This window comes from Trachurus trachurus (genome assembly GCF_905171665.1).
Source record: "Trachurus trachurus genome assembly, chromosome: 16".
Taxonomy (NCBI): domain Eukaryota; kingdom Metazoa; phylum Chordata; class Actinopteri; order Carangiformes; family Carangidae; genus Trachurus; species Trachurus trachurus.
Window position 1 is genome coordinate 6,006,867 of NC_139902.1, and position 115,083 is coordinate 6,121,949.

Consider the following 115,083-nt stretch of genomic DNA (forward strand, 5'->3'; position numbering starts at 1 on the left):
TTACACCACAATCAAGATTTCTAACCAGGTTTAGAGCCAGGAGGAGGAGGAGGAGGAGGAGGAGGAGAGAGATGGAGTGAAGAAGAAAGACAAATGGTAACAAAAGAAACTTTGGATAAGTTCAGTAAAATCAGCTCTGAAAAAATAATCAAACTGTCGTAGTTTGATTAATCAAGACTAAATTTGCACAAATGTAGTTTCATACACATAAAAATGATGAAACTCTGGAGGATTTTGATGTAGTGTTTTTATATGACAGGACCTCAAAGTAGTTTATCATGTCATGTGACCTTCCTTGAGTTGAATTGTAGTCTACTTGAAACATTTGGTCCCCTTTAGGCTCCTGTCAACTCTGTGAAGTGTCTTGTGAAGAAGTTGTCAGTCAGAGCTCAGTATGAGAACAAACAGATCATATTAAAAGCAGTAGGTCAGAGCAGCCGGGCTGTGGCTCCCACTGATGACGCATGCACAGGGCGAGACACTACAGGCAAACACACTCTGATCAGTTTTGAGATTTTGGGCTATTTTTCTTCAGTAACATATTTTCTTTCAGAAAAGTGTAAAGAAATTGTAGAAAATCCACATTGCGGTGGTTATTTAACTTCATTTTGTCTCTTTCATCAGTAGATTTCTCCTAAATTCACCAAAAGTGAACATGCTACCGTGGCCTGTTGTCTGACCCATGTCATGTCAGATATCACTGTAAAGCAGTTATGCAGGTTCCGAGTTATTTCTTCTGTATCAGCAACCAATCGTAAAAGTATGATTTACATTAACAATATATGGTATTTTACAGTAGAAGTTGTCCGTTTTCTCGAAATGAGTTTTTCCTCAGACTCTGAGCCCGAAATCTCCACTTCAGCAGCACCTACAGACACCAAACCTTCCAGTTTGATCCCTTTCTATATTCTGAAGGTTTTCTACATAGGGGATTGTTGATGTATCATTCACAGCCTGATTTATACAATGTTTTATTCATTAAACATGGAGAAATTTGATTTCTTTTAGGGCTGGTGACAGTATTTTCTCATTTACAGAGTGATAAAAAGAGATATCAAAAATCCCCTCTGTAAAAACTTCTGACTCTAATATGTCAACAAAATAAAATAAGAATTTTGAAAGGGGCTTTAGCTTTCTTCACTGTTAAGATTTCAGTTCTGGAAATGTATGCAAATTAGCACTATTTCATTAGATATTGCCCCATTTACGAAATGAAACATAACATTTGACAAAAGGTGTAATACAAAAAATATTTGTCTTAATGTAAGTGATAAACTTGGGAAGTTTCATGGTGATATCTGTTAGTTAAGATTTTTACCCTAGTGTGTCCACCCTTTAGTGCTTGAAGCTTTCTGAAGAGGAGCTGAAGTCAAACAGGATCATTGCACACAGTGGACTTTTATTTTCAATTCTTATAACAGTTCAAATTAAAACATGAATTTTCAATTCAGAAATACAGACCAGTGAAGTGAACAGTTCAATTCGTAGCCTTAAATGAAACTTATAAGTGTTTTGTTGTTTGTTGAAACAGTGTGATGGCGCCCAGGCCCAGCACGCCCCTCTGCTCCTCCACTCTCTAAATCCTTCTCAGTAGACTGTCGAGGCGTTTGAGTGTTTTGACTGTTAATAGTTGGGGTGTATTTGCTGCTCAGGGTGTCTCAGACCTGTGTGATGTGAGCCAGGTGCTGTGTGAGAGCTGCAGCGTTGTCACCGTGCGTCTCCACCGAGCTCCTTCCTCAGTCGAGCCACTGAAAGGCACTGTTGTCCACAGCTGAGCTCCAGGGAGACGTCTCCTGACACAGATGGAGATGTGTGCTGAGCAAACCTCCAGAGTGTGTGAGTGAGGCAGGTCACCGGTGGAGCAGAGGTGAAATCTGTATCAGTCATGATGAATAACACACCAGGCTCTGGGATTGATCATATCTCAGTGTTTAATTCTGTAGAATTTCTGTAGAATTTGATCGTCTGACGTTTGCCATCCACAAACTTCAGGTGAAACACCACAGTGGCCCCTGAAGGCTCACAAAATTAATTTAGAGGAGCCACAAGACAGTAATGAGGAAGTAGAAACAAGTTCAAAGTCTATATTAGGACTGTCTCATGAATAACTTCTTCCTCATAATATAATGCAATTTATTTATTCTTCATTTCCAAAATTGAACACAACTGAATCAAAAATAAAACTGTAGTGTCTTTGACATGTAATCTGCTTGCTGTGACAATCCCACAATGCATTTAGAAATGTAGAAATTACACTAGTAGGTCACCACACCTGATGATTTATTTCTGAGTTAACTGTGAATAAAATTTTCTTTTTTTTTTCTTCCAATAATTTACAACACAAATGATTGAACTTGGAAACTAACGACGTGTTGGAGTTGCAAATATTTTATAATCATTCCATTGTTTTAAAGGTCGAAAGTCAACATATAAATACACATGATATAAAACTCGTTCATGTGCGTTCCCTGCGACTTGTTCATTTAGAAAATGTTCTGCAGTGACGACTCAAAAGCAGTTTCTTTTTTTGTTTTTCTCGTCTTTCTTTCATTATTCATAAAATAATTTACTCAACTTTTTCCGCTGGAAAGGATAGCATGTTAAATCTGAAAATATGTTGTTTTTGTGAATTTGAATTTAATCTGGGCTACAGGTATTGGATTTTTTGTGTGTGCTGGCAGAGAGCCACACACAATAGCAGGCACAGGTGTTGACCAGGAAAAAAAAAAGAAAGAGAGAGAGAAAAGGGAAAGACAGAAAGTGATTTGAATTATCATTGTAGAATGCATTTGGCATCTCTGCAGCGGAGAGAGCTTTAAATAGAGCCACAAAGTTTTATGTAAAATGGATGCATGGATATTTCTAAAATTTATATTTCTCCATCTCTTTCCCTCTGTTTTAAATTTAAGATTTGACGAGCTCTCTGTTTCAAAATGCAAAGCTTGATCAAGAGTACAGATATCTTTGACTTGAGCGCGAGGTAATGAGAGAAATTAGCACAAATGTTCTAAGTAATAGTTCCTGATTTTTTTTTCACTCACAAATTATTTTTCAACTTGTTTTTGTATCTATGCATAAATTAAAAAATCTGCTGAAATTTATTATTCATTGGAGATGTGATTAATATGCAAAATTATGCAAATTAAGATGCAATTAGGCTCCAATTCTCTAGTGGAATTTTCCATTATAATTTAATACAAAGTAACAGAGTAATTGGTGTCACGTGTAATTACGGTTACTCAAGTGCACTTTCAGGCATGCAAATGATTTGCTATACATGTTGGTTATCCTATGCAAATATACCATGTGGTGTTTTAACAAGTTGAGGAAAACACAATGGGTGCGTGGTTCCCCAGTGGGGTTGGAACAAGGTAAAGACATCAGGGTGTGTTTTTTTTTTCTTTTCCAGTCAGCACTGTTGGAAAACTTTCAGTGCTCAGATTATCACCAGTTAAGACTTCCAGTTACTTTTTTTTTTTTTTTTCATTTTGAATTTTTGATGAATTGTGGAGACGTTCAGACTTTCATCCATTACCAATTGATTAATGAGAGAAAACCGCTTTGGATGTGACTTGAGGAATCTTGTTTTGCGGGGAAGAGGCGGAGGTTTCCAACACGAAACTGTTGCTTCAGTTGACACAAATCACAGGAAGTGTCAGACTCCAACACCTCCACCTCCTCCTCTACCACCACTGCCACCACCACCTCCTCCTCCTCCTCCCTCGCGTTTTTTTCTTTCATTTTTTTGCGTCTTCATTTACAACGGCGCCCCGTTTGATCAATGACACTGCAAATGTCACCAGCAATCGCAAAAACATTATGCACGGGGGACAATTACGCCACAGCTCAGTGTGACAAACTTTTTTTTGCATTGTGCGGGCCGGGGTGCAGAGAGGGAAGGGAGGCGATTATGTAATTGATATCTATTTAGATAGAAGGAAAGTCCTGTAAACGCTCGGAGGGGAAAAAAATGTCTCGCAGAGCGATTCCTTCTTGGGAGGCAAATTGATTTTAAATTGTTACATGGCTGGTTACATGTCCTGACATCTTGCTTTGCTCGCTCTTGCTCACATACGCTCAAGCACACACACACACACACACACACACACACACACACACACACACACACACACACACACACACACACACACACACACACACACACACACACACACACAGGCATTAAACCCATTCACTCAGATACACTACACACTCGCACAGACACACACCCTCTGCTATCTGTCTTGTTCATGATCAATGCTCTGAACAAAGACATCCTCCCTCCCTCCTCATGTCCCCCGCTACCCTCACCCATCCTCTCTCCCTCTCTCCCTCTCCCTCTCTCTCTCTCTCCGCCTCCACTCTGTGTGCCTGCCTGCTTGCACAACTCTCTCAAAGAACATAATCCCTCAACAAAATGGAAACACAAAGGAAACTTGAGCTCAATCCTATAAACGCGCGGACACAGCAGACAATGCCTCCTCCCACCCGTTTCCCCCTATCCCCGTCCCCCTGCATCCCCAACAGCCATAAATGCCCCGTGGCACAGATCAGGCTTTATCAACCCTCCCTCCCTCCCTCCCTTCCTCCTCCTCCTCCTACATCCATCCATCCCTCCTTCCCTCCCCGATTAGCACCCCACCACCACCACAGCCTCTACGGCTCCCACCAGCACCTCCTGCCCGCCCCGTCCCGCTGCCGCCGCCAGCACCTCTCCCATACCTCCACATGGACGGGTGGAGGGCCGTTTGATGCTTTTGGCTCCTGCTTGTGGACAAATGTATTCAGTTCTTAGGCTTATAGTCTTTCATTGGCTGCTACATCTGCTGCTGCAAAGGTGACGTGCAGATGGATGTTGAGCCAGAAAGGTTCCACTGAAGCAGTTTGACTACTTGCAAGCCGATCCCGTAATTTCTCGCCCACCGCCACCGCCGCTGCGTCTTCACTTTTTGCGAGACGCTCACTTTTGTTTCTTCTTTTTCCCTTTCTGGTGTTGAAGCGTTTATCGATGCGCTATTCAATTGTCAATCAAACCGATGTGTCCGACTTTCTCGCATCTGTTTTTTCCTTTGCTTTTAGCGGCTGGTTTGTAGGTGGTGCTCTGCCACAATGATAACCCAGCTGTTCTTCTGTTTTTTTTCTTCTTCTCCCAAACAAAGGTTGATGTTCGTACAAAAGCACATTACACCCTGGCTGACAGTTTTCTCAGGAAAAACCTGGAAGACATATATTAGTTTTTTTTTCTTTTCTTTTGGTCATTGTAATGTAAAACCCCTCAAATTAAACTAAACACACCCTCATGTACTCAGTGTTTATGACAACAGTTTTTTTTTAGCATTTTTCAAAAGAATAAATCAGCTTTACGACGGAACAGTGATGTAGTTATAGTTCGGTTTAGGTGTAGACACAAAAACAAGTTGATCAGGTTTAATGGGAAAATGGGAAGTACTGTAAGGCCGTTAAGGTGTACAGAGCGTCATCATCATGGTTACATATATAAACACACAGAGTTAGGGACTGACCATGAATGCAGGTTGGAAACAGGAAGTTGATGCAACATGATAACCTTCCCAGAATTCCTCCTGTCTCCTGTCAAGTTAAAAACCACCACTAGAGGGCTTTGTGACTACGTAAACGTGTTGTTTCGGGGCACGTCCTTAACGCTGTCGTGGTTCTTGGAGGACAGTTTCATCCTCTTCTTTTTTCTTGCATACAAAGATTGTACTGAATAAAAATAAATGTGTTATAGCCTGTTAAAGAATGCCCACAGAAAAAGTAACCTGATATCAGATAAAGTTCACGTTCTATTTTGAATCTGTCACTTGAACTGCTGAGTTCCTGTACACAAAACACACGTAGCTCAGTCGGCTATCACACACACAGTGTATAACGTGAATCATCTCACCTTACCTCATGAAAAAGACACAAAACAAACATTTATTTTCATGGAGACATTTTCTTTTCCTCTAACCTTAAAATGGCAAACCTCCATGAGTGTACAGTGTGGCGCAGTGTGATGCAGCGTGCCCTAACATGAGGTGACAACGCTGCACGCGTGCAGGAGACGTGAACCCAACATGTCTTGTGGCTTTTACAATGTAGGTCAGTGTCAGTTTCCACCTTTTGACTTAACTGTTTTGTTCCTGTTTATTATTAGAGCTCACGCCAACCAGCTGACACCCGAGCCCCCCCCACCCTCCACCCCATCCATGAGAGCTAGTCCTGCTCGGAGCCTCAGCAGCAGCACCCGAGACGGAGGAGCCCCCTGGAGGCGGAGATGAGGTGGGTGAGGTTTGATCTGCTGTAGTGGGAGGGAGGTGATGGTGTAGGGCGGAGGGGAGGGAAGGGGAAGGGGGGGGGGGGGGTCGTTTGGCACCAGCAGCGGGACTCTCTGCGACTGTGTGGTCTTCGGAGAACCACTTACCGCCCCCGTGCTCTCCTCCCGTTCCAAGCTCTGGAAGGTGAGGCATGCTCTCTTCTCCCTCCTCAACCCTCCACCCCCGACCTGCTGATTAAATCAACCCTACGCAGGGTTAAAGCGCGATAACGAGAGGCAAAGTAGGCCACCTCCACTCGCCTGACACAGGAAGAGGAAGTGCCCTGGTGTACCTGCACTTGTGCGTGGCGTCGTCTTGCTGGCGCAGTCGCTACAACCCCTTTTGCACAGCTGGAGACGAGACAGCGAGCGCGCGGAGATCAGAGAGCAGCGAGTGCTCACGTGTTGCGCTTCCTGCTACTGCGATCGCGTAGAGTGACCGTCTGAGGCCTGCACAACAAAAAGACACACACACACACACACAGACGACGGCTCATTTCTGCCTTAACCGAAAATTACTAGCTGCTCTGTGGAAGTATCGCTATGATTGTCTGTTCATTACACTCAAATAACGACGAGTCTCAAACCGTCATTAACGTCGAGTCTTTCAAACATCCATCCCAGAGTTGCACCTCACAGGCAGAAAAGTTACATTCAGAGCCATGAATGTGTGGAAAACTTCATTTTTGATTCAGAAAGAAAAAAGAAAAGTCAGGTAAGTTGGTACAAAAAATGTTTTTCACACATGTGGCGCAATAATTAACCTAAATCAATTTGAGAATTTAGCAACCAAAGTAGTGGAAAGAAAAACAGGTTGGGATTATTATATATATTTTCCTACATTTAACATGCCAATGAGCAAATCCCACAAACATCAGAGATCTGGGATGGCGAGTCCTTCTCTATAAATTCTATAAATGTCTGGTCTCTTTTCATGGATTACTGTCATTTGCCATCCGCTATTGTGAGTGCCTGCCAGGCTGGCTTGCCATTTCTGGGCCTGTGTTTCCAACCTTGATATATTTGCCAAATGAATATTTGAAGCTGTAATTAAATTTATCCCACCTCTACACCTTCTGTAAGACGGCCACCTTGCACATTTCTCACATGCCATATTTCAGCTATTTTTTGTGTGTGTGAAAAAAAAGAAAAGAAAACACACACACACACACACACAAACACCACAGCTTGTTGCCATTTTTTAATGATTTGGAATGAGGATATTTTTACTGGAATAAATCTGATTTCAGGACATTCATAATGGGTCCTGCTCACATATTCAGACATAAATACACACTGTGTGGTGAGGGGAGCCGTCAGAGCTGTCACCGGCTTCATAAACAAACTTCATAAAATGTCAGTAAATATGATAAAAAAAAATTTAAAAAAGAGGAGATGAAGTTATTGCAGAATTTAATGCATTAAGCAAAAATCAGGCGCTGATCCTGACAAACAAGTTGCTATTTCCAGAGAGCTCAGAGAAGGCGCTTTAAAATCAGCATAAATGAAACAACAGAGCCTCTCTCATTAACAGATTAACATGTCTGCTCCGTTTGTCGTCTCCTATTTTAAAGGTAAATCTATAAAAGTTGTGCTTATTTGTGTAGTGAAGGATACAGAGGGGGGGGTGGGGGAGGGAAGAAGGCTGATCATTTATTAAATGATGCTCAAACTATTGTTCACTCTGAGACACGAGGCCTTGACGCATGCAAGGAAACAAAACATCTGATTAATTTATGATCAACAACAGGGCTGCAACATGGTATTTGGTGGGCTTTTTTTAGGGGGGGGTGGGGGGGGGGCATTTGCACATCATAACAAATTTATAAATAAACAAAATCAAAACCACATTTGGAGAGCTAATTTACAACAGGTTGCGTAAACCTGAACTCCCATTTAACTGTATTTTAGTGCGTATTACAATTTTCATTATTTCAAATTAAAACTCACTTCCTCTCAGACAGTTGACGTCTCAGTTTGGAGGTAGAGTCGCCTCACGCCTGCAGTTACCTTGCCCATCCTCTCCCTCTCCATCAGAGGATCTAACGTTTCCCATCATCGCCCTCCCCGTGAATCCTGTTAGTTACACTTTAAAGGAGCCCACTCCTGATAATTAAAATCTCCAAGCCTCCCAATAATTACCACTGGTTCCCCCTGCACTTTTGAATTGCACTTGTGGTGACATAATTCATTAGTGTTTGTCCAAAGAAATGATTTAGAGGCTTTAAAGTGCTCCTCCATGCAGAATAGCTATTAAGGCAGCCATATGCACATATGCTTGGAGCGTTAAACGGTTTGTTGAAGTCAGTCAGGGTACAAGGGATGATAAACATAAATTATGACTAATACACTGCACCAGTGGCTTTTTCGAAAATAAAAAATTACTGACACAGGGAAACCACTTTGGATTCACCGCCGCAGTGCCGCGGCCCCCCCTCATCTGTGTGTGCTGAAGCGAGGATGTAGGAAGCACAACACAAATGGCTCGGGCATCACCTTGAATATTCAGATGGGTAAGCTAATCGTTTATGCCTGGATACACCATTGTGATTACCTGGCTCCTTTGGCATCACTTCTGAGCTCTCTCAAGGCGATGCAGAGTGCCTTTTGTTTTCATTTGCTTCCATTAAAAAAGTTTAGACCACACAATGAGACTTTATGACTCAAGTTCACAGCATAAATTCGTACCAATAAATGTTATTTCTTTTAGCTTTAACAACCTGTGATTACTGTGCAAAGTGCAAACAATTCTCTGCTTTTTTGTGACAAACACCCTCAATGAAGAGTGTGTGTTGAATGACAAAATGAAAGGATGATAGGATGATTTTTACCACCTAACAGCTGGTGCAAATGAGCAAAAAAAAAAAAAAATCAGTGACTTTTACACCAAATCTGTCACTTAGTGCATGTAACTGTACATAGTGTATTGTCTTAAAAACATAACAACACATCTCACCAAATAAAATTTAAACATCTTTATGATTTTTTTAATTGTTTTTTTTATTTTATTTTAATCAACACATAGAAGGTGTGTTTCTCCTTTTATGGGCATTCTGAATGAGACGGACCATTCAGCACTAGTCAATACGATGTCTGATGTCACATAAGAGACACTGAAACAGGAAATGAGCAGAAACTAAATAAGTATAGCTGAACAGTTTTTTTTTTTTTTTTTAAACAAAATTGCGTCTAGATGTAAGAAGTTGCTGCTTCTCTTTGACAAATATTCAGTAATGTGAATATTTTTTTTAAGTCTTGGACTGTCATCAGTCAATGTGAAGACATCATCCCCGGGATTGAAAAGTGATAACGTGCAGATTTATGGGCACGCTTAATTGAGACAGTGATGAGCAGGTTACTGGAAATAATCTCTCATGTTGGTGGAGTCTCACCTTTGCTTGCTCATGGGTGTTTCACTTCCTGTTTTGCAACCACTTGCAGCTCGTTCAGCAGACTAAAACAGTCTGAGCGTGTTTTTCAATATTATTAACGCTGACCTGCCTCACTGGCCCGGCGCTCACACCTACACCGCGAGAGGCTGCGCTTCACAGCCAACAAGGCCCTGATGTATTACCATACACCTCGCATTCATCACTTTGTTTCGCCTTTGTGTTTCTCCTTTTTTTTTTTTTTTTTTTTTAAGGCAACGGCAGGAATTATTAGCGGCTTAACACAGAGAGGCCCCTAAGTAGCTCTCGGGGTGTAAGCCTCTCTCCCAACTCAAGGCCAACAGCACTCTGAGCCCCCAGCCCCATTTAGTGATAATGTACATGTCAGCAGGGACGCGCAATGATCCCTCACTTCTCCATGCTAAATGATCATTTTCTTTTTTACTCTCTGTCTTTCACTCAACAAATCCACTCCCCTCAAAAAAAAAAAAAAAAAAAACTCCCAGAAAATATTAACATGCTGTTGAACAATAGTCCTCAGAAAGCATGAATCAGCAGATGATTCCCAATTCCATGCACACAACAGGGGATTGTATTCAGGCTGCATGTGTGTGTGTGTGTGTTAGGGTGGGTGGAGGGGAGCCTCTGTTAGCACCGACACTCCCATCCAACAAAATTCCAAACCCCCGGCATCAGTACAGAGCTTATGATCTGTGGGAAAGCCGAGGCGAGTTGCGCAGCGGCGGAGCACCTCGCCCGAGTCTCCAGACGGCCTGATTTGGGAACGCCGTGAAATCCATGGCACCTCTCCTGGCTTCCTGGCTGAACGGCTGCCATATCTTGTGATGGACTGAGGCAGGAGAGAGCGAAGCAGCCAGGGATGAATACGGCTTAATCTTTACCCAGGCCACATGTGTGTGCATGATAACATGGTTGCTTTCTTCCTGTGCAGGGTTATTCTTCGCCAGCTGCCAGGTTAGCTGCCTCGCACAGCCGTGTTTCTCTGCGATATTTGCCCGCTGTAAAAAGAACTATTGCACCTAAGGTGGGGGCTAATGCATGTTTTTGGAATTGGCGGTAATTCCTGACACATTTTGAGAGACAGATAGGGTGTCTTATAGCAAATGACAATATATGTAAAGACACCTAGTCCCCCCCACCCCCCACCCCTCCTTAATATTTTATTTGTGAGGAGCCTCCTTATGCTGAGGATAGAGGCTATTTTTATAATTTAACGGCAACGTTGTGATCAAAAGCAGCTAGACATGCGGCAAAATACCTAAACACACATTTAAAGTGGGGCTGCAGATCTGTAGACATAAGGAAAATGCTTTTTTGCGACATAGGATCACAGCAGCTTCATATACAATACATAAATATAGATAAAAATGCATTTGCACTAAATGCTTCTTAATTTTTTTTATTTTGACTTTAGTGAATTTAAAGGCAACAAAACACATTAAAGCGGCTTTATTCCCCATTCTTTGCCATTTCTAATGTCTGGATTTATGTATCGTGTGTGTGTGTGTGTGTGTGTGTTTGTGCAGGTGCTCTTCATGCCATACATTTCTCTGTCATCCACATAGGTTTTTATGCAATCACACCAGCAGCTGATGTAAATTTTCCCTCCTTTCTTTCCTCCTCGCATAAACTTTCTCCCCCTCCGCTCATCTGCCCGGCGACACAAAGCCCATCTATTATGATTGCATTACCATAAATGATTTTATAACATCTGCTTGTCAATAATTATCGTACAAATTCCCGTGCCCCCTGACCCGTGCTCTGAATGAACCCCAGGTGTAAGGCACTGTCGGGCTAATGAGTAGCTCCACGCTAGCACATTGTCCCCACGTCAGTGCACACAGCCGCCCAGCCTCTTCAATTAGAGGCTGGCACACGCCTTAATATTAGCCCAAAATTGAGGAATCATGCGCTAATTGAAAACATTGCATTCAAGAGGAGGAAGGCTGGAAGTAAATGGTGGGGATATCTGATCTAATATCAGCATGAACGCATAACTGGCTGTTTGTCCTTTTACAAAGGATGCAGATAGGACAGTGCAGGTTATTTAAAACTTAATTTCTTTTTTGTTTTGTCTGTTAATAACTGTTAACTAGTAATCAGAGCAAGTAAGTAGAGCAACACTATTTCTTCAGGAGGACTAATGAGTCTTCGACAGTGTTGAAGCTGCATTTCTGGGGTTCACACCCACCTGAGCAAAAGTGAAAGGTCATTAATTCAAACCAAAGACATCACCACCACCACTTTGCACATAGACAAAAAATCAGTTGATCATAATGCACAGTTTGCCGTAACCCCTGTGAAGCATCTCTATATATAATATGACATTATATGTATTATATGGAGCAATTTGCATTTAGTAATTGCACCCATCTAAATTGTGAGTAAGCAAATACAATACTGTATATGTGAGATGTGGCTGAAAGTGTGGATGTTTGATATTTGGCCAAACATCTGTTTCCAAGGTCACGAAGGAACCTCAGAGTTAAACATGTCTTCATCATTTTTGGAAACATGTTAATAAATAGTTTGAGAGCCGACTGTGAATGATTCATACATGTGTGATAAGTCAGGTCATAAACACAGTGATGGGTTTGTTCGTAAATGATTAATTTTTATTACAGCGCCTACCTGAATTATAATTCTATCAATTGTAAATTAATTGTTTATACACCACTTAAGGATAGGTCATAGGAGAAATTAAGAGTTGTTTTTAATCTATATTTAACTGCATTACTATGATAGAAACTACTGTTTATATAAAAGCGTTGATAAATGCTTAATAGGGAGATACTTAAAATAGAGTTACTTTCTTCATAATGGAAGAATAGTACATACAGTAGGCCTATTTGACTATTTTAGCAGAAAGAAAAAAAAAGATGAATTCAAACTTTCAAATGAACAATTTTACACATTTAAATAAGTAAAAACATATTTTGGCATTTCTTTGCCACCATAGAAAACAGATACTAGAAATAGAACGGTATTTGTGGACAAAACATGAACAACTCAATTCCAGCAGCAAGAGTCTCTATAATATACAACACACTGTTCTCAGAGCACAAACCCCTCTGTATTTGTGCAGTAACATGTATCTGAGTGAGATCTTACACACCCGACCAACGAAATTCTCCTAATAACAAAATTAAAACAAATACACCACACTTTCACTAATGCCACACACTCACATTACAAACCATTATTCAAGTGCTCAAAGACACTGAAGTGCATCAATCTATTACATAAGTCTGTTTCTCCCTGAACAGCAGTGTAGCTGCTCCAAAGCAGACACAACTGCAATGTCAGATGCAGTCCTAATTGAAAAGTTAATTAACTTTTTGAAGTCCTCAGCTGTCATTCCTGCAAATCAGAGTCTAGCCTGGCCCCGTGAGACCAACTTTATATCAGTCTTAATGACTGGGGACCCTCAGCGTGGCTACATGGGAACATTTGGTCATTGAAAGTACCATTTATAGAGTATTGTTTAATTAAAGTCGAATTAAGAGAACTGTATGCAGAATTTAATTTCTGCTATGAATTATTGTCGAAAACAGAGTGCAACTCAGATAATCAAACTTTTCATTATCCGTGCCTCCCTCCTGAGGAACCTCCGCTGCTTCGCTCCATGTCTTTGTTGATCACTCCCAACACATAAATGAGAGGAAGATACCCACAAAGCAACGCATAGGTACAAGTTTTATCTGCTTCCTTTTGTCAATTTTTTTGTCAAACAAAAGCTCCTTGTTGCCATCATGTCTGGAGCAGATAACAGCACGAGAATGAAGACGGTCCGTCAGCTCACCTGTTGTACCTCTATGACACGAACATGAACATGCCCGAATAAATAGAAACGAGGACAATGTGGACATCATCAACATGTTTTGAAAAGCGTTTTGGCTGATAATTAGTTATTGTTCAATTCTGCATAAGTATGGATACTTTTTGAAAGTAATGACATTTTCAGAAAATGAAGACTTTTTGGAGAGGCTATTTTTTTATTTAAAAAAAAAAGGAAAATCTTTCAAAATCTTTAAAATAAAATTTTATGTTTATGTAGACAGCATAGAGTCATAGATAGGTTTTATAGGGGGAGGGAGGCACACGATTTACCTTAACTCGAATTGTTGAAGGAGGCCTTGGCAGGGTGAGGACAGCTTGAACGTGCTGGCATGACTCAAGCATCACATGGATAATAACGTTTCCGATCATGAAACATGAATCATTATTTGTGTAATTCTGTATTTGTCCATCAACCATGTCTACACCCAGACCGTCCACTCCGTCCTCACACAGTTTGTCTCCATCACACTCTTTCTCCAAGCACAGCAGGAGTTAAACACTGCTGCCTGGTTTTTAAAGGTTGTGTGGAGACGTGTCTCCCGCCTTGTTTCTGGGGGTCAGCGCAGGTTTAATTGATTCTCCTTCTCCCTCCATCTCTTATTAAGGCCACAGGGAACTCCTAATTGGCCGTCCCCTGTGGCCACTTGGAGAAGCAGGCAGACGTGGCCCTGTAGACACTTCTGTGGGTCCTCGGGGACGATGGCAGATAAGAGATTCACCGACTACGTGGCTCCGTGGATCTGCTTCTTTAGGGACGACTGTCTGATGTCTCACTGCTTCGCCATCTGGACACGATATTTACTGACAAACCAATCGGGACCAGAGCGACTTGACGTGGTTTTTATAACACCTCTATATGCACAGACATGCATGTGTGTGTGTGTGTGTTTTGGAAAAGTGACTGAAAAACAGTTCTGGAAAGTGACACGGTTTTACAAAATGTAGACGTTTTGAAAGTGCAGGTGTTTTCGAACAGTGAGAACTCTTTTTGAAAATGTGGATATAGTAGGCGAAGACAGTTTCAGGAACAGACATTTATTTGAAGGTAAAGACTTTTTGAAAGAAGCGGGTGTTTCTGTATAGTGGGGTGAATATTCTTGGAAAGTTCAATTCAATAGCATAGTCAGGATTTAGTTTTTTCTTTTAAAAGGTAGAGCTCAGCATTTTGGGGATTTTGGAAAGTGAAAACTTAACTGCAATATCGGAATAAGAATATTGGAATTAGGTGGACATTCTTGGGAATTAGGATCAAGGTTAAAAGTGGGTTGTCTTTGGAAAATAAAGACTTTTTAAAAATAAATTAAGCATTTTTGAATCAGTGTGTAAAAAGAGTGAGGGAAAGTGGTGGCAAACATGTTTTTTGAGGGTAAAGATTTGACTTTCAGGGTTAAGTTAGGTTTAGGTTGAGGTTTGAGGCTCAAAGTCCTCACAAGTGAAGAAGTACAGGGCTGAGTGTTGACGCGTGAGAGACAGAGCGACAGAAGACACAAAGAGAAGGTGTGGGATGGTTTAAAGGTTGCGTTTGTTGTGGAATTGCCATAAGCCCTCATGTGCATGTGTGTGTTTGTCTGTACATGTGTGTGGTTTTCATTAAGGAGCCAGTGAGAAGAGAGTGTGTCAAAGTTTGTAATGCAGAAGTGCGTTTGGTTTGGAGCGAGTGGGAATTGAATGAGTAATGGCAGATGTGGTAGATGTAAATGGCCTAAATGCAGGTGTGAGGAAGTGTATCCGTCCGTTGTCTTTTAGTGTGTGTGTGTGTGCCTGTGCCCATGTGTGAAAGGACATTGGTGTGTATGTGTGTGTGCGTGTGTGTGTGTTTGTGCAACTGACCTTGATGCTTGTTACTCAGAAGTGCAGATGGAGAGATAGGCAGCGAGCTTCACCTCAGTTGTTCTTCTTTCTCTCGGTGCTCTTCAACCACAAACACACTGAAGAATACTTTCCGTTTATTCCAGATCAAACTGCACGTCACTCCGTCTGTGCATCCTGCAAAGCACTCGATATAAAACCTGCACATTTCCTCGAATATGACATTTGAATATTGTTTTTTTTTTTGTTGTTGTTGTTTTTTTTTAGCTCAAGAGCTGGGAGACAGAGCAGGAGTCTCTCTGCCTCTGGTCAAACACATTCACTCTTCTCATGTTTTGAACTCGACCAACAGTGCGACAAGACGAAAGAGTTTCACATGTGCAAGCCGAGATATTCTCACGGTGCTAAAAGACCGGGGACGCGTAATTTTTACAGTAACTTGAATAATATCAAAACATTCACACCAGTGTGACTCAACAAGTGCCCGTGGCTAAAGCTATGTCTTTCAGTCCCTTTGTTGTGGCAAGTGTTTTTAATGAAATGCCCCAAATTTACCTGAAGCATTCGTCACCACTTTCTCAGTTTCGTTTTTTGTAGACCATCAAACGGAAATCAGCCGAGAATAAAGGTTTTTCCATCATCTGCTTGCACGTCCTCAAAACATGTTAAATAATAAAGGATCTATTCAAAAACATCTGTGTGTACAGTGAGAGGAGTAAAAGGTGCGAAAAAGGGATCCTCTTTGTACGAATCGTTTTCAAAAGGTATCGGGGCGAGGAAGCATCCTGTGCGAAGAAAAAAAAAATCATATCAAAACTCACCCAGTCATAATGGCTGTAAAACCACAGCGAAGTTACAACTGTGCAGGAAGAGTGGAATTGAAAATGAATCAGGCGTGAAGTTTCACAGCGTGAGTACAGAGAAATCACAGTGGATTCCAGAGAGAGCCCTGGAGTCAGGATTAGCGTTTGAAGGCTAAATGGTGTTATCGGTTCTGATTAAGGAGCATGTACGTGGCACTCACTCCACCTCAGAGACAGCCATGGATGTCAATAGGGCTAATTGGCTCATTAGACCAGGTATTTAACCGCTGCTATAATCATTCTGTGTCATCACTTAAGCCCTGGTGGTGCATGAGGGGCTCTGGCGATTGAATAGCCCCCCCCCTCCTCTCCTTAACCTCTGAAATAATCTGAGATAGAAGGTGGAGAGGGCTGTCTGACAGGCGGAGAGCAGGGTGGCTGCTGATATGTTTTGCTGTGTGGATTTTTAATCTTTTTTTTTTTTTTTTTTTTTTTTTAAGGGAAATTTTGTTTTTTTCTGTAAATAGATGGAAAAGGAAATTCTACCCTAGAAGCTAACTTTATGATCCCCCCCCCTCTTTTAAATCTCTGGATCTGAACAAAGACAACATGACATCACGTCCAGATAGTTCATGTTTGCACTGCATCCATTTGATTATTGTCAGTGAAACTCCAAAGCCGGGAACAGAAAAAAAGACTAGAAACTGTACAGACAACAGTCAGTTCTAACCAACACACACCCGTGTTTTAAACTCCACACTAGTAAGAAAAAACACAATTTGAACTAATCCAGTGGACGACAGGTGCAGTGGGACGGAGGTCTGGCGTACGACACGTACCTGAAGCTTGAGAGAGGAGGAATTCACTTGCATGTGATGTTTAAATGAACATGAGTTGAAATAATAATGATATTTCTGACAGTTTTCTAAATGGTAAATTGCGCATAGATTTTTCTCTGTTCTGTCTTGTGACCACAAAAATGATTCTACAATGGGAAACGCATTCACCCATTGACACGGCACTTTCTCTGACACATAGCGCTTTTCTCCGTAACACACACATTCACACATTGATCAATCCAGCATCTTTCCCAAGGACACTTAGCAAAATGTGATGTGAGAATCAAACCACTGACCTTATGATCAGCGGTGGAAACACTCTATCTCCTGAGCCACAGACACACCACACGAGACGCGAATGGTCACACTCACAGCTGTCCAAAAAAAAGGAAAAAAGAAAGAAAATCACCGCAAAAATAAAAATAAATCCATAAACAAACACACCACAAAAATCACGATTTATTTTTGTCCACCAAAAAACAGTTACTGAACATAATGGGATTATCAGATGAGGTCTGCAACACAAGTTAAATGTATTTATTTTACACAGTTTAATACAATGCATTACAAACATATAAATCAGAAAACTAATGCGCACTCAGTCAACACACCCACATTCAATGTCAAAACAAGAACTTCAGATTGAGTCCAGAGCCAACAAGTGAAGGTGTGTTCAAACGTATCAGTGCACGAGATAATCAAATATTTGGGGAGTCTGAGCTCACTAATTTTGGTGTGGCCACCGAGGAAGCTCAGTTAGAAAATCATAACTATAATAGCTTGAACAATTATAATATGTGCCCACCCCTGAATTAAAAAAGAAGCAGATGCGGCGGGCTGGGAATAATGGGACAACCAAAGAAAGTAATTTTATCACAAAATTTAGTTTGAGCTTCATTGAACACAACAGACTGATGAAACCGTTTATTGATAATATGTAAATCCAGAGGTCCTTTGAGTCTGGAAATGTCCCTCCACATCAGTAAAGCCTGGTGCTTTAATGTTGATCCAGTACTGGACAAAATTAGGATGAGGAACAATAGCACAACTAAAAGTAAATCTGAGAAAGTTACAGCCGAACACATCTCCCCACATTGTTTGTTTTCCCCCTTTGCACAGTTCCACACATCCGCTGGAAGCTGGTGCCATGGTCTTTGCTTAAAGGACGGAGGAGAAAGGGGGAGGGGGGAGGAGGAGGGGGGGGTGGTGTCCTGAGAGCCTGTGGAAGCTGGCATGGTGCTGACCACGCCGCCGCTTCCTCTGAAAGCAGTGTCTGGTGTGGCATCAGTCACTGTTGGCATTCTGGAGATGGTCTGCCAGTTTCTCATGATTGTGCCACCACTGCACGCACACACACACACACACACGCTCACACATCACACACACAGAAACATAAACGTGTCACACTCAGCTCCCACCCTGTGCATGGCAGTGATAGGCAGAGGACGAAGAGCGCACATCCTTATCGACGCCAATCCAGATGAACCTACAGACACGCTTCCCCAACACCCCAGACCCACTCGCTGCACAGTTGGCCACCATTAGCCTTCTTTTAGCTATGACAGTCCTAAGGCTAAGGGGAGGGGGAGAGGGGGGCACCAGTGCCAAGGTGCACCCCTGATTTGCTACATTTCCCAGGGCTATGGGGCCTCTAGGCTTACTGGCCCATGGAGACATAAGCCCCGGCCTCCCTGGAGGCTCTCGGCCAACCCAGACGCTTGGCATGGACCGAACCGCCCAATGGGAGCGGTCCAAGAGCCGTGGATGGCTATGATATGTTTCCACCGAGGGCAATTTCAATCATGTGGAATTTCGATGGATGAAAGGAATGTGTTTGACTGGGGGTGGACTGAGGGAGAGCAAGTCAGGCTGCTGCTTTCACACATCACCCAGCACAAATAAGAAGGTGTCCTTCATGGAAATATGAGGGGATGTAATGCATTCAAAATAAAAACTAAATAAAAAGTAATTCAAACATTCAACAATAAAAATGTATGTCCTCACCTATGGTGGCTAACTTGTGGTGGTTTATAGCCATACATGCAGTACTGGAGGGGGTCGTAATTAGTTGGTACAAAAAGTAATAGAAAGTTAAAAGGCTTAATGTTGAATGTGTATTTCATTTTCCAGCATGGGATCAATAAAGTATATCTTAATCTTATTTAACATTTGGAGGAATTGTTATCTGCTCGTTCAATAAAATAACTGAAGAAGTTCACATGTAATCTATCACATTCACCTCATATGGGTCAAACTACTCAGGCAGTGCAGTGTCAAACAGTACTCAAACAAGACAAGACAACTCCGATATTAGTTCTGCAAAGTGTGGACTTATTTTTACAGTTGAAAACTACACTACCCGTCCAGTCACACACTCTAATATTTTGTTGGACCACCTTTAGCTTTGATTAAAGCTATATCAATACAGTATCATAACATTTATTCCCGTCCAGAGTTGCATTCATTTTTCAAAGATTTTTTAAGTTTTTAACCCAATTTTTCTAGTCTCAGCAATTTCATTGGATGTTTTATTTGCTTGATGCATGCCAATAATTTGAGCCTTCTGAAACAGATTCCAATGGGGGGCTCTTACCTATTAGCTTAGTTGAATCCAAGTGGTGACTCTTTTTTTTTTTTGGATGAGCAGTGTAGTTTGTGTCCTGTCACACATTAGTTATAGCTATAGCTCGAATAAAAACCTTTGGTGTTGGTGTTAGTCATAAACCTGTAACATGCTACATCCCAGACACAGGATGTACTAGACCAGACTACTTTTTAAAGATATATTTTTGGGCATTTTATGCCTTCATTTGGTATGACAGTATAGACAAACAAGAAAGCAGGGAGAGAGACTGGGACTATGTTTACACGTGCCCGACTATTTTCATAAACGGACATTTCACCCTCTCCGTTTACAAAAAAAACTGCGTGCACACCAGTCCGTTTTCAGAAAACTTCTCATTTACACTAACCCGTATATATATGCCGTCAAGAGCATGCCAAACCTTTAGGTGGCAGTGTAGCGAGAAGCTCAAGCCCACGTTAGCCAATCAGAATCCCGCACATGATCCTTCATAGCAACCTGATAGCAACAGCAGCAACAACAACGTCACTTGCCTTCCTTGTGTGTAAGGTTTTAATATTTTTTCATGCGAGAAAGTAACTGTTTAGATGCCAAATATACGGCCAGTTTATCCAAATAACGGCTGTTTAGAAGTTTGCGCCGATGTTTCTCGGAGAGGTGAAGCTTTTTTTTTTTTCCGGAGAAGTGAAGCTCGACCGGGACATCACAGAGACAGTGGCTGCTCTCCAATGCTGCTTGGTCGGCCAGCCTCTGTCGTCCTCCCGGTGGACAAAACGATAACTAATTAACTTACCCGCAGGTTTTTAGAGGTGGATGGCGCGTTCAGACCAAAAAGATAACGGGTTTGGAACCTGAAAAGTCGGTTCTCAAGGGAACCAAAAAATAGTTGGTTCTTCCCTGTGAACCATGACATCAGCAGTGGGCTTGTCATATTCCAGGCTGTGAAAAAGAGCAGGAAAGAGGGGGACTGACAACCTGGAGAAAACACATGTGGTCTGCTAAAGAAATTAAATGTTTGGTGGGGATTTCGGCATCTACCTAATTTCAAGAATAGCTTCTTATCTTTGAACTTGGGGAAGAGGTGGCCAAGGCTGGGTTCACCTAGAGTGCTGGAATAAGAGAGTAACGTCACCCATGGGTCAAGCGGAAAGTTGGTTCTGCGCCTCCTGGTGGCGGGATATGGGTATTGTTAAGGTGCCCAAGAACTGACATTTCTGCATTGTTGGCGAACGAAGTGCGGTATTTTCAATAATTTAAGGAAATTCTAGATCACCCACGTTAATAGCATCATCGTTGACCCTTTTACAGATAAATACACATAGTATAATAAAAAAACAGTTGTCTACATTAATGTTACAGTCTACATTTTGAAATCAATTATAAGCATAACCTTTTTTTTAATGGACAGGAGAGTCGAGAGTGAGACAGGAAATGGGAGGCAGAGAGAGGGGGGGGGGGGGTGACACGCAGGATGCAATGAGGACTATAGCCTGGACACATGGGGCGGGTGCTCTACCAACTGAGCTAAACACCGCCCTGAATTATAAGCATAACTTAAAGCAGAAGTAAGTGATATATTTGTGTTAATATAAGTCTTAAATAGTTATATCTTCCGACAGCAATCACTTACATAGAGTGTTTGGTCTGAAACACGGGTCTGTCAGTCACTCTGCTCTGCTCTGAGTCGAGGAGAAAACATTTATCGTATCCTACAGTTTTTATCCAATGAGGAGAGAGAACGGCATGCAGGGCTGTGTGTGCAGCCAAGGGACGCCGTGCATGTGGCGACGTAGGGGCGAGGACTGTTATGGTGCGTTCAAGGAAACTCGTATTTTTCCGACCGTGAAGTCGTACCAGTTCGATCTGGTACGAGTTCACCGGTCGGAAGTTACGAGTGGCCGTTATAGTGACTTTCACCGGTAAAACAGGTCGGAAAAACACGAGTGGGTTGCCTGGAACGCTACAAAGTCGTAAGTTGTGACTTGAAGCTGTAATTTACGATTTCAAAAGCCTGCCTGGAACGCAGCATTAGCGAAAACGACCGGACCACTTACTTCTGCTTTAATATGACCAAGACACATAAAAGCAAAAACACGGCAGTTTTCATCAATTTACAAGCAAGTGGCCAACACACATAATTACAGTGAAGGGGTTTTCTGGGCACTTTTGCAACACCCATATCCCTCCACTTGGGGCGTATGAGGCTGACCACGGGACTCAATGAAAGTGATTTTACTCTCTTATTCCAATAGGTTCACCCAAGCGTCACACCAAATAAATAATAAACTTAAAAAACTGAAGAATTTAGTTTTGAATTTATTACTCAGACAGCAAAAAAGGAAAAACATACGCCCACTTTGCTTCTACTTAGGCCCAATCCCATTTCTCTTTTTTACCCCTACCCCTTCCTCTACCCCTTGCCCCTCGCCCCTTGAAACGGAGCTACAAGGGGTAGGGGTTGAAAGTCAATCCCTACGAATTGGGACACCCCTTCAACAATCACATACGCCATCACGTAGTCTCCACTGGCTTTTACGTAAGCAGATGCGGCGAGCTTTTGCCAGAAATCCAATCGCGATGGCCTTCTCTCCCGGGATGAGGATGTAGTTTGGCCGGCAGAGCAGTGCTGCAGACAGGCTGCCTCTGTGAGGAGCCGCTCCTCCTGGAGCTTCACTTCTCCGAAAAAATGTCGGAGCAAACTTCTAACCAGCCGTCATTTGGATAAACTAACCGCACATTTGGGACCTAAACAGTTAGGCTACTTTCTTGCATGAAAAAATATTAAAACGTAATAAAGTGACGTAATAACAGCGCTACAGCAAGAAATAAAACAGCTTTTCGTTTTACAGCTACCGCTGCCGGCTGCCGCAAGATGCATTCTGGGAAACTTTTCATACCCCTCCGTTTGGAGTGTGCCTCTGAAAAATCTCCGTTTGAAGGGGTATGTAGCCCTACCACTTCCCCCTACCCCTCTGTCCTAACGGGAATTGGGACACCCCTACCCCTACACGTGAACGTGCAAAACGGAGGGGTAGGGGTAAGTGGTATAGGGCCAAGGGGTGAAATGGGATTGGGCCTAAACTGGTGTGAACATGGGCCGGTTTGCCAGAAAGCACCAAGGTTCTGAGACTCCAGAATGGAGCAGGAAATGTATCAGATACATTTCCTGCTTGCATGGTCTTGGTCACCCCATCTGTCATTATAGCCTTTGCCTGACAGGTCGTAGCAGTCTGTTGGGATCTATTGACTCTAAATAAAGGTAGTGTCAAATCATCTGATATAAAAAGAATAGAAATAGAAGTTGTAGAGCTGCAGACAGACTTCCTAACATTATTTGTTTGTGGCTTTATAGTCGTGTCGCTGCTGCTGCCGACTCCTCAAGTGTTATGAACCTCGCACATTATCAATAATCTGTGTTTTTACAATTCATAAAGACTGTCACAAACTCAGACATTCATTAAAGATGGCACTCACCACAACAGCCTCCCAATCAAAGGGTTAAAGGCGCAGTGATGAAGGATTACAGTAATTTTTAATCTAGACATGTTGTTTTTTTAATTCGCTCTGACTGCTCTGCCTTGATGGTTTTGATTAATACGGCCAGGAAATGTTTGTGAGCAAGACATATACTGCGATTCATCTGCAAAATAATCCAATCATTACCAACTAATGACAGGGGGGGTGAAAAATGATGCGAGCCTGCCGCGGCTCCCCAACATGCATCAGGGCCCCACCGACGCAGAGGATTGGAGGCCCCACCTGTCACAGCGATGCAGTAATTGCATTGTGGGCTCTCTCTCCTCTCTCTTCCCCATCCACCGTCATTCAGCTGTGCAGACAATGCTCGTCTTAATGAAGCCGTCTGACGAGGTGGCAATTACAGACTTCTGTCACTGTCACCAGGGGCAACCGGGTAGGAGGTGGAAGGGGGGGTGGGGGTGGGTGGGTGGCGGTGGTGGTGGAGGATATCTCACCCCTGAGGGCTTCTCCACACCCGCTGTGTTACGCTGGATGGCAGGGTGGCTAAGCTGCTGTCAAAGGCAAGTCGAGAGCTGGATTAGAGGTTTACTGTATGAGCGATTGTTAGGAATGAAGTGATGCATCGCAGCGTATGGAGATGTCTCCGGATTGATGGATGATCCGCTGACACTTCCACGCACACTTAAAAATGAAGCAGTGCTTCCGTGTGCAGTAAAAGAAACAACTGGTCTCAGATTTTTTTTTTTCTTTTTCTTTTTTTTTTATTTCCCTGCAACTCCCCTCAAGTCAGCTGAGATCTCTCGCTGATATTTGAATGGGTCACTTTTTGTCCAAATTTTCAATGAAACCTGTGTTAGCGTTGCACGGATTTCATGCATAAAGATGAGTTAATTAGTCCTGGTTAGGACTTGACTCATGTGAGAGCGGTTACATAACATCTACAGCCCTGGAACTTTGTGAAGTCTGAGAAAATAACCCAGATGATGCCGTCGGGGTTGTTGCTTCACGGGGCTGAGACTCACAGAGAGGCTGTGATACAGGAAATATATGGACACCAAGGAGTCGTGTCAATAGAAATGTGGCCTCAAGCTTTAATGCTTGACCCAAATTACTTTGCCTTTGACCCCTCTCATTTTAATTTGCCTCCTGCCTGTAAGGAGCTGCAGCACTGAAACCCTTTAACTCTAGTGGTGCTATCTAACCACTGAGGTGGTTTAGGGCTTTTTTGTGGCCAGATTTTTGAGATTTCTGCTTCTACCTCAGTGACAGGGAGGTGAATCAACTAAAACTTGTATGAATGAGACCTCTTCAGCGAGGTGTGTTTGTTTCACCACCACAAACAAACATTTCCTTTCACCTCCATTGTTGTGTTGTGACAAAAAGCGTCAGATGATTTGTGTAATTTGGGTGATCCGATGCATAAATTCGCTGCTCATCATTACCTCAGGGTCGGACGTGTTGAACACACAGCTAACGCTCTTATGCTCCGACTTCCATTGTTGCTTTTTTTTTTTTTTTTTTTAACCTGCTAATTGATCTAGCGGTTACATTGGAAAGCGTTTTCTTCACTCCATCCAATCGCATTCAGCGGAACTCGGCACTATTGCTCGCTCCGTCCGCGGTTTTAGACGCACAAATTAAAACAGCGCTCGTTAAATTGCACTCTCGGGTCATGCACAGGTGCCACCGCAACTTAGTCGCCCAACAATAAGTCCCCATAAATTCTTCCCCCCCAAACACAACCTGCTGTGTCTTCCACTTGTACAGCAGCAGGCATTAAAAAAACACAATCAGGTTAGCCAAGCTTCGCTAAAAAATTATGCAGAATTAGAGATTCCTCTGGTTGCATTGGTATCTAAAAAGTCATGGTGGCTAAAAGGGAAATGTGCATAAGAGGCTTAAAGGCATTTCAATTCTTAATGGTGATGTGATGGATGCACCATTACAAAATGGCATTGCAGGCCTGGATAAATGGTTCAGTGCAGATATAGCCATGTTAAAAGATAGACACAGGCATGTGTTAATGACAACAACTGGAGGAGTTTCACCAAAGTTCACGGAGATGCAGTGGGAAAGAGGAACTATATGAGGTTTTTTGTCTAAAATGTGTATATCTGCAGTAAATGTTGATTAAGTGACATCAAATTATAATTGATATATTTATAATAATCTATTTTTAAGTCAAGATTTTCAGTCATGCCAAACACACTAATTACAGCCGCCGAATGTGCTTCCCGTGTGTGTGATCACGTAGTGTGTAAACATTAGCAGGAATTATTTTGTCTCCAGCGAACATACACCTAACGCCAGCGTGTGTGTGTGTACTTAACATTCTCCACACAGCTTTTTAACACTGTTTTGCCTTTAAAGTATCTCTCACTTGGACAGAAAAAAAAAGTTAATTGAATCAGAGTCTTAATGCTACGCTTCAGTGTTTTAATGTCTCCAATGAAGCTGAAACCTCAACCGTGTTTGCAAAGTAGTTCAGGCCGTGCACACACACACACACACACGCACGCACACAGTATCTTATCAACACACATACACAACACGCAGTCTCCCTTTCACTCTATCACAGGTGTGCTCTGGTGCCTACATGCGTTGCCATGGTTACATCATGCCTGTTTGCCCTATATAATTATGTGGGATACCATGACATGGTTCTGCAACAAAACAAAGTAGCGTAAATACATCCATCAACCATCCCTCCTTCTTACTGCGTACATCTTTATTGATGAAGACATCACTGTCTGCTTGACAATAGCACGAGTGGACTTTTCTTTCTTTCTTTCTTTCTTTCTTTCTTTCTTTCTTTCTTTCTTTCTTTCTTTCTTTCTTTCTTTCTTTCTTTCTTTCTTTCTTTCCTTCTCTGTCTTATCACCATAGCAGGTTGTAGAGTGCTGACGGTAGAGGAAGTGGTGACTAATATCACATAATCATTATCATGATGAATTCACCACAGGATGAATAATACGGTTTATCTGAAATCTATATTTCTACCAACAAACAAACTTTAGGACTGACATTACTCAGTCTGTCTGGTACCTCTGTAGCAACAGGTATGGAGACGGTTACCAAGGTTCAAAGGTCCTGGCTTTAGAGCCCCTGAGGTCATCTTTGGAGTTTGCATGCGCCTCATTCCACAGTTCAGAGATTTGGTTAAGTGTGATGTTTATCTCAGCATATTGGCCTTGTGATGAACTGGTGACCCTACGAGGGTCAACCTGCATGGATGAACACTATGGCTATTGGATGGATGGACATTCTGTATGTTGATGTCTTTATTGTTTTAAAGCAGATATCAGCTTCGCGGCCGTTTCGGCTAATGCTGCGTTCAAGGCAGGCTTTTGAAACCGTAAGTTACAGCTTCAAGTCACAACTACGACTTGGTAGCGTTCCAGGTAACCCGTAGCTCGTGTTTTTACCATCCTGTTGTCTGTGAAAGTTCCCTATAACGGCCACTCGTAACTTCCGACCCGTGAACTCGTACCAGATCGAACTGGTATGACTTCACAGGAAGGAAAAACACAAAGTACGAGTTTCTTTGAACGCACCATGAGTTAGCAGCCCCCGCCCTTGTCAGGCATCAATTGGTCCTCGTGCTACGTCACCACATTCACGCGCATCCCTTGGCTGCACACACAGCCCTTCATGCCGTTCTCTCTCCTCATTGGATAACACTTGTATCCCACAAGGAAAATTTTCTCCTCGGGTTACAGCAGAGCAGAGTGACGGAGAGACTCGTGTTTAGGCTGAAATACTTCATGTAAGTGATTGCTGACGGAAAATAGGACTATTTAGGACTTATATTAACAAAAACATTCCACTGATATCTGCTTTAAGAGACACTAGGGATAATATGAACCTGTACTTGAAGGTTGTGTTCTATAGGAAACATCCTGCCCTAGAAGTATTGAACAAGACATGCAACCAAACTATTGAATAAAACATAAAATCAGAAAGGAAACCAGTTTGAAAGTGAATGATGCTGAGTGAGTCCACACAGTAGGGCAATAACAGGACAGAGGAAAGTTTGAATTAATCATTTAAACGAAGCAAACTTGGTGAACTGTTACCTGAACTTTTTTTTTTTAAAGGAACTTGGAAGGCCTCATTAGTTTGAATTGGCACTGACCCACTAACCTATCAGAGCTGTATTACCTGCAGTGGCTCATCAGATCCCCTCAGTTCACTCAGACATAGAGAGACCATTGTTTTAAATAGCTCAGTCCTGGATGTCTAGGTTGTCTGTGATTGACTAATGAGTGCACAATCAAATTCAGGGGATGCAGAGGGCAGAGAAAGTTCAAACTTTAACTGAGTTTCCGAGACTCAGCATCTTTCTGCAACTTCTTTCCTCGTACCAAAGTACTTTTGAGTAGCACGTTAGATTTTTTTGACAGAGAGAATTTACACTTGCCGGTGAATTGAAATGACTCAGAGTTAAAATCCCCCTGAAATATTAGAACGCTGAGTTACTTTGGTTTCTCTCTCATCTCTCTCTGTCTCTGCGAGTGATTCATCTTTTACAAGTTGGTGAAAATTTCCCTGTTGCTTTCCACCTGGTTACAACTGACAGCCGTAGCTAAATCCCACCCACATATCTTGCAGCAAATTACCAGTAATCAATTACAATCAAATTACCAGAGCTTCATTTTCTCTTGACAGTCGAAGCTAAACTGTGATTGACAAACTTCAGAAGTGGACCTGAAATGTCGCTGCACACGCACATTAACCACACGTTCAACTCTGCCGCTCGCCAAGGTGTATGCCGGTGAGTAATAGGCGCTATTAATAAAGCTAAGCCGTGCGTGACTCGACTTCCTCTCCGCAGCCGCCTCTCACGGCTGACTCCTTACCGGGGATTCAGTTGTGTGAGTTTGGATCAGTCTAATCACATTTGTTTAATTAAGCACAGCTAATAAACTCTCCAGGAGATAGGGTGTCTCACTGTGACAGCGTCGCTGCATTGAGATGCATGTCAAACACAGAGGCCTGGTATCGCTGCGGCTCCCGCGGCTCTGCGCCAGTTGACGTGCCCGCCATCCAACCGCGTACGCCAAGCCCGACACAAACAAAGCCGCGAGGTCACAGACGGCAGGACAGACGGATGTAGATGTCGGCGATTGTCGAACAACTCCTCTCCTGACACTGTGTCAGAAAAGTCCACGCAGGTGGCATCAACCTTAAAGGGATAGTTCAACATTTTAGCAAATTGGCGCATTGCCATAATCCCTATAGTTTTAGCAGTAGGTTCGTTACCTTTAATTGTTGGTGCAAGCTGTTTTTAGAACAGTGGAACAGAGTCGCGAGCTGCTCAGAGCTACGCTACAGAGGCTAATGGGATTTCTTGGTTGCCCTCAACAAGCTCATCAAATACACAATCCAACAACTCCAAAACGCTCTGGTGGACAAGTTGTGACATGAACATTCACCACACTATGAGATAATGATGGAACGTTACAAGACAGTTGTTTTCAAGGCAAATGCAGACTGACGGGAACGCACATCAGCGCTTTTGCCTGAATTTACCTCAAAACAACTCGTAACATGCCGTTATTATCTCATAGCGTGGTGAATGTGCAGGTCACAACTTGTCCACCAGAGCGTTTTGGAGATGTTGGATTGTGTATTTGATGAGTTTGATGAGAGAAACCAAGAAATTCCATTAGTCTTCGTAGTGTAACTCTGAGCAGCTCACGGCTCTGCTCCACCGTTCTAAAAACAGCTTGCACTGACAATTAAATGTAACGAACCTACTCCTAAAATTATAGGGGTTATGACAAAGGGCCAAATCGCCAAAATGTTGAACTATCCCTTTAAAATAAATAATTTGTGATTTCAGCACATGAAGAAGTGCCTGCTTTATTGCAACATGTTGGCAGATATCAAGACCCTTAACCAGCAGTTCTTAACACCTGTCGTCTGATTGCTCCTCTGGCAGACATAAAACGGTCATTTCATATTTGAGGCAGCATCAAAAGCACATTAGCTGAAGCATCAGCAGTAGAAAAAAACAACGCTCAGACCCTTAACTTAAATAAAAGTACCAATAATAAACAGTCACACAAAAAGTAAAGGTACAAAAGTACTGGAAGGAATAAAAGAACATGAAATTGGCCCTGTGAGTGACCTACATTGTTAAATGAAAGTGTCATTTTCACTACGATGTAGAGGCTACAGTTTGTTGGTTTAGATAAAGCTGAGAGGTGGAGAGATAATTAATAGGAGAGGAAAGACTTTTCTCTGCACAAAGCTGTTTTCTAATCTTTGCTCCTGTAAATATTGAATAATGAAACTGTGTGAGAAGTTTAGAGGGAGCCGCTACAAGTCAGAGATACAAACACAAACTGATTTATATAAGCAGTCAACTGAGGTTTAGAAACTGGTTAACCCTTTAAAGATTTCATGAGCTTATTGAATGTTCATTTTAATGTAAAGTCTTATTCTGTGAAGTAACTCGTAACTAAATATGTCAGAAAAACATGTGAACTACCTTCACCAGGCTCAATGAGAAGTATTCTAAAAGGAATCAGCATTGCTCATATTTTTTGATACATTTACATATTTTCTTGGTTTGCAGAAGGCGTGAACTTGTCTGCCCAGTGAGCAGCAATGAGCAGCTTTCTTGTTTGACAAAGCCAAACATGCCAAAACATGAAGTTTGCTTCTGTTTAAAGTTGGAAGGAGTGAGACCAAAGATCAGAAAAGTTTTACGATTTGTGGCTGCTGATCATTGGAATTTCATTTCTTGGAAAGCTACTAGTGCCAAGTCATGTCTCTTGTTAGTTCCACTTGGTGCAAGATTGATGGATGGCCTCAGATGAAATATATCGATGAGCAGACCCCGCCCACATTCATCAGTCAATGTGACTGTTCAGATTAATACTCGCCCTCAGAGCACAGCCACTTCTACAGGTTGGACACAGAATTTATCCCCAAACGCTGACTGGAAGTGTCTACCAAGATTTATAATGACTGGACAAATGGTCAGTGAGTTATGGCCAATTAGCTGCTCCGTCTTTTGATGGGATGTTTTGGTCATTTGTGTTGCAGCACTGTAGCAGAATTATGTATCTCAGTCTGCAATACAAATTTTACTGTTGATACAGTAAAAGCACATTATGCAAATTAGAATTTTATCAGTTTAAGGACCCTCCCTATAGAGCTCGCCATGGGACCTCAATTCGGAAAAAATCTCCATGTAAGTGAATGGGAGTAAAACATTTTATTTCATGATCCGATTGAATTGTGTCATGAGAAAAATATATGACCTTAACCAATTTAAAACATTGCGTTTCATGCCAAGAAATCAGCAGTTTGTTGTAAAACGGCAACAGAAAAATTTACTTTGTGTGAAGACCACTCTACGGACTACAGTTACAGGCAGTGGAGTAGCTGACATGTGGTGTGTGACGTCACCTACACAACCTGTAGTCTTTCTGGTTACGGATTTTTGGAATTATATTTCATAATAGTTTTACAACAAACTAGTGATTTCTTGGCATGAAACACAATGTTTTAAATAGGTAGAGGCTCATGGCACAGTTCAATCGGATCACAAAATAAAATTTTGACTCTCATTCACTTATATGGAGATTTTTCCCGAATTGTGGTCCCATGGCGAGCGTTACTTCCTGCTTCTGCTTAGGCTATCTATCCACAAGTTTCCGAACGTCATCTATGGTCAAAACCGGAAGCCGGTTTTGCCGGTTTGGTGGAATTGTACATTTACGTTTCCATGGTTTTCAGTCGTTGTCATAGTTGCAGTAAACGCATGGATCTATTAACGCTGACTTTTAACACGGATGTCAATTTGTGTGATATCCACTGTTAAAAGCTGGTGTGATGATACATGCGTTTTACAGATTTTCATTGAAAAAAAAAAAATCCATTCATTTACCGCGACTACCGAAACCATGGAAACGTAAACATAAAATTCCACCGGAGGAGCAAAACAGGCTTACGTTTTTGACGTTCGGAAAAAGGTGGATAGAGCACATTGACATGGACCTGACTGTGTCAAGTCAATCGAACTTTCAGTGCTAAAAAGTAAGCTTTTAAAGGTGCTATATAAATAAATTAAACTTAAACTTAAACTCTCCAAAATTACATGTTTGAGCCTTAATGACGGCGCCAGCTTTGGGGAAAATGGGCTAATTTCCAAATCTTGGGCCAAGTTTCCCATTTGTGTTTCATTCCAACTAATGAATAAGACAGATCATCATTAACCTACACAGTCTCAGGAGTGTAGCTCTTTGTTCTTGGAACAAATCAACCGGTACAAACTCATCAAGTTCTACAACTTCAAGGTTTGAACCCTAATTTAATGGGCCAGGTAAGGTAGTTGTTACTACCTGATAAAAAAGAAAAAGAAAACTTAAAAAGCATTTTCCCTCCTGTGGATAAGTAAAGTCTTATTTGACACCTTGACACCTTGGTACAACTTTACAAGTGGCACAGATTTCACTTGACTCTCACCTTGAGCGAGCTTAAAAATGATCCTTGCTGATCCACCTGATGGCTGGATTTGTTTGTGATCAAGTTGCAAAGAATGTAAAGATGATCCAGATATGAGAGGGTTGGTCTGCTTGACAGGAACTTGAAGGGAAATAATATCACACTGCGTGATTGACAGGCAATCTCTGGGCGAGCGTGTTGCAGGAACACCTCCGTATACTGTACCTGAACCAGTTTACTCTCCAACATCTGGGCAGCTGCGTGCGGCTGACGCTCCCCACACGCGCTAAAGTACTAAGTGACATTAAGCTTCCACAGCTGATAAGAAAGTTCACAGCAGACAGTAATTACACTTGCAGGGCTGTTTTCTTTCGCCAAAGCTGACTGACATCCCATTAACAGCTGGAGGCGTGTGCGCTTTGGAGGCGCCGCCGTGGGTCAGCTTTTATTGTTCTGATTGGCTCTCATCTCCACTGTCCTCCCTGGCAGCGCACAAATGAGGATTAATAGTGTTTCATTTAAGAAGGTGAGCTTGTGGAGTATCTCTGTTTTGAAATTTTCAAAGAGGTGCTGAACAGAGAAGGGAGGAGGAGAAGACAGAGGAATACACTCCACAGTTTCATCAAAAAGAAGGAAAAAAAACACATCTGAAAATCCACAGTGCTCGCCACGGATACAGCAGACAAATGTTAGTCTTCTCTGGAATCCTTGTTAATCTTTAAAAGGTGAACGATTATAAAAGAGCCACTGAGGAAAGTTGCAAGGGGCCGACCGCAAAACCAGAGCGAAAAAAGTGGCTGAGCATTCCAGATTTAGACGAGACGTCTGTCTTTTAGCTCTTGGGCATCTTTCTGAGACAAATTACTTTCAGTAGTCAATAGCCTGTAATTAAAATATACCCACTTGATGGAGAGGCAACAGTGTCTCTCTATTTAGTTATGGGTTGGAAAGATTAATTCTGGGGTGTATAACCCTTGTAATTTTCCAAGTGCTGTTTATTGTTTTCAGAGGAGGGGAAGAAAAAAAAAAGTGCAGACGATTGAAAAGTCTCAGCTCAAGGTCTGCTTTGATTTCTATACACTTCACACACATTTGCTACTCTGTGTTTTTTTTTCTGTGTGCTTTCCACATGCCCTCTTTATGCTCCAGCAGCATAGATGCACATTAACAATTTGCATTAACGTTTTGGAACTGATCCACAGCTCTCACACGTCGCCGCCGCAGCACCAATAATCTTTTCCTCTGTGTGTGTGAATGCAGAGGTCATGGCTTCGCCGCTTTTTGAATTTCAAAACACTGGCACACACACACACACACATGGCACCAGCTGGATGATAACATGTCAGAAACCTGCAAGTATAAAACGTCTTATAAAGAGGGGTCAGCATCTCTGCTGCCTCTCCTCCTCTGTAGGACGAGGCTCACCGAGCCCCCTTGTGGTCAAAGTGTCAACTGCAGCACATGTGGGCTCTTATTTCGGAGGCAGCAACATGAGTCGCTGGATAAAACACAGGCTGCATTGAAATCACCAGCTGTTGTCCGTAATGATGAAAACATCCCTAACTTAGCATGAATTTATAATTATGCAGAAAGCAAATTTGAATCTCTTTACTGGAACTTTTCAATTCCCATTCAGGCTCCCAGGAGAGAGCTGGTGCGAATCATATGCAGGGGTATGTGTGTTGTGTGTGTATGTGTATGTGTGCGTGTGTGTCTGATTTTTTTTTTTCCTCCCCCCTCTTTTTTTTTTTAAATGCAGATCTCAGATGCTTCATAATGAAACTTTTGTGGAGTCCCAAAACCACAACAAATGAACTTTTCTGAGAAGTATTTGTACATATCAGCTTACAATAAGGGCTCCAGCTCCTCTCCATCTTCTCTGATAAATAAAAAAATATTTTCTGGATTTTTTTTATTTATTCTATTTTATTTTTTTCCAATCAAGGCCAAAACCTTTTCTCCGACTCTCACCTTCTGTTCTCTTGTCTCTGCTCCTTTTTTTGCTCTTTTCTTCTCCCTTCTCTCCACACTCATTCTATTTTCAAAGGGATGTGTAAATTAAGTGTAAATGTAAACGTATCAGTGTGTTATTTATGCTAAACCCGGTAAGAGAAACACATTCATATTGTAAGTAAACAGCTGCATTACCTGTGGGCTCCTGCACACCTGCTAGTGCAGAGCAGTTAGCCTTTATGCAGATGCAAACTGTCAATCATCTCACTCACTCACACATACAGAGGCATGTATACACAGCAGATGAGTATAAGTGTGCACAAATGGGGCACAAAAGTTCACAAACACACACACATGATGCACGGCACAAATAAAAATGTGCATGCAAACCACAATCTGCAGACACACTGTGCACACACAAGGCACAGTGCTGGCTCACATACTGTATGTAACCACATGTGCGGCAGCTACACAAACACATGATGGACACAGACAAGATAGAAACCCAACAGGATGAGTGAATAAGGAATGTTCATTCACACAGGAAGCCATTTCTATTTTTATTTATTTTTTGTCCTGATTTGAAAATGTACGATTAATGTCCAACATGTAGAGGTACACTAACAGGAGTCACCATGAAGAGGCGACGCTCACTCTCCCTCCATTAACTGTGATACTGTTCTTCATTAAAAAGTAGTTAATTTAATTCACCACTCTCTGAAACTTGAGATTTTTTTCTCTCCCGTGCACCTCTCTTCTATCATTTCTGTGACAGGGAAAAAGCCACTAATACATGCTGCACTTTTCATACAGCAGTCAATATGGTTACTGCTGAAAAATCAATTAAAATAGCACAAATACATTTAGACACTGTGAGGGCGAAAATAAAAGATTTCTTTCCTCCCCTCTCTCTCTCCCTCCGTTATCTGTCACTGTCCTCTGTGCCTCCACTGATTCTGCTTCAGGCTGTGTTCTTAAAGATGTCCAAGAAAAGAGAGGAATCAAATTATTCTGCTCTCCACCTATTTTTTTTTTAATTTTACAAATTAGCATAGATTTATATTTTTTATTTAATTTATTCTTTTTATTTATTTATATTTTCTGCATAGGCCCGGGTAAGGGGTTCTTAAATGTGATGGAGAGGCTCTTCCCGTGATGTGTGTGTGTGTGTGTGTGTGTGTGTGTGTGTGTGTGTGTGTGTGTGTGTGTGTGTGTGTGTGTGTGTGTGTGTGTGTGTGTGTGTGTGTGAGATGGCCGGAGTCAAACTTGAGTTGAAAGAGAAAAGAGCAACAGCTTTTACTGATGAAATAAAAACGTGGCTGTAGTTTATTTGAAAAAAGTAAAATAAAATAAAATAAACCTTCACCGAACAATAGTCAGAATAATAATTATTTTTTGCTCTAAAACTTTATTTAAATTGGTGGGAATTAATTGAAAAGAAAAATAGCTCTCGGCAAACACAGTAAGAGAACAGACTGCAGCATTAAAGCATTATTCAAAGTTAATTATTCTTGAAAACTTTTTTCTTTCCTTTGTAAACTTAAGTCTTTCAGACAAAAAAAGAGAGAAAGGAATCAAGCCCATCTGCTTTAATAAACACGCTCCGTTGTGCCGGTGTGAGAGCATGTGATGTATAGAGCTCTATACCGGGCTGCAGGTTTCATATTCCGCTCAGGTGTGCGGGGAGCGGAGCTGGCACGTTGCCCTCCGCTGTTAAAACAACAGGCTGAAGACTGGAGACGGAGCACAACGCACGCTGCTGCGCGCAACCGACTATTTACCAGACTTTTTCCCCCCTTCTCCGTCTTGACATACAAACATGTGGCGTGTAAATATGAAAATGAATGAGTGTGAGAGCTCTCCTGGCAGTGACTTCTCTCTCTCTTCCTCCCTCCCTCCTCTCTCTCTCTCTTTCTCTCTCACACACTCACTCTCTCTCTCTCTCTCTCTCTCTGTCCCCGGAGATCAGCGCGTCGGAGAGGAGCGGCTGTAAAAACCAAAGTGGGGCAATGAGACAAGCTGCGCCACAGCTGGCAAATCATCGATTTGAGCATCAGAAAACGGGGAGGGGCGGTTCGTTTACCTGCCACCCTCTCAAAGCAGCCCTCCTCACATGCCGCTACTCTCCTCTCCTCTACTTCACCCCCGCTGCCCGCAGCGCACGGTTGCTCACATTTCTGCGCTCCATCCGCCGCCGCCGCCGCCGTGTGCGCTCCACAACTTGAGCCTCCGCCGGCGCGGTTTCTACCAGACGACTCACTTCCCTCCCCTCCTCATCCGCAGGACTTTTGACTTTTTAGAACAGTTTTCCTTCTTCTTCTTCCACTTCTCCTCCCTCCTCCTCCTCCTTCTCCTTCTCCTCCACCTCCACCTCCTCCTCCGCTGAGCGGTCGCCCGTCTTTTTTTTTTCTTTTTCTTTTTTTTGGATCTCTCGTCGTGGAGCAGTGTCAAGAGGTTGCTCAACTTTTGATGGAAAACGAGAGGTCGGTGGACTGCTGACTTTAAAGGTACGTCCTGTCAGTGCTCACTGTTTATCTTCTCTCACCTCTGCTGTCATTCTGTCACATGCCTCTGTGAGTGAGGGAGTGAGTGTGTGTGAGAGTGTGTTTTCTTTTCTTTTCTCTCTCTCTTTTTTTTTTTTTACTGTCTCTGCGTTTGTTTAAATCACATTTTTTATTGCATGACTTATAAAAAAAAATACGGCGCCTCTCTTTGGAATTAGAAGGATAAATTACTGGCAGCTAAATGAATTAAAAGCAATTTTACAGACCTATCTTCTAAATCACTTAAAACCCACACACACACCAAAAGTGGCTCCTCGGATTTAATATTTCATAAAGAGAGAGAAGGAGAGAGGAAAAAATGGAGACTGTGAATGTCATGCTTAATGGTAAATATAAACGCACGCATTCAGAACTTTTTTTTTTTTTTTTTTGGGCATCTAATTTTAAATGTGCAGAAACGGGGCCTGTGTCATTTCTGCACGAATAAGCAAAGCACTCGTGATATTCGCGGGGTTAAGTACATCCATCTCCTCTAATTCATTTAACAACTTATTCAGCGGCGCAGCGAGTGGAGCAAAGAAGTGATGCTGCCACCGCTGCTCCTGACCTCAGACCTGCTCTGTCTCCTCCTTGTCTTTCTACGTCAACTTTCTCTCAGTCCCACATCTTGTCTTTATTTGTATCATTTTAAACCGTCTCTTCTTCACTCATTATATTGAACTGCGTGTTAGTGGTTATCAGACATGTGTATTAGAAATGCTGGAGCTATTGCAGCCCAACTGCCCATCTACTTTTACTACTTTTTATTAGGCCATTAGGGACACTTCATTTATTCTCTCCATATACTTCCTATTTAATTACGTGTCAACTTGCTTCAACACTTTTTATGGCTGTGGCATGAAGCACTTTTGTGCAACTGTGAGAAACACACTGACTGAGTGAACCCCAACAAGGTAAAAGAAGCAAAAAAAGAAAAGGTGTGACACAGTCAGAGGGAAACAAACAGTTAAATGAGTTTATTACTTTCTTTTCTGCCTGACTTGGTGTGAGGCAGTCAGATAGATGTGATGATACAGGGATGGTGGAGTAATGCTGTTTGGTCTTCTTTGCAGGTTTTGTCACAGTGCTGATAAAGTAATTTCAGGTACAACCAGACCTGTGTGTGTGTGTGTGTGTTTTAGAGAGAGAGAGATAGCGTCAGGGAGCTCAGTTATGAGAAGATGTATTGCCATCTTAAAAGTGCGTGGGCGCCGGTGTGTGGTTTACAGGTTTTTAAAGGTTTCACTCTCTGCTCCTTTAGAAGAGAGCTGACATTTCTCTCACACACTCTCTCACACACACAGTGGCGTGACGAGTGGTTCACACTTTGATATTCAACTTTATTTATACATAGGCTAGATATCAGCACAAATACACTGATGTCAGATAAAAACTGGTGTTTGTGTTTGGGGCTCTGACCCGTCCTGTATGTGTGTGTGTGTGTGTGTGTGAACTCAGCCATGATGCACACAGCCAGTGACTGTGAAACAAAGTTTGCATTAAATCAGAACCTCCATCAGATAATTAGAGGGCAATTATCCTGAAATAATCTCGGGGGTCCTGGGTGTCAGCGCTTGTTTTGCGATCCAGCTCTGCTTGCTCGCTGTCGTCAGGTTGTTTGCTCGCTGCTCGCTTCACATGCGATTACGAGGTCAAGCGTGGCACCTCAGCATGGGAAACAAAACGGGTTATGGCACAGCACGGTTCCTTTTTATCTGCTGCAGATCAGTGGCAGCTCAAGGTGCTGTGGCTTATCTGGTCAGTGCCTTTGACAGCAGCTCTTTTCCTGTCTCAGACTGCCATGTGTCACTTCTGGTAAAAAAAAAAGAAAGAAGAAAAAAAAGTCCTCAGAAAAGATGAAAGCCTCAACGGCAAAGCTTGTGAGCGCTGAAACTAAACTTCTCGGTTTTACTCCTCAGCTCTCAACCCCTCATTACAACCACTTCTTTTTTTGTTTGTTAGTTTTTTATTATTATTGTGAACGTAGCACGGAGACGCTCGGCAGCCACATGCCAGTCTGCTTGGCAGGATTTCTCTCCCTGTAAACTTGTTTGACAGGAATGATAAGAATCAAGAGCGCGGGGGACGGACGGACGGGCGCTTGCAGTCGACGGTCGGGTCACACCGATCCAGCAGCAGAGTCTGAAACATCTGTCGCTGCTTATTAGCATGTTATTAATTCCTTTGAATGCGTCCTGTCATGTTCACAGTCCTTACAATAACCCCACTGTGATTTACTATCAGGAAGAGAGCTGGGAAAACACCTAAGTCTAAGTTGTACCTCTCTACCTTTAACTCACAGTCACCTTGATATCTGCTCATGGCTCGGTTTTGTTTTCATTACAACTAACCGAAACCAGTGCACGCTGCGTTTACTGTACCATAGTAGCGTAGTAGCAGGAAATCAGCTTGTTCTCAAGCAGCCTGCTGTCTCTGGGGGGCTTTTCCTTTCCTTTTCTTTTTTTTTGTATCAAATCCCAGTGACACTTGCATCACACATCTCTTCAGATTATCTACCTTTCCGTCCCATAAAGTGCACCAGTGCCACCAGTTAACCCTTACACCCTTCTCGCCCCCCTCCCTCCCTCCGGTGTAGACCAGATTAGTGAAGTACAATGGCGGCAGCGGCGGCGGCGTGTTGGCTGGGTTAATGGGTGCTGAGGAGCAGGTTGTCAGACGAGAGCCCGAGGAAGACGGCAAAGTTTTGTCCCGTGACCCCGAGAGACCAATTAGTGGCGTACAGTGAAGGGATCAGGTTGTTGCTGTTGCTGTTGTTGTTTTTCTTTCTGCTCCTGTCCTGAAATGATATTAAGGACGCTTCATCACTTTGCTTTAAAATTGAATCACGCTCTGAATAATCAGTTTTATTGCCTTTTCAGGTAAATAAAAATGTCCAGGCAAAAAGTTGTTGTCCACACACACACACATAGACACAAAGAAAGCTCTATGTTATCTTTGTGTCGGGCCGGCGCTTTGAATTCCTACAGCAAAAGATGCAGATTATTAAAAAACCCCTCCTGTTGAGTATTCGCTGGGAGTTTAGAGCTGGGCTGTGCCTCACTTTGCTGAGACTGATATCTCGGCTAAAACCATTAATCGTCTTTCTTTACCACCTCGATAATTATCACTGTAGCAAAATAACAGCTCAGCAAACAGTGAAATTATACCTGTGGTAGGGAGCAGAGTAAATACCTGTTTAGCTGCCAGCAAATGTATTTATTAGACTGTCGCCAGTAAATAAGAGGCCTGTCTCGTTTTTTAATGTGTGGCTCTTTGGGGATTCCATCCCTCCGCACATGCCCCCCCCTCGCTCATCCCTCCCCTGTATGAAATAGCTCTGTTATGATTGCTAATAGTGAAGAAAGATAACAATGATTCCCAGCTTTTTTTTTTTTTTGATGACATGTTGCAACTAGTTTGGTGCGTTAATAGAGACTGCTGCATTCCTGGGTAAACAAAAAATGTAAGAAGGCCCCCCTCACAGCCATCCACCACACCCCCCCCCCCCCCCCCCACCCTCCTCTGATAGTTATAGACATGCCACCCTGGGTGCATGCTTAGTGTGTGATTCGGGAGTTACAGCTCATTTTGTCATTATCTGGAAAAAGTTCTTTATGAAGACAGAAAAAGAGAGGCAGAGTGGGGGGGTTTATGTTGTCCCAGCATGTTGGACTGCATTTATTCTGGCATATGCTTTGCATACTGTTGATCCAGATTCCTTGGCTTAGCGATAAAAGCGTCACATTGTCTTTGGGTCCTCACAATCAGCCCCGTTCGTCGAATGGGTTGGCGTGTCCTTCCCAGGAGATGATAGAGAGAGAAAAAAACAAAACGACTAAAGTCCGTCATGTTGGTTTTGTCACGCTTTTACAAAAATGACATCCCTCCTATGTTTGTATTTTTTTGTTGCTGTTCTCGTTATTTAGCATGCTTCATGCTACCGTGGCAAATATAATTTCAGAAACCATACATATTTAAGTTTTCACGGTGTAAATGACATTATTACAAGTCTCAACGTATGTTTTCTTCTTTTTTTTTAATTCTTGAGGAGAAGAAGAAAAAAAAACTCATTGTCTTTTATTCCGTTGCTTGTCTTCATCCGATCTGTGTAGGTTTTTCTGAATCCTTTGTTCAGTGAAAGAAGAAGAGAGCGATTTAGAGGAAAGCGCATCCCGCTAAGATCAGGTTGTTAATACCCACCCACATACTCCAATGAAACAATTTCAACAGATACTGTATTCTCTCTGTCACACACACACACATATGCACACACACAGGCGCGCGCACGCACACACACCCTTATCAGCTGTTGTGTTCGTGTGGATGGATGATGCATCCTTTGACAAGGGATTAAATATTCAAAGAAAAATATGTAGATAAAGACCCACATCCTTAAGTCTGCACCTCTCATTCAATACTTGTCTAAAGCCTCGATATTAAGCACCGCTTCCCCCCCTCCATCTCTCCCTTCATCTCAGCGTCACTTCTTCCACACTGAGGCGAGTAACACCATCCCATCACCTGCTTTCATTTCCTCAACACTCCCAAGAACTCCCCACAAGGCCGGGGTAGCGTGCCCTTCACCGCCTCTGGCCTACTTCAGGAAAAACCCAGCAGGACGTGGCAACCTTTCTCACCCCGTCGGTCTGTCCTCTCCCTGTGCCACAAAGCCATCTACAGTATCTCTTTCTGTCTCGTATACACACACACAAACACCCCTGTCTTTCTAACTCTATTAACTGTTTATTTGTTGCGATCCACGAGGCAGAAATTAGAGTTTAATTATTCGGTCATGTGATAACCAGGGTCCAGCGAGCAGTGACAGAAAAGTCATTTCTTTAAAAACGGCCCTGCCTCCGATGCCCGTTGATTGTTCTATGACTAATTGGTTTTATAATTCGATAAAGGCGAGAGAGAGAAGGAGAGAGATAGATAGAGAGAAAGAGGGAGGGAGTGGGTGATAAACAAGGCGGTGAAGGGGTGGTGAATCATTAATACAGATTCCTGTGACACAAGACTGACCTGGCGCGGCTCAGTGCTAACTCACGGCCCGACGTCGAAAAAACTAAAACGACGCCAAGGGCCGAGCCGGGGCCGTCGGGGTTCGAGGGGCGAGAGAGGGCCCCTCCCCCTTCCCCTCCGGACCCGAAAAAGGGGGAAGAGGCCTCGTCGTCGGCTCGGCTGGTTCGCTCGACGCACGCTCACCGCCGCCGCTGAGCGGATGTACAAGTGTCTGCATGTGTGGCGTGCATCTGCGTGGGAGTTGCATTGTGTACAGTGCGCACCACACAGCATAAGGGTGGGTGTCTGGAGTGGAGAGTTACGAGGTGAGAACGGGGGCCGCCAACGGAGAGGAAAGAGAAAAACACGTCTTGATGTTTGTCCTCCAAGGCAACGCAGGGCCCCGTGGAGGCCAACTGGCGTTAGGCCTTCCTGTTAGCAGACCTGAGGTGGAGACCACTCGCTCCGCTTCTATTTCTGTCGACTTCATGTGATTATAAAACAATTAAGCACTTAGGAGCCGACTCTCAGTTCATTACATCCCCCTTGTTCTTTCTTTCTCTCTTTTCTACTTCCTCCCACACCGAAGCACAGACATATGAGAAATGTAGAAATCACCTTATTTCGCTAGTAATTGAAAGCCACACTGGCTGTATTAGAGGCTCATGGAAAAACATGAAGCTCATTTTATTTGGAGGGTATGTTCATTATGAAATATTTCGTCTATCTGCCGCTTACCTCGCAACCACTGGTGAGGCGGGGTTTGTGATGGCAAGCCTGAACTCTGTGCAGATTTGCGATTCTGCACACCAGAGTTGTGTGTTTGTGCGGCATCAGTCAGACAAAAGGATTCATTTAAATAAAAAAAAAAGACGAGAAATGCATTTCAGAGAAAAGGAGTAAAGTGAAACCCTCACAGACAAAATGATGACGCATTACACTTGTGATCAGTGACTGTCTCAGATTTCTGGACTTTCCATAGAAATCATAATATTTTTGTTTTTAAGGTGCGTGAACTATGTAGGCTGTTGCATGTTTTAAAACTCATTTACCCACATAATGACCTACAAACGCCAACGGCACTACACGGTTTCTTTTTCTTTTCTTTTTTTATTCCCAGAGCCTCCCTTTGCAGCGTTTTCATTCATGATATAAAATTGAAGCAGGAACAGTTGAAAGAGAAAAATACTATCTATCTGCCTCTTCATTATTTCACTGGTTTGTTTAGACAAGAGACTGATTCATTTTTTGTCACTTTTACTACTCATTTAACAGCTTGTTGGTTTTGCACGGCATCTCGTGTACACCACCCTCGTTTTTCCCTTTTCACTGTACATGACATCTTTATGTCTCACTGAGGTTCGCCTGTGCACCCACACCGATGCAGCCGCGCTTTGACACGTTCCCCCTGACAGATTATTTAATCCTCTGCAGCCTCTAATAATACCATTATGTCTCATGTGCGTGTGTTTTCATTGAAGGGAAGACACTTGCAAGAAAAGAGCTCAAAGTTGAACCACTGACAGCGCTTACCCCCCGTGCCGTTTGTGTTTGTGCGCTCAGACTGGATGCGCAGACTAATTTGTATTAGTAATCCAAATAATCGTATTAATGCCCATTAGAAGCATCACAAGTGGCGAGCATGAAGACATCACAACACCTACGTACGGCGAAGTGAAGGCGCCGGCTTCGCCTGACACAGCGCTTCTCAGTGCTGAGCCAACAATGATACATTATCTTATTCATTTTCCCCCCTTTTGTGTGTTGATTATTAGTGTCTTTCTTTAATGAGACAGGCGTCATATTTAATTCCTCCTCAGATACAAACATGTGGTTTAAAAGGCAGCCGATGTGATAGTTTAGATAAGTGTGTTATGGTAAAAACACAAGAGTATCTGTGGTAATACACACAGAGGTGGTGACATGTATCTGCGGTGTAATGCTACGACTCCAGCCATTTAAATATGAGGTGTCTTTTGTTGCAATTTAGCATTCAGCCTGTCATGTTTCTCATGTCATTTTCCATGTTTTCTTTACAAATGAGGCCAACAGGCACAAAATACTGCAGGAACAATTACACTTGTGTACATGCACTACACACACACACACACACACACACACACACACACACACACACACACACATACCACATACTGTATCTCCACAACACAAAGCCGCACAGGCTTGTAAAAACCCACCTTGAACAGAGCTAAATCTGTATTCAGCACATGATTATAACAGCACACAGCTAGTATTTTTAAACAGGCTTTCTGTGTTTCAAAACCCATTTTTTCCCTCTTTTCTTTGTGATACAAAACGGTATATGTTAATTGATAATCAGCAGTGTTGATTCAGTGGTGCATTCAGTGCAAATCTGTGCCCTTCTGGATGTCAGAGGGTTTTCACAGCCACATCGGTGCCAACCTAGCTGGCAGTGCCGGCACCTGTTGGCAGTGCCAAGGCCTGGCAGGGGTTATCGATGCTCTCTGATGGTGCCCGACAATCACAGTGGAAATGACTGCGGCTGCTTGCGTCATGCCAGATAGAAAAGAGCATTTGCCGACAATGGCTCGCTTTCACCGTCGCTCCTGTTTTCTGAACGCTGCTAACCACGGCCAAGGAAAGAAGAAAAACACACACACACACACACAAACACATTCACACAAAAAAATAAAAAACAAAAAGAGAGACGAGCGACAGTGAACATCATGTAAAACACGTCAACGTGGAAAACATGTCAACATCCAAAATGTTGTACAGCGATTGCCGTGCAGGTCTAGGTGATGCACGATGATCTGCTGAGAAGGTTTGGGTGTGTGTGTGTGTGTGTGGCACGTGGGGGGGGGCGGGGGGGGGCATGCAGCTTGTCTGTGCGATTCATGTTGCTACATATCACAGTGACACGATGAACCTGAACCTCCTGTTCTGGAAAAATGAAACACTCTGAGATGCTTCGCATTCATTCCAGAGACACAGTGTTGCTGGGTTTTCATTATTTATGCTTAAACAATTACAAAAAAAAAACAGTATTCTGTTGACAATTTCATCCTCTTGTATAGCAAAAAAGCTCAAGATGAACAGTCACCTAAACATGAGCAATATGTGAATTTTCACCTGGATCTCTTCAGTGACTCACGCTGATCCCTCCACAGTTTGGCTCCTTTTTTAAATTCAGACAATGTAACAGAACCCCCCTTTAACCACACTGCACACCGCAGCTCCGTCTCCTCTTCAGGTTCACCGGTGTCACCGTGCTGGCAAACTTGCTGAAAACCTGAGAATGGTTAAGATAAGAATTGATCACTGAATCTGTGCAGCGACCGCCGCTTGTGGATTCAAACATGTCAGGGTCTCATACAAGTCGTTTCAAGCAACTCTCGCGTTTCCTGTTCAGAAAAACCACACGTGTGGCTCTCCCCTTTTAAACACGGTGTCGCCCACTGAAAACTTACACCTTGTGCTTAACTAAGGTGTCAATATTGCAAAGCATTGTTCCATCTGGGGTCTGAAAGGTGAGATTCACATTGTCTTTTCTCACCAGAAGCTCCTCTACTGGGCTTTTGTGCCTAATTTCTAATGAAGCCTCTTAGGACCACGAGTGTGCTGTGAAGTGAGCAAACTTTTGACCTCACATGCAGGAGGTGGAACAATGATTTGGTTTCACAACTAGGGGTTGAATGAGAGGTGTAACTGTAATGTGGTGATCACAACACAGCATCACTTCTTCCGTGATTGGCTGATTGATTTGTTCCAGTGTCGGCCTTCCTTTTGAAAGGCTGCAGTGTTTATTTCCTCTAAAAACTGATCCACAAACACCTCCCGTAAATTTCACTGTTTGTTTGTTTTTTTTTTGTTTCTTTGCATTTGTTCCGTAGAGTTTGTTGGACTGCATTCGTCACCTGACCGTGGTTACTGTCAGGCTAGCTGAGAAGCTCACGTCTTGTGGTGTTGCATTGTTTGTGTGAAACAACACCTCTGTCTGAGACAATGTGCCATTACTGTATTTATGTCTTTTTTTCTTCTTTTTTTTGTTACACAGAAGCAATTCATGTGCCCTGCAAAGATTTCCTGGTAAGCAGGTAGCGGTGCGCTGCACTTCTCGTGCGTCTGACCTCCACGGTTGGCTCATTACGTTTGGCTCTGTCACCGTGATAGGTGCACGCACTTCCTGTTTTCTTTTGGTTTCCTGTTTTTGTTCTTACACAACCTGGACAGAGATACATGCACGGTTTCCTTTGATGTAGGTATTGGTTTGATGAGCTGGGTCACATTACTATTTATATGATTTCACTGCATTTCAAGAACAAGTTGAACACAACTTTCCTCTGTGGTCTCTACTTTGACCTTTGTCTCACATTCCCCCCCTCCCCCTACCCTACCTAAATACAACCTGCATCTCACTGTAACAGACAGCATTGCAGTGTAGTTAATGCCTCCACCAGATATTAGTCTGTCCTTTGCTCACAAAGTCAGAGTGAGACCGTTATTATTAGGCCATGCACCTTAAGGTTAGGTACAAACACCATATGAGGCTCATATTGACAATATCAACAGAGATTACCTCGTCTGATATTTTTGCAGTTTGCTCTGGAACACCACAGCCTGCCAGCACGGAAGGGTTCATGAAATAATTACAATAATAACAATAGCTCCCACATCAGACCGAGAAAACCTTCCAGTGGGCCATTGTTTCCAGAGATTGTGTCGTTCTACATTCCTCCTTTCACTTCTCCCTCCACTTTTGACAGTTCAGGGTTTTGTTGACAATATCAACAGAGATTAGCTTGTCTAATATTTTTGTATAATCCACTTTGGCATAATACGCTATGACCTGTTATGGAGGTAAAATCTGTGAAACAATAACAGTTCAATAGCTGGCTGCTGGGACGAGGGGTGGCACTCCTCTTTTCGTTCTTATTTTTAACACACACTAATAGATGTGCCATTAGGACATCCCATCAAAATCTACAATTTATTTACAACGTTAAGTGGTTAAACTACTTTTCTAGTCATGCGTCAATCTTCCTGTTGTTATTTTTTTATGGATACATCATCATTAATTGTTCTCAAATTGACCTGATAATATGACAATGATAGGGAAAGCATTCATTTAATTTTGTTTGTTTGGTGATTATATTAGGGCAGTATATCTGTATATTTACAATCCAATAGCCAAATATTAGACAGAGAAATCCCTTCAACTTGATATATATTATTATTAATAATAATAATAATAAGAGTGTATATTAATGCTATAATGTGGTCTTATGCATATAAATAGGCTTATCAACATTTGTGTTTTATTTATTGTTTTAGAATTGACATTACTTTTTTTTTTATTAGAGTAAAGCTATTAAACACGTTTTTACCCTTTAATATCAGTAGTCTAATCACAGCATGTAAGAAACAGGTCTAATATTTACTTTTGTCATAACACTTACATTCTGATTGCACACACTAATGTTCTCTTTAATTGTACAAACAGATGTAAGTTATTGGAGGTCTTGGAGTTAGCACAGTGCCTGTTCATGTAACATGTGTGTTGAGTTCCCTACTGATCACATCCTGACCAGCACCAGCCAGGGTCCAATAGTTCACTTTTCATCATGTGGGATATTTTATATATGAATAAAACTATACCGTAAATCTGAGCCAAAGTTAAATAAAATAAAAACATAAATGAGGGTATCTAGTGTGTATGTGTGTGTGCGCGCGCGCGCGCCCGCGTGCGTTAGAGCATCTGTGTGTTAGCCTGTAATAAATGCAGGACCGCCTCACTCTAATCAAGCTGATTAAAAATTCCTGCGCGCACAGCCGGAAATCGCACCACCGTTCCTCTCTGTTGTGTGTATTGGTGCGCGCGCGTGTCCGCGTGCATGTGTGTGTGCGCTTATGCAAGTGCACACGCGCGTGTGTGTGTGTGTGTGTTCCCCTCCTGTCCACTTTCTCCACTTTATTCGTCTCCACCAGGACTTTCTCGGGCCGCGTTGCGCAGTAATCATCTTTGTTCTTTTATTGAATTGTATTTTATTTTGAAATAACAGCGGGTTATTTCTTTCTCGCACTCCATGTACCCCTCACACTTCACATACACACACATACACCCCCTCCTCCTCCTCCTTTCTTCTGTTTTACCCCCTCCACCCCCCACCCCCCCTCTATTTTTTTTTTTTTTACCCCTTCTAACCACGCCATTTGAAATGAGGAGGAGAAAGGGAAAGCAGAGGCAGCGGCAGCACCAGCAGCGAGGAGAGGAGAGGGGGGAGTGATGAGTCAATACAACTAATAATTTAATGGGGACAGAGAGGGAGAGAGACGGAGTGAGAGGGGGAGAGACAGAGAGGGAGATAGAAAGAAAGAGGAGCTCCGTCCGGACGCCAATCCCCAGCCAACAGGACACCTCCTACTCTTACTATCGCAGCAGGCAGCTCTCTTATGCATCCACAGCAAGCCTTATTTATGCTCGACATCGGAAAGTAAAGCGCACTTTTTGACCCCCCTCTCCTTGTTTGATTTGGCGAACCTGTTTCGACTGTCCGCATATCGTCTCCACATCGCCTCCAAACGCGATAGCAAGATCACACAGTCGGTTGTTATTATTATTTTTCCTCCTCCTCTCTCTCTCTCTATCTCTATCTATCTATCTGTCTCTCTCTCTCTCAGTCAGTCAGTCTCTGCCGGTAGTGAAATCTAGCTAAAGCCGACGTTAAGCTATTTTTATGTACGTTAGTTAGTCCCCCCTCGTGAACATACACAGCGAGGGTTTATTAGGTCTCGGCGGCGGTTATTATTATTACAACAGTGTCCGAGGTGCTTTGGTCTCCACCGGCGGCTGCTGCTGCTGCCTGTACTGTACGGCTGCTGCCCGTCCGTCCGCCGCCGAGGCAGCGATTCGGATGTTGTGGTGCGAACTACAGCAGAAGTCGCCCTCACTTGTAACCGATGGACGCGGCGGCTAACCGCTCACTTCGTGCTCAATGTCGCCGGCTCTAACGGTTACCGCTGCCGTTTGTTTCCTCCAGTTGGACGGAATTAGCTAACGTTAGGGGCTACACGGACACCACACACACACATACACACACACATACACATACACACACACACACGCTCAACACATACACTCACACTCATACACACACTCACACACTCAACATAACCGCTTACCAATGTTCGCCTATCACGGTCCATCTCGACCTCGCCGTCTCTTCCACAGACCCCGCCGGGCTGTTGTTTTTTCGCACCGCCTGTCAGACCTCTGAGGAGAGGAGCAGGAGCTCCAAACACCGACTTGTCTCTCTCTTTCTCTCTCCTTTTTTTTTTTTTTTTTTTTCCAAATAACCATTTGCTGTCATGCATACGTAGAGAGAGATAAGAAGAGAAGAAGAGTTGTTTTGGGGTTTTCTTCTTTCTTTTTTTCTTTCTGTGCCCTGTCCAAACTTGAAGACTCGTTCTGCAGGCGGCTGCTGTAGCCTATGCTCCCCGGTGCTCAAGTGCTGCGGTTCAGGTTGGTCTCACTTAACTTGTCCTCCTATGGCTTCTATGGTATATTTGTGTATATTTTTTAAAAAGGTCATTAAAAAATCCTGACCTGGATCCGGACTGTATCCGGGTCTGGATTCCTTTGCCCCCCCCCACCACTACCCCCCCCCCCCCCACCCCCCTATTTGTGGGGAATTAGCTGCCTCATTGCATGTTATGAATGGGGGAGTTCATGATCTTTTGCGTGGGGGTGGATGATTTTGCCCTTTTCACTCTTTGATAACAGCATTCCAGTTCATGTTCATCAGCGCCGTGCGTTAACCTGTATGCAGTGCAGCTCCACCTATAATTACTTTTCTATTCCAGTTGTCTAAATGAACTCTTCTATATTAGTCAAGCATCAAACTAATCAGGTGCCTAACCACAAAAGTTTACCCAGGGAGCTTCAATAATGTATTAATTGTCAGCCTCAGTCAGTGGCTTTCTGTCTGGGCACTAAAGCACCTGTGGGCAAAGACTCCCATCTTTCCTTCATATCTATTCCTCTCTTGTCTTGACTTTTCTTCCCTCGCTCTAACTTCTGATCACTACCATAGTGAGTCAGCAACTGTCTGTTTTAAACTTTCTCATAATAAGTTGTAAACGTATTGCCTGCCATTACTCTGAGCTCTCTGCTCTCTCTGTGCTTGGAAAATCTAAAAAGTGAAGTTCACACCTGTAAAGACATGTAACAGATTGTGTGTGTGTGTGTCTGTGTCAGTCACAGTGAAATGACGTTGCGGCCTTTCGCCTCCCCTTTCCTCCCAAGCTGCGCCATGAATGTGAAGTCACACGAAGTGACTCAGAAACTGAATTACGTTAGTTTCCCCCTCTCTGCGTGCGGCGCAGCAGCAGAACCTTGTTCCTTGAACTGCACTGTATTCATTCAAGTGGAATCTCCCAGCAAATTAATGTGTTTGCACTAAAACCGGGGCTTGTTTGCCCCCCTCTCGCATGGGAATCTCTAGCGGGACAGCCATACATAATACATGCGTTGAAAAATGGGAACATTACAGTGGCACGAAAACGTCACGGCGGCCCGAGTCGTCATTACTGAAGCGAATTGACAGTTACTGCCGTAATGGGTCTGTTCTCAGAGGTCTCAATTACTTAAAGCACATTTTTTTGCTCTATAAAAACGTCCCTTCACGTCTTCACATGTCATTGATATCAACTTAAAAGATTTCGCAGCCGCTCGTTTCTTTGTGCCGCTTTTATGCCACACACATATCTCGGCTGACAGCTCAACCCATTCTGTTTCTGTCTGTCTCCCCAGGTGATAGTGAGCAGAGGTGCTGAGAATGATGGAACATCTCAGCGAGGCGTGTTTGGGCAAGGAGAACTCGGAGCTGGTCAACAGCATGGCAGAGGCCAAGGCCCCGCCGGCCAAGTTGCCCCGGCTGGAGCAGAACGGCAGCCCCCTGGGCCGGGCCAGGCTGGGCAGCACCGGGGCCAAATTAGCCGGGGTCCCCTACAAACCCACCGGCCACCTGCTGAAGACCTGCCACAAGAGAGGTAAGAGGCACAGACACATGATGACTTGATTCATCACCCGCTGCAGCAACAACAACAGCTCTCTTTGATTTAAGATTTGTCACCCACTAAGCAAAAATGACAGACAGCACATATGACTGTACATTTCTGTGGTTTGGACAGAACAGTCGATTTGGAAACTCTGGAAATTGCAAGTGACACTCGTCACTGTTTCTGATTGGAGCTGAAGCAAGTGGTCGATGAACTGATTAGTTGATTAACAGAAAATGAATGAAATAACAATCCAACACATGTACAAACAGGAGGATTCGCTGCTTTTCTATTGTGACAAAGAATTGAGTAACTGCAGTTTGAACTGTTTGGAAATTGGACGTTTTTCACAGTTTTTGTGGACAAAACAGTTAATAGAGAAAATAGACGTCAGTGATGAGAGTAATCATTTCAAAAAAAGTCTGAAATTTTATAGTTGAAATGATCAATTAATCGATCAAATAACTGACAAAATCATCATGGATGCAGACTAGCTGTGAAACAAATATAGTTGAGTAAAGTTTTGTGAGTGTGAGTAACAGAAGAATAAACTATGTTAATAGGGGGAAGCTATTTGAATACAGTTTAAATAGCCCCCATCCCACACACACAGTCACCATCTTCCACCCACAACAACCCCCCCCCCCCCCCCCCCCGCATGCACTCTTAAAACTCTTAAACCTTTTATTTTTTACAATGCTTCTGTAGTCATCTCAGCACACTCACTTTCTCTCTCTCTGTCACACACACACACACACACACACACACACACACACACACACACACACACACACACACACACACACACACACACACACACAGATAGCGCACACACTCCCACTTATTTGCCCAGACAATAGCTAATAGAAGAAACAGTGTGAGAATGATTCCTGTGTCGTGCTGCATAACGCTGTGTCACTGCTCCTCTCTCCAGCCGCAGCCCTCCTGCGCCCGCATTTGTTTATTAAGGGGAAGTTTCAGTCCTTTAAGAGCCATTGCTGTTTAAAGGGAGCCTTTACTTTGAGATTATGACATAGCTTTTTAATATAACTGGTGTCATCTCGTGAAAAACACGCCGGGCAAAGCTATCGAAAATATGAACCTTTTTATGATTTTGTGTGTGTGTGTTTTTTATTTATTTATTTATTTTTTATGTTAGTGGCTTGGAAATGAGTTTGAAAACCTGCAGGTTTGGAGTTGTAATGGCACTTGGCCGCCAAGGCTCGTCTGTTTGTTCTTTTGGCTGGTTGGGTTTTCTTTGGGCAAGAGGGACTGAGGAACTCGTGGAATGCGGCTGTGTGAGTGTCCTCAGATGGGCCGTTTCTCTTATTTGCGCCTTTAATCTACACGTCGCGCTCCAGCTGAGAGAGCCTAATTTTTCACCTTCATCATCTCCGCTTCTCTTGGCCCTCCTACGACGTTTGTTCCTCCAAGCCTCCTCATCGCCTTCCCCTCCTCCCCCTCCCCTCTCATCAGTGCGTTTAGCTTCTTCCTGGGTAAAAAAAAAAAAAAAAGGAAAAAGGGTGAAGCAGCCCGATGGAGGTGGGCGGTCGGCCACGGAGGCTTCGCAGAGGGCCCACAGTGGGCATTGTGTCCGAGCCCGAAACAATATTTACAGCAGCCCTCTCTGGGCTCCCTGGGAAACAAAGCCAGTATTGATCCCCCAAATGAACCTACACAGCAGTCTTTATTGTTAGATCTTTATCTATTAAAATCAGGGGAGGAGAAAAGCAGCTCTTTCAGCACATTCCCTGGCATCTGTCGGCTTATTGATTGTTTTGCCAGAGCCGTGCGCATCTTCTGGAATGCCTGGGATCGGAAAATATTAGAATGTGAATCATTCTAATCAGCAAGGACAATAAATGCACAGAAATGTGTCCAGGTGGCATTAGAGCGGAGACACAGCCAGAAAGTAGGGCAACAGGCCACCCCATGGACGCAGGGCGCAGGGTGCTCCAAGCACTGCAAGCTATACATAGTGTCCTCATCAACCCTGCTCTAACAGAATCTGGACTTTCCGCTGCTGTTTTTTTTTTTTTTTTTTTTGTTCAGACAGAGGCTTCAAAAGGCCACGCCGCCCCCACGGCCCCAAACTTTCTTAAATTTCAGAGATGTTATTTTAGCAGAAATGGCACATTGGGTGATATTTGCACAGTGGGTCCCTTGAACATTCGTCAGTCTTTGGACAAGGATTGCTCATTCCACCTAACAGCAGAGCCACTGTTGACACAGAGTTGTAAACCTCAGGGCGCAGAGGTGGCTCGGGATTTGAAGCGCTGCATCATGGGAAGATGATTTTGGGTTGGCAGGCAGAGGGAAAGGGCTAATGTGATCCCAGCACCTCGACGGCGAATAAACAGTTTATTGTGCCAATAGGAGACATAGGAGTTGAGGGATTTTCTTTTTTTTTTCTTTTTTTTTTCTTGTGTGTGTGTGTGTGTGTGTGTGGCTGCTACATATCTGTAATATGTAGATTTTCTTATTAAACACACGAATCACAACAGTCATTGCAGGCCATTGTGCAATATCTCTGTAATATTATGTCACTATCATGAAGCCTGGAAGAAAATCACAACAATCCTCCAACAGTTAATAAAAAGCTTTGAAAAACTCTGGAGGAAGATCGTGGGAATTATGAGAATAAAGAGAGCCTTTCCAAAAAAACAGAGAAAAAAAGAGGCAAAACTAATTCAGTTTGTGAAATAGTGCAGGTTAGGGTTGGTTTGATGACTCACAGGTTGTCACTGAGACTGAGAGGTGAGAGTTGAGACAGGAAATTGCTCTATAAAAGATGAGAAATGTCCAAACTGTGTCCAGACCCTGCACTCCAGCAGCTATCTCCTCACTGGCTCATAATCCCCCTGACACTCAACCTCCCTGTAACTTAATCATCACCACCAAATATTCATCTCATCCTTTTTGCAAAAGAAAAACATAGATAACTGAAGTTCAAAGTTCCAGTTCTCACTCATGTGTGTGTGTCGGTGTCCTCAGGCAACATGCTGCCTGTGTTCTGCGTGGTGGAGCACTACGAGAACCCCATGGACTTCGACAGCAAGGAGGAGCACGCCGAGTTCGTCCTGGTGCGTAAGGACATGCTCTTCAACCAGCTGATTGAGATGGCCCTGCTGTCGCTGGGCTACTCCCACAGCTCGGCGGCCCAGGCCAAAGGTAACGGCTCGCTCATCGCCATCTCTTCCTTTCCCTACACTGCTCTGCCACATGTTTTTTTTCTCTTCTTTTTCTCCTTCTTCTGCTTTATCTCTCTAATGCTCATTAACGACGTCTCTGCAGCGTTTTTTTTTCTGACATGCCGTTGCCCGTGCACACATCCACACACTCTTTTTTATAAGCCTCACTCACACAATCTGTGACCATAATAGCCGACCGGCGGCAGCAGATCTGAAGCCACAGTAACACATCCTGACACTGATCCCAGACAGGAGATGCTCAAGTCTCTCTGGGGTCACACACACACACACATTCCCACACAGTGTGAACACAACGCAAAAGCTCAGCCGTCAGAATGTTTACATGCACGTTGGCCATTCTGTGTATATATAAACAAGTGCAACACACAGACGCACACTCATAGTGCATATATTTATACACACACACACACACACACACTGGGTGACTCAGTAGGTGGGAGGGGCAGGTGGAAGAAAGGGTCGGCTAATTGCACTTGAGCGCGCGCAGGCCGAGGGAGGCTGCTTCAAGGTACCTCTTAGGGTGCTCTTTATTATAGCCTGTCCATCACCCTGCAGCACACACACACACACACACACACACACACACACATCCTGGTTCACCTCTCCCATGAGCACTCTCTCTCTCTCTCTCTCTCTCGCTCTCTCTCCTCACTTCCTGCTGTGTGGGCTGGAGTTTGTTTTGTTTTTTTCAAGATAGTGTCTGGAGAAATTCCTGCACACAGGGTATCCGTGGGGTCTTGAAAAGTATTAAAAGGTGATTAATCAATTTTGGACAAATTAAAGCCCCAGTGTGTAACTTATTTGGCTTTTTATTAGCAAAAATCAAATATGTCTTTCATAAATACGTATTTCACTGAAGTCGAATCACACCCGCATAAAAATGAAAGCTTTCTCGTACCTTAGAATGAGTTGTTACAAGTCGTTACAAATACATAAGTGGGCGACGTACCGAACCGAGGCGGCCATGTTGCATCGCCATTTTTTACATTGAGTGGCAGCGTGACCGTAGGTAACCATAGAAACTCAGCGGAGCTGTGGGCTCGGCCTGTTAAAACTGTCACCACTGTGTAGTGTGAGGAAGGACGGAGGCACTGGTGTTGCATTCAGGTGCAGTCAGGCAGACGGCCGTCGGCAAACCAACCGGATGTCATTTTACTCCATGAGAGAAAGACGGTAAAACGTGGGTCAGGTAAACAATACCACATCACCATGACAACATATTGTCACGCCTGTATTGTTTTGCCTCGTGCTGGCGGACCACTTGTTTACATAGACGCTTGTTTATCCTGTTACATGCAGCTTCTGTTGTCTGTCTGACGTCTGCCCGATTTTACATGAACGCAACATCAACAATACGTTCCGATATGCAACCGCACCGCTAGATGGGGGGAATTCCTACATATTATACCTTTAAGACCCTTAAAATGTATTAAAAAGTCTTTTCACGACTTTGTAAAGCCTTAAATTTTAAAGGTATTTTTTTCTGAATTAGCTGTCCAAGAGTTTGAGTCCTAAAAAAACATTGTGAAAGTGTGTGAATTTATTTGTTTTATTAAAAAACAAATCTATCTATCGATCTATCTATAAAAAACTAGGCTATTGTGGGTGCGTTGGTAAATTGTCTCTGAGAGCGTCAGAGCGCACCATATGTCACATGACGCCTGCAGCCTATTTTGAATTCTGTTGTATCATAGTGGTCTATAGTCTTTATCACAAACTGAAACTGTTACCGTACAAGTGTCACTGATGTAAATGGTTACAGCTTGAAGTGGCGGTGAGGTATTAAAAAATATTGAGATGATCTTGAAAAAGTCTTATAAAGGTATTAAAATTAACTTCCAGATTCCTGTATATACCCTGCGCACAGTTATTGTGATTCAGTGTCTAAGCGTGTGTTGTGATGATTGAGGTCCTTGTGTATCAGCTACCTGTAGCTTCATTCACTACTGTTTTGAAATAGAGTCAGTGAGGTGCTGTTTGATATGTTCTTTGGTGTGCTTTTGTGTTGTTTACCCATGTGTGTGTGTTGCATCATTCAGGTATGATTCAGGTGGGGAAGTGGAACCCTGTCCCGCTGTCGTACGTGACAGACGCCCCGGACGCCACAGTGGCCGACATGCTGCAGGACGTCTACCACGTGGTCACGCTTAAGATCCAGCTGCACAGGTAAGAAACACACACACACACACACACACATTTCCAGGCTTTGAGGAGAAACCTTTTAATTGTGCACCAATACAAAATGTGTACATCACTTTTATCCATACAGAGGCAGGGTTATAGCAATGACACATAATGCAACACACTGGCTGATACCAGTCTGCTGATGCCCTCTGCACCAAAACCATCCTGTGCTAACTCTTTAGCTCACACTGTGGTGACTGATCCAGATCAAGATTTCATGTTTTGCAGCATTAAATGAAACTAGAGACAGAGTGACGCTAACTAATGCATCAAACTGAATAGGAATTTGATAATAAAGAGTTTTTAAAGCGAGCTCTGACATAATAAAAAAAACTAAAATGAACGTGGCAGTGGGCAACCGGAGAGTCGCGCGGCTAAAAGCGTCTGCAGCAGATGAATACAAGGTTGTTCACCTGAAACGGCGCCATGAATAAACCAGGCCGCCGCGGCTATTCGAAGTGGAACATTAATATCTTCCTTCTGAAACCTACAACAGCTAATAATACAGAGGACCTTGTTCACGCCGAGCGCCGCTCCCCGTCGCCCGCCGTCACTCACCATATTGTATGCTAAATGCTACTCTGTAGGTGTGAGGCTCCGTCGTATTTATACACACACGGCGAGGGGGGACGCGCCGGCATTTATAGACACGGACACAAACAGGCTGGTATGCGCTCATTGACACAAAGCACGTGCACACGCAAACGCGCGGACACACAAACAAGCCGAGCGGCGCTGGCGTGGAGGCTGGTGCCAGCTGCACGCTAACCCAGTGTTCTGCAACCCTCTGGAGAGCTGTTCCCCCCCCCCCACTCTGCCTCTTCCTCCCTCCTTCATCGCTCTCCTCTCTCCTTCTTTTCTTCCCCCCATCCACCCACCAAACACACACACACACACACACGTCCACCAGCCAAAATACAGAAGGTTGTGTGTGTTTATTGCATGGATAGCCGTCTCTCTCTCCTCCTGTCTGTCTCTCCTTCCCTCCTTGTGTTCACTTCCTTCTCCCCAGAGGTTTTTTCTAGCTGCTGGAGCAGTTTAAGGTGTTCTGGAAAATCCATTGTTTGTGTGTTTTTGCGCGCGCGCGTGTGCGTGTGTCTACGGGAGCCTGCGTGTTTTCCTACAAGCAGATGTTAGCGTCGCACGCACGCATCCCCTCTCTCTCTCTATTCCACCGTTATCTCCTCCTCCTCCTCGCTCGTAATGTTTCCAACACACCAACTGACAGATTTATGGACACACACACACACACACAATGGGCACTCATCACCTCTCGCTCAATCTCCCATCTCTCTCACTTGTCAAGTGTCGAGGCAGGTTTAACGAAAAGTAATTCAGCGATATGTTGCAATGTGAAACACATTGGAACATATGTCTTACACACGTGAAGTGTTATCCAGAGCGAACTGGGCGCTCTCGCTGGAGCTGGCTCCACACCCTCACCCTCACCGCTGTATGTATTTTGCAAACCCAGAAACAAGTGCCTCAGGTGAAGCTGCATCTCTGCTCTTACTCACACTCCTCCACCACCACCAGCAGCAGCAGCAGCAGCAGCAGCCTGCTCTCTGATATCTATACATCTGCTTTGGATTTGTGCTGTATTCTGTTGTCAGTATTGTTATTGTTTTGTATTTGTTTTGTCCCCCTTTTTTCCCCCCTCCCCACCACACCATCCCTCCAATCACCCCAACCCCTTCCCCCACCCACCACCACCACCACCACCACCAACCCCCCCCCCCACCGAATGCCGCAGAAATCTAGCCAGTAACACCTTAAATTGTTTTGCCGAGCACGAGCCAGGAAGGTAGAAGTAACACGAAATAATAGTCGCCACATGCAGCTGATGTATAATTCATGCATCAATCCAGCAGATGTGTTGTATAAAGTAATTAACTAATCAGAACAATCAGGAGAGAGAGAAAGAGAGAGAGAGAGAGAGAATATGAAAGAGGGGGAGAGAGCGAGGCAGGCAGAGAGAGAGAGAGACAGAGCAATCTCCAGATGCATCTGCTTGATGCGCCAAATGAAATCTGTCTGTCTTGGAGGGGCGCTTGCAGCAGGGAAAAAAAAAAAAAAACGAGTGGGGGCCCATGTGTGTTCATCTCTCTCTCTCTCTCTCTCTGGTTCCTTCCCTCTGTCTCCTCCGCTCTGTCTATCTGATCGTTCCACTGATTTGGCCGATCCATCAGTTTATACTTAAAACAGGGTTCGACTGAGACTACAACCTCAGTCTGCACCTTTGTTCTGGAGGGAGGGGAGGGAGGGGGTAGGGGGGTGGCAACGGGGGGGTAATTTGTTCCCAAATTGCCAATTTGTAACAGAACAGTTGATTAGCGTTGAAAACGATTAGTCGACGAACCAACGCGTCGATCGAAAAAGACGATTAACCAGCGGCAAAAAATGTTTTGACGAATCGATTAGGAGCCAAAGTCTTTCATCAAGTAGAAACGTCAACATTCACTGGTTCCAGCTTCTCATCTGGGAGGATTTGCTGCTTTTCTCTTTGTTATTGTCTCTGGGATTCTGACTGTTGTTTGGACAAAAACAAGTCATTCTAAGATGTTATTTTTTCGGGGGGTGCTCTGAGAAGTTGTGATGTTGAATTTTTACTATTTTCTATCACTTTTTATGAATAAACAGAAGGAAAAAAATCGACAGAAGCTGAAAAACGTTCATCGACTTCAACTCTGCACTTGGCGTTCTTATACATCATTGAACATACATGTCACACGTTTCATGTTCCCCATTTTCACGGAATTTAAGGAAGCAGGGCTCGAGTCAAACGCTCTTTTGAAATGAGATGTTGTTGGATGAGGGAGTGTTAGAGGATACTACAGGATCACTTGCTCACAAACACACCTCTGTGATGATATACTGTAGGTCCAATCCATCTCCAGATTTGAGGGAACTATCCAGCTCTTTTAATATTGTGAATTTATGACTTGTACACTTTATCATTCCATTTAAGATACCATCAGGGCTGCTGGCTTTTCCTTTCAATCTCCGTCTTTTCTCCATCTGAATTGTTTCTCATGCTCTTCCCTCACCCCCCCTCTCCCTCTCCTCCTCCCCTTCTCTCCCTGTGCATCCCTATCTGTCCCTCCCTCCCTCCCTCCCCCATCCTGCCTCTCCCTGTCTCTCCCCATCCTCACCCCTCCACCCCCACGCCCCTATGTCCCTCCCCTCCCTCTCTCTCTCCCTCTCTCTCTCCACAGTTGTCCTAAGCTGGAGGACCTGCCGCCCGAGCAATGGAGCCACTCTACAGTAAGAAACGCCCTCAAGGAGTTACTCAAAGACATGAATCAGAGCTCTCTGGCTAAAGAATGTCCCTTATCACAGGTGCTGAAGCCCAGTCTGCTTATTAAAAAAAAAAAAAAGACAAAAGCCCAACCCCACCTCCCTTGCAACCATACCACACAACAAAACAAACACCCCTATCGCTCTCTGTCTTTTCTCCTTAAATTATCAAATGCCCTGAGTTTGATCAAGTGGGAAAGAGAATCGGCATAGAAAACCCAAATGAATGGCTATTGTCATTTGTTTGACGCATGATTTTTTTTGTTTGTTTTGTTTGTTTCTTTTACGGCCCCCGACACACACACACACACACACGCACACACACGCACACACACACACACACACACACACACACACACAGGGAGGCGACAGCAGCCAAAAAGCAGAGGTGTTGCTGAACGTATGGTTATTGTTAGATAAACATTGGCCCCAACCCAGAAGCATCCGGGTCGTTTTTGTTCTTTTTCGTTCCCTTCTCCACATTTCACAGCATCAGGCGGGAGATCCGTACCGTACTGTACCGTACTGTACCACATTCACATGTTAGGTGTATATATTTTCTCCCTTTTGTCGGCGGCGCAGAGGTTGGATAGAAAGAAAGCACTAGCTCAGATATTGTATTAAGAGGCGGTGTAGTCAGTATATCATAGAGGCAGCTCTGGAGTGAGTGGAATGAAACGGCAGTATATCTCTCACAGGGGCCAATAATGTGTGTATGTCTGAGTGTGTGCGAGTGTGTGTGTTACAGCGAGAGGATGTGTGTGCTTCTGTGTGCGTTTTTTCGACTGTGTTTAGGAGACATATATCAACACACCGGCCGTATACGCGAGTGTGGTATTTTTCGTGCGTAGGTGCCTTCAGTCTGAAGCCAGCTCTCCTCCCAGGCCACCGTATGGTCACCTGGAGACCCTCGTTTGTGCTGCGTGTGCGCGAGTGGCTGCTCCCTGCGTGTGTGTGCGTGCGTGTGCATGTGTGTGTCTGTGTGTGTGTGTGTATTTGTGTGTTTAGCCGGGCATGAGCAGTGCGCTGATGATGTAAAGAGTCCCTGGGTGGCGTTCAGGCAGAGCCCAGCCCGGTCTGGTAATCACCCTGTTTACGGTCCATATGTGAAGACGGCTCAGAGGAGAGCACACGCTAGCTCAGAGGATCTAACACACACACACACACTCTCTCCTCAGACACACATTTGCTATTTTTCACATACACACCAGCGTCAATTTAAACCTAAGATTGTTTCAGCTCTCCGGCGAGGATGAAAGACGCTCCTGAAAATATCTGTTTTCTACTTCCTCCCATGCCTTTTAACAGCCAGTTTGCTCCTGACTCCAGATCAGACCGGTATTAAACGCTCTAATGTTTACTGTCATCATGCAGAAACTGTAGCCAGCCATGGCAGATTTGTGGTAGCTCCAGTCAAAATGAATTTTAGATTTGCTCTATTTTGCCCTTTTTGTTTTTTTTATGGCAACAAGCTACAAAAAACAAAAAAACAAATCCATTTTTCAGGCTTTCAGTGTAATGCAATGGGAGCTCAGCAGCTCTGCTCTGCTGTAATTCATACATGTATCAGTGTCTGCCTTGTTCAAACATGGCTGCCATGATGGTGTTTGACATCTGTTACTCTGTGGGGTTTCATGTGGCCTGCTACGCCCATAGAGCGCTGGTGTGTTCCTCCTAAAGCCTAAAACCTGTCGTCCCCACGTTGCCTCCACACATAACCCCCCCCCATACACACACACACACACACACACGCCCCCGTGACCGGTGACATTTCCTGCTCGCTCGCAGCCTGACGAGGAGGTGAGAGGCCGGGCAGCGTCTGCCCAGTTTGTCTGCGTTGACCAAAGAAGTGAAACGAGTGGGAGGGGAAAGGGGTGTAGCTGGAGGGAGCGGAGGATTGGCACCTTTTTTTTTTTTTTTCAGGATTAGCGTTTCCTTGATATTCTGCGGAGTAATCCCGGCCCCAAAAAAGAGAGGTTAACAGATGAGAGAATCACAGCGAGCGGCTGAAAAGAGAATTAGCCCACCTCTGAACAGGGCTCTGAGGAGAGAGAGAGGGAGAGGAGAGGGGGGGAGAAGAACAGGGAAGGGGAGGGCGGCGGGGGGGCTATTTTGTGAAACGCGGCTTTTGTCCGGCGCCTTGTCAAACATTTAGTTTCATTCTTTTGTAGTGGGGAGTCATGCTTTGTGTATTTGGCCTACAAATGACACGAGGAAACTCTGAGGAAAATATATTCACTCATGGCCATTGTCATCAGGCTGGAGGGACCGATCCTGACCTGAGAGCTCAGAGATGAACTGTTCGCAGTCTGAAGAGCCAACCCCCCCACCCCCCACCCACCCACACCCCCTAGAAATCAAACTTCCACCCCTGCTCCTGCCTCGGCCACACAACCAGGCTTGTTATTCTCTTCTCAGAGTTGCCACCGAGCTTAGCAACCCCCCCCCCCCCCCCCCCTCTTTTGCCCGTCTTCTTCTCAGAAACTATGGCAACAAACGAGCTTTCCCCTCACCTCACCCCACTCTTTTCCCATTGCCACCGCCACCTCGCCTTCTTCTTGCCCACCCGCCCCCTGCTCGCTCTCGCTGGGCGGCCCCTGATGCACCAGCTGCTGTGTTGCGTAGCAGCAAATAGTCATCAAAATGCCATCTTTGCAGGCCTTCACCACCTCAGCTGCCACAGGCGCAACCTGCCTGCCAGAGGACGTGTGTGTAGATACTATATGTGTGTGTGTGTGTGTGTTGGATTGGGTGGGTGGGTGGGGGGGGGTCACCCTACTTGAGGTGGATATGCGCCATAATTGAGCTGTGTTAGATTTTGGCGAGAGACAAAGCACAGTGTTGCAAATGGGATGCATGTTTTCCCCAGTCGACTCAAGACATCAGGCTAAGTTGGAATGTGTGTGTGTGTGTGTTAATTGTGTATGTGCATGTGTGTGTTAATCTGCGCGCGTGCATTTGTGTAACTGCACCGTGTGTGTGTGTGTGTGTCTGCAGGGGTTGTGCTCAGTGTGTGTTTGCCTTTGCCAGTGTGTGCACCACACTTTAACGCTGGCAGCTGGGTGCCTACAGTACCTGCCTGCTGCAACACACACACACACACACTCTCTCTCTCTCTCTCTTCCTGTCTCCCATGATGGGGTGTAGAGTAGATGTTGGGGACCGATAGTAGCCCAGTGCCACTTCCTGGTCTTGCTGATAAGCTCTCTGTGCTGCAGATGGCTATCACTTAAAGGGTCCATACACATGCTCATGCACACACAAACACCCATACGCATTGGCACACATACACACACACACACAAACGCACACACACACACACAGACGAAGCCATGCTACCTGTTGACAAGCCCTTGCACAGTCCTCCTGCTGGCACCGCAGTGGCAGCAGAGGCTCTGCTTATTTGCTTGATTTCACTTAGTGCGGATGCATGTGTGTGTGACAGAGCAGTGGGGAGAGCGAGGGAGAGAATAGGTGTGTGTGTGTGTGTGTGTGTGTGTGTGTGTGTGTGTGTGTGTGTGTGTGTGTGTGTGTGTGTGTGTGTGTGTGTGTATTGTTGCGTTCACACATACACGCAGGGCCCCCTGTGAGAGGTAGAGTGATGTATTGAGGGAGAGGGCTGATTAATGAGGAGCGTTTATTAGAACATCTGTGTCAAAGATGGCGGAGAAAGAGGGAGCGAGGGGAGATAGAGAGAAAGATGGGAAGAGACAGAGAGGAAAAGGCACACCATCTTCTGCAGGCCTCTTGTTTGTTGCCTGGAGCCGCCTTAGCCCAGATATACTGTAAATAAAACATGGCAGGCTGGAGGAGAGGAGTTCATTATCCCCCTCCACTTAAAGCAGAATTCTTGCTTCTTTAAATATATGGTTTTCAGATGGATCCTTGGCTGGGGACTTGGCTCCCTGAACCAGGTTAAACTGGAATGTGTGGTTTGCTGCTTTACCAGTCGTAATCCCAAATATTCACTCTTGTTTTTTTTCCAAGGTAGTAAATCAAAAGCAGAATCATTCATTCTTATTTGCTCTGGCTTTTTTCCACGCCATGAGGAATAAACAGGAGTTATCTTTTTTTTTTTAAACCGTAGAGGAACGAACCTGTGCCCGCTATTTATCGGGATTTGCACGAATCCAAAAGAAGGAGCCCGCTCCAGGCGTAGATGTATGGTCCATTACGAGGGCAATTCAGAGTTCTTAACCCTAACCTGAACTCTATCTGGGCTTTCATTGAATTAAGGCCATAAAAGGCTGCTTTGCCATAGACCCGTGCAAGTCCACGGCGCACACAGGCCTCCTCATCCTCCTGTTTTTCATCATGACAGCATGATGCACCGCAGCATGGCTGGCACAGATTCACACCCAGCTGCAGCCACCAACGTGACTCTCACCTCGCTTTCCCATGTTTGACTTTGGAAGGAAAAAAAATAAAGATAGCAGCTGAGTGGTAGATGTGAGTAGCGATGAGCATGTTACCTTCAAAAAGTAATTAGTTAGAGTTATGCATTACTTTCCCCCAAATGTAACTAGGTTAGTAACTGAGTTACTACATTATAAAAGTAACTAATTACCAGGAAAAGTAACTGTTGTGTTACTTTGTTATAAAATGCTCAAATGTGTAGAATTAACTAATCCTAACCTTAACCAGTTTGCAGAGGAATACTGAGTGAGTTGGTTAGTTCCAGATAAACGTTGTTGTTTTTTCTGACAAGTTGATGGATTGAAAAAATCGTGTAGGCTATATAACGTTCACTTAAACAGGTGTATTATAATGTGTATTATAATGTGACAGGACTTCTTGAGTCAAGTAACAGCACATTTTATTGTCAGTAACGGTAACGGCGTTATAACGGGGGAAACAGTAACTTCTTTAATTACTTGTTACTGAAAAAAGTAGTGCCGCTAATAACGCTGTGTGTTTATAACACCGTTATTACCATCACTAGATATGAGTGACAGGAAGCAGCTAAATTGACTTTACCTGGCAGAGGCAGGAACAGCCAGAGTCACGTTATTAATTGTCTGTGGCTGAGGTTTGACGACATGCAGTCAATGTCTTTGAGAACTCCAGCTTGTCTGTAAGTGCTGTGTGGTGTATCAGACCCAGAAAGTGAAATGTTTGATCCTCTTAACTCCTTGTAGACAGACAAGTGCTTAAAGCTGACCAACCTCTCTGCTTTAGTTCCCTCTCCGCTCCCTCTGTTTGGATCGGGTCGACTCTCCTGTGCTCCAGGTGGAGCGTGCATCAGCCTTAGGAGCACGGCGCCGTCGCGTAAGATGCACGCCGCTTTAATAGAGAGGTCAGGAGTTCAGGGTTCAGTCAGATCAGCCTTCCTGCGACAGCACAGCTGCCACCTCACATCCTGTGTTTGTGCAGATACGCAGCAGCCAGAGAACCAGAATCATCCTGTACCAGTTCATTGTGCTCCCACCACCATGCTGCTATGCCAGAAGGTTCCCCCGCCATCCTCCAAGCGCATATATTATAGAAAATGATAAAGATGGCATACCTGTAATTTGAAAACAGATGGTTTGGTTCTTTTGAATATTTATAACAATCAAAAACAATTTCTCCTGCACCAACCTCACTATTTGCCCGGAGGCCGGCAAGGTGTTAAAACATTCATTTTAATGAAACTGGAAGAGAGAGAGAGAGGAAAAAAAACAGGCTCTTTGTTTTTCTCAGGCGAAGGAGGATGGTTGAAGTTAATGTAGAGAGGGCAAAGAGTCGACTGTAAAGGGAGAGTAGAGCACACATGCGGCGGAGAACGACATGCTCAGCGCGGCCCTCAATCTGGTTGAAGTTGTTGTCTTTAACAGATTGTATAAATAAAGAGCTGAGAAATAAAAGAGGTTTATCTGTTTACATCGCCCGACTCCCCAGATGCTGATATTCAATAAGCCGTTATCTTCTTTCCCTTTGAAGGTAAATATCTTTCCTACCGCCTGCTCTTGATGTCAACAGACACACAACTCAGTTGACCTTATAATTTACCCACTCGAATAAAAAAGAAAGAAAAAAAGAAAAAAAAATCAGACAAACTCACCGGCATTTGATAAAAAAAAAGAACAGATAAAGCTTTGTTTGATTTCATTTGTTTCACCTTCAGAGACAAGATCGGAAATTTTCTGCATGTCTGATACTTTCCACTTTTTTTTCCCTTTTTTTTTTTTTTAGTACTGGGTTTTACCATGTCCCTATCTTTTATTTGTTTTGACAAGCTACAGTGTTACTGCATGTTTCACAAGCTTTAATATTATGTCTGTATTTTCCACAATGAGAATCTAAAGTCCCTCTCTCATTCTCTCTCCCTCTCTCTCAATCAATCTCTCTCTTTCAGAGTATGATTTCCTCCATTGTGAACAGCACTTACTATGCAAATGTGTCGGCGGCGAAGTGTCAGGAATTTGGGCGCTGGTATAAACATTTCAAGAAGACAAAAGATATGATGGGTAAGCAAAACGGAGGGGCGCAAAGTATGGCGCTCACACTTTTGTCTCTTTGCACACACACACACATAGGCACACACTCACACATACACACCAGTCACCATTACAATATGTTCTCTAACCAACCGTCTCTTTGTCTTCCTACTGCTGCATGAAGCAGAAATACATTTTTATCTTGTTATCTAATAATTCAAGATAACTCCATTGAACGCAGTGTTATCTTTGATTTATACGTTATTGCTTAATGCTAGAGTCAAACAGAGGCCTCTAACTGTTTTATTTTTTGTTTGTGTGTGAGTGTAAAGCTTTTTTTTTTCTACTTTTTTTTTTTTACCATGAACAAAAAGCAGCAATGACTTCAACCAGCCACCGCCTAGTCTGAAATTCAATTAGGATTTCTTATCAACCCTCTAACAACGCATGCTTTATATTATCTAAAAAAAAAAAAATCCCCTTTGACCCGCCAGGAAATGAGGTTATATAATACCACTAGCACCCTCGCTGGAGATAGAATTCCGATATATTTTTATGTCTTTTGATTAAGCAGAACACCACTCTGTTGTGAGGCTCACAGTGCAGTTTAATGTTGAGATATTAGCTTTAACAATCTGTTGAACAATCTTTTTTCTTTTCTTTTTTTTTTTGTGTTGCTAGTGCTGCTGCTGCTCTCAGTGATGACACATGAGATATTACAGCAAAATGTTTTCACAGCGTCCATGCAAATGGCGTGTTGTGATCATATCTAATCTGATGATTTTTTTTTTTCTTCTGTTAAAGTGGTAACATACGCTGGGAACATTATTTACTTCAGACCTGCTCTACTTGTGTATTCTCTTGCAACACTCCCACACATTTTCTGTCACAATTGTGTGTTTTTTTTTCTTCTTTTTTGGGTTGTGTGTTCCTCAAAAGTGGGCCTGCTGCAGCTGCCAGCCGCGGCCCTGGAGCTGCTGCTGCTTTTAAATGCCATGTTTCAGCTGAGCTGCAGTGGGTGAGAAGTGTTGTAGGAAGTCTTAACCCCAGTGTTTCTTTCCTCACTCCTAACTCTACACTGTGTGAATGTGTGTGTGTGTGTGTGTGTGTATATGTGTGTGTGCATGTGCGTGCCTTGCCATCCGACTGTGCAGGCATGCGCCAACCCTCCCAGCTGGAGGGCTACCTGGGTACGTGTGTCCTCCGTGAGAGCCCGCGTGCCAATGCACTAGGTATGTCGCAACATGGGCACTGACACAAACACACACACACACACAGGACATTGCATTGGCATACACACATTCCTTATCACTACATGCTTAACCTCAGTCGTCACAACTTCAAACCAGATTTTTTTTAAACGCGTTAAGCATAAAATTAAAGGCTGTATGTCATTTGGAGCAGGTTTTTGTTGCCATAACGTCAGTTTTTTGTCCCTTTACCTTGATTAATGAGAAGATAAACACACACTGAACACGTGAGGAGCTGCATTCCTTAATGCCGAAATTGCTCAACGTAAAATCCCTGTTAATTATAATCTTTATCTTAATCCCAAAACTAAAAACCTACTTTGAAATGACATTAAAATGAAAAATGAATCATTCTCCTTGGAAGGCCATACTCTGATCAGGGTTTGGAACCAATCTGACTTTTGCCCTCATCCTCTCAGTCCATACAAGTATTGTTTTTGTTGTTGTTGTTGACATGATTTCAAGTAGAGAAGCATTTAAAGAAGCAGCTGAACTGCTCCTCTGTGTTGTGCATCCTTCCCTCCGAGGATATCAGGCAGCTGATAAGAACCAAACCACAATGCATACGTACAGAGAGGCAGCGAGGCGGCGATAACATCTCGAGACGAGCGTACGCACACATCCACACCGACTCCTCCAGCCTGCGCATCATGTTTAGCCAAACCTCAGACACACAAAAACCTTGGCACATGAGCCTCAGGTGCCCACCGCACGCCCCGCGGCAACTCCCCCCCCCCCCACCCCCAACCTCAATATTCATGACGGGCTGCCGTCTGCTGTACGTACATGGCCACACATGGCAGGAAGAGCAAGCGCTGGGGAGGCGCCAAGTACCAAGGCTGGAGGAGAGAGAGAGAGAGAGAGCGGTGGCGGTGGCGGTCATCCCTTTGTGCTTTGGCCACCGCGTCACATGTGACTCTGCATTTACCGGAGCACTCTGCGTTCAGCAGGCAGTTTGAGCCTGAAGTCAAGGGGAGTAAGTAGCTGGTCACAGGTACTGGCAGCCAGCTGGGCCGCGCTGCCAGCTCAAGTGGAGTTACCGGCGCTGTGGCTTCTTTTGACGTGGCAGCGCCGGTGCAGGGACGCCAACACAGGAGAGAGAGAGGGAGTTAGGTCACTCGGCATGTCTCTCTCCCATTCCTTCTCTCTCTTTCTCTCGCACACAAACACACACACACACACACACTCCCGCCCTCCCCTCAGCCCACATCCCATTCCCATTGTGTGTTTAATCCGGGGCTCTTTTGTGGCAGGATTCCACACGAGGACTCCCGCTTCTGTGGCAGCCTTTTTCTCCCAGGGCCTGCCATGCTCTTCTGTCACCCCTTCTCTTTTCAATTTGCATGGAAATGCCTCCGTGTGCCTGTGTGTTTGTGTGTTTGCGAGCATGCCCCCCAGCAGTCTGTGCGAGCAAGGATACGCACACACACACACACACACACACACACACAGATGACACAAAAACGCACACATTCACATACGAGTGAATAGGCACGCCATACCATCAGAGCCAGGGAATGCCAGGGATTATGGGAAGAGATGTGATTATTACCAAGATTTTTTGTTTTGTTTCTCTCACTACCCCCCCCCCAACCCCCCCCAAAACATCATTTGTTTTCCACAAACGCTCAATAGACCCGTCTTGGCTGGCTGTTTTGTGCTTGCTGACAGTTAAGAAACAGGCGGCTCAAACACACCATTATTGTGGGTATTTTTGGAAAACATCCATACACTTAATCTTTCATCTGATGAAAAATTCAGCTTGTTGAAGACCCGCACCCACCCACCCGCCCACCCCTCACTAACCCCCCCCTGCCCCCTCCTTCCTCCCTCCCCAATGCCCATAACAGCAATTTACGCTTTTTCACAATCTCATCCAGCAGTGTGTGGAGTGTGGAGGCCGCAGCGAGCTATAAGGTGTTGACGTTGCCATCCGTATGAATCCTCCAGCGCTGCCCCCTCACTCGCTCGCTCTTGTCTTTTGCGCGGCGCGTACACAAAACCAGCCCCAGTATATATATATGAGTTCCTTTAAGATAGACAGAGCAAAAACCTGAAAAACATTCAGCGGCTCCAAAACGCTCATTCACTTCGCTGTGGGTAGCACTTTGAATGTTAAATCATTGTTTTCATCCTCTAAGCACATCATTTAAACCTGCCTTAAAATATTCCCGAGCTGCCATTATGGACTTAAAGATTCCCAAAGCAAGAGATGCCGCAAAAAAATCTCTCAAATGCCATTAAATGGAGCGCACACAGAATTTTTTTTAAAGGCGAGTCGGTTTTTTAGCACATCCAAAAACAAGGCTGCATGTCCTCCGCTGTCCTCCTCCTGTCTCCTGCTCCCCACATTTATGTTTAGACCACCCTCCCCTAAAAATGTCATATTGGCTGGCTTGTGTTCCTTATTTTAGAATTAAGGATGTAAAGAGAGAATCAGATTTATCAGCATTGCTTCTGTCTTTGCGGATACACACACACACACACACACATTAATTCTGTACTTACACATACACACACTCCACTGTCTCTCCAAGATTTTTTTTCACATGATGAGGCTACAGACGTTCTGAACTTAATTTCGGAGGCATGGCTTGTGGAAGACACAGGTCAAACACAATGAGGCTCTTTTATCTGCGTTTTCATCTTTTTCTTTTTTTAACCAGTCGCTGGCTGATCAGCTGGAATGTTAGCTGACAGGCTGAGATTCACTCAGGACTCAAGTTTGATCTGATACAGAGAGGATCTGTTTCATTTCTTCTGATTAGGGACAATGGCTATTAAACCGATGGCCATAATTTCGCGTTTTAAGTTTTTTACATTTTTTGAGATTCTCCAGCGCTTGTAAATGTAGTTTTTCCCCTTTTTTCTACATTCTGCAGTGTTTAAACAGAGACTTGAAATCAATCACCAACCCTATTTTTTGTCTTTTGTTTGTCTCTGTTTCTCCTCACCCTGCTGCTCGTCCCGTCCTCCAGCCGAGATGGACGGCCTGGCCGACCTCTCCCCGCCCGGCTCCAACCACAGCCACAACCACATGGGCTTCTCCCAGCAGCAGCAGCAGCCCATCCCCGGCAGCACGGCGGAGCAGACCCCTTCCTCGCCGGTGCCTCCGATGTCCCACGCTCCGCCATCGCACGGCGGCCAGCCGGGAGGCCGGCAACCCCAGCAGCTCCCCGGACTGCACCACCCGGGCCTGGTGTCCACGCCCATCAGCCCCCAGCTGGTCAACCAGCAGCTCGTGATGGCGCAGATCCTCAACCAGCAGTATGCAGTGAACCGGCTGCTGGCCCAGCAGTCGCTGTCGCAGCAGTACCTCAACCACCCGCCCGTCAACCGCACCTCCCACAACAAGCCCATGGAGCCGCAGGTGGCGTCCAACACCGAGGTGTCCAACGAGATCTACCAGTGGGTGAGGGACGAGCTGAAGCGGGCGGGCATCTCACAGGCCGTCTTCGCCCGCGTGGCCTTCAACAGAACCCAGGTGAGGAGGGAAGACAGATGGGCTGGAATAAAGGCAGAGTAAAAAACTGAAATTACTATCAGTACTAAAAAGTGCCATCTTTATATCTTTATATCAGTTAGATTTTTTAATTCCACTTGATGGTACTTTTGATGTAGAAGTTCTGGCTTGGCAGCAGGTCGAGACTGAATATCTCAGATTGAACCAAATTAAATCAGCGGGTCAATGGAGCTGATATTTATCATGGATTTTGATATCAATAATTCATAACAATTATAAAAGGAATGATAAAAAACTGACGATGATAAACGCAGGAAATATTTGATGTGCTTTAATACAGAAATTGGGTAATTATTGAAGGTATTTAATTTAGTTTTTTAATATAATTTAATTTTAATTCCAGTTTTATATCTCTAATTTCATTCCCCGGTCCGATGTGGATATTCACAAAGTAATAAGACCTTTTAAGTACAAACAGGGCCTATAAAAGTGGCACTTGGTGACGGCGTCATGCTGATACACCACAGGTACATCTAAAAAACTGTTTCAACCAGAGCTCTGTGCCTTTTCTCTGTGGCACAAACAGTCAAAGTGTCTCCCCGACAGGAAACAGCATCACATCGAAGGAAGTTAGAGAACAATTTGACGCCACCACTTCTGCTGAGAAGTATGGAAGAAGGCCTCGTCTTTGAATCTGTTTACTCGCACAGTTTATATCTCATTCATAACTCTCATACACTCCAGTAATGTAGCACCTCTAATGCACTTGAAGACAGCTGGCAGCCTGCCATGTGAAAGACCCGGGCTCGGTCATGGCGTGTGTTCCCTGCCAAAATATGTGGTTTCACTTCATAGTCAGAGGCCTCACACACACACACTCACACAGACGCACACATAGATTTCAGTGATAATGTCTTAAGATGTACTGTGTGTGTCAGAGGGGGCTGGAAGGAGGTGACAGAAAAACCTCATTACGACTCCATTGGCTTTGAAGTTGATGTGTATGAAAAAGGAAAAAAAAAAACAGAAATTGATGAGTATCGATTAGAATTCAAACATACAGCAACTTCTCCTTAAATATAAGCGTGAAAGTGTGTGTGTGTGTGTGTGTGTGTGTGTGTGTGTGTGTGTGTGTGTGTGTGTGTGTGTGTGTGTGTGTATCTGTGTGTTACATGAGACAGACAGTGGTATTTTTGTGCAGATGGGCAAGCTCCCACACAAACACAGTCTTATCTGTGGTTGATATGAGGAATTAGCCCAATGTGCCGTTGGAGAATTTGCCTTTGGAGGATTATTTATTAGGCGTGTGTTTTCTCTAGCAGCCCGTGTTAATAAAAGGAGAGGGGAGGGGGAGGGGGGAGAGAGGGCGGTGACACGAAGGGGAGGAGCCGAAGTGTTTTTTTTTTTTTTTTGGAAGAGGAAGCTGATTGACTGAGGAGATAGACGGCGTGGGTTTTCGATGGCGAAGAACGATAAGCATGCGCATGCTGGACGCAGACGCAGTCATAAAAGAGATAATGCCATCAATCCATCCCCCCTGAGTACCTGCGCACGTCAAGTTTCCCTCACCATAAAACAACGTCACTGCGGAGTGTGATTGCCTATCTGTCCACACTTGTCTGCAGACCGCAGACCTGCCTATTTAAGCATGACACATCTAGTTTCATACGTTTTCATAGCCAGACGAACGGCACCAGGCGCATATTTGCAGCTTTACTCACCTCCCAGGGAGGACTCGCATGCTCTGGGAAAATAAATAAATAAATAAAAGCACGAGTGTGTTTTCTCCATCACCTTGTTTTATTACCAAATCACACCTATTGATGGCGAGAGAAGCAGAGCAACGCTTTGCACAGTGTGTGGCCAAGAGCTGATGAAAAGGCCCAATCACACGTCTCTGATAATGGAGTCATCGCCGTCTCATAATGACGGAATTGAGCGCTATTGAAAAGTAAACAGAGGATACACTGATTGCCCGCCGCCGCACAAGACTTTCCACATTTCAGGCGGCGAGTGCGTGTGTGTGTGAGCGGCGGTGGCGGCAGCGGCGGCGGCTCTCATCCCTGAGCGACAAAACACGGCTCCAAGAACCATGTCCAAGATCTGCCGAGTTAACAGCAAAAACCGGCGCGCGGCAGGTTCGTAGGCCACGCGCTAACTTTGGGCGAAGTGGTTTTTGTCATCCGATAATGACGGCTGATGAAGTGCGCAGGGTGTGTTTGTGTTTTCTACTTGAACACAACAGCTCTATAGAGTGTGGAGGATCTGGAGGAGAAGAGAACGCAGCGATGAATGGATTTTAAAACATTAAGGATGGAAAGTTGGAAGTGACTGTTAGGAGAAGCCTGGGACTCTGCCTAGTAGTAATGTCAATATTGAGTTGCTGTGAGGCTGTATTAGTTCACAGATTAAGTGGATGTAAGCTTGTCACTTCTCCTTTGTCATTAGAGTCTAAATTTACACTTGTGTCTCTCTTTTAATTGAGAAGTGATCTTCTTCACTCTCCACCCACTGCGCCTCTTCTCTCCGTCTCACCCACCTCTCTTTGGTCCCCCACCTCCGTCCTGCAGGGCTTGCTGTCCGAGATCCTACGCAAGGAGGAAGACCCTAAAACGGCCTCCCAGTCGCTGCTGGTCAACCTGCGCGCCATGCAGAACTTCCTGCAGCTGCCGGAGGCCGAGCGCGACCGCATCTATCAGGAGGAGAGGGAGCGCAGCCTGACAGCCGCCTCCGCAATGGGCTCGGCTCCGCTCATCAGCACTCCACCCAGCCGCCCTGTACAGGTACCACATGTTCTATACCTGTGTGTACGTTCATGCAGAAGAGGTTTTGGTCTTACAAGCGTATCTTAGAGCAGTGGTTTCCAACCTTTTTTTGGCTCGTGACCACAAATGTCTGGCGACCCCCGCGTCCATCAATCAAAATGCGCCAGCTCAGATGTTTTTATATGCTGCATTTCATCTGAACTTGATTTATATACAGTGAAAGTATATAATACAGTTGTTTAAGACTGTGTGTGGTGTTTTTAGTCATAATTTTAAAAGAATAATAATTAGTTTAATTTTTTTTTTTTAATCAATTACTAGACAGTTCAGGCGACCCCATTTGAATTCCAGGTGACCCCACATGGGGTCCCGACCCCAAGGTTGAAAAACACTTAGCGGTCTTAGAGGCTGAGTTGATCTATAGAGGCTAAGTAGAATTAAAAAAAAGATCAATTGGAATACACTTGATGCAAAAAAACATTTGTTGACACTAGCTTCAGAATCTAAAAGTCAGGGAGTAAAGGTTGATTTATCCTTCTGCTTTGAGCGTTCTGCTGCTGCTGTAGACGTCGACAGCATAGGAACTGATTTATAGTCTGGCTGATGGAGTGCTGCGACAGGAGCTGAGTGTATCACACAATATGAAGCAGGTGTCTTTTATGCACCTAAATTGCATTTTAATAATATTTAGATTATTTTATTTAGTTTATAAGAGAGAACAGCAGCCACAGAAAGAAGAACTGCAAATGTGTTTTTTTATAGCTCACGCTACAAATTCTGTTGCTGTGGAGCTAAAAAAAAAAAAGCAACACACATCTGCAGTCCTGCACAGGTACAGTTCTGCAAATCTGCACCTTCTCTGCACCTGCGAAACTGACCGGACCCAATCTGTTACCTGTAGTTGCCTCTAAATTCAATCTGGGCCCGACGTGACCCGGTAATAGAAGTCCTGCGACCCACCTTGTGCCTGTAATTAAACACGTTGTATAAGCTGCACAGTCACTAAAAACTACTTTATTCTTTCACGTACAATTGGTCAGCAGCCTCAGGCCAAACAGACATCTTATTACATTGCATATATTGTACAAAAAAACAACACAACAGCAACATGGAGCTCTCATTTTGGCTTGTGAATGGGTTTCATGAAACAGCACCTATTCAATAGGACCTATAGGGCCACAGCAGGGTCACACCAAATAGATCAGATAAAGATTCACTGAATAAAACTTATCTCTTCATTTGGGTGTGTTCATTAGACTGTATAAGCACAACAGTCTGACTTAAGATTAGAAAATAAAGAGAACATTTCAAATTATTCAAAGAAAAAAAAAAAAACACCACGGAGGATGTTTGTTCCAACAGCAGCGTGGCCGTGCTTTGTCAGACAGGTCTAATTAGCCAAAGTGTAGAGACATGAATTCAGCTTGTAATTAACAGTATTTGGCCAAATAGGCTAAATAAACAGCTACTCACTTATGCTGACATTTAATAACCCCTTAGGCTGCCGCGCACAAAAAGAACACTGTCCACAGTCCCCGGGTCTGTGTTCTCGAATCAGCCGAGGAGAAATCTTCTCTCGCTGGATGCGGAGACAGCGATCACATCCTGTGCAGCCGGTGCCAGGATAGGAAGCGTTTTAGCATGCTCCTTCAAGCAGAACAAAACCTCAAAAGGATCTTCCTTGAGTGTCTTAAATCTAAGCGTGCGCTGCCACCGCATCCTTAGGATGAAACGTTTCCACACCGCCGTCCTCGGCGGCGGCTACAATCTTCACCTGCTGAGTGCGGACCAGGTCTCAGGTGGCATCTTAACAACTGTTACATAAGGTCAATGGACACTTTAAGAGGAAAAGCAGGGAAATTGTTGAATTTAATGCACTCATGTATAGATTTTTTTGAACTTTTAATAATGCCAACAGACACATCAGATGCGCCTTTAAAACTGTACGTAGTGATTTTTCTTGCCTTCAGATAGCCTATTAAAGTGGGTTTGATTACTGAAATGACTCATTTGGCACTTCTAATTGTCCAATTTGCGAGGTTGTTGGCATAAACACTGATATAGGCATAATGTACCTTCGCTGTGAATGCTCATCACATCAGCCTCGTCTGCACGCCGCTTCAGGCTTTTTTTTTTTCGTTTGGGATGCAGGAACACTGTGAGCTCATGTAGGAGACGCAGCCCAAATTTGTTAGTCACACTGCGATTTGGTGGCGGTGTCCTTCAAACTGCGCCAAAGAAACGCAACTGCGTCACTCACTCACGTCACTTAATACTTGGATCGCTCAGGTAGTTGTTAGCCCTGTGTTCCTGATGTGCTGCAAAGGATTCTGGGTGTTTGTCTGCTTTGAAATAGGACACGAGCAGCTCATTGGAAAGAGAAGACCCCTCTTCGTTTCATCATTGTCAGTCGGTTGCGTTGTATCCAGCTCTGTGATCACACCTCAGCCCTGAGCTGATTGTATTTGAGGTTATTGGTTGTTGTTGTGTATGTAGTGTGTGCGTTCAGTGTGGAAGTGGCTCAGTCAGCTCCCACTGGTCATTGATGTAATGCAACGTGACACGGACATAACCGATTTTGCGGTAATCATCTGTCCACACATCTTCTGCAGCTCTCAGTCAGCTGCATTCTCTCTTACGGATTGACGCTCCGGCGACTCCGTCCTCCGTCCACCGTGCTGTCAGTCCAGGTGATACAGTTTGTCGCATCAGGCGACAAAGCTGCGCGGCTAGCTCGGCCACCGACGTCAATCAAGCCTCGTGCCGGTGTGATGGATCCATCACTACACGTAGGTTCAAACAATCTGATTGAACTGGGTTACGGCCTCACCGTCTTGTGTTGCTGGGAAGGTTTCTCCATCAGCACATCACCTGAGCTCCTGCAGCTGTTGAGGGTTTTTTTTTTCCAAAGCAAAACCTACAATTCATCTTCCACGACCAACTTGACCTTCGAAAATGTTGTCCACAGTTTTTTGTCCATTAACAGCTTTCTCCACTGTCAGGTCATTGGTTTTGATCAAATTTGATAAATGGCAGAAGAGCTGCTGTCTCATCAGTGACACCTTATTACACCCAAATCACTCACAAATGACACTACTTGAGATGTTTAAAACAATTACACCTTTATTTTTCTATTTTACATTCATTTCATCCACTCTCCACTCTTTTTTTTTTTACGCTCCTGGGGCCATGAGTCATTAGTGAGAGTTACTCAGCCAGACTCATACTCACATGCAGGACAAAGCACAGAACATTCACAGCTCTTTGTGGACCGAAGAAGTCGTCACATTGTCAGGATCGCTACAAAGCAAAGTGCTTTGAAAAATTGTCTTGTTGGCTTTTCCCATTGAGGGTTAATGAGATAATTCCTCCCTTCAGAGCAAGGCTGCTTCAGAGGAATGTTTGTTTAACTATTATGAAACAAAACTAATAGTTCTTTGAAGTTCCAATGGCTGAAATGAGAGTAAAATTTAATAGACGATATCTCTGCCTCGGAATGGAGCACAGGGACAGTTGCAGTTTGCAAAAAAAGCATGCAAACACAACAACAACAGCAACTACATCCATACATCACACAACCACATCTGTGAGCGCGTGCAGTCCCGCAAACTGTCGAGCTGGCAAATTCATACGGCGTGAACCCCGGGCATACTTGTGCACTCATTAGTACACTGTTTACTTGTGACAACAGCGCGAATAACACACCCTGCTACATTGTTCTGTTACACACCTCGCATTCCCTTCCATTGTATCAGGCTCGAACTTGTCCAGAAACATGTGGAATAAATCAGTGCCAATTCACCCCCCACCCCCACCCCACCCCCCGTCGACACACACACCAGAGAACATACATTTCATTCTCCCTGCATGTAAATGAGTTCTGCATCATCTCTGCCCCTCACCACACAGGTGAGAATGGTGCACAAATGATGGATAATTTTTTGTGCTAATTTTGACCTTTTAGCACGCATTAGGCAGCATTAACAGCCCTCCCATTTCAAAAAATAAAGCTCACAGAGCGATGACAAGCTCTGTAAAAGATCATTTAGTCAGTCCCTCTCTCAAAATCACCGCGCACCACAGAACAACTTTGTACCCTTTGCTGAAAATCTGTGTCCCTCATTTGAAAGGTATGTGGCAACTTTCTACCACTTAAGCCCATTTGAAGTGCGGTCAGCTGCATCTAGGAGGTGAGAGGGGCGGACAAAGGCCTCCTCTGTCCTGTCCGCCGAGAAGATTTGGCTGTAATTTAGGTGAGAAGGATAGAAAGGCAGAAGCACCGGCCCACCCAACTCTAAAATGGAGGCACCCCCGCAGTTCCATGTCCTTAGAAATAACTAAAAAGAAGCAGCGTCTCATTCAGAGGCAGCAGCGCCGAACTTGAGCAGGGCCACTTCGCAGTTCACAGCTCATCTTTACAATCAGACGTTGTGTTGGTGCAGGACAGAGTTTCAGAGGGACGGAGTGGACCTTTCACACAACAATGTGTTCGGCAACACTTTATAACAAGTACACACTATTAAGCATTAATTAAGCATTAATAAATACTTAATTCTTCATGTATAACGCATGAATACTCATTAGTATGTAGTTTATAAATAGAGTTAGTGCTTATCGATGGTAAGTAAAACATTTTTAACTGTTTATAAACTACATACTAATGAGTATTCATGTGTTATAAATGACAAATTCAGTATTTCATGCTTAACTAATGCTTAATAGTGTCTACTTATTATAAAGTGTTACTGTGTGCTCTTTTTCCAAATAACCCGATCAGAGATCTTTTCAATAATCACATCAGCTGAATTAGAAATCAACGCTCCACTTCCCTAATGAATCATTTGAGCTGATCTGAGACCAGCCCACAGATTTGTACAAACAAACAGTAAACAATAGTAGCTGACATATTAAGCTGCAACTATTTGTCAAAACTCAAAGCCTGTGGTTTGTGTTGTTTTCATCACTCAGACTACTGTTGGTACATCAGTACCATATCTTGAGGGCTAATATGCTTCACCTGTATGACTTAGACCCATTAACATTTATCATGTAAACCTGTTCGTACACACGGCGACTTTCTCTCTCTCACTCGCACATGCACACAAACACACACACAGCCACAAACGCACACTCATACACCTGGCCATCTGCCAGCCTCTCCTATGGAGCAATGCGGTGTGAATTTAAGCACATAAATCAGCCAGGGTGGCAATTGAGCCAGAGACAGAGGAGGGTTTTTATTGGCCTCATAAAAACAGATGCAGAGGTATGTTTCTCTCACGTGTACTGATGGGTCGGCCCAACTCCCCCAAAGCCAGTTAGTGCACGTCCCGGCCTTAACAATTAGCCCGACATGGTAACCTACCGCTCAGACTGACGAGCCCACGTCGTCGTCGAGCCGCTGTAAAACAGGATGAAAGGCCCTGAAAAGCTCCGACATTCCAGCCTCGCCGCAAATTTGAGGATAATGTGATTGTTTTTAACGCAGAGAGGGGCTCGTTATTAGGCGTCTAGACAAATACACAAATCTATATGGTTTTGTGATCACCAGCTCTGTGATCAGTTTTGTCGCTGCCGGTGTTATTATGGTTTATTTGCATACCTTGTGCTCGTACTCCGAATCCAGCCCTGTCGATGCCTCCCTTTGAAAAAGAAAAGGGCTCGTATGGAATGATTCATATGTTAATGGTTCTTGGGTAATGCTTTTATTAGGACACTTGTTACTCCGTCAAAAGATTTTTGTCAAGATGCAACAAGCTGCTGAATGAGGATGATTTGATTTCTCTTGACTTGCATTTATGTTTTAATCACCAGCTTGACACAGGAATAATAACATTTCATACACCACATCCAAGTGTATCTGTGCAAAGTAACGCGGGTGCTGCTGCGCTCAGGGTGTAATCGACACAGGAGTGTGTGTGTGAGTGAGAGGCGGTTGCAAGCTTGAGTGTTTGTGAATGCTTGTGTTTAGCCAGATATTCCCTTTATTTTTGCTCATGTGATCCTGAACAAATATATGGTTGTGTTGTGTTCCCGACTCTGCAGCCCCGGAGGGAAGACTGTAACAGTGTACGGCCTGAGGACTGGAATCCCCGGATCCCCGTGGGCATTTCCCCTGTGAGCATATAACCCCACCTCTCTCACCAGTCTTAATTCACACATTTCTATAGACCATACACTTTGTAGGGCTTATCATCTCCCAGCATGCACTATTTCTGCATGAACATGTCTGTGAAGGAGCAGCAACATGTGAATTTATTGTGATCAGTTTTTGTTTTAAACTATGTTCTGATCTCATGAGACTTCAGATTTGAATTCCATTTTATAATGACTACATTTTATTCAAATAGAGTTTTTGTGAGGGTTCTATATTCTGCAGTTAGATATAGATAGAGTTTTCCATGTGCAGTGTTTTTTATACTGGCTCTTTTGCTTTCCCTCCTACTGTTCCAACAGGTGAAGCCGTCACCTCTGCCCAGCGAGTGGAACGGCAAGACGGAGAGCTGCATCCTCAACATCAACTCCACCATCTACGACGAGATCCAGCAAGAGATGAAGCGGGCCAAGGTGTCCCAGGCTCTGTTCGCTAAGGTGGCTGCCTCCAAGAGCCAGGTAACTGCAACGCTCTACAAAACCACTTCAGTCCTGAGGCAAAAGAATCGGCTTCTCAGTCACTGTCTTCCTCCAGAAAACCAAACTGACCATTTCAGTTGAAGGTTAAGTTTCTTGCAGCGTGAAAAGAGTGTTTTGTTATGTTTTCACATGGACGCTAACAATCATAAAACATGTAATGCACACAAACACACACACACATTATTCTGTACAAAGAGCGTTGGAAAGATGATCAGATAGTCAATGATAAATGTGCATAACATTGTGATATTCATGCAGTTAAATGAAGAGAAGTAGAAATCTGTCAAACGCGAAGCCAAACTTGCCTCGGTGCATCAGCGCGGTGATTTATGGACATAATGACACATGTCTTCTTTATTGTGGGTTTGGAGTTTAACTGTCGACCGTGTTTCAACACCAAACAAACCTGTTTATATTAGCTGGGCTCAGTAAGGCGATCGGGGCCCCTGTTATCTTCTTCCAGAGAGCAGCCAGCTCACACAATACAAGCTTGTGTGTGGTAGAAACAGGGTAAAAAAAAAAAAAAAGAAAAGAGAGGGAGAGAGAGAGAGAAAACACACCACCAGTTCAACTCTTCATTAAAAGCAATTTAAAATTGTAGCACTAAGGAGTTATTATTAAAGGTTTTCACTTGTCTGTCGGAGGCAGAGTTGGGAAGATTTCCACAATTGTGCTTGATGAAGAAGACGGGGGGAGAAATAGATCACCAAGGGCGGAATAATCTAGAAATATCTGCAAAGGCTTTATTTTTTTCTTGCTGATTAGGATGATTATACCCCCAGATAGCTTTGTTTTACCAAATTGCAGTTTGATGCACAAACCACTGTTTTTGTTAAGGAGTTCAAAGACTCCTGGGAAGGGTGGAGAAAGCGAAAAAAAAAAAAAAAAAAGTGGGGGGAGAGAGCGAGGCGGTCGCAGCATTAACTCCAACATGCCTCTCTTCTCAAATGAAGGTTTGTCTGGGAACAGGTTTCCACCGTGCCTTCTCCACCTCCCTCCCATCACTCTGTCTTGCCCCCTCTACCTCTCTCGTTCCCCCCCGATTTCTGCCTCTCTTTCACGTTCCATTCATGGCAGGCGGGTGTGAATGTGAATTGAGCAGCAGATAAGAAGTGTGCTAATTATGCCTGTGAAAGGGGGCCTGGGAGAGCACTTATCTCTGGCTCCATCTCGTAATGGGCGCTCCCCGGGCAGCTGGTCTCCCCCCTTACTACCCAGCCGGCATTGCCACATCCACCAGCACCGCCAGGCCAGCGGCTGCTCCTCCTCGTCAGGACCCTTGAACCCCTGAAAATCACAGAGTAGGCACCCAGTTTCTCAGAAATCCACCATCGGCCTGATTTCTTTTTTTTAATTTAAAAGTGACAGTTTCGTCCGTGGGCACTGGGCAGAGAAATGTGTTGAATTTATTTTAGTTTTTTTATGGACAACAGTATAGCTGCAACACTTCCTCAAATAATTGATTAGTTGATTGACAGAAAATTAATTGGAATCTATTTTTGGAATCAGTTAATCACTTGAGTCACTTTTCCAGCCCCTGAAATGTGAGCAGTTGCTGCTTTTATTGTAGTGAATTGGACATGTTTGGCTTTTAGACTGTTGGTCAAACAAAATAAGTCATTTTGAATCTGTCACTTGAAATATTGTGATTGACATTTTTCACAGATTTCTCACACCTTTTTGGACAAAACAATTAATAGAGAAAATAACTGCGAGAATAGATCATGTAAATAGCAGTTATAGCTGCAGACCTGGACCACAGACACTAATATCTACTACATTTCATTGTGTAGCAGTCTCATTGTAGGTGATGATGTGACTTGTTTTATTTTCGAAAGAGCCAGAAAAACAACTCACCAGAATATTCAACCCATCATCCTTGCACATCCGCCCCCCAGCAAATTAAGAAACAATGGTGGAAGATTCCTTGGAAAATCCATATGTGAGAAGCTGCATGAGCCTCCAGAGGGTAAACATGGATAGATATTGATACAGTAGATCCTGCGGCTCGGGTTGGTCACATGATTTCTTCACGTGACCTCATATTATCTGTCGGTAAAAGAACCTTTCGGCTGGAATGCCGGGGTTAATCTTTCATGAGCTTCATTATTAGTTTGATTCAGCGTGTGAGGAAGAACAGAGTGTGTTTTTAAAAAGCTCAACGTGGTTACAAAAGCACAGGTCCACAGAGGACAAACAACCAGTAACCAAAGCCTTTAGGTAGAGGCTGCTGGTGCTGAGCGCAGTGTGTGGATGTGGCTGGCGATGAGGATGGAGGATGGGCTGGACTGGCAGGATGCCCATATGGGGTCCAGGAAAATAATTGCGGGGGGAGGGCGGGGGGAAGAGGCCTCATCACGGAGAGGCTGGCGCTGTCCTGTCAGCTCGGTGCGCGCGCTTCAACCTCTGCCTCTTTGGCTCGGCTTAGGATTTCCCAGCATGCTTACGCAAGCACGGGATCAGGTGGTCCGGGATCGGCGGCGGCGGCAGCATTTCGGGGTACTCACCGTCGGCGCGTAGCCTCGTTCACAGAGAGACGGATGAAGCGGTTCAGAAAGGAAGGATGAACCCGAAAGGAGAGAATGAAGAGAGATGTTGAAGGAGTTGAAGGAGGTCACAGCAGCACTGACTGGTCCCCAGGGCAGAGGAGCAGTAAACAGGAGTTAACTGATTGGTGTATGCTCCACTGGGTGTATGCCGAGGTGTGTGTGTGTGTCTATACTATATATAGATGTGTGTTTGTGTGCGTGCTTCTCTACACATCAGAAATGGGTTTATGCGCAGGCACATTTGAATGTGTGTGTTTGTGTCTGTCGGTGTGTGTGTGTGTGTGTTTGGGGGGGGTTCCTGGAACGCAGCCATCCTGTCCTCTCTTAGGGCTCGTAACCACAGCAGGGCTCTGCCAGCCCTTAACTGCCCCACCTCCCACCCCTCCTCTCACATATTCAATGTTGCATTTCAATCACACTTTTACTGCCACATATTCCGAGTAGTAACTATAGAGCAGCGACTCCAGCCCAGGCCGTATTACTCTATCAGATTAATGCTCGCCATTCGCTCCAACCCTGAGCAAACATATTTCTTTAAGGTAATCCAAGCCCACGCCATCATGTTTACTCTTTGATAAAAAATCGGAATCATTATTCATGATCCATCCCCTCCATGATTCAAAAGCGATCGGACGCTCCAAGAAAGCTCCATCTCCATTTAGCTTCAGGAGACTTGGAGAAAACAACTGCGTGCTACTGGTTCACATCCAGCCATGTCACTGCCAGAAGTAGCTGCGTCCGCCAAAGAGCCCATCTCGTGTTTTTTTTTGGGGGGGGGGTTTCTAGCCTGCAGAGGTGCGAGCCATGATCTGGATCGCCCAGAGTTGATGTCAAACGTTATTAACTGGCTCAGTAGGACTGGTGTGCTGCTTTAGCCAGCTAGCGTGCTTTGTTCCCATTCACGTCAGTAGGGGAGGCTCGCCGCGCCGGCTAGCCTAGCAGCAGAGAGAGGGCGGCTAACGTTGGGCCGAGCGGTGGGGGGTTGGCCGGGGGGGGGGGGGGGGGGGGGGGGGGGTTGAGCAGCTCGGTGGCGGCGCAGGGAGGGGGGCATGGGGGGGGGCATTCCCTTTGACATAACTTTAATGTCCAAACATCCCCGACACTTCCTGAGAGGAAACGGCGCGATGGATGGAATCAGAGTCCCTGCTGTCATAAAACAAGCTCCCTGGGAGCCCGGCGCTCCGCGGGGGCTCAAAGCCCCTCCGACTGACTCCTCATTGACCAGTGGAGTACAGAGCGCCGTGGCTGCCACCACAACGCCACCCGCCCTCCCCACGTCTCTTTCCTCCTCTCTGTCTCTCTCTCTCTCTCTCTCTCTCTCTCTCACTCGCTCTCGTTCTCCCCTGGAAGAGGCTACGCTAATTAGCCAGGCTCTAATGAGACAGAATGGCACTGATCTGGTCCGCCGCTGCGCCACCGGGGGGGCCGGGCAGGGGGGCTGGTGCAGTAGGGGGAGGCAGGGGGAGAGAGAGCGAGGGGTGGAGGAGGGTGGGTGGTGGTGGTGGTGGTGGTGGGGGGGGGGGAGTTGGTGTATGCCATCTGTCACCCTGCACCCGCCTGGCACGGCAGTCCCTCGAGTGGAGGGGTAGGGGGTGGTGATGGCAGAGGGGAGGGGGGGTTGGAGTGAGTGCCTCGTTGGTCTGGAGAGGTGTGGGGGGGGGGGGGGGGGGGGGGGGTACGGGCGGGGACACTGATACGAGTAGGAAGGGAGGGGGATAGAATAACTGCAACTGCTTCCTTCATGTTTCCAAAATGACTCATTTCCTGTCAGCGGGTGGAGGGCGCACACCGGCGCTAGTGGTGTAACGGGACTCGAACCCGTTCCATAGTATTAATCTTCGATATTTAGCACATGATCCGGCTCAATCAGACCAAACCACCAACAACAACACACACATACATACAGTACATACACACCGGCTGTATCAGTGAGCTGCGGCCAGTGGGCTGCTGCTCAATAAGAGGGGCAGATGGCTGACCTTTCTGGGGGTCTGGTTCTGGATTGCGACCGTTCAGAGGTTTTGTCTGTTTCTGAGGAGACACTGGAGGTCAGAACATTACAAGTCATGTTTTGCATGAAGAGCGCACAAATGGTGTGAAATGACATCACGGGATAGTAAAAGTGATACAGTGGAGATGTTATCAGATACTTTTGAATGCGCCGAGTCATAAGTTTGACTGGGGCAGTGATCAAGATGTCTCCTTTTTTTTGTGTTGTTGTTGTTGTTTGTGACTCCCAGTCCCCCCACAACCCTCTCTCCCTCAAATTAGGCAGATCAGAGCGAGCATATCACAGGCCCCAGGGATCTAAAAGGGCCGTGACTGGTTATTAATTGATTTATTTATTTATCTCCTGTGCCTGCTTGGTTATTAGGTTGCCATGGGAAACAGGCTAGGCCAGATCCTCTCTATTATTAAAGACACAATTTCTTGAACTGGAGACCCAGCTGTCTGAATAATTAATTTAGCGAATGAATTATCTTGCAAACAGTTAAGTCTTCCCCTCCCTCTGAAATGAGCCTTTCTCTTATTGTTTAATGGACAGTGGAATTCCCACCAGCCTGTTTTCTCTCCACTGCCCGTCTCATCGAACCCTCCTCCTCCTCCTCCTCCTCCTCCTCTTCCGCGGGAGCGCGGGGGTCTCACTGAGCATGCCCAGAGCACTTTGTGTCTCTCCTGCCATCTCTCTCACTTACGCCTTACACGCCACCTCTCACCCCATCTGTCTCCAATTGCACAACTCTCTCTCTCTCTCTCTCTCTCTCCGCCTCGCCTCGCCTACCTCCCACCCTGCAGACCCAACCAGGAATCTGCCCCGACTGTCAGGACTCCAAATTGTCTCTTAGTCACCACCTCTAGAGCATTAATATATGACAAATCCTCTCAAACACAACTAGCACTTCTTAAACAGGCTGTACGCCCTCTCTGTGTACGCCACTAGCACTCTGCATAACCTCAGTCCTACTTACACCTCGCTAGCTTGTTAGCAGCTGGTACCTGTGTCCCAGTGACAGGCACGCTATTTATTTTTCTTGCCAGTGCTTCTTTTCCTCCAAATGTTAGCTCGCTAACCCTCTCCCACTGTCTCCACTTCTCCTGACAGACCACACAGGGCTTGTTCTGAGGCCCATTCTCGCTAATCTGATCAGGCAGGCAAATACGCCGGGAAAAGCGCTTTAATGATCCCCCTAATTACCTCAAGTCAATACCAACTGTATTATTAGACTCGGGGAAAATATTCCATTAGGGTGCCCCCCGTGGGAGTCCCCCCTGTGCGCGCTGATGTCACGCGCCGCGCGCCCCCTACGCTTGTAATTAATTTTATTTACACACGCAGGAATGCACAAGGTCGCACCTGCAGCCCGGAGCCGCCCGACTCGGCCCGCCTAATCAGATCTGTCATAATTACCATTCTGCATGCTTCTGACACACGCCGGGAAATATTTCAATTTAACTACAGCCACTAGCTCCGGCAGATGCAGTCTGAGAGAGAGAGAGAGAGAGAGTGTGTGTCTGCGCAAAGTGTGTGCATACAGGAGTGTGTGAGCGAGGGGGGAATTGCATGGGGAGATATTAGGACCTATCCAAGTACTCATGCTGGTGCTTGTGTGCACTTGGTTTTGCGAGCATTATTTGCTCTCCCTCTGTCTTTCACAATCTCCTCTCTCTGCCCTTATCTCTCTCTCTCTCTCTCTCTCCCTCCCTCCCTCCTTCTCTCCATCCACATCATTCTGACTACATCATATTCTCCAGTCACTATTTTTACAACGTCCTGCGAAAAGCTGAGGTCACACAGAAGCTGTCTTTTTATCCCACTTACAGAGAGACATTTGAGATTGTGTGTTTACTTTGCTGCCACTTACATAAATATTCTATTTGAGGTACAAGATGAATTTCCAAGTTGAACAAGACACACAGATATAGTGCTGAGTAAACCTGTGCATATTGAAGACTTTTATTTGAAAACACTTTTTTGGGGGATGAAAATTTGTTCACTTCCATTAGTATCTGAAGCAAACTTGTAGGCCAATTAAGAACACTTATTTAGCTGACATAGACAATTTACAGGTTCTCCGCTATTTCAATCCCTAATTCAATAAGATCAGTCATGATTTATCAGCTTAATTATGCTTTGATATTAGCAATTAAACCCCAGCTTTGAATTAAATCTCAATCAAGCTCTTATAATTGATGGAATCAGACTCCATGTAGGTGCTTTCTGTGTTTGTAATGTTGCCGCCGTTGTTGTTTATCTCTAGTTCATCTTCAGCGTGTTTGTTGTCTTCTGTGCATTCATCCTCCATCTGCCTCAGCAGTAGCGAACAGAAAAAAAAAAGATTATAAACAAGAGGTAAATTTGTGGTGGGAGAACAGTGTTTGAACATTGTGTGTAGCTGTGCAGACGGCGCTGGTACCCAAATATCAGCCCACCACCAGGCTAAACCAGATTACACCGCAATTTCAACAAGACTAATATTTGATACAAAGAGGCATATGTACCCAAGCGTCATCAGCGACTCTGATTTTCAGCCATTTTGCACACACACACTCTCAAGTGCCTCACTGGACAAAGAGAACAAAAATATCAATTGACATTTGAGGTGGATTTGAATGTTTTTTATGATAAAATACATCGCTAACAAATGTCCTTCAGCACCGTGACTCCAACTTTAATACATTATCGCCTTCCCATTTGTGGATTTTCAAATTCTCATGACCCAATACAAGTACGGTTGCACTGGGGAAACCTCCAAGTTGTGTTATTGTTGCTTTGTAATGTGCAGTTGTGTGTGAGGGAGGACTGAAAAAGAACAAAACGTGGTTTGAAAAAAAACCCACACAGATGTTTAATGAGCTCCATTTTAGATGGACTGGTCATTTGCCTTTGGTTATTCTTTATGCTCCATCTGCCTTTATTTGGTTGCTTGAAAACTCCCTGCTCACTTTTATTGGTTTGCCCGCCGATGACGTAAAGCGCCACACAGAAACTGGTCGGTATTGTTTCTGGGAGCAAGTGCTGACACAGAGAGGGCCATTTCCTGCACAGTCATGCCTCGCCTCCACAATGTGTGTCGTGTTAGCTGTCAGTCTGTTATTGTTGTCAACTCGCTCATTGTATCTGCAGAGGTCGCGACCCCTCTTCAGACAACGTTCACTGTTTGGCTAAGACTTCTCCGCGTCGCAGCTCGAACGGAGATAATTGTTTGGCATGTATGATTCAGACTGGCAAATTTCTCTCCTAAAGCTCAGCCACTGACATTCTCACAAAAGAGGATAGTGACACAATCTGGCAACGACAATCTGGAAAGCATCCACTCTGACAAGACATCAGAGTCATATCAACATGATTTAATAATAAAAAAAACGACTTTTTTCTCTTTTAAAGGCACGTTTCAAATGATTCAGATGACTCAGTTCTTAATCCTCAGAAGATTTCCTTAAGAGAGGAGCAGCTCATCATTTGTACGTACGAGAACTCATAAAGAAATTTCATCATCCGTTTCCGCTGTTTTGCGAATCCAACCATCCGTAGGGCCTGTCATTTCAAAAAGATGTCCGTTTCATCCATCTGTTTTGTAGTCTGCCTCCTCGTGAGTGCTCAGGACCAGCGTGTGAATTGGAATCAGATGGTGAGGTTATGAAAATTTGACTCTTTGATCACCATATGGTGAGCAGCCTCAGATACAGTGTAAACAAAGTGGTATATATTTAGAAAAATGTTAATTCCCTTTATCTATAACTAATTCTTTTTTTGTTTTCATGTGCACGTTGAAAATATTTAATGTTCCTCGATCCATCTGTTACGTCGTGTGTTCTTTTCCAGTGTTGATGTCCAGCCGTGGAGACGCTTACTGCACGGTCGCACACAGAGTAGGTAGAAATGCATAAAACAGGTGAGATATTCCAGAGGCTCCGTAGCAACGCCGACGTGACCCTCCAGACATTAGACAGCGACAGGACCTGGAGAAAATGTAGAGCCCACATTTTAAATAACATGCTGGAAAAGGCTCAGTAATCTTCTTTTCAATAACGCCAGATAAATTAGTATTTTCTGATCTTGCAAAGCCATTTCCTGCGCAGACCTTCTGCTCACTGGGCTCTAAAGTGAATGAAAGAATGCAAACATGATTACTTTGGGTATATAATGAGCGCACAGTTCAGTAATCTTCTCCTCTCCTGCACCGAGACAAATCTGTATGGTAAGATCTCGCTAGGAGTCATATTTTAGCGGAGGCCCCGTCCCCGCCGTGATCATCCCCATCGCACCAATGAAAGAATCAAAACACGATTACTTTGGCTATATAATGAATGCACAGCTTAACCTTGTGCAGTCGTTTACTGTGACAGTGGTGCCACCGTAATCAGTGGCTTTTTTTATTCTACGTCGAAACCGTAAAATAATTCCTTCCCATCATGCCCTGATGCCTGGACCTACAACAAAACAGAAAACACCTCCTGTGTGTGTACGAGTCGACATGGACTCTCTGGGAACTCAGACTCACCTGATCTATTATCTGCACAAAGACAATTGGATAAAGACGCTAATAGACTAATAAACAGGACTTTGTGGCGTAATGGCTTGGTCTATTACCAGGGCACAGGGTTTTTTTTGTCTTGGCCCATCGTCGTGCTTCCAATTGCCAATGCTGGTCAATTAGGCCACTGACCCCATTTCCATTGCCCTATCTTCCTCACAGAATGCCAAAGACAATTTATTTGTATAGTCACTCATAGCCGTTCTGTTTTCATATAAAGACTCCCCCCCCCCCAAAAAAAAAAAAAAAATCCGGCCTCTGAATTGTGCAGTCAATTATTGCTTATTGTTGCGGGAGATTCGCATATGCCCGAGCATCAGGAACGTTTCAAGACTCCTCTGTCGTCAGCAGATGGGCGTCCACCTCAGCGTAATGTATTTACAGCATAGCAGTTTACCTCGCGGGGAGGTGGGGGGGGGTTGAACGTGCACGTGTCAGCCGCTGGAGAGGAGAAACAGGTTTGGACATACCGCGTTATCGGCTGCATTTATCTGCAACGGTGTTGTCTGCGAGCGCTGGGCCTCTGCCAGGTCCAAGGAGGAGGAAAGACAATAACGCATTGTCTCCTCCTCTACTTTTAGTTCCCTGCCTGGTTCAGAGACAGAGGAGAGGTTTGTCTGGCTCTAGCTCTGTCCTCCAACCAGTCAGTCAGCCACAACAAAAGCCACAAACATTTCTTCATCTGTGATTTTCTTTTTTTTTTTTGTCTGTGTGTCATCTCTGCCTTTTTTTATACAAATGACACTCAATATACTCACATAGTCTGTTTGTGGAGTTGAAACCAAGCCATTAATTTTGGTCACACAGTAACCCGAGGAAGGAGGGGGAGGGAAAAAAAAAAAAAAACTCAAATGGCAAATTGATGGACATCTGTTGGCTTATTTTATTTATTTATTTTTGCGGTGGCCGAGGTCAGCCTGATGGGGCTGATAACAAGCAAATGAGATTAGAGGGAAGGTGTTGGCCAGGCCGTGTGACAGACCTCTCAGTCTGTCTCTCTTTCTGTCTGTCTCTCTGTCCGTCTACTGTCCCTGTCTCGCTGCAAGAGCCAGTTGTTCCCCCCCCTGAGCTTCCATGTTGGGGGGGTGTGTCCTTCGCGGCGGTAGTTTGGTGGTGAATGGGTGAATGGGTGGGTGGGTTGGGCGGTGAATACCATGCTGTTCTCTGACAGAGCAGGCCTATGCTCTCATTGGCAGCTTGTGACTGCAGCACTCACATCCACGGTGCACCGCACTGCATAGCTGGATGAATCTCGCGCATGAATTCAACTATTGTTGTTGCGAAGGAAAATATTTTTATCAGAACACCCGGCTGCTATTTATACCAGGACCATACAATGGTCTGCTGAAGAGTTTATTACCCTTTTAATTTGGCACCTTATGACCCCAGAGTCCCACAGGCCTCTGGTCAGATCTGTGTCTGCTGTAAAACAAGAAAAGGCTGCTGGTTCTTGATTGCCAGTCCTCGTTTTGTTTGAAACTAATTATTAATTAAGCAGTGATGACCCAGAGGCAGCGGATTATTGTGCAATATTGTCACAGGTGTGTGCCAACATAGCAAGATAATCCTATGCCTGTCGGTAGTTATTGCTTCGATGGACCTGTCTGCAGCATCTGTGAGTTCGACCCAGAGATGTTTTTGTTTTTTGTTTTTTATCACTAAAATAAAGCACATCTCCAGTAATCTAGGTTGGGAGCACACATCGGTTTACTTCACTAGGTCGATTTAAAAGCTTATCGGCATTTGTTTTCTGGTCTAAATGTCCCCTCGGTGTGTAGTGAATGTAAATGCACAGAGGATGTGATTTCCACCAGAGCTGTTTCCTTGGGGATGTGGAGCTGTGATCTGTCAAATAAACAACTCTGTCATGTAGAAATGTGCTCTAAAAAAAAAAAGAAAAAACACTTGTCAGTTACTAATATCATTAACATGACTAATATTATCTCACAGGCCTATTAGCAGCTGTGGATTGTTTCTTCTATAGAACATTTTGATACTTTGATCAAACAGTAAATGTCTTTTACTGCAGATGTGAGTAAAGCTTCTGCGTCATGACAGGAACTTAAGTGGTTTGTTGAACTTTTAATGAATTTGTTTTTCATTATTTAGTCTGTAAAGTCTGCTTCTTTTTTTAATCTCACCTTTAAACGCAGCTCACCCCTGTCTGATGACGGCAAGACTTTTTTGTGTGCACAATAATGGTCTAAATTAGGGCTGTAATTATTTCAGTTTATAACTTCATCTGTGCTCTATACTCATAATTAATTGATTAGTTAGTTAATGAAAGCAATTTGAAACAAAAAACCCATCCTGGCTTTCTGAACGTACTTTAAGATGTTTATTTGTGAGGGATGCACTTTAGATTCTTGATGCCTTCTGTTTTCGCTCAGTGTCAAATGACTGTAATATAATATATAAAAACTTGGTTACACTGATAGTAAACAAAGGCAGAAAGTCCTCACATACTTATACATTAAATCAACATGTTTTATTTTCACCTGGGATTCAATTCTGTGACAACACAAAAAACCCTGAGATTAAAGACATGTGAAGTGATTTCTCACCACCAGGGCCACAAAAAGGCACCGTCATGTAAACTTTAGAAGCCAACCAACATTTAAAAAGTCACTTCTGCAGACGTGGTGATAGGCCAGCGTCGTGACCACTCGAAACCAAACTCTCATCACCTGCGACTTCGTGTTGCTCGGCGCTGGACGCTCTTTAACCAGCAGTGTTTTCAGGAAGTGGCTGCATGTTGTTCTGAGTAAAGTGGGCTGAAGAGAGGTGTGAGTCTTAACCATACAGTCGAAGTGCTGTGATATTTATAAAACATATTTAAAAAAAAAAAAATCTGTGATATTAGTTTGTGTGTGAGTGATAATCATCCAGCTCATCTGTCTGCTCTGTGTGCTGCAGCCACAAGTGTTAAACCGTGACATGAGAACGTTTCTTGACTGTGTTTCATCGAAAACACGCACATGGAAGATGTGTAGTGGCCAGGAGCCGGGCCTGCTCTGAACTACCTGTTCTATTTATTTATAGAGAGCCCTTAATGATCTCCAACACAACACAGAGTACACTGCATTGAAGAGCCCTAGATTTTTTGTTTTCTGGACCGTGTTGGAACACTTTAGCAGCAGGGGCAGCAAGTTCCATGATCCAATCAAGAGCGGTTGGTGCTTGTCAGCTGCGGTGGAGAGCCTCAACAAATTACATTAAACAATAAAGAGGAAAACAGATTTGCAACAGTATGGTAATATCAGCCGAGTGTGGGAATGTTGAACATAAAATCTTGTTGATTTAGTCATTCTCAGGCAGGAACACTGACATACGCTGCTGCATGTTGTAGAAGAAGCCACTGCTGCCTGCTGGATCGCTTTAAGTTTAGTGGCCACAACTGAGTCAAAGTGTTAACCTCTCTCTCTCTCTCTCTCTCTCTCTGTCTGTCTCTCTTTATCTGTCTCACCATCTCTACCCCCCCCCCCCTCCCCTCCTGCCTCTGGCTGGTCTGTGGAAGCAATGCAATTAGACAAACACAAACAAAGCTCTTGAAACTGCCATGGAAAATGCTGACTGTCCACTGTCCACAGAGCGGGCCACGAGCAGCGCTAACTGCTGTTTGACATGCGTCACATATAAAACAGAAAAACACACACACACACACACACATACAGTGCACACACACAGCCTCTCTTCTACACACAAGCTCCACGTCAGCTCACAGAAAGTGAAGAAAAGCCATCAGACAACACGCAGCCACACAAACAAACGCTCACACACACTTGTGAACTAATAACTCTCTGTACTTTATTTCATTAAATGGACTTCCTGGCATTGAGATGGAGTTCACGTCGTGCCTTTGTTTGATTGGCTCTGCTACTTTGGGTTTAATCCTGCTGGTTTGGGGAGTGTTTGAGTTGGATTACTCCATCGTTGGGCCGGGGTACTGTTTCCCTGGCTTTGACAAGATGGTGTGTGGTGGGTTTTTTTTTTTTTGCACGTCTGTTTGTGTGTGTGTGTGTGTGTGTGTGTGTGTGTGTGTGTGTGTGTTCCCCCTCACTACCGAATCAGCTGAAACCACAGACAGCCCAACTGGAGCAGCGTCCAAATCCCTCTGCATGCAAATTAAAAACGCAACAATAAACGTGGCAAAGGAACAAGGTGGGCACGCAAGCTTGCTAGCTTTATGGCCCCCTCTTCTCTCTCTCTCTCTCTCTCTCTCTCTCTCTCTCTCTCTCTCTCTCTCTCTCTCTCTCTCTCTCTCTCTCTCTCTCTCTCTCTCTCTCTCTCTCTCTCTCTCTCTCTCTCTCTCTCTCTCTCTCCCCCCCCCCCCCCCCCCCCCCACTCGGCTTCCTCCAAAACCCCTCCTGGGTTTGATGTGGCTTATGGGAGGAGTTGGAACAGGGGACAACCAAACTGCTGAGTTATCTCTTGCATGCAGTGTGGCGTCGTGGCTCTGCCCTCTGTGTGTGTGCATGTGTGTGTGCATGTGTATGTGTGTGTGTGTGTGTGTGCGGACCAGCAGCGCGGTGTAATCCTGTGGAAATGAAAGGTGCTGCCGCGCACTGGCCGGGAGATTACAGCGCCGCTCTGTCACTCTGCCAGGATAGACTACCGGCTGAGCGAGTAGCCCCTCTCTAACACACACACACACACACACTCTCACACACCTCACTGCTCCTCTTTGACGCTACGCCCCCCCCTCTCCTCCTCCTCCTCCTCCTCCCCTCCGTGCTGGTTACACTCCCCGGCCGTCCCTCCTTCTTCTTCATCCACTCTTGTCCCTTTACAGCTCTGTTGTAGCTTCACTACAGCTTCACCCCCCCCACTCCCCACACTCCTCTTCACTCTCCCACACACAGCTCCACACTGTGTTATTTCCTTTCATTCTCTCACACACACACGCTGGCCTGCTGAGGTTTGGTTGGATGACCACGTCACTGATCCCCTGCAGAGCCCTTCTGTCTGTCTGTCGTCAGTCTGCGCTCCGTCACTAAACACACATTTGATTTGCTGCTTCTGTATTTATACAATCAACATCAGACTTCACCGACTCGTCCTCGTCTACAGCTTGAAATGTCACTCTCATCCCGAAACCCTGATCTCAATCAGAAACACGACCATTTACATTCTTGTTTTTGTTCCTTCTATTTTTGTATTTTCTATTTTTTTCTATTATATGTTGACAGATGGGATTTGATAGAAGATACTGAGAAGTTCAGTGTAGAAGTAGAAGTGGTTGGAGAGAGGAGAGTGACAAGCTGTCATCTCTGATGGACAGTGACTCCTGACTGGACTAGAAGCTCCATCAGCGACCGACTCCTTCACCCAAAATGTGTGAAGGAGCGTTATCATCAGACTCCAAAACTAGAGCTGCTCTCAGCACTAAACAATTCAAATGTGTATATATATATATATATATATATATTTCTTCTTATTTATTATTTTTTATTTTAATCATAATTGTAATCATACTCTAAAAAAACAGCTTTTCTTTTACTGCTGTTGCCATCTGCTATTTATTATCTGTCCTATACATTTCTTTGCTGTTGTCTGCTGCTGCAACCCTGTGGGACAAATAAAGGATCATCTTATCTTATTCTATTTTATCTTATCTTAGTTTTCCGGTGGTCATGTTGTCTCTGGTTCTGTCCGAGCAGCAGCGTAAACACACAAACTTTTCTTACCAATTGATTAATCAACTAATTTTGGCTAATCCAAGGTTTTAACTGTATTAAAAACATCTTCTCATGTGACATATGATGTCAGATATACTCAAACATCCTATTGAAAGTGATGTAAATGCATTACTTTTGCCTCATCATTTGAATCAGCATCTCTCTGATCATATCATCATGTTATAACCCCGCTGACATCAGCAGCCTCCCTGACACGTCAACAATATAAAATATAGAATATTGTACCGGTGTCATGCTGAATCACCAGTGGAGGCGGCTCTGAGTGTGTTGCACTGTAGCACATGAAGCCTTTCAGGTCGCAGTGCTGCCATCCTCTTCCTCAGCTCTGTCTTTCATGGCCCTCTGCTGGAATGTTTCAAACATGGGAGACCGGCTCTCCTCCTCCCAAGGGTGCCGCTCGGTGAGCCAGCGTGTGTCTCTCGTCACGTTAAATCGCTCCTTCCCGCTGCGTCGCCTGACCTCGGCTAATTCACACCTCGGTCCTCAGCTGCAGAGAGACACACAGAGACACAGAGACGGCAGGTGCAGCTGTTGTGAAATAATGGAGCCTTTACAGCACGGAGCTCCAGTTTTATTTAGCTGTGTTTTTCTGCTGCTTGTGTTGTTTTGCAAAAAAACAATATTTTTCATCCACGTCAGCGACTTAAAAACAGGTGAAACGGTGTCACTGGGTTGTTTTACACAGCTCTGTCACACGATGTATATCCATTTTAACAACAGAAGCAGGCGCAGCGATCACAGGTGATGACCGGTCGTCCGTAGAAACCGGTTTCCAGATGTTTGACACATCAGTCTGAGGTTTTTCTGATCTGTGGACACGTTGGAGTCTTTTACTGACCCACCCTCTCTCTCTCTCTCTCTCTCCGTCTCTCTCCCTCTCCCTGGGTGCAGGGCTGGCTGTGTGAGCTGCTCCGCTGGAAGGAGGACCCGTCTCCAGAGAACCGGACGCTGTGGGAGAACCTGTCCATGATCCGCCGCTTCCTCAGCCTCTCGCAGGTGGAGCGCGACGCCATCTACGAGCAGGAGAGCAGCGCCGGGCAGCAGCAGCACCACAACGAGCGGCCCACACACCTGATGCACATGTCCACCGACCAGCTACAGGTGAGACAGAGCCCAGGCATCACACACACACACCATAATATTGATGTAATTAGATGGGTGTACATATTATATAATGCTCTTGTTTATTTTCATAAATGCTCTGGTGATCCACTTCAGATAAATGATTGACAAACATGAGTAACAGCTCATCATAAATCAGAATCGCAGCAACGCATTCCTTCATCCTCTGTATTGGATCTTCACTAAATTGCCATCGTTACAAAATAAATTGATAAACTCAATAAGAAAATAATAGAATACACATGCACACAGTTTTTGTTGTGATCATCAGAGTAATCGATTAGTTACAGAAAATTGTTTGGTTACAATAACAACTGTTTTATTTTATGAAAAATGATATTTGTGAGAATAAATAAAAAGAATTTGGGTTTTGAACTTTCGTCCAGTTAAAACAAGCAACATGAAGGTGAAGAAGCTTCTGATCAGAAATCCATCTGTTTACTAATTAAATGATGAACCAGTCAGTCTTGAAAATATTCATTGGATAAAGTGATAATGAGAAGTCATGTCCCTGTGTACAGAGTTCACATGAGACAAACACTGTGCTGGGAAACCTGTGTTTTCTCACTTTTTTTGAAAGTGCTGTATCAAAAACAAATAACTAAAAAACATAATTTCCCCCCCTCTTTCATTTAATCTTAACTAATTTTCAAGGAATTTGTAATAAACAACACTTAGGAATTTTTATGAACCCTTGTTAATTAGAAACACAGCAACACTTAAAAGTTCCTAGTTTTCAGCGCGAGCTGGAACGATATCATTAGCCCCAACTTATTTAACAAAGCTGCTTTATAAGAGACATCTGGCAGATGAATAGAAAATAACACACAGGCTTGGTTAACGGTCGAAATATCTTAATGAAGTACAATAATACTTCTATTAAAAGTCTGAGCCACAGCTGAATGTTTGATTAGTTATTTGGTTACTTGGAGACATGGCCAGTGTTTCACAAAGGCTGCCATTTACTAGATATAAATAAGGTAATAGGATTTCTTTTACAAATCAATTTCAGCAGCAGATATGGAATGAGGGAGTTTTGTGCATACTTTGCATGCAAACAGCGACGGCTGTAGATAAATAAAATAGGATTATTTCTGATTTAATGGTGCATTTTACATTGTCCATAAGAGACCAGTGTGCAAATATTTTGTGCCTGTCCCCCTCTAACGTGACACATTAGCCAAATTAGCTCACATTTGCTCAACAAGAACTATCATAGCGCGGTATATTGGTACTGTAAAATCACATCTTTGGGTGCATTTATGCAGCTGGCAAACAGAGTCCCTGCAAAGTGCTGTTTTGCAAACTTCATTATGAAACACCTATTCTACAGTGTCTGACTCAGAAATGAAAATAAAAGAGCACCCATTTTGCGGGGTCAATAGGGACCACGAGTTGCCCACTCACTCCCTCTCCAACCACACAATGAGACATTTTACAAGTAATGTGTCATGTGTTTACACTAACGGGATCCTGACGGCCCAGTGAAAGCCATCGATAGCATTCTCACACTGCGGCAAATCAGACCAGACCATCGCTACGCGAATTGTGCACGGGGAGCTTGTTTATCGCTGCCTGGCAATAGAGCCTGATAAGCAGCAGAGGCTAGAATAGAGAGGCCAGTTTCCCTGTGAATTCCCACTCTGTGCAGGCCTGATTGTGTGTGCGTGTGTGTGTGTTTCTGTGTGTGTTGCTGATGCCTCTACCCTCACAATGAGAGACACAATCTCCCACTACCAAAAAAGGAAGAAAAAAATCATATCTGCAGAACTGATTACATTCAATGAGATGTTACATGGAAAATTCCTCCAACCAAGTGGCTGCTCCGTACACAGCGGGCCCATTTTTCCTCACAACTCAATTGATTTTAATGAAAGGCCTTATTAAGGCGCCGATAAGTGTTCACTGATAACATCCCCGTCTGCTTTCTCTTCCCTTCCCCTTCTTTTTTTTTTTTTTTTTTCCTTCCCACTGCAGGCTCAGCCGCCCCAGTCGCAGCAGCAGCACCAGCACCAGCCCTCCCTGTCCCTGTCCCTCCAGCACCCCTCCCAACCCCTTCTGTCCCAGCAGCCTTTGCAGCAACAGCAGCCCACCACCGGGCCCCGGTTGCCGCCGCGCCAGCCCTCCACCGCCTCCCCGGCCGAGACGGAGGACGAGTGCAGCCGCGGGGGGAGCATGAAGTCCCGCACGGGCGGGGGGAAGATCTCCCTGGAGGCTCTGGGCATCCTGCAGAGCTTCATCCAGGACGTGGGCCTGTACCCGGACGAGGAGGCCATCCACACCCTGTCGGCCCAGCTGGACCTGCCCAAGCTCACCATCATCAAGTTCTTCCAGAACCAGCGCTTCTACATCAACCACCCGGCCAAGGCGCCCAAGGAGCCCAGCAACAACAACAACAACAACAACAGCAGCAGCACCGCCGCCACCACCAACACCAACAGCAGCAGCGGCAGCAGCCCGGCCTTCGAGGAGGAGCTGACGGACTTCAGGGAGAGCGGAGAGCTGCTGAAGGAGCTGGACGAGAGCACGCAGACCAACAACACCATCTTCTCCATCAAGATCGAGGAGCAGCTGGGCCGCGGCGCCGAGGCCCAGTCGGAGTCAGAGCACGAGGCCAAGGAGTAGGACTCCGGCCGCCTCCATCCATACCGAGAGTTTTCCTTGTGCACACACAGACTGATGACTGTGCTAAATGTAACGCTCTGGCCGACACAGAACCACCGCACTGCAAATAAAGAAAAGTAGTGTTTTTAATGAATACAGCGCGCAGACTGTATGAGGAGTGTTTATATATACTGTATCAGACTGACAGGCTATGTGAAGTGAGTGTTCACACACTGGAAAGCCCATTTCAGACTCAAGTACTACTTTTTGGATTTTGTAAAACTTGTATTATTCACTGTAAAGACTGATGCATCATTTAAATAATCTGCACAAAAAATTATTCTAAGTATGTTGCCGTGGATATTTGCTGACTGCACTCACTCTGTGTCCGTTGTTTTACACTGACTTTACTTTATCTTTTTGAGCTACTGATTATATTTAAAAAAGAAAAAAATGCCCCCCCAACCCCTCCCCTGGAGTTTGACAGGACTTTGGTAGGTGTTTACGTACGTGACGTTTAACTGGATTTTTTAAAAAATAAAACAGCAAAATGAAATCGAGGACCAAGTGGTTGACAAGGCCTTAATCATGAGGTATCAAGTCTGGAGCCTGCTGGCAGATTAGTTATTCTTATAAAAAAAAAAGCGCATAAAGTGATTATGGATCACTCCAACCTCTGGACCGTGACCACCCAGCCCAGGTGCATCTCCAAGAATAGCTCAGTCTTTACATATTTGTTAGGGAGGAAATATAAATATATATATAGACATATATTGTAACTGTAAAAAATGAAAAAAAAAAAAATACAGTCTTAAAGAAACTATGCCAACAAATGCCTTGTACTATACGGCACTGCCGATGTTAGATTATTTTGCAAAACCTTTGTCACTGTAACTTTCTGAATTGCCACACAGTTAGAAATGTGAATTACACCATGTTTATGTTGTCCGCCATTATTTATTTGCAGTTCATGCAGTGTTTTTCTGATGTAATTACTTTTTGAAAAAGTTTTATGTTGCGTAGCGCTTTTTTTTTTTCTTTTTTCTTTTTTTTAATTCCACCGATCTTTTTTCTATTTATAAATGTAATTTCGATGGGCAGTAAAAACAAAAAGTGTCTTAAACGTTTTAAATGGAGAAATGTGCTTTAAAGGTTGCCTATAATAAGTGCTGTATGTCGAGCAACTCATGCTACAAGCTTCACGATTAATGTTGTATGCAATTTTTACTATCATGCAAATAAGCTTAGGTAAAATGACTAACCTATAGAACACCTTAGAAAGAAAAACATATGCAATCTGTGTGAAAATCGATGTCTGCGATGTGTCTTCCTTTGGTTAACAATCCAATTCAAAAAGCTATTCCTGTATAAATATTCTGTATAAAAGTGTTTCTTTTTTATGAGTTGATTTCAATGAGAACACCAGTTATTTTGTTACGACTGACTGTTTTATAAGTGTTTCTCGGTTCCTTTCTTCAAAATGTTCTAACTAGAAGTGGTTATTGATTGTTAATTACACAATTAAACTGTTTGTATTGTACCACAGATTTCTTGGCATTAACTTGACCAGACCAGAGAGGTTTGTTTTTTCTCTTCTCTTTTCTCTCTCTCCTTCTCTTTCTCTCTCTCTCTCTCTCTCTCTCTCTGGAAACAAAAGATGAAACAATGTGAATTGTTTTAAAAAACCTCCTGCTGAGATCTCAACTCCAGTTACTGACTCATCCAGCTGCAGTCACTGAACACGTTATTTGTAATAACTGTAAATATCACATCTTATGAATCATTGATTGTTTATTATTGTAAATATATTTGAAGTTTGTGCAAGAGCTCACCGTGCAAAAATTGAAATCAACGTTCTTGTCGTGCCTCTTCCTCTCGAAAAACCGACTGTACCCGGGCTCTTCTACTGCATCTTCACGTCTACTGCTGAGTGTAAACTGGAGCACCTGTGAAACCTGAAATAAAGAAACGTTTGGGTGTGAACACCTGTAAAAAAAAAAAAAAAAGAAAAGCGAACGCCCTCCACGGGGAGTTAAGATATCAAACAGCACAGGTGTCCTGACCTCACTGTGAACCCCAGGTGAGGCCAGGTGTCTGCACCTTTAGGAAATTACCCTCACCTGTTAACACCCTGAGATATGTGCCAGCCAGTGTGGGCCGGCGTTCCCTTGATGTTCTGCTCTTTTTTTGTTTTGTTTTTTTTTGTTTTTTAAACATGAATAAAAAAAAAGCCAGAGTGTAACGTTGTGTGTGTTCAGAGGAAAACAGAACGTGTGAGATGCTCTTGGTTTTGGGGGGGGGGGGGTGGGGCGGGTGGATGGGGGGATTCAACATTTGTTAAAGGTGAAGAGGTAGTAAAAAAAACAACAAAAGCAAACACACCATGAAGTAGCGAGGCAACATTAAGCTTCATTATTTCCCGATTTTGACATTACAAGTGACTTATTCACTGACAAACAGAGGTGAAGGCACCAACAAACAACAGGAACTCCGGCGTAATACTCCCCCTCATTATCACTGTGTTCACAGGGATCAGCCATGTTTGCCTCCGCCTTAGAAAAGGTTTTTCCACACAGATGGCTAATGCTCTTCTATAACAGTGGTTCTCCATCTTGGAGGTGGTCACAAGAATTTTTGTGAAAGGATTTCTGGGGGATAAAAAAAAAAAAAAAAAAAAAATGTCATCCACAAATAGCAGTAAAAGGAAGAGAAAAAAAAGTTTGGTTTCAGTGGATCACGGGTTGAAAAGGTCGACGATGGCTGTTTCCTCACAGCAGCGGAGCAGCTCCAGCTCCAAGCTCCCGACGCCGGAGCTTCTCCACGGGTGGGTATCATGGGTGATTGCTCAGAGAAGACTGGCAAGCGCAGAACAGTTTTTAAATTCTGTCTCCATTAGGCTGTTCGCTGGCTCTCAACAGCATCAAACACTTCAAAGACTTTCCCAGATGTCAAAATAGAAATCATAATTAACAACAAGAATGGTGGCTGATGAATCACTGACTCTCTTACCCCGGGCCTCTCATGCTGTTGCTTATTTAAAATAATAAAAAAAATTAACAGGCTACACAAGATAAGTTTCTCAGAAAGCATTCATACTGTAGATGATGCCACGTTGTGCTGCGGTGCACCATGTTTGGAGGAGAAAAAAAAAAGAAGAAGCAGATACAAGATCTTCTTGTGATATTTGTAGAAACTCTCAGTGTCAGAGCAAACACTGAGTTTCCACATGAAGGCTGCTGAGAGGCCGGGTGGAGTCACAGAGGTTTCACTTTAACCCACTCACACTCACAGACTCTTATTTTGGAAAAGAGGCGCCCACCTGTAAATAAAAAAAGCAGCCAGAAGATGTGTATCTATAATGATAATAAGGCTTTCTTTGTGCAGCACCTTTCAATACAAGTGACAAAGTGTTTCACATGAGTCAAATATAAAACACCCCAACACATCAAAGTTAGTTAGAGTCCAAAGTTCAAGGCCAATGACTTCTGGGTAGAGCTTAAAATAAAGGGGAGGGGCCGACCTAAGCTCCGCCTTTACACTAATCAAAATAACCTCATGAATTCTAAACTAAACAGGCAGCAAGTGTTGAGATGCAAACACTGATGTGACTCTGAACACGTTTGGTGGGCAGAGAAGCTGAGCTGCTGCACAACTATAACTGAATGTTGATTGATTTCTGACTGAAACAGATACATACAGTAGATAATATACATGCACATATACATTTCATATCATACATGAGACACATTCACAGCAAAATAATAATTCAGTTGGTGACAATGTAAAGAAACAAATTAACAGTGGGGTTTTAGAAACAGTAATTTTTTACTGCAAAACTCAGACACTTGAGTGAATTAGCAGAACTGCTACATAAATACACTGTTGCCCATAAAGTTGGAATAATTTTGTTTTCAGACACATTCCTCGTTTTATTCCTGTTATAAAGGTTAATTGTGATTTAATTTTCACAGTGATATATTTGGAAGATCTTTGGAAAACACATTTTATGAGAAGAGGTAAAATATATATATATTTTACTCCAACTTTATGGGCGACACTGTGTACATTATTGTATATTGAATATATTCATCACAGGCAAGTGAAAGCAGAAGCTCCAAAGTATTATTGTAAAACATGTTAAAAGTTTCAACTAAAAACACACTGTCACTATTGATAGATCACTGATAAACAGCATTTTTTATGTTCGTTCAGTACTGAAGTTATTAATTGAATATGATATTTGGTCATTTATACGAATGCATCATGTTTCATAAGTCTGTCATGTGTTTGGTTTGGAAAATAAATAAATGTAGTAGTAGTACTGCAGAGAGAGGTGGAAATGGAAATATCCACAGTAGCTACAGCAGCTTGTGTACCGCAGTGAATGAACTTCGTTAACAGTGCAGAGGAGACAATGATGCACTGATGAAATATCAGAGTCAAACTTCTAACAGGTAGAAGTTATCTCAATAATGCATTTGTTTTCATTGCTAGGATGCACATCTGCAGGACGGACACATTTAAAGAAGGTATCCACGCTCCGCTGAGCACCAAACCCCCCAGAGAACTCATGAGGACGTCAATCAACTGTGCACATTAACACTTCACACGCGGCTCGGAGGAAACAGGAGTTTGGAGCTCGGCGAACACAGATGATGATGATGGTGGTGGTGGTGAGCGTGCATCGTGTTACTTCTCCTCTGTTTGGCCCATAGCTAACGGCTATCAGCTAACAGCTCCACCAGTGGTCCTTTAAAGACCCCCTCCAATGAAAATTGTGTTTTTTGTGCTTTTCACATGTTCTTGTGGCATTTTTCTGATGTTAGAGGACATATCAGCAGAAAAGTAGCCTAAGTCCAAAATTGCATTTCTGAGTTTTTCTTCCTTCAAATTGCTGTGAACCAACGGCAGACGCAAACTGGCAGTTTCAGGGAGACTCAGGGCCGTTGCTAGGAATTCATGGGGCCCCTGAAAGAATACTAAAGTGGGCCCCTGACTTTTCCACTTTTTTTCTTAGACTACGTATGTATTATCATTTTTTATTTAGCCTACTTTGTTTTGATGCTAATGCAGCATTACTATGAGTATTAGTCAGGGTCTTATGCAGAAGAATTCAGTCATACAAAGATTAGACTACTGGGGTTTTTTGTGGGCCCTACTGGGCGCTGGGCCCCTAGAATTATCATCACCTTTCTCCCCTATACAACGGCCCTGGGGAGACTGGGGTTGAAGGCGTCATAACCCCAGGGTGGGGCAAGCTGCTTACAAGCTCCCACCCTGCTCTGCATCTGGCTGCATCTGTGGGTGCAGAGCAGCGCAGTCTCCGCCCACCACTCAGAGGTGCATTGCTAATGAGCTACTGGTGCTCTGTAGAAGGAGAGCCCTGGGAAATGGCACAGTTTTTGTGATTTTGGCTAAAAACTTAATAAACACAATTTAAAAACCACAGAGAATGCTTTAAAATAACGAAAAAGGATGGTTGGGGGGGGACTTTAAAGGAGAGCCTCAGTGAGTGACGGGCGAACCTCCGGCCCACAGCTCCTCCACTCACCACCCTCTCTCTCAGCTCTCTGTTGCGTAATCTGCCGCATGTGATGCTTGAGCCGGTATCAACGCTCATCAGCTTAATGTACGACATTCAACAGTTAGTTAAAAAAAAAAATCCTGAGAATTTTACAGCATCATGAGGACGTTTAATTTTATCACCAGCAGCTGAGGAAGAACTGACCATAGAACTGCTTTTAGCAAAAGAGTATGAAAAAATAGAAGCAAGAAGGAATTCAGTGGAACGTGACACAACAGATGAGTCCAGTGGCAGCGGGTCAAGAAAACAGGAGGAACTGGTTTATGTGTCTCCTGTCTGTGCACCAGACACTGTTGGGTAATTACTTTTCTCTCAAAGCCAATCTCTTATGTTGATCATTAACAAACATTTACAAATGGATGACTCGGTCTACTGATGAGCTGTGGTTGTGTGTTGGTTGTGTCTGTGCAGTCTGCAGGTGAATCATTTCTCTCTTTTATCAGACACATCCTCAGTTGTTAGTGTTGTGCTTGTGTTTACTCTTGACCACAGGGATGAGAGGCCTCGTGCAGCTGGAGCCACAACAACCTGTGGAGGACATGGGATGTACTCAACCTGCTCCTGTTTAGAAATGTTGGTGCTGACCTGAAATCCGCTGCAGCTCCGCCGCTGACGTTCATCGTACAAATCTTCGGTAAGGTAGGCTTCTGTAAGGACACAGTTTGCCGCCTCCTGGTGGTGGTGGTGTTAGGAATGTTACGGTTCTGACTCGGCAGGTTTGAGTCGATTCCAGCTCAGGACTGCCCTTTTACAAACAGATAACACAAAGTTGCTTTTTCTTAGCTTAACTTTTACTACTGCACTTGTGATACTCACAAAAGTGTTTTGTTGAGATATTATTATTGTTTCATTTCATCTGAAGTCACTTATTGGTTTATTGCCACTGTTATCATTTTATTTTATTATTTTATCCTGCTAAGTAGAATAAGAAAGAGAAACACACAATGACTTGAGGTTGCGGTAAATGGACACAGGGTGGCAGCACTTACCGGCGGCGTCACTGGGACTGTTTGCAGTGCATCGCGGAAGTGAAGCTCATAATCCGATGGACTTGGAGAATGAGCAGTAGCTGTCCTGTTTCTCTTATTGCTGTCCTGTGTTTCCAGGTTGGTTACTAACTTTTTCTCGGACTTCAGATGTTTATAAGATCATATGAATCCCCGGTGATGTGTGGTAAAGAAGCTAGAAGCTCGTTAAGTGTGTAAACAACGAAAGTGCCACGGTACGAGGCTGTTGTAACTGTTAGTGGCTAAAATGGCGTTCGTTGCCGTAGTCAAATGTTTACTTCTGTGTTGACTTTCTTTTGGCTCCTCGGCATTTGTGGGGTAATACTGTATGTGTGGAAATAAGTGTGTGTGTGGTACATCATTCTGAAACGGACATTTATGGGTTGTTATGTGTGAAAAGTATTATTATTATTGTGTATAGTGTTGAAGCTAATGCTAAATGTGCAGGTTAAGACCAGCTATGGCTGCAGCCCTGGTTAAAGGTGCGCACGTAAAATGTAAACAATTATATGGTTCGAGAGTTTACAGGTTAAAACAGCAAGTTATGGGCCAGCCATGTTTATTATTTAGGTTTGTGTACATGCAGTGTACATGTGAGATAGTTAACCTGCAAGAGAGATTCATTCTGTTATATTAAGTGAACACTTACTTTTATGTACTTAATGTACAGTTATTACTCTTGTGATAAGAGATAAAGAGAATGTGTGTTTGAATGAGAAGTGATTACATGATTGATAATAGAAAACGTGATTAATGATAGACAAGACAACATGATTAAGGGAAAATGTAATGTTTATCTTTGGTTTAATACAAGTTTATTTCATAAGGAATATGTGAGAAAATATACATTTATGTGAATGTTATCTAAATATGGTTTATATACCAGTGCTTTAATGCAAACAAAATAACAGAAATGATTCATGATTGCAGTTTAAAGTTTAACATGAATGTGAGAATAAATATAATCCGATGGACTTGGAGAATGAGCAGTAGCTGTCCTGTTTCTCTTATTGCTGTCCTGTGTTTCCAGTTTACAGCACTCCAGTCAGGATTATCTATATATCTGTCAGCGGCGGCCTAGCTGGGACCCGCTACACACTCAATTCACTGAACTTGTTAATCTCTCCTCTGATATCAGTGCATTATGATGCACTACAGCAGGGATTCCCCAAACTGTGGTGCACAAGCTGACCCCAAGGGGTGCATGACATGAGCAGGGTAATTCTGGCAGTATGGTGTTATATTTTACTAATAACAGGGCTTTCCCTGCCTCTTTAAGGCAAAGGCGGGCTAACTGGGAGATTTTGGCCGCCAACTTGGTTAAAGGTATTGTGACAGTTGACGGTCCTGTCACTGCCTTCAATTGATGATGCGCCCTGGCTACTTGCCCACAGGGATATCCCTTTGGTCGAATGGTCTGCGCACATGACTTTTACCCAGGGGACTGGGGTTCAAACCCTGACGTCCTTTGTCCTGCCACAGTAGGGTTAAACGTTTCTAGCAGGCCACTAAAAGTCCACGCCTCCAGAGCTCAGGAACACGCAACGCTTGTTCAGTGTTGGGTTCACATCAAGGTAAAGCCGCAAAGGTATTGCACTGGCGGTGTGACCCAGTGTAATCCCAATGTGAGCAACGGGGCTTTACTGTCGCCTGTCACTGTCTGCCAGCCTTTACTCATGGCTCATACATGTTAAAGGAAACACCTAACATCACAATAAACCATCCAGCATCCAGCTCAGAGCTACATCACCACCTACCAGATTCAGTGTGGTACATTGGGTTACTGTTGTTGTCTTTGCCGCAGTCGTGACTCGTTGAAGACTCTGATCCCGCACGCGATTAGTGCACGAAGAGCGATACATGCAGAGGAGGGAGGGAGGGATACGGCAGCTTGATTGGCACATCACGATCCAATTGACTTTAACTGTGCATTCCCAATGATTGGATGCTGTTTTTACAGGATTGTCCATCCCATAGGGGACTGACTTTTTTATTTTTGTGAAAAAGCATTTTATCAATTGGTTGCAATCACAGTGTTTTGTAAAAATGCTCCGACCCCACCTTTAAAGCCTGTGTGTGTGCATTGGGGGCAATGGGCTAGCAGCTTATTTGTGCACACAAACTCATTACTTTCAATAGACGCACGTCATGCACGCTCACAACCCAACACGACGCCGTAGCGCCACCCATCCCGCCGGTGTTTCCCCCACCCCTGGCGGACCTTTGCATTTTTTTTTTTTTTTTTTTTGGCCATGTGCTAGGCATTGGGGATGCGTCAGCTAGGTCAGGAATTTGAAAAGTTTGGGAACTGTTTCACCACAGTCTAGTAGTGGTGTCTCATATGGGAATATTTCTACCCCTAATACCTCACCCCACTCTGTTGCAAGAGACAAAGGGTTAGTGTTGAGGTATGAATAAGAATGGCTCCTAAATGATTAATTCATTTCGATTTGCCAGTCGACACAAACTCAGCAGAAAGTTAGGTTGCTTGGTTACAAAACAGGCTTTTACTGTAGTTACCTGGTCTGCAGGTATCCTGCCCATTAGCTAACAGTGATGAGCGAAGTGGTTTTGTTCACTTCCTCTGGTTCCTCACTGTACATGGTTCAGTTATTTCTCCACATATGAACAGGGAGGATACTGCTGTGTAGTTCAATATGAGTCTGTAAATGTGTTGTTTTGTGTGGAATCATTAGTCTTTGTGGAAGAGCTCACACAACACATTGATGTGTTTTGATAAAGACCCAGAGAGTAGACCCCCTGGCAGCGTCAGGGCCACGCTCTTACCCATAATCCCATGCAGGAGCGCAAATGGTTGTTATCTCTCTGTAAACACAGACCTTGACACCCCCCCCAGCGTTTAAAGGCCTGACTTAGATTTATTGGGCAGCACCTTCGTTATGTTTCTGCTACGTTTAGCTCCAGATTAATAGGGACGTTCCACTCAGGTTGCTGCAGCACAACATTGGCAGGTCGGGCTCATGCAGGGGAGTCCTCAGTGCCTACCCATGAGCCCCTGGGACTGCGCAGTAAATCAAACAGGAAATGCAGCAGAAAGCCTAATAAAGTTATTCTAATGATAGAAATCTCGACGGGATCGCCCCAACGTAAATCAGAAACTTCCTTCTCTCTCTATCTCTCTCTCCCATCTGAGTTTGGCTGCTTGGTAAAAGCCAAACACTTTCAAAATAAGAAGAAGAAGAAGGAAAAAAATGTGGTTTCCAAATGTGGAGAAGCGGAAACAGAAGGTTAGAGGTGTGGAAATTAATAACATTAATCACAGAGTTGCTTTCTCCCCTCCTCTCCTGCTCTTTGCCTTCCGGTTTTCAGGAGACAAGATTAAACATGAACCAACTCAGGGGGGATTGAAACCGTCTTTCTGATCACATTAATTCAGCAACATCATGCTCACATGAATATGGATGATGATTTCTGCGAAAAAAAGGTGTCTTCTGCTGATTAATTTTATTAACACGTTCTAATTTTTCAGTACGATGCCCAACACTTTCAGTCAGGTATATAGCTCCAGCACAAACAGGCCTGATCTCAGCCCAGCGTTTGCAGGCGTCCTCTCTGGGGGTGGAAGGTCTGTGGTTGGATTCAAACTGCTTTTACATTCCAGGTCTCGTATTCACGTTCACGCCCGATACCTTTTATTTGTCTTCTTGCACTCAGACATAACAGCTTTTGTTTGGAGCAGACACAACAGCACCGCTGTGGCTCCACAGAGCTCAGACCTTCACCTCTGTTTACAGTCGGAGCTTCTGGAGCATGATGTTGTGAAACGGACAGATGGATCCACTGAGCTGCTCTTATCTTCAAAAGCCTCCGGCCCGTTCACCATGTCTTATGCCACAGACATCGATCCCTGAATGTTTCAATACGTTTTAAAAAGCGAGAACATTATCAAAGTGATGTTAGTTTGAAAAGAGAAAGAACCATCGGTCCACAGTGAGTTAAAATATTGATAAATGTTGGTTCTCTCATGGTAAGAAATGATAAATACTGACTGTGCAGCCTGCAGAGTGAGAAAAAAATCTTACTGTGAAAATCATCTCATCTCTATTTATTGAGCCTGCGGCCTGTTGTTCATTTTCTAGGAATTTAGCTGAAGTGGCCTCTTGTTATTTGAAGTACTAATTGAACCCATTTTCCTTTTCTAAACCTGTCTTACCACTTTCATTTTAAAGCAATAACTCGTGGATGAACAACACCACTCAGCAGACGCCACTTGTCACAATGGTTCCACTTATGCATTGACCAAAACAGACTCAACAGTGAAAGTTGCATCACACATTTTCAGGCCGCCGGCGCGTCAAAGTGCCTCGCCACTTATCAGTCTGAATTGTGTTTAATATATTCAGCTTTAGGCTGGTTTGTTTGATTTTTTTTCCTTTTTTTTTAACAGAGAGCATCTCAGTGGATAAACGGATGGATTTAAGGTAGGAGCGTTTTCACACAACTTGGCAGTTTTTGGACTTTTTTCGAAAACCATGGAGGCTTTTCCAAAAAAAAAAGGAAAAAAGAAAAAGAGTTCCCAAACCTCAAAAAATAAGATCCCCCTCACTCCTTGTCTTTGATATTCCTAAATGTCCTTAAACCGTGTAGAACCTTTGCAATATTTGAACCTTATTGAACTTAATTCAATGGATTTAAGTAAAGCACGCACGCAGCTGTGTCAGTGTTTGTAGATGTGAGTTGTGATCTTCCAATCATGGGGATGCTGATCCAGGAGAAGTTGACGCGTCCTGGTCGGCAATCTGCATGGGAGCTGAGGTACGGGTACTTCATTCAGGCTCTTCCTTCCTCTGATCATAATTGCACAGTGACAGATGGGCAATGGTGGCGCGCACAAGTATACAGCGTGCATAGAAATGTGCTCATAGCTCTGAGCAGAAACAGCTTTAAAGCAGTCAGGTGTTTGTTTTTTTCCCTCCCCCCCCTTCTTTTATTATTTCGACACCTCTCTTGCCTACGTAACACCTACTTCTTCACAACCTGGACAGGGCTGCATAAAAATGGTCGTAAGTTCGGGGGGAAGGATCCAAGAGACGTGAATAGCTGTAAATCTTCCCTGTATTACAGGTGTACGAGGGAAATTATGGGCATTTTTTTGGAATCAGGGAGCTTCTCTACCAAGATAATGGAGCAGTTGTGAGGCCTCTCGCCACCTTTCCCTCCTCGACAAGTAAAGCATCAAGAGAACGGAGAAGAAGCAGTTAACTGCCTTAACAGCTGTGCAGGGTATGAATAACTCGTTAGCTGTGTGCATTTTAAGTCATCAAATCCCGAACCCCCTCACCTACCCCTCATTTGCAAAGGGGACAGGAGGGAGGTGCTAATTAAAGTGATAAAGAGAACAAATCTTATCAAATCTGGTGCTGGATTTTTTTTTTTTTTTTAGGGTGGGGTGGAGGTGTTGGTGTGTGTGGAGTAAAAAAAAAAAAAAACTCCACGGTTACATCTGTATTCTCAAACACTCAGAGAAGGTGCTATTTCATGTTTAATTAATTAAGCAGTCTCTTTAACTGTATCTTGACAAATGTGATGCCAATTAGATAGTGAGGAGAAATTGTTTATTGCTAATTAATGGTTGATTTCAGGGGAAAAGAAGTTAAATCCTCTGGTATCATACCTTCTCCTCAGACGTTACAGTGCATAAATGAGCATCTACCTCCTCCTGTGTGGTACAACTCAACTTCCTGTTGGAGGGAACAGAAGAAAGAAGCTCGAGGTTTTTTATCTCTCTGACGTGACAGCGACAGGAAGCAACGTGCGTAATCTCTTATACTCCTCCTGATTCACCACTGGGACTTTCTCAAGCTGTGCAGCCAGGCTTTGTCCTGCATGCAGTTTAAATAGCAGTGGACATCCATGAGGTTTCAAACACACCAAATATGTCAGATTAGGTCTTGGATGCATTAGGACTATGTCCATGTGTCTCTGATGTTCAAGTGTTTCTCTCAATATGATAAGAGTTTAGGATTGAGAGACGTCATGTCCAGATTATGATCGATGGGTTGTGGGTTGTTGGGTGTTGTGGTCTTCACAGGTCCAGGCTTGGATCCATGTCTCCTGTGACCAGACTGGTCCAGGTGCTGGTCTGTGTTGGGTTGATCTGAGAAGATCTGGATGGATGTGCCATGTGTGTTTGTTTATTGTTACTCATACTAGATGAACAAGCAAATCTCTTAGAGCAGAGGCCTGACTCTGAGTGGGAAGCCAATGCTAACATTAGCAGCCAAGGCGATTAACAATAGTTGATCTAAACGGGCAAATGGTGGAAGTCGTCCTCATCATGTTAGACACAGAGCTCACTCTTGTGCTGCATCTGTGACAACAACTGGACCATTTCAGTCAGCAAGAGGTTGTATTTTGACAGCTCTTTTGGCCAGTTCATCACAGTCAGTCGGGTTTCTTAACATGTGCAAGAAGAACCAGAGGAACAAACTGCAGGAGGTGGAAGTTCTCATGTCAGAGTCAGAGTCAGAGTATCTTTATTGTCATTATTCAAGATAATGAAATTGTCTTCGGACCCACGGCTTAAAAACACAACATACAATACATGTCCTTAACACGTCAAATGACTCAGTAGAACCACCGGACAAAAATACTGTAGGCCACACTGCTAAAATCGTCTTTTGTCTCAGTGCTGTCTACAGCCTTTGCAAAGGTCAAAGATATGGTGAATTCACAGAACACACTTTTAGCCTTGTGCCCTAACCTAATTATTAATATTAACATGAGGAACAACCTGTGCCCGTGCCTAGTACAGTATGTCTCTCTTTTGAGGGACATGCTTTTTGTTGTCCCAAACTCCATTTCTTTGAATCTGGTACAATCATTCACTTGGATCAAATCTCAAAGTTATTGTGATAGAATAAAACACTAAAATTACTCAACATTTCACAGCTATTGACAAAACTTCACACATGGTTCATATTTGACATGATTGCAGGTGAGCAGTGTGACGACCTGGTGGCTGCAGTCTGGTTGTTAGGGTGATTCATCTCAGCTGTGTCTGACTGCAGCAGCTGAAACCAGTCAACCTCCCTCCCTCTCCCTCTCCCTCCCTCCTCTGGACTCTGCCCTCTTGTCTGGTTTTGTTTGTCTTTGTTAGTTCCAGATAAACAGCTTTTTTCAGACTAGTTGATGGACTGAAAAAAAGTATATCACCAATAAGGGATAACATTAGAGTTATGTGATCAATATCATGTGTACCCACTCACTCCCTGACATTGCATGTGAATTTGCATGGCTGTGTCAAAAAGTGTGTAGGTTTTACAGCCAAAAAACACTTTTTTAGATCAAAAACTAATATTTTGGACCAAGCCTAAATATCGATACCGTTGAAGTTTCAATTATGTAACTTGTATAAGATGAAAGAGCAGGTTCTTAGGTAAAATATTAGTCATTTCATCAATGTTTATTTCTAGTACAGCCATAGTCAAACAATGGCTGACAGGGGTGGGGGTGGTTGTTACACCTTTTAACTTTGTTGTTTTATTACTGTAAGTTTCATTAAGTGTCACCATCTTTCCTGGAATTGTATGAGCGTCTTCTGACCTCCTACTGAAGGTTTCCATTCATACATGTTCAGCATTCACTGGTATCAGAATGTTCTTAAAGGGACAACGAGGAGTTTCTCCATCGGCAGAACCAAAAATTCTGCGACAATAAAAAAGTTGCATATTAATGTATGCGGATGAATCTACGTTACCCACACTTGTTAATGGGCCCATTTTCGATTAATATATCGTTTTGTTTCTATCGTTATTTTGTTATTATTAGTGGTGGCGGAAATGCTGGGCGAGCCGACCAGCGTTTCCTTACTTTCGGTTTCGCGGACACTGCCCGGCGGGTCATGACAATATTGCCGCCGAATCGCCGTTTATGGTCGGAACTACGACGGTATCTGATCGTCTTCAAAACTCTGACTTTAATTCTTGATGAATGAAAACATTCTTGGCACGACGTCCGTCTTGCGCCGGTCCAAGAATTTCACAGTGCGCGCGGAGGCTCATGGGAAATGTAGTGTGAGAACACTTACCTTTCTAAAACTCCTCGTTGTAGTTTCCTAATGTTAGGATCCACACCACTGTCACTGTTCTTCATTTAGCCGTCAGTAATGAATTCTTTTTGTTCATATTGAACCATAGGAAGATGCTTTAGTGTTGGAACATGCACAATAAACTTACATACAGTAGATGCATGTTTTTTTGGTTTGGTCTCAGTTTTTAGTCTTTAATCTCACTGAATTGACCCCAGGTTGTGTTACAACCTATAGTACCACGGTAGTGGGGTATGTTGTACTGTAACAGTGGCACTCCTTGCATTTGACATCAAATAGTGAATTCTGTGATATACTTTGAGAAGTTTAGGGCACTGATATTTGTAGAGGACAAACGAGGGTACTCATAAATTTGAGAGCCCTACCATGAACACTCTGCAAGTTATGGGAGCTGAGACAAAAAGTGTTACAACCATCCGCGGTCTCCCTACACTTTAAGGTGTATTATTTTGTGACAGGACTTCTTGAGTCAAGTAACAGTGAGTTAACAGCACATTTTATAATAATAATAATAATAATAATAATAATAATAATAATAATAATGATAGATTTTATTTGTATGGCGCCTTTCATGGCACTCAAGGTCGCCTAGTCAGTAACGGTAAAGCCGTTATAACGGGGGAAACAGCAACATTTTTGATTACTTGTTACTGAAAAAAGTAGCGTTGTTAGTAACGCCATTATTACGCCATTATTCCCATCACTGCTCATGTGTGGTCTTCCCTCTGTCCAGCCTTGAGCCAGGTTGTGACTGAATGAAACATTGAAACGAGTGTTAGAGAGGCAGAAATTGATTTTAATGTGAAATTCAACTCATAACAGTTTTGTTTATTTTAAATGAATAAGAAATCTGGCTACAGTACTTGGGATGTTGTTTTGGGTATTTTCTTCTTGAAGCATTAATCTCTTGAAGTTTCTATAATGAACCAGTTGGATGAATTTTCTCTCCTTGTTTTAAGCAAATACAATTCCTCTAAAGATGCAAAGTGCTGAGGTTGTTGCAGTTTGTTGCTTTTTGTCACAGAATGAACGAGCAGATGATCTGCAGTTCAACACTGATGGATAATCGTCTGAGGTTGCAGAGTGTTATGGATTTTCCTGACCATCTCCTACACCTGACTCCATCACCTGCCGCCTGCATCAACAAGAGTTTGACTTTGGCTCAACAGATCAAACCCACTTCGGCAGCGTGGCGTGTGTCACTCATAAGAATAACCTAACACTAAAACAGGCCTCTGACCTCTGCGTGCAGCCAATTTTCACAGCATTCGGCTCCCACGACACCGCCGCACCGAGGCCATGAAAATGGCTTTTGTTCTTCAACACTTCCTCCCATTGAAAGCACTGGTGAATTATCATTTTCTCAGGGAATACAGTCTGCCGTCATCTTTCAATTACCATGTGCCAAAGTGAATAAGTTTGCTTAAAATAGCAACATGACACACTGTGAGAGTGTCGCCGTCTCTTTGGCACCCACCGACTGAGCAACTTTTCTGTGTCGGGCTGGGTAGGAACATTTCCTAATGTGTCATGTCGCTGGTTGATTTAAGCCGAGCAGGAGAGCATGTGGTTGAACACAGCCTGCGACTACACTCATAATGAAAGTACAAGCTTGAACAAGGCTCTCATGGTCAACGGGAATATCATCGAGATATGAATCCTATATGTGTTTAATTCATGGGCGTTGGGCGCTTAATTGTGTTGAGAGAGGCCTTCCAGACTAAATCTATTCTGCATATAATCAGAAATTTAACAACTTTCCCCATCTCTGGCGCCGTCCAAAGAAGAAGCGCCTGAGCATGCTGGGGAACGGGGACGAGAAAAGTGTGCGTGAATTTTAATTGCGCTCGCAGCAACACAGCCGGCGACTGCAGTGACACACACCAGCGTTCCCTAAGGTATAAAAATTTAAAATCAACTAAGTAAAAAAGAAAGTTGCCTTAAATGGGGTGGGGGAAGGGTGGCGGTGGTGGGGTTTGCAATGGCATATCCAAATGAAGAGAGAGAGAGACTGAGGGACTCAATTCCCCGAAGATGGTTTATTATTCCGTGCTAAAATGAAGCGGGAGCAAGGAGTGGTAGTCAGCGATGCGTCAGAGTTGCTCTTTGAAGACATTAAAAAGCTGAACGCACAACAAAGACCAGATGTTCCAACATGCCTTATTTATGCACCCATCAGCCTGCTTCCCATGTCCACAAAACACCAGCATATTTCTACCTTTTAAACTCGCACACAGCACACCCTGAAAGAGAAAGCGCTGCTTTTCAGTGATTTTTTTTTTTTTTTTTGCGCGGGAGTTTGTGTGTGTGTGTGTGTTTGTGTGTGTTTGTGTTTGTCATGTGGAATTGTGGGACAATCAGCGAACACTCCCCGGTTCGACTGCAGCCATCTCCGGTTGAAGTTTAACGAGACAGAAACGAGGTGCAGAGTTGTTGTGTTTGAGCGGGGATGATAGATGCTCAAACACACTAACACACTGTGCACACCATCCATAGACTCACCAGATTGTGTTTACTGCAGCTTTGAAAGCCTCCACTCGTTAGTATTTTTGCACAAAATCATGTCCCGACCCTGAAAAAAAACATACACGCCACGTCCAGGTGCATG

At 44.0% G+C, this 115,083-nt stretch overlaps 1 protein-coding gene across 4 annotated transcripts; it reads left to right on the forward strand.

Moving 5' to 3' along the window:
• The first annotated feature begins 35,523 nt into the window (after positions 1-35,523).
• satb1b (SATB homeobox 1b) lies at positions 35,524-99,638 on the forward strand. 4 transcript variants are annotated; one of them, XM_083989668.1, is made up of 13 exons: positions 35,524-36,001; positions 49,833-50,071; positions 53,075-53,251; positions 55,332-55,458; positions 58,692-58,815; positions 65,111-65,222; positions 66,347-66,424; positions 69,421-69,926; positions 72,476-72,688; positions 78,716-78,787; positions 79,118-79,282; positions 94,979-95,188; positions 97,187-99,638. In XM_083989668.1, exons 2-13 carry the CDS (start codon positions 49,858-49,860, stop codon positions 97,832-97,834), a joined length of 2,646 nt encoding a protein of 881 aa, XP_083845794.1. In that variant the 5' UTR covers positions 35,524-36,001; positions 49,833-49,857; the 3' UTR covers positions 97,835-99,638. The 4 variants fall into 4 exon arrangements, with proteins under 4 accessions (XP_083845794.1, XP_083845796.1, XP_083845797.1 ...); XM_083989670.1 differs by having other exon boundaries at positions 58,692-58,740; XM_083989669.1 differs by lacking the exon at positions 35,524-36,001 and adding an exon at positions 47,361-48,542.
• Positions 99,639-115,083: the final 15,445 nt, after the last annotated feature.

Excerpts from the sequence above, each read along its gene's own strand:
- satb1b (XM_083989668.1), top strand. The coding sequence starts at position 49,858 with ATGATGGAACATCTCAGCGAGGCGTGTTTGGGCAAGGAGAACTCGGAG. Across the intron at positions 53,252-55,331 it reads CTCGGCGGCCCAGGCCAAAG|GTATGATTCAGGTGGGGAAG; the intron begins GTAACGGCTCGC and ends TGCATCATTCAG. Across the intron at positions 58,816-65,110 it reads AAGAATGTCCCTTATCACAG|AGTATGATTTCCTCCATTGT; the intron begins GTGCTGAAGCCC and ends TCTCTCTTTCAG.